The following is a 144,179-nucleotide window of genomic DNA, read 5'->3' as shown; positions in this document are numbered from 1 at the left end:
ATTGTATTTACCAACATTAATTCTATCAACTTGCTCCCTCTAGACCTAGGGAAGAAAATAACCTTTCTTAACAGGCTACCTTCATCCAGCTAGATGGAAAGTGTTTCTGCGCAATGTGTAGAATTGATTCTTCATTGTAAATATTCTCATGAGTTTCTCAGTTTTTCTAATAAACAAACAAGCAAACAAATAAGACAGGACACGCAAAGTAGAAAATATCTGAAAAAAAAAAAACTTTTGTGGCAGGAAGAGGAAGGTGAAACAGAGGACTTCATTGTAAGCAATTATTTAAGGCAGTCCAAGTTCAAAGAACTTCCCATTCTCCTCATTCCCCTCTCTTTATGACTCATAAATTTTCGGGAATCACTGGACACAATAACCCATTGGCTTTTTATCCTGGAGGCCTCAACTCTCTATCATCAAGTTAACCGAACCATGGTGAGTGCTGGACTCTTGGTCTCAGATTTGGCACACATGCACTCACACATACACACTCCAGCACACCTTTAAATTAGCATTAAGTCAATTTGGTTATTTCTACATTTTGTGTAGAAATGGCCCTCAGGCCATTCTGTATGGAAGAGTTATTGAAGAACTAGAATTTTCATTCCATAATAATAATAATGATCAGAATGGCCATCAGAATGGCAATACAACTGCCAATTTATCAAATGCTTACTATGTTTCAGGCACTGTGCATGGCAGTTACGTGGATGACATCGTTTAATTACTACTGTAATTGTGTATTATTATGATTGCATTTAACTAATGAGGAAATTGAAGCTCAAAGAATTAAATGAACTTTCCCAAGTACTACTAAGTGGTAGAGTTGTGTTCAGTTCTCTTGGGCACCAGGCTCTTATGTGCTTTATCAAGGTCTTCAGACATCAGCAAACTTGATATAGTGTGTAGCTCAAAGGGAGTGGAAGTGTGTTATCTGACCACCTCACTTTAAGAGTCACTGGATCATCATTTGCTTGTGCTCTTTTGGATATGTAATAAGGAAGAACAAATCTGACTCCATATTAGATCTGTTCCTTTTCCTGTCCTTAGTCATGCTGGCTCTGAGTCTTTTGTAAAAGAATGTTGCCTATAGCCTGAAATATACAGGATAGCCTATACTCAGGGCTCTGACCTTTAAGAGTCCATTCATACAGAGATTAAAAAGTTGCAGAACAGAGAATAATATTTGTCTTGTTGGAAGTTTACAGGAATGTCGTGACCTGACCTACGTGGACAGCTGCAGAAATAACCACAGAGAAGTTTACAGCAACTAACCACGCCACTCCCTCACCTTGCCTTTAAAAGTGCTTTGCTGAAACTCTTCGAGGAGTTCAGGGCTTTTAGGGCACAAGCCACCCGTCTCCTTGCATGGCTCCAAACTCCAACGTTTCAGTTTATCTGGCCTCACCGTGCATTGGACACATGAACTTGCATTTGGTAACTGATATTCTCTGATTTTTACCTTCATCTATAAAAATTATTACTCACCAAAATCTACAAATCCAAGGGAAAGGAACTACATTCCCATATTCCCTGATTTCTGCCAGATTAATTGTGTATATTTTCCTCATTCTAGTCAGGAGCCACATTTTAAACACTGTGGTAAAACCAGTTGAACTTTGAGTTAGGGAGAAAATGTACAGTCTTTTCTCTCTGATATAGTTTGTGCTTTACACCCTGATTTGCCCAAGTCAGTTGTTGTTATGAACCAATAGTAGGATAATGCAAAGAAAAGATGTGGTTATTATACAATAACAACTCCCCTGGGGATTAGAGACACTTGGCGATCTGTTGTTCCTTCTGCTCTCCCAGGGGGGATGATTATGTGTCTCTGATGGTGTTGGAAGCATACTGAGAAAACTCACACATCCCTTCCAAACTGGAAACACATGCTAATAGAGGAGGTTAATCTACGTGGCTTTCTAGCTAATCACCCTGGCATCTGCCCGCTTGCATGGTGCCTGGCACTTTCCGTGGAGTAGGTGAAACTATGAAAATACACCGGCTCACTCAGAGGTAGAGAAATCTGCAAATCATTGACTGTAGAACCACCACCCAGAGCTCTTAAAAGGATCAAAATGTGTCCTTTGTTTTATTTATTTGGAGCTGATTTCAAGAGGCAACAGGAAAACAACATGCAATGGTATCCAGTACACTTGGCAAGTTTTATTGACAGTTGAAACTAATGAGACACTCTGATATCCTGTTAATCACACCAACACCAGAATCAGTAATATTTACCAAGCACGAATCTTACCTGGAACTTGGATTCTGTCTCCAGAATCACAGCTATTCATAAAGCTAGACATTAACAATCTTCCCCTTCTAAGATAACCTCTTCCTCTGATGCCCGGACCACCTGCCTTGAGCTTAAGAAGAAATGTGCTGGGGCCTCTAGAGTAATAAAGCCAAAATAAATAGATCTGGACTTTATCATTTTCTCTGGCTCAGGCTTTGGAAAGATGTCACCTTACTACTTACCTGAGTACAGTGCTTTCATCAGGACACAGGCCCTGTCACTGATGTTTATAAGCCACAAAGAGAGGAGAGACTGAATGTCAGTACCTTCCTCCAATACAACATGCAAGTAAAGATGACTTTCATTTGGGATCAAACCCTAAGAATATCCAAAACTGCTCAAAGCCATCACTAACTGTTCCTATTTTTCATCTGGAGATCTTGGCAGGTCCGTGACATTATAGCAAAAGTCTTCCCACTAGGACCTTCCCAATTTCAGCTTTAATTCCATCAGTAAACAATTTTGACTGTGTTGGGAAAATTCCATTAATCATTCATGTTCTGTGAAGATGGTACACAAAGGAGCTGTCAGCACCAGGCAGCAACTTTCCATTTGTTTGGTAATTAAGAACTCCAGGCCATCAAATGGTACTGAGATACAAATTCATTGCCCAGTTGGAGCCACCTGAATAAGCTGAAAAGAATTCACTTGCACTTAAAGCTCTAACGTCTGATGATTTGATGGATCTTTCCCTTTCCTGTTAGGTGAACAGCAAGCATATTGCTTCAAGAACTGATACGCTTTGAAAAAACCTTGTGCTTCTTTCAAGACGATACTAACTCTTTAGGACACTTACTTTTTAAACCTGTCTCTGAAATATGTTTTGGTTATACAGATAGATAAACGCACGTTTTCTCTGAAACAAACTTTTACATCGCCAAAATATAACGAATTGCACTTTGTTTAAAATTTGAATGGGATTTTATTTTCTTCTACAAACCCCTATCATTTAGCAGAAAAGAGATCCAGAAAAAAATAGCATTGAGAATCTTCTATGCAATATTTCTTTTTCTTTTTAACCTGAGTTGTGCATTACTGCATCTATTCTGAAATACTAGGGAAAATCTGATACTTAAAATTTACCAAGAATTTGGCCTGGGTATTAGGAAATGCTGTGAAACTGATCCTCTGATAGACTGGATATTGCTAGTGAGTACCTACAGGTTGGTGTCTTACATCAACAGAAAAGTTTAACCACAAGGTTGCACTTAGGAATCCAGATAGCACTAAAATGGTCCGGCAAAATTCACCTTGTTGGGCTTCCCTGGTGGCGCAATGGTTGAGAGTCCGCCTGCTGATGCAGGGGACACGGGTTCGTGCCTCGGTCCGGGAAGATCCCACATGCCGCGGAGCGGCTGGGCCCAGGAACCATGATCGCTGAGCCTGCGTGTCCTGAGCCTGTGCTCCGCAACGGGAGAGGCCATAACAGTGAGAGGCCCGTGTACCACAAATAATATAAAATAAAATAAATAAAAATAAAAGTCACCTTGTTATCTTCCTCTTCCTTCTTCTTATCATCCAAATGTCCCCTTGAAATGTCTAACTGTGCTTCACAAGAAACTGATGGGAGAGTATCCAGCCAGATGCAACCCACATATTTATGGCAATAAAAAAGAGACATTCTCACCACCCCTTTCTGAGCTCTTCCCTACTGGATAATTGTTCTTCAAATGATGCATCTTAACCTGCTTCCTCTGAGAAAAAATTGCTGTCATCGAACCCTAATAATTCTTTTTAACAAATTCGTTTCAACTTCAAGCTTCCATGTACTGAGAGTTCCAGAGTGTCTGCCAGCTTCTCTTTAAGTAAAATGTTTTCACCTACAGATGAAGATGTATTATAAAATATAAACTCTATCTGAGGTTTGATAAGGGCATTGATCTTTAAACTGTAAAAGTATAAGGAAATTATAGTTCCTTAATATTCATTTCTTTCTTATGGTTATGTTGTAGTATGCTTTGCACTTAATACTTTTTTTTTTACATCTTTATTGGAGTATAATTGCTTTACAATGGTGTGTTAGTTTCTACTTTATAACAAAGTGAGTCAGTTATACATATACATATATTCCCATAACTCTTCCCTCTTGTGTCTCCCTCCCTCCCACCCTCCCTATCCCACCCCTCCAGGTGGTCACAAAGCACAGAGCTGACCTCCCTGTGCTATGCAGCTGCTTCCCACTAGCTATGTACCTTACGTTTGGTAGTGTATATATGTCCATGCCTCTCTTTCACTTTGTCACAGCTTACCCTTCCCAAGCCCCATATCCTCAAGTCCATTCTCTAGCAGATCTGTGTCTTTATTCCTGTCTTATCCCTAGGTTCTTCATGACATTTTTTTTCTTAATTTCCATATATATGTGTTAGCATACAGTATTTGTCTTTCTCTTTCTGACTTACTTCACTCTGTATGACAGATGCTAGGTCTATCAACCTCATTTCAAATAGCTCAATTTTGTTTCTTTTTATGGCTAATATTCCATTGTATGCATGTGCCACATCTCCTTTATCCATTCATCCGATGATGGACACTTAGGTTGTTTCCATCTCCGGGCTATTGTAAATAGAGCTGCAATGAACATTTTGGTACATGACTCTTTTTGAATTATGGTTTTCTCAGGGTATATGCCCAGTAGTGGGATTGCTGGGTCATATGGTAGTTCTATTTGTAGTTTTTTAAGGAACCTCCATACTGTTCTCCATAGTGGCTGTACCAATTCACATTCCTACCAGCACGGCAAGAGTGTTCCCTTTTCTCCATACCCTCTCCAGCATTTATTGTTTCTAGATTTTTTGATGATGGCCATTCTGACTGGTGTGAGATGATATCTCATTGTAGTTTTGATTTGCATTTCTCTAATGACTAATGATGTTGAGCATTCTTCCATGTGTTTGTTGGCAGTCTGTATATCTTCTTTGGAGAAAAGTCTATTTAGGTCTTCTGCCCAGTTTTGGATTGTTTAATTTTTGTTGTTGAGCTGCATGAGCTGCTTGTAAATTTTGGAGATTAATCCTTTGTCAGTTGCTTCATTTGCAAATATTTTCTCCCATTCTCAGGGTTGTCTTTTGGTCTTGTTTATGGTTTCCTTTGCTGTGCAAAAGCTTTGAAGTTTCATTAGGTCCCATTTGTTTATTTTTGTTTTTATTCCCATTTCTCTAGGAGGTGGGTCAAAAAGGATCTTGCTGTGATTTATGCCATAGAGTGTTCTGCCTGTTTTCCTCTAAGTGTTTGATAGTTTCTAGCCTTACATTTAGGTCTTTAATCCATTTTGAGCTTATTTTTGTGTATGGTGTTAGGGAGTGATCTGATCTCATACTTTTACATGTATTGTCCAGTTTTCCCAGCACCACTTATTGAAGAGGCTGTCCTTTCTCCACTGTACATTCCTGCCTCCTTTATCAAAGATAAAGTGACCATATGTGCGTGGGTTTATCTCTGGGCTTTCTATCCTGTTCCATTGATCTATCTTTCTGTTTTTGTGCCAGTACCATACTGTCTTTATTACTGTAGCTTTGTAGTATAGTCTGAAGTCAGGGAGACTGATTCCTCCAGCTCCATTTTTCGTTCTCAAGATTGCTTTGGCTATTCGGGGTCTTTTGTCTTTCCATACAAATTTGCACTTAATACTTTTCCTCAGCTACTTCTTCCCAGCATTTTACTAACTTTTTGAAACTTGACAATAAGAAAACATCCTGATAGAATCGTTAGAAAGAACTTTTTCTCAGTGGCCTCTTCTCTAGTTAGAGACATTTGTTATATGTGATCTTAATCAATTATGCCAAAAGCAAATTTAATGCAAAACACAAAAGGAGAAAATAATACTGCCCTATGTTCTGGTCTCCCTTTCCACACAAAAGGTGTTTATATTAAGCATGATATTCCATTATACACTTTAAATATTATAAAGCATTTTTCCATTTTCTTAAATACACAGGCTACACTGGCTATGTGTGTTTAAATTTCCATGTTGCCTTTAGAGATACAAAAAAAAAAGTCACACAAATAACACATAGTTGTGTTTATGTGTCTCCAATACCTCATTTGTGATTTAATTTAGAGTAAAATAAAGCAGTTCCATGATATTTTAACTCCATGGGAAGTTATCACGTGTCAACTTACACAAATTGATGGTTTGTGCATATACATCTTGGGAGCCATAGGAGATGGTGAGAAATTAGTAATGCTATTAAGTTAAAACATCATGACTCAATTTTCCCCCTCACTTTCTACAGAGATCTTGGTAAATGGAAAAATGATGGGGGCTTGGAGGAGAACAAGGAGGGAAAAAAAATGACAAGCCTCCATTGATACCCATCCTCAAGCCTCCTGCATTTCGAGGAACAGAATTCTTTGTGTTTTATTCTATTTCAGCCTCTTGTACAATGGCTACCAAAATGTCAGATTCTCACATTTCACTCTGAGATCACAATTTCCTACCGTTTCAGCTCTTCCTCACTTCATCCTCTACAATCCATATGCTTTCCAACGTCACTGAAACTCCTAGTGCCTCATTCCTGCACTCCTATCAGAATATTTCTGGCATCTCTTCCTTCTTCTCTCAACCTAGAACTCTGGATAACTTCACGCTGGGCACCATCAAGCCCACATTATCTAGTGCCTCACACCCTCCACCTGATACATCTGCTGGGGCTGGCTTCCTGGGTAGGGGGACCAGTTCAGTCCCACAGGGCCACACACTCAGAAGGTGGTCCCCAACTTGAGGTTTATTTTCCTCCATTCACCATCTTGAAATTATTAATAATTTTACCTTTGCATTTGTGTCTTGAAACTTGTCCAATGGGGCAATGAAGCATGTTTCAGGAGCTTGGAGACTGTTCCTGCATGGACCCTCCTCTCCTCCCTGGGATAAACTCATATCAGTCTGTTCCCCAATTCCTACCCAACAAGCACCGTCACCTTTTACGCCTGATAAGAGATGAAGAAGGTCGTGGTTCAGCACATGCTCCCTGTACTGCAAGTATGGGGTGGGGCTCTGTGGGCTTGTTTCCATACTCACCCACAGGTGTCCTGGAGGAGCCAGAGGGAGCATGATGACATTAAGTAGCCAATAAAAATTACCATGACAGGAGAAGAGAGAGAAGAAAGGAAAAGACTGTTTCCTGCTTTATGAACAAGGGGCTCCATATCTTCATTTTGCACTAAGTCCTGCAAATTAGATAGCCAGCCTTGGTTCTAGCAGAAGGCCAGCACTTGGTTTGATCTTACAGTCTTTACACCAAGCCTCCCTGGCTGCAGATGTCTGCATCACACATAACAGTCTCCAACTTCAGCTGGGCCTCATCATCTCTTGTTAGTTCTCTTTCACATTGCCCTTGAGCAAATCTTTAAAAATACTACCCTCTTCAAGAGCCCAACCCCTCACCAGTGGTCTCTTTCTCAGCCTCAGATCTTAATTCATGAAGAATACTGAGTCCATGAACAGTGAGTTATTGTAACTATCAGACATTCCCCAAGAAGTGGTCATTTCTATACCCATCTTTATCTGCTTCCATTTTTATTTAAAAATTGCCTACACCTCCCTTGATCCCAGCCATGGATTCCTCTAAGTTCTCATTTATTCTCCTTGCTTCCAAGTCTGTATTTCTGCACCACACATTCCTCCATCAACCACTGCAATCTGGCTTCCAATCATTCCCCTCAGACAGAGCTCACCCCTAAATTCCCAGGTAAAGCCAGAAATCACCTTTCAATTTTTATCTTTCCTTCAGTCTCTATTCGTCTTGATCACTGTTATCCTTATTAGTTGACTTGTGCCTCCCTTCCCATAAAATAAGTTACAATTCTCATCCCAGAGCCCATTAGTGTGACCTTATTTAGAAATAGGGTCTTTGCAGATGTAATTAAGTGAAGATAAGGTCATATTGGATTAGAGTGGACCCTAATCTAATGACTGGTGTCCTTATTAGAAGAGGGAAATTTGGACACAGACACACAGGGAAGAAGACCATGTAAAGATAGAAGCAGAGAATGGAGTGATGTATTGACAAGCCAAGAAAAGCCAAGATTTATAGGCAACCACCACAAGCTAAGAAGAGGAAAGGAAAATTCCTCCCCTGGAATCTGCATAAGGAGCATGGTTGTGTCAACACCTTGATTTTAGATGTTTAGCCTCCAGTCCTATGAGGGATTTTGTTTCTGTTGTTTTTAAGTCACTCACTTTGTGGTACTTTAAGTACACAGCCTTAAGAAACTAGTAAAATCACTCACTCTTTCTTACCATTTTTGACCCCTTTGGCATCTATGTTACTCCTTATTCTCTTCATGCCTCCCTGATCACTCTTTTTATTTGCCTCCTTGCTTGCCCCTCTAAAGCAGTGTTTTCTCAGGACTCTCACCTTGGCCTATTGTAACCCCCTCTCTCTCCAATCTCTTCTGAGCTCATCTATGCCCATCTCAACCTATTTTGCCTACCTTAGTTTTGCATAGCTTCTAACACTCAAGTGACCTTATATTCTCCAGGATTTCTTATATCCTCAGACTTGGCCAAGGACCCCTCCTCTGGTCTCATGGCTCCTGAGTAGATAGCTCCCAACATTTACCATTTTAAAATAATGCATTATCTATTTATATACCTTTCTTTCTGATATGAGAGGCAGAATTCTAAGATGACCCCCCAGGATTCCTGCTCCATCATGTATACAATTTGTATTACTGTCCCCCCTTTAGTGTGGGTAAAACCTTTGAATGTTATGGGTTGTCACTCCTGTGATTACATCACCTTACATATGTAAGAGGAATATGGAGAATATAATTCAGGTTACAATGAGTTTGCTTTGCCTTAATCAATAAGGAGATCAGATGCTGGGCCTGACTGAACCCTTAAAAGGATCAGGTCCTTTCTGGGAGTGAGAGATACTTGACAGGAGTGTTGGAGATTCTACTCCATTTCTGGATTTGAAAATGTAGTAATCATCATGGCAAGGATTTGACACTGTCCTAGGAGCTGAGAGCCATCCCCAGTCAACTGTCAGAAAGAAGGACCTCAGTCCTACAGCCCCAAGGAGGTGAATTCTTCCAGAAGCAGTGAGATTGGAAGAGGCTCTGAGCCCCAGATGAGGATGGCAGCTCCAACACCTCAATCACAGCTTAATGAGACCCTGAGCAGAGAACCCATTTGATCACTGCCTGAACCTCTGACCTACATGACTGTGGGGTAATACATCTGTGTTGTTTGAAACTGCTCCATTTGTGGTAATTTATCACACAGCAAGAATAAACTAACACATGAGAAGCTCTTCAGTGGCAGGAACTAAGTGTTTCTCATTTTCATACCCTAGTTTCCTTCACAAACTCCAGTACCTTAGTGTTCAGTGCTTCCTTGCTTGTCCACTCTCTGACTTGTTAATTTACACAAGGAAGATAATATGGATTTATCACTTTTAAATGCCACCATTGTAAGTAGCCTAGTTATTATATTGTTTTCATAAACTTTACCTCCAGAGACCAAAAGGAGACATTCTTCTCCTGTTCCTTCACATCTCACTCTCCATATCTGCCTCTCCACACAGGTAAGGTTTCTTTTCCACATTCTCCCACTACACCTTTCAAGATGAAGCTCATTCTCTCATCTCAGAAAAAGAAAAACAGATTGTGGTTTCCAAAAGCTTACGTCTCAGGAAATTGTTATTCATAAAGCGCTTTGAAATCTTCAGTGCAATAGGATATAAAGAGTAAAGTGTCTACTGATGTACACATATTGAAAACACATGGCTATGATATAAACCTAAATATCTCAGACTCACAAATATTGCACAAGGCAGCATTTAATTTCCTGGAGCAAAGGCTTTCCATTATTTTCTTCCTCAAACTCCCAATTCCATCAAAGGAAGAAATAGACACAATTTTCTTAGACATGCAAAATATAGAGCATCAGACTATTATTCTAGACCATTTGCAATCTCAATGTAGATAAGTGTATAAACTTAGAGGACCTTTGGCATAAATGGCTGACTGTGGTTAACAAGTGATGTTTCTGACTGTTGGAAAAGTGTTTGGTGAAGGACTCAGCTCTTGGCAGAGTGTCACAGTAAACCTGATCCAAATCTTTCTTAAGATTTTTTTTTAATTTTAGTAAAATACACATAACATAAAATTTTCATTGAAACTATTTTTAAGTGTACAGTTCGTGTTAAGTATGTTCACATTGTTGTGCAATCTCCAGAACTTTTTCATCCTGCAAAACTAAAACTCTAAATCCATTAAACAACAATTCCCTGTTCCCTCCCTGCTCTCAGTCCCTGGCATCATTCTACTGTCTATTCCTATGAACTGACTACTCTAGATACCTCTTGTAAGCAGAATTACACAGTTTTTGTCTTTTGTGACTGGCTGATTTCACTTAGCGTGATGTACTCAGTCTCATCTATGCTATAACATGTGTCAGAAATGCCTTATTTTTTAAGGCTGAATAATAGCACATGTATGTATACACCATATTTTCTTTACCTATTCACCTATTGATGGAACCTTGGGTTGCTTTCGTCTCTTGAGTATTGTAAATAATGCTGCTATGAACATAGATATGCAAATATTTCTTTGAGATTCTGTTTTCAATTAATTTGGGTATATACTCAGAAGTTGAAATGCTGAATTATATAGTAATTCTATTTTAATTTTTTAAAAAATAGAGGAACTGCCATAGTGTTTCTCTTAGCAGCTGTACTATTTTACATTCCAACTGTATTGGTAAGCTTGGGCTGCCATAACAAACATCATAAACTGTGTGGCTTAAAAAACAGAAATTTATTTTCTCATGTTTCTGGGAGCTGGAAAGTCCAAGATCAAGGTGCCAGCCCATCCAGTTCCGGTGAGAGCTCTCTTTCTGGTTTGTTGACAGTTACCTTTTCTCTGTGTCTCCACATGGTGGAGAGAGAGAGAGACAGAGACTGAGAGAAAGGGAGAGAGAAATTTTTCTCATCTCATAAAGCCACCAACTATATCAGATTAAGGCCCTACATTTATGGTCTCATTTAGTCTAATTACCTGCTGAAAGTCCTGTCTCCAAACACAGTCACATTGGGGGTCAGAGCTTCAAGCATATGAATTTGAAAGGGATATGGTTCAGTCTGTAGCACTCACCATTTGTTCATTCTGCTTCTTGACTTGACAGATGTTTTGTAACAATTCCATGTTACATAGAGTGCTAAGTGTCAGATGCACAAAGATGGGGAAATGTATTCTCAGTAGACTAGATGTTCATGTCATATAATGGCTATTTAACACTGATCACAAACTTTAGGCAAATATATAAAATAAAAATGTATGAAAATCTATTTAGTAAGAACAATAAAATATTTAAAACATTACTCTTACATATAACTAAGAAAGGGAAGGAGAAAGAATTATCTCATAACTGTGGAAAAGTTTTTGTTTTAAAAACTATGGCTGGTTCAACTATCATGTTTGCTTATCATTTTGTTTTTATTTCTCTTTCTTTTTACTAAATTAGAAAATATTATATTCCAAGTATAGATTCTCAGTAATGGCAGCCTATGCTTGATAACATCCATCAAATATTCCTGAATATTTAGATTTAATATATCCCCCTAATTATGAAGATATTTCTCATTGAAGGATACTTTTAGACACTATCAGATGCCATGTTCCACCTCAACTGATATTCAGAAAATGAAATAATTGATGGCTGTATTGAATTCTTAATCTCTTAGTTGCACTCAGCTCTGGAAATATTTCTTCATACATGATGAAGAATTTGAAACTATTTTCTTTAAATGTCCCCAATAATATGCTTTCAGTTTATTTTTCTCAAAAGTGAAGAATATCAAGTTCCCTCAAGAAATCCTAATATTTTATTTTTTAAATTAATAATTATGATATTAATACTTTATAATTAGATTCAGGCTATTAAACATAATAAATAACTAAGATGTGTCATTTGAACACATTACTTGAAATCATACAAAGGGTCTTTCCTGGCTTTATCAGAAAAAGTATTTTTCATGAAAAAGTAATTTCATGAAAAAGTATTTTTACATAATTTCTCAATTAATAAAACCAAATTAAAAAGTTTCATTTGCACAGATAGAATATTTTTTCTTTGAAAAATCAGTTTCTTGACCTCACTAAAAAGTACTTCTTTCAGGATATTGAAGAGGCCTTCAGTAGCCTCAATATTATCACAGTAGCAATTCTCTGTAGCATATTTAACACAAAATTGGGATAAAACTGTTGTTGGCTAACTGTTTTCTGTTATTCCTATACCATTTACTTCATTCTCATAGAAAGGACCTATATTGATGTGTACTTAGCAGGTGGTATTTGTTCTGGCTCCAATGTGACTTTTCTAATCTTACTTCACTTCTTGCAAAATGATCAATAATTAATTAAATATGTCTTCTGGAGCACAGGTTTTCAATGATAAACACAATTTTATCAAGTACTCCTCTTTCATACATGTCCTCTAGGATATTAAAATGGGGTTCCTTTTGTCTCCATTTTTGCTGGATCTCTCCCTAAGACCACCACAATAGCATCCACAATACCTACATTCAAAAAAATAAATAAATAAATGAAAGATACTAGGCTATCTTTTCAGGATTTGCAAAGGATATATTAAAAACCAGATTTAAAACTTTAGGCTAGGAAATCAGCTAAAAGTATTGGAAATTGAAAAAAAAATTGGAGAAACTCAACATTTCATAGCTTTTTTTCTCACCCCTCTTCCTAAAGGATGGGTGAATCTCAAGCCTAGTGAGTTAGTCTTCAAAGAGATCACTTGGAAGTTTCAAGATGTGATTCTCAGAGTTTAGGAGAAGAGTTAGGGCACAATGAACTAGATCTAAAAATATGAGGCTGTGTAGAATATTAATTAAGTAGAAAATCTAAGGAGGAAAATCTGTGATTACTGGCCAAAGGAGAGAGAATGGAAAAAGACATGTTAGGAGCTGGCTGCACTTACCTTCATGAAGGGGTGAGGTTGAGTGAGTGTGTCTCATAGACTAGAGAGGGGACAGGTGGGGAAAAGAGCCAGCCTGGAGACATTTTAATTCTGCCCAGAAGAACTGCCTGGAGGAAGTAGTAAAACAACATAGGATGAAACTCAGGGCAGCAACAGTCAACTACATGACTATTTGAGTGAAAATATGTTGTGCCCATCATGAAAAGTAGAGTCCAGTGTGTCTGGTGGTAGTGGTGGGTGAGGGGGTAATAGTAGAATCTACACTAGGCCCCAACACAAGGAATCAGCTTTGTCTGCCCTCAAAGACCAGAGGATGTTAGATCAAAATATCCACTACAGCCAGAAAAAACTGAAGCCAAATCACACTGGCACCTGTCTCTATAAAAACACGACTTTGGCCTGCAGTTATGGGGGGAAAGAGGAAAAATTCAAGACAGGGGAGCAAAGAAGGGATCTATTACCAGACCTGTCTCAGACCACCAAAGCTGCTTCACACTGAGGGAAAGAAAAAGGTGACATTTGAGATGTGTTTTTGCTCATTGCCCAGACTAGGTACATGAATTCCTGAACAAAGATTATTTGAATATTAGAGGATTTTATTTTAAGTCTGAAAACCATAAGACTCCAAATAGCTTTCAATATAGGGGATAGGAAGAAGCAAGCCCCACTAAGCATGTTTAGGGGGGCGATGAGAGGTTGGGAGAGGGTGTGAGAGAATAAAGTTATTTTCTTATTGGCCCCTGTAAGTTGTATGCTCATGCCAGAACTATAAACACACCCATGGGATAGCACTGCAGCTCCCACACGCAATCAATGTTACCTAACACACAACCGTAATATCATTTGATGAAACAATTCAGCCAATTGTTAGTATTATATTTTTTCTCTAAGGATATTTTTTAACTTGTGATTAGCTTCACAAGTCTCTTGTGTGACCAGTAGCTGCTTATGGTAAAAGTTGTACAACTCAATCTTTCCAGTTTATTCTCCAGTTCTACTAGAAAGCATTATTTTGTGCTTGTCTGGAGAATAACAAAAGCAAACACACACCTAAATTGGTTTATCAGAAAGGTGAGTAGGTTGGTTTTACAAGAGCACACAACCTTCAATGTTTCCTATTAACTCTTTGCCTAAATGTCTTACCACTCAACACATTAAGGACTAATAATGGTTAATTTGTACAATAAAATTCAGTTTTCAGATGTTCATTGTCACACTTCTAATCTCACTTTTCCTTTTTGGCTACCAGGCCAAATTCACTTGTTCCAGCCCTTAAAGGTTCACAATTTGTATTTACATTGGATACCTGAACACCGTTTCCATTGATAATGATATTCTAAGTTGTAATCCTTCACTACGTGTACATCTCAGTGCAGCCATTTATCTACTTTGGTAATTTGAAGATATAAGTCAACATAGCATTAATGATAAAGATGAAAATCTACCCAAAGTAAAAAAAATAAAAATAAAACCCCAAATGTGCTGAAAAAATGTGAGCAGAGACGGCTTGTACCCTGTGAATTATTATTAGTAAAAAATATCTGATCAGTTCAGTCCTTGCATGAAATGGGCCATCTTTAAGAAACTGATTATGATTAATAAAGCAACAAATTTCTATAAAAATCACAATAAAGGATACATTTCAAACATAGAACATACGTGAAAAAATTATTTCTTTGCTTTTTTCCTTTGAAAACTTCAGCTGCCTGTAGATCACCTCTCCACCCCTGGCATCACTCTAGCAGAGGATCCTTATTATCTGCTGCACAGTGATAAAACGACATGATGCTTTCTTATTGGTTGCCTTTTTGGTGACAGGTGTTGACGTAGGCACTTGGGTACAGTGGTGAAGAAGACAAACATAGAATCTACTCTCCAAAGCTTATAATTTAGCTGAGGAGACAATTAACCAGTAATTAAAATAGTGTCAGGAACACTTGATATAGCTGGGAGGTCCATATTGTGGAGATAGATAACCTGAGCCTTGAGATACGAGTAAAGGTTAGTCACTCAAAGAGTGGTTGGTAGAATGGTGTGTGTGTGTGTTTGTGTGTAGGGGGAAAGCGGGAGGGTTGGTTGGGAGTATGGGGTGGAATTCTAAGCAGAACAAACGAAGCAAGAGAGCACAAGATCACAGAGAACCAAAAGGAGTTCACCAAAGATAAGAGGATCAAAAAGAGCACATAAAACTTGAAAAATCTGCCAGAGAAATGAGAAATGACTCTGCCAGAGACAGATGGGGAACTCAGAGCAGCATGTGTGAAGCTTATTGTTGATTGTTCATATATAGAAGAATCCCCAAGCCAGATCATGGGATCTACAAGCATATTGTGTATTTTTTGCTTCCTTTAAGAAATGAATGATAATTAAATAATAATAGTACTACTGATAATGTTCCCATTTTTTGAAATTTGCTCTAGACCAGGCATAATGAGGGTTTATATAAACAGAAGTTTATCTACTAAAATCTGAAATCTAAGTGTTAGATGAATCAAGCACTACTTCAGAACAACAGCTTGACATCTCTGATGACCACTCACAAGTAGCAATTTTATTTGGAGCCTTTGTGTCCTCTGGTTTATAGCAAGTGCATTGTATTTGTGCTTAGATTTGAAGCAACCTATCAGCATTTTTAAGTTTATCATATGTGATAAGTGCAAAAGCACTGAGAGTAATGAAACATATGTTTTGGTAAGAGAAAATCAAACTATCATGATGGAAGCAAAAATAGGACTTACATTTTTTAATTAAAATTTTTGAGTTAAATGTAGGTTCACATGCAGTTGTAAGAAATAATACAGAGTGATTCCTGGTATCTTTACTCAGTTTCCTTCAATGGTAACATATTATAAAACTAGTATAATATCACAACCAGAATATTGACATTGCTACAGTAAACGTATAGGGAATTCCCATCACCATCACAAGGATCTCTAATGGTGCCCTTTTATAGACCACTTAGTGGCCTCCTTCTCACCTCCTCCTTAACCCCTGGCAATCACTAATCTGTTCTCCATTTCTATAATTTTGTCATTTCAAGAATGTTATATAAACTGAATCATACACTATATAATCTTTAAGGATTGGAATTTTTTAAAAATATAAATTTATTTATTTTTGGCTGCGTTGGGTCTTCGTTGCTGCGCACGAGTTTCTCTAGTTGAGGGGAGCGTGGGCTACTCTTCGTTGTGGTGCATGGGCTTCTCATTGTGGTGGCTTCTCTTGTTGCGGTGTGCAGGCTCTAGGCACGCCGTCTTCAGTAGATGTGGCTCGTGAGCTCTAGAGCACAGGCTCAGTAATTGTGGTACACAGGCTTAGTTGCTCCGCAACATGTGGGATCTTCCTGGACCAGGGCTCGAACCCGTGTTCCCTGCATTGGCAGGTGGATTCTCAACCACTGCACCACCAGGGAAGCCCTGGGATTGGAATTTTTACTCAGCATAAATATCTGAAGATTCCTCCAGGTTCTTGACTGTCAATAATTTGCTCTGATCAATTGATTGATTTACTGATTGATTGTAATATTTTACTGTATGGATATACCACAGTTTATCCATTTACTTGTTGAAGAAAAATTTGGGTTTTTCCCAGTTTTGGACTATTCCAAATAAAGATACCACAAACATTTGCATACAGGCTTTTCTGGAAACATAAATCTTCATATCTCTGGTATAAATGCCTGGGAGTGTGACTGATGGATTGTATGTTAATTGTATACATATTTATAGTTTAGTAAAGAAAGTGCTGAATGGTTTTCCAGAATAACTGTATCATTTTACATTATCACTAGTAATATATGAGTAATCCAATTTATCTGAGTCATTGCCAGTATTTGCTGTTTTCTTTTTAATATTAGCTATTCTGATATGCTTGTTGTGATAACCCATTGTGATTTTAATTTCAACTTCCCTAAAGACTAACAATTAGGAAAGTTCAAATTAAACATTTTTTCATGTGCTTATTTGCCATCTGTAAAACCTCTTGGCTGAAATGCCTCTTCATGGCTTTTTTCCCCATTATTAAAATGGATTATTATTATTATCATTTAGTTGAGTTTTGAGACCACTTTATGTATTTTAGATATCAGACATTGGTCAGTTTGCAAATAATTTCTTCCAGTCTGAAGCTTGTCTTTTCAGCTTTTTTAACATGTTTTAATTTTGATGAAGTCCAATTTTTCTTCTTCTTTTTTTTTTAATAGAACGTGCTTTTGGTGTCAAGTCTAAGGTTTCTTTGCCTAGTCTTAGATTCCAGATATTTTCTCCTCCTTTTTTCCTAAAACTCTTGCTGAGATTTTGATCTGAATTTCTATTCAATGTGGGGAGGATTGACATCTTCACAGTGTCGAGTTGTCTAATCCATAAACATGGTATGTCTCTCCACTTGTTTAGGTCTTCATGAATTTCTTTCATCAGCATTGGTAGTTTTCATCATAGAAGTCCTGTATATTTTTGTTAAATTTCTACCTGTTTTATTTTTTGATATGTTATAAATGATATTATACTTTTAATTTTGGTGTCTAAGCATTCATTGCTAGTATGTACAAATATAATGTATTTTTGTCTGTTTATTTTCTGTCCTGCAACCCTGCTGATCAAACTTAATAGTCATAAGAGGACTTTTTAAATTTTAGATACCTTAGTATTTTCTACATAGACGATTGTGACTTCTGCAAACATGGACAGTACTATTTTTCCTTTCCAATCGCTTTGCTTTTTACATCCCTTTCCTGCCTTATAGAACTAGAACTTCCAGCACTATGTTGTATAGGTCTGATGAGAGTGGATATGCTTGCCTATTCCTGATCTTAGGGAGAAAACATTTGGTCTTTTATCACAGAGTATAATGTTAGCTGTAGATTTTTTGTAGGGTATTTTTATCAAATTGAAGAATTTCACCTCTATTCCTATTTACCTGAGACTTTTAAAAAATTATAAGTGGGTACTGAATTTTGTCAAATGCCCTTTTCTGCATCAACTGACATAATCATGTATTTTTTTTTATTCTTCAGAATGTTAAAATGGTGGAATGCATTGATTGATAGTAGAATATTGAATCATTCTGCAACCCTAGATCACTTAGTGATGGTGGATAATTGTTTATGTATTGCAGAATTCAATTTGCTGATATTTATTCATATCTTAACAAATTTCAGAATTTTTTGTCTCTATCCATGAGGACCATTTGTCTATAATTTTCTTTTTCTTTTCTTTCTTTCTTTTTTGTACTTTCTTTTTCCAGTTCTGGCATCAGAGTAATAGTAACATCATAAAAATATTTGGGATATGTTCTGTCCTCTTCTATCTTCTGGAAGGTATTGTGTAGAATTGATGTTATTTTAAAAAAAATATTTGGTGGCATTTTTTCAGTAAAACTATCCATATCTGGATATTTCCTTTTGGAGAGTTCACTAATTATGAATTTATTTCCTTAGTAATTATAGGCTATTGAAATTATCTATTATATACTTAGTGAGTTGTGGTAGTTTGTGTTTTTGGGGGGAATTGGTCATTTCATCTAAGTTGTCAAAGTCATGTGTATAAAATTGTTCATAATATTCTCTTTTCATTCTTTGAATCTGTAGGGTCTATAGTGATACCTCCTCCTTCATTCCTGACATTGATAGCTTGCATCTTCTCTGTCATCATTGTCAGTCATCCTGGAGGTTTTTCTATTTTATTGATATTTTTAAAAGAATCTGCTCTTTGTTTTATTGAATTTTCTCTGTTTTTTTTCTATTTTCAATTTCATTGATGTCTGCTTTTCTGTTTATTATTTTCTTCCTTCTGTTTCCTTTCAGCTTATTTTACCTTTATTTTTTCAAGTTCTTGAGGTGAGAAATTAGAGCGTTACCATGAGACTCTTCCTCTTTTCTGATGTATGCTTGTAAAGGTATGTTTCCCTCTCAGAACTGTTTCAGCTGTATCCCAATAATTTTGATACATTGTATTTTCATTTTCATCCAATACAATGTAATTTTTATTTTCCCTGAGACTCCTTTTTTTATGCATTATTTAGAAGTGTACTGTTTAGTTCTCAAATACTTGGAGATTTCCCTGTTATCTTTCACTTGTTGATTTCTTCCCTGATATCATTGTGTTTTGATGACATCACACTATTTAAACACTTTTAAGATTTTTTGAGGCTTTTTTTATGACCAAGGATTAGGCTCATCTTGATGTATGCTGTGCAGGCACTTTAAAATAATGTGTATTATGCTCTTGTGTGAAGTGTTCTATAAATGCGAGTTGGATTCTGTTGGTTCACAGTGTTGTTGAATTCTTCCATACCATTACCGATCTCCTTTGTAGGTGTTTTATTAGTTGTTGAAAGAGGGGCATTGAATTTTTTAACTATAACTGTGAATTTGTCTTTTTAGTTCTATTGGTTTTTCCTTCAGATATTTTGCAGCTTTGCCATTTGGTGCATACACATTTAGAATAGTCATGTATTATTTTTTATTGATCCCTTTATCATTATATAATGTCCCACTCTGTATCTGAAAATTTTCTTTGTTCTGAAATCTGTATTATCTCATATTAAGATAACCATTATGGCTTTATTTTAATTAATGTTTTTGCATGATATATTTTTTTCTTCCTTTTCCTTTAAACCTTGCAATATTATTATATATAATATGAGTTGCTTGTAGACAACTCAACCCATAACACTCACTCAAGGAGAGATAGCTGATAGCTGATTTAGGGCAGAAAATATAGAAGATGAACCTTAAAAAATTTGCTATACTAAATAACAAGGAAGCTATCAAAGGTTACTAAATATTACTAGGATTATGTCAAAGGGACTCAGGGACCAATTTTAAATGGCTTCTAGTACCAAAGATGTGACAATTTGAGCTTCAGTAAAGATAATATCAATAATTACAATGGATTGAAACCCATCACATATTTTTAAATCAACTTCTTCATATACATATTAAAAACAAAATAATCTGTCACCTCCAGGGACTAGTAGAAGCATATTTATCATCACTAAAACCAATAATTAATAAGAAAGAAACAAGCATTTATCCCACCTTTCTATATGAATGGTTCCATTACAGGACCAAAGAGGAAAAACATCTCTCTATAAAAGTTTTCTAGATAATTCGTGAAAAAGAAATGAAAGAATTAGAATAGCTCCCATATTGTAATACCCTCCAAAGAATCAATGGATCAAGTCACTGGGCATCAGTGATTGGTAACGTCACAAAAAGACAAGCAGACGGTATGTGCCTTTGTCAAAAGAGCAAGAGTTCCGCTTTTACTCTTGCCAAAGAGATCAAACCTGAGTCTCTTCAAGGCTCTGTGTCCATCCACCAGTTTTCAGGAAATGTCGAGGATATGGGAACATGAAAAACTGCACTGTGAGTATGCAGTCTACAAAATCCAGACTGTGAGAGACTCTATGAGACTTCAATAGTTGTGACGTGTGGAAGAGGGCTGTGATTGGGAATGGACCCATACATGGTGTTCTGGTGTGGCTAACAGTGTTTGTCTTGACCAGGGTGATGATTACAAGGCTGTTGAACTTATAATAACTTATTAAAGCTCTAAGTTTGTGGTTTTCTCTCTCTGTCGTATTTGATGTTGTTGTTTTTATTATTATACAATAAAAAAGGAAATGAAGTCATAATCCCAGGCATTATACAGTGGAGTGGAACTCTCCAAGTGTGTGTGTGTGTGTGTGTGTGTGTGTGTGTGTGTGTGTGTGTGTGTATGGTCATGTGGTCATGGGTGCAACCCAGGTGGTTTGGGGATCTAGAGGAGTCATTTAACTCCTCTAAAGTCTCCATTTCCTCATCTGCACAATGAAGATAACTTGTAGGACTACAGTAGTGATTAAATTAGATGAATTATATCAAATACCTGGCATGGTGTTTGGCACTGAAGAAGCACTTGTTGAACCATAATTATTACTAACAACTCAATATTGCAAGTCTGAAGGGCAGGGTTGAGACTCTGGATTCTCAAATAATGTGAGAAAAGAGAATTGAGGGTAATAGGAAAATTAATCAAGAGAATGAAGAATCAATGGGAAAAAAGAAAGAGAAAATAAATCCTAAGAGCAGAACGAGGGGGAAAATACAAATCCCTACAGTGTTAAGACGTGGTGTTGTGTGATGATGCATTACAGAATTTTCTTTGGAATACCCATGGGAGTTTTACAAAGGGATGGATCTTGAGTGTGCCCAAGAGAGATTTTTGTCTGCATAACCATGTCACCTGCAGGTGACCCTCGTCCGTATTCCTCTGGTCCCCAAGGCTGAACAGGTGACAGTGACAAAGTAAACCCATGAGATCTGATATTTTCCAAGTGAAGAGATGTTGCATGCCACAAGCTCTTGTCCAAATTAATCTCTGCCCTTCCCCAGACATATGCAGTGGCTCTGTTCAGCACTATTATCTTATTATATACTGTTTGGGATAACTACCCTTCAATTACTTGGAGTAATTATACATTTAAGTATAAAAATCATGCATTCCAAGGAAAGTTGACAGATTCCCCACTTCTCTCATTCTCATGAATTTTAGTCAACTTGTCAGAAGCTAATAATCCATTATTCTGGGGCATTTTTCTGCTATGCTGAAAAACTGATGTTTAATAATGTGTGGTTATCATAGAAACAGATATGTCTGAACACTTTTGGAAAGTAAAAACTAGGTAAAGTTTAGTCTTTCTTTAAACACTTTTTAGCTCATGGATTCCTCTAGAAAGATAGTTGAATTGTGTGCTTCAAATACTGTGTCTCAGAAGCATGGTGCTCAAGGTCAAAGAGGCCATTTGTTCCACGTTAACATGGGTGATGGTAGAGATGAACAGATTTGACATATTTAAATAAAACATTCTAACAGCATGTTCTGGCCTTGGAGGCCTCAGGCAGCATGCACTGTATTTGTTAGACACCATGGCTTAATTACTCTCATAAATGAATTATACCAATTTCAATTTAAAACCATAAGTGTTACAGTTGAACTAGGGTCAAATTAAACTTTCTGTCAATTATGCAGATTACTTAAACAATTATGTAAATTGTTAATGAATTCTTAAGTGATGTGGAATATTTCTTGAAAAAATATCTGTTTTATGCTATTGGGCTCCAATACTCAGAGCCCAATCAAGACTAATGAAAACTTAGATCCAAATATCTGTTTTAGGAGTTCTCTTGAGTGCCAAGCACTCACTGGGGCAAAATTAGGCCTTCTGATCCTTTGAGTCTGGAAAATAGCATCCGTTTTCTACTCGAGAATTTCTTAGGTTTATTTTGTAAAGCACACATTCTTCAGCATACAAGACAGCATTGGGGCTTCCCTGGTGGCACAGTGGTTGAGAGTCCGCCTGCCGATGCAGGGGACACGGGTTCGTGCCCCGGTCCGGAAAAGTCCCACATGCCGCGGAGCGGCTGTGTCCGTGAGCCATGGCCACTGAGCCTGCGCGTCCGGAGCCTGTGCTCCGTAACGGGAGAGGCCACAACAGTGAGAGGCCTGCGTACCGAAAAAAAAAAAAAAAACGATAGCATTGGAGTTCCAACGGTTGACCTGGGGAGATAATGGCGATGTTAATAAAAAGCAGATCTACTTTTTGTCAGTTTTACTATAGTTTAAAAATTATGTATAGATCATACACACCTTTTGCCTGTTCCTAGAGGAGAACTTCATCACTGCCTACTTACCCTTCATTTGAGATTAAAAGATGGGAATATAATGTACTAGCAAGAGATCAGGGCCTAAAACATCACTGATTCTCCCTCTTACACTTGCTGATCTTTACAATGTTCATGACTCGGTTTCTATTTCCTTTTACATCAGAGACCTCCCATCTTAACTTGCAGGGCTAGCTTAAACCAAACTTACTCATCCAAATACACAGAGCGATGCTGTTTTTATTAAAGGAAAACTAATAAACAAAAACAAAAGCTTAGGTAGAGAAGCCAACTCCAGTACATTATTTTTGGTTTCCAAGCTGTAAGAGTAAATAGCCAATCTGAAGCTTCCAATTAGCATATATTGTCTCTCTTCTTTAAAATGCTTTAAATATAGGCACTTCATCCCAGCTTACCGTTCCCCCTCCCTGTGTCCTCAAGTCCATTCTCTACGTCTGCGTCTTTATTCCTGTCCTGCCCCTAGGTTCTTCAGAACCTTTTTTTTTTTTAGATTCCATATATATGTGTTAGCATACATTATTTGTTTTTCTCTTTCTGACTTACTTTCTGACTTACTTCACTCTGTGAAGTCTGTCTGTATGACAGACTTTAGGTCCATCCACCTCATTACAAATAACTCAATTTCATTTCTTTTTATGGCTGAGTAATATTCCATTGTATACATGTGCCACATCTTCTTTATCCATTCATCTGTCGATGGACACTTAGGTTGTTTCCATGTCCTGGCTATTGTAAATAGAGCTGCAAAATATACACTACCAGATGTAAAATAGATAGCTAGTGGGAAGCAGCTGCATAGCACAGGGAGATCAGCTCAGTGCTTTTTGACCACCTAGAGGGGTGGGATAGGGAGAGTGGAAGGGAGACACAAGAAGGAGGGTATATGGGGATATATGTATACGTATAGCTGACTTACTTTGTTATACAGCAGAAACTAACCCACCATTGTAAAGCAATTATATTCCAATAAAGATGTTAAAAAAATTTTAAATAAAAATAAGGACTTAAATCCCTCTTATTTCTTAGCTGCTTTTTAGGTAAAGTTTAAAAATATTCTATGGTAAGATGAGACCTCTTTGAAATAGGAGTGTATGCTGTTGTATTATGTTGTGTTGATCAGGCTACAAAGAGAAAACAGATTGGGAGTTTACAGATGTTAGGGCTTTATGATGCTCAGAGAAGTCGGGATAAACTGTTAATTAGCCAGGCCTTGGGGAATCCAGAGCAAGCCCTCATATCGTTGCTTCTTTGGTGCAGAGCAAAAGACTCTGTAGACTCTGTCCTCTGTCTAATTCAGTGTCTTCCTGTCTCTCCTTTCCCCTCTGCCTGCTTCAGCTGACTGCTAACTTTCTATGTGTCTAACATTCAAACTCTTTCAAGAGTACAGACTTGGTTGACTGCTTCAATGGTTCTACAAGATAGTCTACACCCTGGGGAGAATTCTTAGGTCTAGACATTCCATGGGCTTTTGGTTAGTTGTGGCAACGATGGTAGAAAACACAGTGATCAGGACACAGAGAATCACCTATGGCCAACTTTTCTCAGAATGGGGCTAGGAAGCTAGCCTGATGTGCAGAGTCCTCTTCATGAAAAAAAGGGTGAGAAATGCCAAACTCATGTTGTATGGGTGAAAAACTCAGTTCTCTCCCTCCTTCTTCAGAACCATCCATGAGCCTGACATTTGCTATAACTGAAGTATTAAGCTCATTGCTTTTCACATTTTTCCCCCTTCCAGGTGCATTGATGGAGCAAGTTGGCAGGTCCCAGAAAAAGAAATGACACATCTAGGCTTGAAAGGGGACACTCCAGTGTTGTGCAATTCAATCCCAACAAAGCTAGTGTTTGAATCCAGTTGAGACATTCCAAAGTTCACCTGTGACTAATTGAAGCCCTAATAAAGGCAAAACCTTTGACCTTGGTCCTCTGGGCTCCCTACCTTGTGTAAACTATCATTTGAACACGAGTTACGAAATATGTGACATATCAAAAAGGAAAGCACCTGATACTGTGAAATCTGCATATTGATGAGAAGAATAAGACAATTCAATGAATGCTAAATTATGGGTCTACAGAGGACTGCTTTTGTTAAAGTCTACATGTCACTATCTGTAAACTCCAGAGTATTCAACAGAAGGCATAGGGGTAAGTGTACCTGGCAAAACTTTCTTTCTTAAAAAAAATTCCTTATGATACACAGGAAAGACTTTATAAAATATTAGATTAAAAGACCCCTTTCAAAATGTGTTTACTTTGTACTGATTCCCTTTCTGGCTCTTCTGCATACTTAAGAGCCATCACCACCTTGAGTACATGGCTGGCTTTTAAAAAGACATTGCGCCTTTTCCAGTTCTGACACAGAGCTACTCGACCTGCCTTTGGAAATGTCTGATTGTCCTTACCATAAGCATTTCTGCAAAGACAAGCAAAGATAGACAAAGCCAAAAATTTGTTTTTCTAATCTGCCCAACAACAGTGCTTCATGGGCACTCTCTGTGCCCCAGGTTCAGGGCTACATATGACTGTAGACAGAAAGCTATTTCGAGCATTGAAAACAGCCTTATTACCCTTCCATTTTTGCACAGTTTTTTTTTTTTTTTCCTTCCCAGTGACATTAGAGAGTCCGAAGTGACATACATTTTTTATAGCTTCATAAAGTCGTCTCCTGACCGGGTCACCCTTCTCATAACTAGGGAGCAGAACGCTTGAAAAAACCCATTCATCACTGTGAAAGGAGCCTCTGTCTGTGGCTTCCAATATGCACAGCCTGGCAAGATCCAGCTCAGTGCAAATGCTAACTTACTCCTTTGCTAATGCCAAATGACCCACTCACTTCTATCAGCTCACCCAGGAGGACAAGAAGGGCATGGGGGCTGTCTGCATCCACAGAAGTATTTCTGCAGACAGAGCCCAGCACCAGCCTGTCCTGCTAAATGTACTGAACACATTGAAAAATTAGTTTTAGATGTATACTAACTAAATATTTAATTAAACACAGATAAAATTATGGGGGGAAATTTGTTCTTGCCTAATGAACTAGAGCCCGCTTATTACTTTTCACAGATATACATTAAAATTCAGTGAAAATCTGCAGGAATGTTTACCCTTATTTTTATTTCTTCAACTGTTCTTCCTCGGTGCTTCATGCAGCCACTGACTTTGAACGGCCTCTCCTGGGGTTACAGGTGGGCGAAACAAGATAGGGAGAGTGGCAAATAATGAGAAAATTGTTTCCCCTTAGACTTCTTAGGATCAGTAGAAATATCCTCCTTGAAAGCAAAAGTCCATCCAATGAGATCTTTTCCATGGATTTAAATGGTGTGATTTAGGAACATGCAAGCTTTGGGATTTGAAAGCTACATGCTTGTGATGGATTTCAGCTCCATTAAAATTGAGGTGTCTGACAGATGCGACCCTCCTCCAGGTCAGAAAGATCAGAAATCTCCCACCTCCACCCTGTCCTTAACATGCTGGGTTTTATGCACTGTGCCTTTTGATTTTAGAAATCTGGGTTCAAATGTGAGTTAAAATCACAAAGGAATAAAATATGACCCATCACATCCCAGGAATATGTTTTTATTTGGGATTCTTACTCTCATGTTATTGAAAAGATTATGTATGTGTGGTATTGAATAGATTGTCTGCATGATTGTATGCATATGCATATGTGTAATACAAATATATATAGTATATATATTCAAGCAAAACATTTTATGAGTCATAACTACAAAGATATTTATATGCACACATGTATGTCCAATTTGATATACAACTCAGAATAATTGGAATATTATTCAGAGTACAATAAAATGCTTACTGTAAAAGTGTTTGCTTTACTTTAAAGAAAATCACACCAAGGCTGAAAAAAATCCCTGTCTCTATCTTTTCATGTTTTAGGGAGATGATAGATTGGCAGATCTGGAAAAGGAGACTGTATAAATTTTACTAAACATCCTGCCAATCACACATTGCATATCTGATGTGAATCTGTCACCCCCCCGACCCCTGCCAGATCTGTCATGGCTAACACCTAAAGGGTCACTTCTGGGAAAAAAATGGTCACCTTCTCTCTGCCGTGATGTCTCTGTCCAGGCCAGTCCCGACTGAGGAAGACTGAATCCTTTCCTGCTTCTAAAAATGCAGTCTACATGGGCATCACGATGGTGGCGATGTGGGAGTAAGGAGAACATTAAGAAATAAAACACACTTTCTCATTTATTTATTCGGAGCAGTAAATACAAGACTGCTGGGAACTTTTCTACCTACATTCCTAATTTTTCTTTCTATTAAAATGGAGAAAAATCTGAAAATGCTGCAGAAACAGTTTTTGAACACTCCAAGGACTCATTTTTTTTAAGTGGCCATCGACAACATGTCTCTTATTTTTGAAACAACAGATGGTGATACAATGACATTTCATTTGATTTTAAGACACAATTATAAATTCAGGTATAAAATAAAATATTGGAATTAATAAAGATCACATCTGAAAGCTTTGTCAGAACCTTACATGGTAAATATGACCCACGCAGTCCCTGAGGCCTAGCCCCTCTCCTGCCCCAGTCCCAGAACTGATTATTGGCCCATTGTCATCCTGAAAATTTGACTTCCCCAATCAAGTTGCCAAATGGTTTACTGTTAACAGACATAACCCTTTTAATTTGTTTTCAAGGAAGTTTATTGCCTTTCGTTTTTTTTCTTAAATCATACTTGAAAAAATGAATGATGGACTTCTTGGGGGAAAAATATGATTTAGAATCATTCTTATTCAGCCTAACACAATAAGATGCAGGTCAGTAATACCCTTTTAATATAAGAAACTTTTTAATAATTAAAAAAAAGCATTTTACCACCTCCATTTTCAGGACCTACTATGTATTTGACATGAGAAATTAGATAATAAATTCTCTTAGAATACAGTTAATACAACCATGTTCAAAAGAGTTAGTAGAGTGGGCAGAATAGATTTGCTTTTGACATTTTATTAATCATTATTAGATTTAAGAATTTGTTCAAAACATCTGGGATACTATATTTGTTTTGAATTAAAATTTTATTCTTAATAAATCCTTCAATGGATGATATCCTTATAAAGTAAAAACTCTCAAAATTTCTATACCTAGAAATAAAATAACAATTTACATGTTTTCTCTACTTAATTTTTTTTTCTTTTTAACATCTTTATTGGTGTATAATTACTTTACAATGGTATGTTAGTTTCTGCTTTATAACAAAGTGAATCAGTTATACATATACATATATACCCATATCTCCTTCCTCTTGCGTCTCTGTCCCACCCTCCCTTTCCCACCCCTCTAGGTGGTCACAAAGCACCGAGCTGATCTCCCTGTGCTATGCGGCTGCTTCCCATTAGTTATTTCTTTTATATTTGGTAGTGTATATATGTCCATGCCACGCTCACTTCATTCCAGCTTACCCTTCCCCATCCCCATGTCCTCAAGTCCATTCTCTACTTCTGCGTCTTTATTCCTGTCCTGCCCCTAGGTTCTTCAGAACCATTATTTTTTTTTAGATTCCGTATATATGTGTTAGCATACAATATTTGCTTTTCTCTTTCTGACTTACTTCACTCTGTATGACAAACTCTAGGTACAACTACCTCACTACAAATAACTCAGTTTCATTCCTTCTTATGGCTGAGTACTATCCTACTGTATATATGTGCCACATTTTCTTTATCCATTCATCTATCAGTGGACACTTAGGTTGCTTTCATATCCTGGCTACTGTAAATAGAGCTGCAATGAACATTGTGGTACGTGACTTTCTGAATTATGGTTTTCTCAGGTTATATGTCCAGTAGTGGGATTGCTGGATGGTATGGTACTTCTATTTTTAGTTTGTTAAGGAACCTCCATACTGTTTTCCATAGTGGCTTAATCAATTTACATTCCTACCAACAGTGCAAGAGGGTTCTTTTTTCTCCATACTCTCTTCAGCATTTATTATTTGTAGATTTTTTGATGATGACCATCTGACTGGTGTAAGATGATACCTCGTTGTTGTTTTGATTTGCATTTCTCTAATGATTAGTGATGTTGAGCATCCTTTCATATGTGGGTTGGCAATCTGTATATTTTCTTTGGAGAAATGTCTATTTAGGTCTTCTGCCCATTTTTAGATTTGTTTGTTTGTTTTTTTTTTGATATTGAGCTGCATGAGCTGCTTCAACATTTTGGAGATTAATCCTTTGTCAATTGTTTCATTTGCAAATGTTTTCTCCCATTTGGAGAATTGTTTTTCCCCTTTGTTTATGGTTTCCTTGCTGTGCAAAAGTTTTCTAAGTTTCATTAGGTCCCATTTGTTTATTGTTTTTTTATATCCATTTCTCTAGGAGGTGGGTCATAAAGGATCTTGCTGTGATTTATGACATAGAGTCTTCTGCCTATGTTTTCCTCTAAGAGTTTTATAGTGTTGTGCTTTACATTTAGGTCTTTAATCCATTTTCAGTTTATTTTTGTGTATGGAATTAGGGAATGTTCCAATTTTATTCTTTTACATGTAGCTGTCCAGTTTTCCCAGCACCACTTATTGAAGAGGTTGTCTTTTCTCCATTGTATATTCTTGCCTTCTTTACCAAAAATAAGGTGACCATATGTGCGTGGGTTGATATCTGGGCTTTCTAGCCTGTTTCATTGATCTGTGTTTGTGCCAGTACCACACTGTCTTGATCACTGTAGCTTTGTAGTATAGCCTGAAGTCAGAGACATTGATTCCTTCAGCTCCATTTTTTTTCTCAAGACTGCTTTGGTTATTCGGGGTCTTTTGTGTTTCCATACAAATTGTGAATTTTTTTGTTCTAGTTCTGTGAAAAATGCCATTGGTAGTTTGATAGGGATTGCATTGAATCTGTAGATCACTTTGGGAAGTACAGTCATTTTCACAATGTTGATTCTTCCAATCCAAGAACATGGTATACCTCTCCATCTGTTTGTATCATCTTTAATTTCTTTCATCTGTGTCTTATAGTTTTGTTCATACAGGTCTTTTGTCTCTTTAGATAGGTTTATTCCTAGGTATTTAATTAGTTTGGTTGCAATGGCAAATGGGAGAGTTTCCTTAATTTTTCTTTCAAATTTTTCATCATTGGTGTATAGGAATGCAAGAGTTTTCTGTGCATTAATTTTGTATCCTGCTACTTTACCAAATTCATTAATTACTTCTAGTAGTTTTCTAGTAGAGTCTTTAGGATCCTCTGTATATAGTATCATGTCATCTGCAAGCAGTGACAGTTTTACTTCTTCTTTTCTGATTTGGATTCCTTTTAATTCTTTTCCTTCTCTGATTGCTGTGGTTAAAACTTCCAAAACTGGGGGGACCTTGAAGATGGCGGAAGAGTAAGACGCGGAGATCGCCTTCCTCCCCACGGATACACCAGAAATACATCCACACGTGGAACAACTCCTACAGAACTCCTACTGAAGGCTGGCAGAAGACCTCAGACCTCCCAAAAGGCAAGAAACTCCCCACGTAACTGGGTAGGGCAAAAGAAAAAACAGAGACAAAAGAAAAAGGACGGCACCTGCACCAGTGGGAGGGAGCTGTGAAGGAGGAAAAGTTTCCACACACTAGGAAGCCCCTCCGCGGGCGGAGACTGCGGGAGGCAGAGGGGGGAGTTTCGGGACCACGGAGTAGTGCACAGCGACGGGTGCGGAGGGCAAAGCGGGGAGATTCCTGCACAGACGATCGGTGCCGACCGGCACTCACCAACCCGAGAGGCTTGCTGCTCACCCACCGGGGCGGGCGGGGCTGCGAGCTGAGGCTCGGGTTTTGGTTTTGGACGGAGCTCAGGGAGAGGACTGGGGTTGGCGGCTTGAACATAGCCTGAAGGGGTTAGTGCACCACGACTAGCCGGGAGGGAGTTCGGGGAAAAGCCTGCACCGGCCGAAGAGGCAAGAGACTTTTTCTTCCCTCTTTGTCTCCTGGTGCGCGAGGAGAGGGGTTTAAGAGCGCTGCTTAAAGGAACTCCAGAGACGGGCGCGAGCCGCGGCTAAAAGGGCGAACCCCAGAGACGGGCGCGAGCCGCGGCTGAGGGCGCGAGCCCCCAAGACGGGCGCGAGCCGCGGCTGAAAGCGCAAACCCCAGAGACGGGCGCGAGCCGCGGCTAAAACCGCGGACCCCAGAGACGGGCGGGAGACGCTAAGGCTGCTGCTGCCGCCACCAAGGGGCCTGTGTGCGTGCACAGGTCACTCTCCACACCCCTCTTCCGCGGAGCCTGTGCAGCCCGCCACTGCCAGGTTCCCGGGATCCAGGGACAACTTCCCCGGGAGTACGCACGGCGGGCCTCAGGCTGGTGCAACGTCACGCCGGCCTCTGCCGCAACGTCACGCTGCCTCTGCCGCCGCAGGCCGGCCCCGCACGCAGTGCCCCTCCTTCCCCCATCCCCCAACCCCCGGCCTGAGTGAGCCGGAGGCCCCGAATCAGCGGCTCCTTTAACCCCGTCCTGTCTGAGCGAAAAAACAGACGCCCTCCAGCGACCTACACGCAGAGGCAGGGCCAAATCCAAAGCTGAGCTCCTGTGAGCTGTGAAAACAAAGAAGAGAAAGGGAAATCTCTCCCAGCAGCCACAGAAGCAGCGGATTAAAACTCCACAATCAACTTGATATACCCTGCATCTGTGGAATACCTGAATAGACAAGGAATGATCCCAAATTGAAGAGGTGGAATTTAGGAGCGAAATCTATGATTTTTTTCCCTTTTCCTCTTTTTGTGAAGGTGTACGTGTATGCTCCTGTGTGACATCTAGTCTGTATACTCTAGCTTCCACCATTTGTCCTAGGGCTCTATCCGTCCATGACTTTTTTTTAAAAATTCTTTTTCTTAATAATTAAGTTTAATTGTAATAACTTTATTATACTTTACCTTCGTTCTTTCTTTCTTTCCTTCCTTCCCTCCCTCCTTTAGACAACGAATCACCCCAAATTGAGGAGGTGGTCTCAGGGAGCAGGATTTATGATATTTCCCCCTTTACCTCTTTTTGTGAAGGTGTATGTGTATGCTTCTGTGTAAGATTTTCTCTGTATAGCTTTGCTTCCAACATTTGTCCTAAGGTTCTATCCGTCCCTTTTTTTTTTCTAAATATTTTTTAATTCAATAACTATATTATACTTTATTTTATTTTTACTGTATCATCTTTCTTTCTGTCTTTTTTTCCTTCTTTCCCTCCTTCCTTCCTTCCTCCCTCCCTCCCTCCCTCCCTCCTTTCTTTCCTTCTTTGCTTCTTTCTTCCTTCCTTCCTTTCCTCCTTTCCTTCTTTCTTTCCTCATACTTCTACTAATTCTCTCTACTTTTTCTCCCTTTTATTCTGAGCCGTGTGGATGAAAGGCTCTTGGTGCTCCAGCCAGGAGTCAGGGCTCTGCCTCTGAGGTAGGAGAGCCAACTTCAGGTCACTGGTCAACAAGAGACCTCCCAGCTCCACATAATATTAAACAGCGGAAATCTCCCAGAGACCTCCATCTTAACACCAGCACCCAGCTTCACTCAACGACCAGCAAGCCACAGTGCTGGACAACCTATGCCAAACAACTAGCAAAACAGGAACACAACCCCACCCATTAGCAGAGAGGCTGCCTAAAATCATAATAAGGCCACAGACACCCCAAAACACACCACCAGACGTGAACCTGCCCACTAGAGAGACAAGATCCAGCCTCATCCAGCACAACACAGGCACTAGTCCCCTCCACCAGGAAGCCTACACAACCCACTGAAACAACCTTAGCCACTGGAGACAGACATCAAAAACAACGGGAAATACGAACCTGCAGCCTGCAAAAAGGAGACCCCAAACACAGTAAGATAAGCAAAATGAGAAGACAGAAAAACACACAGCAGATGAAGGAGCAAGATAAAAACCCACCAGACCTAACAAATGAAGAGGAAATAGGCAATCTACCTGAAAAAGAATTCAGAATAATGATAGTAAGGATGATCCGAAATCTTGGAAGTAGAATGGACAAAATGCAAGAAACAGTTAACAAGGACCTACAAGAACTAAAGATGAAACAAGCAACGATGAACAATGCAATAAATGAAATTAAAATCACTCTAGATAGGATCAATAGCAGAATAACTGAGGCAGAAGAACGGATAAGTGACCTGGAAGATAAAGTAGTGGAAATAACTACTGCAGAGCAGAATAAAGAAAAAAGAATGAAAAGAACTGAGGACAGTCTCAGAGACCTCTGGGACAACATGAAACGCACCAACATTCGAATTATAGGGGTTCCAGAAGAAGAAGAAAGAAAGAAAGGGACTGAGAAAATATTTGAAGAGATTATAGTTGAAAACTTCCCTAATATGGGAAAGGAAATAGTTAATCAAGTCCAGGAAGCACAGAGGGTCCCATACAGGATAAATACAAGGAGAAACACGCCAAGACACATATTAATCAAACTGTCAAAAATTAAATACAAAGAAAGCATATTAAAAGCAGCAAGGGAAAAACAATAACACACAAGGGAATCCCCATAAGGTTAACAGCGGATCTCTCAGCAGAAACCCTACAAGCCAGAAGGGAGTGGCAGGACATACTGAAAGTGATGAAGGAGAATAGCCTGAAACCAAGACTACTCTACCCAGCAAGGATCTCATTCACATTTGATGGAGAAATTAAAACCTTTACAGACAAGCAAAAGCTGAGAGAGTTCAGCACCACCAAACCAGCTTTACAACAAATGCTAAAGGAACTTCTCTAGACACGAAACACAAGAGAAGGAAATGACCTATAGTAGCGAACCCAAAACAATATATAAAATGGAAATAGGAACATACATATCAATAATTACCTTAACTGTAAATGGACTAAATGCTCCCACCAAAAGACACAGATTGGCTGAATGGATACAAAAACAAGACCCTTATATATGCTGTCTACAAGAGACCCACTTCAGAACTAGAGACACATACAGACTGAAAGTAAGGGGATGGAAAAAGATATTCCATGCAAATGGAAACCAAAAGAAAGCTGGAGTAGCAATTCTCATATCAGACAAAATAGACTTTAAAATAAGGACTATTAAAAGGGACAAAGAAGGACACTACATAATGATCAAGGGATCGATCCAAGAAGAAGATATAACAATTGTAAATATTTATGCACCCAACATAGGAGCACCTCAATACATAAGGCAAATACTAACAACCATAAAAGGGGAAATCAACAGTAACACATTCATAGTAGGGGACTTTAACACCCCACTTTCACCCATGGACAGATCATCCAAAATGAAAATAAATAAGGAAACACAAGCTTTAAATGATACATTAAACAAGATGGACTTAATTGATATTTATAGGACACTCCATCCAAAAACAACAGAATACACATTTTTCTCAAGTGCTCATGGAACATTCTCCAGGATAGATCATATCTTGGGTCACAAATCAAGCCTTGGTAAATTTAAGAAAACTGAAATTGTATCAAGTATCTTTTCCGACCACAACGCCATGAGACTAGATATCAATTACAGGAAAAGATCTGTAAAAACTACAAACACATGGAGGCTAAACAATACACTACTTAATAATGAAGTGATCACTGAAGAAATCAAAGAGGAAATAAAAAAATACCTAGAAACAAATGACAATGGAGACACAACGACCCAAAACCTATGGGATGCAGCAAAAGCAGTTCTAAGGGGGAAGTTTATAGCAATACAAGCCCACCTTAAGAAGCAGGAAACATCTCGAATAAACAACCTAACCTTGCACCTCAAGCAATTAGAGAAAGAAGAACAAAAAAACCCCAAAGCTAGCAGAAGGAAAGAAATCATAAAAATCAGATCAGAAATAAATGAAAAAGAAATGAAGGAAACAATAGCAAAGATCAATAAAACTAAAAGCTGGTTCTTTGAGACGATAAACAAAATAGATAAACCACTAGCCAGACTCATCAAGAAAAAAAGGGAGAAGACTCAAATCAATAGAATTAGAAATGAAAAAGGAGAAGTAACAACTGACACTGCAGAAATAAAAAAAACATGAGAGATTACTACAAGCAACTCTATGCCAATAAAATGGACAATCTGGAAGAAATGGACAAATTCTTAGAAATGCACAACCTGCCAAGACTGAATCAGGAAGAAATAGAAAATATGAACAGACCAATCACAAGCACTGAAACTGAAACTGTGATTAAAAACCTTCCAACAAACAAAAGCCCAGGACCAGATGGCTTCACAGGTGAATTCTATCAAACGTTTAGAGAAGAGCTAACACCTATCCTTCTCAAACTCTTCCAAAATATAGCAGAGGGAGGAACACTCCCAAATTCCTTCTACGAAGCCACCATCACCTTGATACCAAAACCAGACAAGGATGTCACAAAGAAAGAAAACTACAGGCCAATATCACTGATGAACATAGATGCAAAAATCCTCAACAAAATACTAGCAAACAGAATCCAACAGCACATTAAAAGGGTCATACACCATGATCAAGTGGGGTTTATTCCAGGAATGCAAGGATTCTTCAATATACGCAAATCTATCAATGTGATAAACTATATTAACAAATTGAAGGAGAAAAACCATATGATCATCTCAATAGATGCAGAGAAAGCTTTCGACAAAATTCAACACCCATTTATGATAAAAACCCTCCAGAAAGTAGGCATAGAGGGAACTTTCCTAAACATAATAAAAGCCATATATGACAAGCCCACAGCAAACATCATTCTCAATGGTGAAAAACTGAAAGCATTTCCACTAAAATCAGGAACAAGACAAGGTTGCCCACTCTCACCACTCTTATTCAACATAGTTTTGGAAGTTTTAGCCACAGCAATCAGAGAAGAAAAGGAAATAAAAGGAATCCAAATCGGAAAAGAAGAAGTAAAGCTGTCACTGTTTGCAGATGACATGATACTATACATAGAGAATCCTAAAGATGCTACCAGAAAACTACTAGAGCTAATCAATGAATTTGGTAAAGTAGCAGGATACAAAATTAATGCACAGAAATCTCTGGCATTCCTATATACTAATGATGAAAAATCTGAAAGTGAAATCAAGAAAACACTCCCATTTACCATTGCAACCAAAAGAATAAAATATCTAGGAATAAACCTACCTAAGGATACGAAAGACCTGTATGCAGAAAATTATAAGACACTGATGAAAGAAATTAAAGATGATACAAATAGATGGAGAGATATACCATGTTCTTGGATGGGAAGAATCAACATTGTGAAAATGACTCTACTCCCCAAAGCAATCTACAGATTCAATGCAATCCCTATCAAACTACCACTGGCATTTTTCACAGAACTAGAACAAAAAGTTTCGCAATTTGTATGGAAACACAAAAGACCCCGAATAGCCAAAGCAATCTTGAGAACGAAAAAAGGAGCTGGAGGAATAAGGCTCCCTGACTTCAGACTATATTACAAAGCAACAGTAATCAAGACAGTATGGTACTGGCACAAAAACAGAAAGATAGATCAGTGGAACAGGATAGAAAGCCCAGAGATAAACCCACGCACATATGGACACCTTATCTTTGATAAAGGAGGCAGGAATGTACAGTGGAGAAAGGACAGCCTCTTCAATAAATGGTGCTGGGAAAACTGGACAGGTACATGTAAAAGTATGAGATTAGATCACTCCCTAACACCATACACAAAAATAAGCTCAAAATGGATTAAAGACCTACATGTAAGGCCAGAAACTATCAAACTCTTAGAAGAAAACATAGGAAGAACACTCTATGACATAAATCACAGCAAGATCCTTTCTGACCCACCTCCTAGAGTAATGGAAATAAAAACAAAAATAAACAAATGGGACCTAATGAAACTTCAAAGCTTTTGCACAGCAAAGGAAACCATAACCAAGACCAAAAGACAACCCTCAGAATGGGAGAAAACATTTGCAAATGAAGCAACTGACAAAGGATTAATCTCCAAAATTTACAAGCAGCTCATGCAGCTCAATAACAAAAATACAAACAACCCCATCCAAAAATGGGCAGAAGACCTAAATAGACATTTCTCCAAAGAAGATATACAGAATGCCAACAAACACATGAAAGAATGCTCAACATCATTAATCATTAGAGAAATGCAAATCAAAACTACAATGAGATATCATCTCACACCAGTCAGAATGGCCATCATCAAAAAATCAAGAAACAATAAATGCTGGAGAGGGTGTGGAGAAAAGGGGACACTCTTGCACTGCTGGTGGGAATGTGAATTGGTTCAGCCACTGTGGAGAACAGTATGGAGGTTCCTTAAAAAACTACAAATAGAATTACCATATGACCCAGCAATCCCACTACTTGGCATATACCCTGAGAAAACCAAAATTCAAAGAGAGTCATGTACCAAAATGTTCATTACAGCTCTATTTACAATAGCCAGGACATGGAAACAACCTAAGCGCCCATCATCGGATGAATGGATAAAGAAGATGTGGCACATATACACAATGGAATATTACTCAGCCTTAAAAAGAAATGAAATTGAGCTATTTGTAATGAGATGGATAGACCTAGAATCTGTCATACAGAGTGAAGTAAGTCAGAAAGAAAAAGACAAATACCGTATGCTAACACATATATATGGAATTTAAGGGAAAAAAATGTCATGAAGAACCTAGGGGTAAGATAGGAATAAAGACGCAGACCTACTGGAGAACGGACTTAAGGATATGGGGAGGGGGAAGGGTGAGTTTTGACAGGGCGAGAGAGAGTCATGGACATATACACACTAACAAACGTAGTAAGGTAGATAGCCGGGGGGGAAGCAGCCGCAAGGCACAGGGATATTAGCTCGGTGCTTTGTGACAGCCTGGAAGGGTGGGATGGGGAGAGTGGGAGGGAGGGAGACGCAAGAGGGAAGACATAAGGGAACATATGTATATGTATAGCTGATTCACTTTGTTATAAATCAGAAACTAACACACCATTGTAAAGCAATTATACCCCAATAAAGATGTTTAAAAAAAAAAAAAAAATTCAATATCAGTAAGATATTTCCCATATATAACAGTAAATATTGATTTTATTCAGTGTAAATTAGTTTCTTTCAAGTTTAAATATGTTTGCTAATATATGATAATTACCATATTTTATATCTAGAAAATTCATTCTTTATATCATTATTTCTTATTACAGTCATATTCTGTTTCGCCTCTTCCCCAATTCAGACATGCTCACAGTTTAAAAAAATGAAAAAGATCGAGACAAAATAGAAATGTTTTTAAACAAACTATTGACTTAATTTACTAAGATTGATTATATCTAGATAATACTAATCTATGAGATGATAAAAGAGTTATATATTTCAATGAATATGCTTATGAAGTCCATTAAAAATAAACTGTGTACAGTGGATTTTAAATAAAACTATGCTCCATCTCAAAAAAAAAAAAAAAAAAACTTCCAAAACTATGTAGAATAATAGTGGTGAGAGTTGGCAACCTTGTCTTGTTCCCGATCTTAGAGAAAATGGTTTCAGCTTTTCACCATTGAGAACCATATTGGCTGTGCATTTGTCGTATATGGGTTTTATTATGTTGAGGTAGCTCCCTCTATGCCCATTTCTGGAGGATTTTTATCATAAATGGATGCTGAATTTTGTCGAAAGCTTTTTCTGCATCTATTGCGATGATCATATGGTTTTTATCATTCAATTTGTTAATATGGTCTACCATATGGATTGATTTGCATATATTGAAGAAAACTTGCATTCCTGGGAAAAACCCCACTTGATCATGGTGTATGATCCTTTTAATGTGTTGTTGGATTCTGTTTGCTAGTATTTTGTTGTGGATTTTTGCATCTATGTTCATCAGTGATATTGGCCTGTAGTTTTCTTTCTTTGTGACAGCATTTTCTGGTTTTGGTATCAGGGTGATGGTGGCCTCATAAAATCAGTCTGGGAGTGCTCCTCCCTCTGCTATATCATGGAAGAGCTTGAGAAGGATAGGTGTTAGCTCTTCTCTAAGTGTTTGACAGAATTTGCCTGTGAAGCCACCTGGTCCTGGGCTTTTGTTTGTTGGAAGATTTTTAATCACAGTCTCAATTTCACTGCTTGTGATTGGTCTGTCTATATTTTCTCTTTCTTCCTGGTTCAGCCATGGAAAGTTGTGCTTTTCTAAGAATTTATACATCTCTTCCAGTTTGTCCAATTTTTTGGCATATAGTTGCTTGTAGTAATCTCTCATGATCCTTTGTGTTTCTTCAGTGTCAGTTGTTACTTCTTCTTTTTTATTTCTAATTCTATTGATTTGAGTCTTCTCCCTTTTTTTCTTGATGAGTCTGGCTGATAGTTTATCAATTTTGTTTATCTTCTCAAAAAAACCATCTTTTAGTTTTATTGATCTTTGCTATTGTTTCCTTCACATCTTTTTCATTTATTTCTGATCTGATATTTATGATTTGTTTCCTTCTGCTAACTTTGAGGTTTTTTGTTCTACTTTCTCTAATTGCTTTAGGTGTAAGTTTAGGTTGTTTATTTGAGATGTTTCTTGTTTCATGAGGTAGCATTGTATTGCTATAGACTTCCCTCTTAGAATTGCTTTTGCTGCATCCCATATGTTTTTGGTCATCATGTTTTCATTGCCATTTGTTTCTAGGAATATTTTGATATCTTCTTTGATTTCTTCAGTGATCTCTTTGGTATTATGTAGTGTATTGTTTAGCCTCCATGTGTTTGTTTTTTTTAGAGAATTTTTCCTGTAATTGATATCCAGTCTCATAGCATTGTAGTTGGAAAAAAATACTTGATATGATTTCAATTATTTTAAATTTACCTAGGCTTGATTTGTGACACATGATATGATCTATCTTGGAGAATGTTACCTGAGCACTTGAGAAGAAAGTGTATTCTGTTGTTTTTGAATGGAATGTCCTATAAATATCAATTAAGTCCACCTGGTTTAATGTATCATTTAAAGCTTGTGTTTCCTTATTTATTTTCATTTTGGATGGTCTGTCCATTGGTGAAAGTGGGGTGTTAAAGTCCCCTACTATTATTGTGTTACTGTCAATTTCCCCTTTTATGGATTCCTAGCAAAATGCTGTCTGCTATTATTAGTAATACTGCTTAGTAATGGTAAATAGTAAATAGTAATTAGTGGTAATAGTAATACTGTTTGTTAGTATTTTCCTTATGTATTGAGGTGCTCCTATGTTGGGTTCATAAATATTTACAGTTATTATATCTTCTTCTTGGATTGATCCCTTGATCATTATGTAGTGGCCTTCTTTGTCTCTTGTAATAGTCTTTATTTTAAAGTTTATTTTGTCTGATATGAGAATTGCTACTCCAGCTTTCTTTTGATTTCCATTTGCATGGAATATCTTTTTCCATCCCCTTACTTTCAGTCTGTATGTGTCCCTAGGTCTGAAATGGGTCTCTTGTAGACAGTATATATACGGGTCTTGTTTTTGTATCTATTCAGCGAGTCTGTGTATTTTGGTAGGAGGACTTAATCGATTTACATTTAAGGTAATTATTGATATATATGTTCCTATTCCCATTTTCTTAATTGTTTTGGGTTTGTTACTGTAAACCTTTTCCTTCTCTTGTTTTTCCTGCCTAGATATGTTCCTTTAGCATTTGTTGTAAAGCTGGTTTAGTGGTGCTGAACTCTCTCAGCTTTCGCTTGTTTGTAAAGGCTTTAACTTCTCCATTGAATCTGAATGAGATCCTTGCTGGGTAGAATAATCTTGGTTGTAGGTTTTTCTCCTTGATCACTTTAAATATGCCCTGCCAGTCTCTTCTGGCTTGCAGAGTTTCTGCTGAAATATCAGCTGTTAACCTTATGGGGATTCCCTTATGTGTTATTTGTTGTTTTCCCCTTGCTGCTTTTAATATATTTTCTTTGTATTTAATTTTTGGTAGTTTGATTAATATGTGTCTTGGTGTGCTTCCCCTTGGATTTATCCTATATGGGACTCTCTGTGCTTCCTGGACTTGATTAACTGTTTCCTTTCCCATATTAGGGAAGTTTTCAACTATAGTCTCTTCAAATATTTTCTCAGTCCCTTTCTTTTTCTCTTCTTCTTCTGGACCCCTATAATTTGAATGCTGGTACGTCTAATGTTGTCCCAGAGGTCTCTGAGACTGTCCTCAGTTCTTTTCATTCTCTTTTCTTTATTCTGCTCTGCAGTAGTTATTTCCACTATTTTATCTTGCAGGTCACTTATCCATTCTTCTGCCTCAGTTATTCTGCTATTGATCCCTTCTAGAGAATTTTTAATTTCATTTATTGTTTTGTTTATCATTGTTTGTTTAATCTTTTGTTCTTCTAGGTCCTTGTTAAACATTTCTTGTATTTTCCCTATTCTGTTTCCAAGATTTTGGATCATGTTTACTATCATTATTCTGAATTCTTTTTCAGGTAGACTGCTTATTTCCTCTTCATTTATTTGGTCTGGTGGGTTTTTACCTTGCTCCTTCATCTGCTGTGTGTTTTTCTGTCTTCTCATTTTGCTTAACTTACTGTGTTTGGGGTCTCCTTTTTGCAGGCTGCAGGTTCGTAGTTCCCATTGTTTTTGGTGTCTGTCCCCAGTGGCTAAGGTTGGTTCAGTGCGTTATGTAGGCTTCCTGGTGGAGAGGACTAGTGCCTGTGTTCTGGTGGATGAGGCTGGATCTTGTCTTTCTGGTGGGCAGGTCCACTTCTGGTGGTGTGTTTTAGGGTATCTGTGACCATATTATGACTTTAGGTAGCCTCTCTGCTAATGGATGGGGCTGTGTTCCTGTCTTGCTAGTTGTTTGGCATAGGATGTCCAGCACTGTAGCTTGCTGGTTGTTAAGTGAAGCTGGGTCTTGGCATTGAGTTGAAGATCTCTGGGAGATTTTTGCCATTTGATATTACATGGAGCTGTGAGGTCTCTTGTGGACCAGTGTCCTGAAGTTTTCTCTCCCAATTCAGAGGCACAGCACTGACTCCTAGCTGGAGCGCCAAGACTCTTTCATCCACACAGCTGTCAAGAAACTGTGAACATGTGGTGTATAAATTCTTTACCAAGGCAACTCAACACCTTCTTTCTCTGGGGATGAACCCCCGTTGCTCATGTGCTCTTTACACACACACACCTTCCATTCACTCTGGTGGGAGTTCTCAGTGTGTAAAGGGAGAGGTTTTCCAGTCTGCAGACTTTCACTTGTCAACTTCACAGAATGGCTTCTGGATTATTTTGGGGGTCTCAGTTCTCAGTAGCTCACCAGCAAAGTTCATCTGAATTGAGAACTCAACACCAGATACGTTGAATCAAAGTCCAATTCTAACAAAGGACTTGCTTCAAAATTTAACCAATCAGTTAACAGTGTGACTGAATACAGGGCTCACTGTCAGAATATCACAGAAGCCAGTACTATGGCACCAGTTTTTGAGACGGTGACCAGCAAGGAGAAGGGAGGTAGGGCTGAAATCTGTCTTCCCTCTCTGGGATGAGGTCAAGCTTTTTATGCTTTGGGGAGGAGGGCTGGTATGTGGAAGCAGTGGCATGGCAGGTTTCCATTGCAGGGCTTTGGAACTTGGCCATTTATGGCAAGATGCAGTAAAGAGGCTTCAGCACCACATCTTCTGGAACTATGGACCCTTCACTTCTCTCAGTCCCTTTCTTTTTCTCTTCTTCTTCTGAGACCCCTATGATTCGAATGTTGGTGTGTTTAATGTTGTCCAGAGGTCTCTAAGACTGTCCTCAATTCTTTTCCTTCTTTTTTGTTTATTCTGTTCTGCAGTAAGTATTTCCACTCTTTTATCTTTCAGGTCACTTATCCGTTCTTCTGCCTCAGTTATTCTGCTATTGATTCCTTCTAGAGAATTTTTAGTTTCATTTATTGTATTGTTCATCATTGTTTGTTTGCTCTTTAGTTCTTCTAGGTCCTTGTTAAATATTTCTTGTATTTTCTCCATTCTATTTCCAAGATATTGGATCATCTTTACTATCATTGCACTGAACTATTTTTCACATAGCCTGCCTATTTCTTCATTTGTTTGGTCTGGTGGGTATTTATCTTCCTCCTTCTATCTATCTATCCTCCTCCATCTGCTATGTGTTTCTCTGTCTTCTCATTTTGCTTAACTTACTGTTTTTTTGGGTCTGCTTTTCACATGCTGCAGGGTTGTAGTTCCCATTGTTTTTGGTATCTTCCCCTAGTAGCTAATGTTGATTCAGTGGGTTGTGTAGTCTTCCTGGTGGAGGGGACTAGTGCCTGTGTTCTGGTGGATGAGGATGGATCTTGTCTTTTTTGTTGGCAGGACTGCTTCTGGTGGTGTGTTTTGGCGTGTCTTTGACCTTATTATGATTTTAGGCAGCCTCTCTGCTAATGTGTGTTGTTGTGTTCCTGTCTTACTAGTTGTTTGGAATAGGGTGTCCAGCACTGTAACTTGCTGGTCGCTGAGTGGAGCTGGGTCTTAGCGCTGAGATGGAGATCTCTGACAGAGCTTTTGCCATTTGATATTACATGGAGCTTGGAGGTCTCTAGAGGACCAATGTCCTGAACTTGGCTCTCCGCCCTCAGAGGCACAGGCCTGACACCTGGCCAGATCACCAAGATCCTGTCAGCCACACGGCTCAGAAGAAAAGTGAGAAAAAAAAGAAAGGAATAAAGAAAAAATAAAATGAAATAAAGTTATTAAAATAACAAATAATTATTAAAAATTAAAAAGTAATAAAAAAAAGAAAAAAACAAATCCACCAATGGTAACAAGTGCTAAAAGCTATACTAAAAAAAAACTAAACAAAAAACCAGACAGACAGAACCTTAGGACAAATGGTTAAAGCAAAGCTATACAAACAAAATCACACAAAGAAGCATATACATACACACTTAAAAAGAGAAAAAGGAAATTTTATATATATATATATATATATATATATATATATATATCATTGCTCCCAAAGTCTACTGCCTCAATTTTGGGATGATTTGTTGTCTGTTCAGGTATTCCACAGATGCAGGGTACATCAAGTTGATTGTGGAGATTTAATCTGCTGCACCTGAGACTCCTGGGGGAGATTTCCGTTTCTCTTCTTTGTTCACACAACTCCTGGGTTCAGCTTTGGATTTGGCCCTGCCTCTGCATGTAGGTCGCCTGAGGGCGTCTGTTCCTTGCTCAGACAGGACAGGGTTAAAGGAGCAGCTGATTAAGGGGCTTTGGCTCACTCAGGCCAGGGGGAGGGAGGGGTATGGATTGCGGGGTGAGCCTGCGGTGGCAGAGGCTGGTGTGACATTGCAACAGCCTGAGGTGCCTAGTGTGCTCTCCTGAGGAAGTTGTCCCTGGATCACTGAACCCTGGCAGTGGTGGGCTGCACAGCCTCTCAAGAGGGGAGGTCTGGATAGTGACCTGTGCTTGCACACAGGCTCCTTGTTGACTGCAGCAGCAGCCTTAGCATTTCACACCCATCTCTGGTGTCCGCACTGATAGCCGTGGCTCGTGCTCATCTCCAGAACTTGTTTAGGTGGTGCTCTGAATCCCCTTTCCTTGCACACCCTGAAACAATGGTCTCTTGCCTCTTAGGCCTTCCAGACTTTTTCCCGGACTCCTGGCTAATTATGGCACACTAACCCCCTTCAGGTTGTGTTCACGAAGCCAACCCCAGTCCTCTCCCTAGGATCTGAACTCTAAAGCCTGAGCCTCAGATCCCAGCCCCCAACCACACCGACCTGTGAGCAGACAAGCCTGTCAGGCTGGTGAGTGCTGGTGTCACCAATCCTCTGTGAGGGATCTCTCCACTTTGCCCTCTGCACCCCTATTGCTGTGCTCTCCTGCATGGCTCCAAAGCTTCCCCCACCCCGCCATCCCTCATCTCTGCCAGTGAACAGGATTCCTAGTGTGTGGAAACATTTCCTCCTTCACAGCTCCCTCCCAGAGGGGCAGGTCCCATCCCTATTGTTTTGTCTCTGTTTTTTTCTTATTTCTTTTGCCCTACCAAGGTAAGTGGGGAGTTTTTTGCCTTTTTGGAAGTCTGAGGTCTTCTGCCAGCATACAGTAGGTGTTCTATAGGAGTTGTTCCACATGTAGATGTATGTTTGATGTATTTGTTAGGAGGAAGGTGATCTCCATGTTTTACTCCTCCACCATCTTGAAGGTCTCTCTCTCTCTACTTAATTTTTAATCTTATAAGGCCAATACTTAATTCTGTCTGTTATTCTGTTATAAATACTTTAATTAAGGACAGTGAATAAACACCTGCTAGTTACATTATAATATTAAATAAACGTTCTCTGCTAAATCTTATCCCAAATAAAATGTGAGATAATGTTTGATTTCTCTAAAATCCCCTTGTAGTTTTAGGGCCAGATGGCATATGCAGCTTTTCTTCCCTTTCCTGACTATTGATCATTCAACCATGCCAATTACAAGATGAACTGCACTGTGGACACTTTAGGAAGCCAGACTGTACATCTCATGGGGGCGGAGGAATGCAGCCATGTCATTCTCCACCATGATTAAATCCTCAGCACCAGCACAATATGTTGGCACTTAGTAGGTGCTCAATAAATATTTATTAAATAAAATGAGCTAATAAAACTATATAAAGAGATGGGAGCTGACTTTAACTGGTTAATCAAGGGCTCTCCCTTGACCTTCAAATTAAAGGGAGCTTTGTGGAAATACACATGTTCCAGGAAATGGTTTTACATCTTGTTTCTTTGAATGATTACCCATCAAGTCTTATAGAATAGGATACATTGAGGATATATTTGTGACATTCAAGAAAATTAAGGCAAATTCAGATGGAGTAAACAAACTCTACCCACCTGGAATCACAAGACGATTATTTGAATTTTAACTTGCTACTCCAAACCCTTTGTTTATTAAGAATTAACTATTGTCATCAGAATGGTTGCCTATGACTCTCTATTCTGCCTCTGCATTCCTAAGGAAGCAATCATGCACAGCCAAATATGAAAACTAAAATGACAGAAAATTATTGTATGTATTTATACTCAAGTACCTTTTCATCTAGGTAAGACCATACTTTTGTGCCTCCAGACACCCATACTCAACTTCTTCATGGATATGGCTTCTTTGCATATCTTTATTTGATATGAATCTCCAATTTAATATAACTCAAATTAGTTTTATTACTTCCTCAACTTCATAACATTTTCATTCCTAACCTACATTAATCAAGAGCATCCAGGACAAAGTCTCTCTTCTCCTCTCTCTCCCTCACACTTCCTTTGATCACTAGAGACTTCCAACATCTAAAAGTGATGTGAATTTGTCCCACCTTCTGAATCCTTTTTCATAATAGCAAGGTCCACACCCTCATCGTGTCACTGGTATTGATGCAGGAGTGAAGCTCTATTATCTATCTTTCCCTCATTTACATATTTCCTTTTCCTAGAGAGAAATAGCTAAAACATGAATTCACTTGTATCATGTTCAAATCATTCCTCCAAAAAGTTGCTCATCACTTTCTGTGTGAATCTCAAATAGTTCAGTCTTGCAGAAATACAGAGGCTCATTTGTAAACCTCCTCACTTGTCTAATCACTGGATACTCTCCAGTATACACACCCTACTTTCAGCTGCTCACTGCTTTCTGGACATGATTTCTGATTCTTTAATTCCCCCTTCAAGAATCTTTGTTCTTTGGAAATAAATCTGATGTTATGCCTGGTCAATCACTCTCTAAGATTTTCCTTTTCTGTTTCTCACAGCATGTTGAGAAAACTTCTGTCCAAGCTCTGCATTTTAGTGACATCTTTCCTTATGTGATTCCCACCCTCTTCAATTAATGAGAAATTCCTTCAATGCAAGACTGTCTTGATGTCACAGCACAGGTTTGTTCCTCCAGCATGGAAAACCCAGCAAAAACATAGTGGTAACATGTAGTTGGCACTCAGCAAATATTTTCTAGGTTATAAAATGATGGATCTCACTGAGTCAAGTTTTGGTTATGCATCCAATTTTTTTAAAAGGATTGATAAGCACAAAAAGAGATCAAATGATTAACTTAAGGTTCACACTGGGTGTCAACAACTCCACAAAGATTAGCCTTTCTGTCTGGGGACAGCGTGTTCTGCTACAATAGGTCCCCATGGCCACGAAACAGGTATTTATCTATAAGCTGTCCCTGGTGGAAGCAGGAGGAAAGTCAGCGGATGCTGGTTGGTAAAAGGAACTTATATTTGATGATTAAAAAAAACAAAACAAAACAGTATGTGACTCTGATATTTATGGTGGGGAGAAAAGAAAAATGTGTCACAAAAATAAATCAATAAAATTAGAAATGAAAAAGGAGAAGTCACAATAGACACTGCAGAAATACAAAGCATCCTATGAGATTACTACAAGCAAATCTAAGCCAATAAAATGGACAACCTGAAAGAGACAGACAAATTCTTAGAAAGGTGTAACCTTCCAAGACTAAACCAGGAAGAAATTGAAAATATGAAGAGACCAATCACAAGTAATGAAGTTGAAACCGTGACTAAAATCTTCCAACAAACCAAAGTCCAGGACCAGATGGCTTCACAGGTGAATTCTATCAAACATTTAGAGAAGAGATAACATCCACCCTTCTAAAACTCTTCCAAAAAATTGCAGAGGATGGAACACTCTCAAACTCATTCTATGAGGCTACCATCACCTTGATACCAAAACCAGACAAAGATACTACAAAAAAAGAATATTACAGACGAATATCACTGATAAATAGAGATGCAAAAATCCTCAACAAAATACTAGCAAACAGAATCCAGCAGCACATTAAAAGGATCATACACCACGATCAAGTGGGATTTATCCCAGGGATGCAAAGATTCTTCAATATATGCAAATCAATCAATGTGATACACCATATAAACAAATTGAAGAATAAAAACCATATGATCAGTGCCTGGGGCAGCGTTTCTACGCACAGCCCACCGCCGCCGCCGCCACCGCCGCCGCCGCCGCCATCTTGAATTGCAGTGTTGCGCGTGGCGCTTCAGCTCACGCCCCGGAGCTGAGGTGCTGGGCGCCGCCGTTTTGCACTAGGAGCTCTGGTGTGAAGGGCGGGGTGAGAGGCCTCTGCACGCGGCCCCCTCTAAGCAAGAGCAACCAGACTAAGCACCAAGAAAAAGAAAAAAGGGTCCTTCGTCAGGAGGGAAGTGTCATCCTCGAAGATAGGAGTCCTTGAATCTGGCATCAGAGTCATTTTGGAGAATTGGTTAAAAACACTGCCCCATTTCCTCTGGACTCAGGTCCAGAAGTAGCTGGAGATGACAGAAATATTAAGAAAAATACTCGCTGGGACCTTGAAGATGGCGGAAGAGTAAGACGCGGAGATCGCCTTCCTCCCCACGGATACACCAGAAATACATCCACACGTGGAACAACTACAGAACTCCTACTGAAGGCTGGCAGAAGACCTCAGACCTCCCAAAAGGCAAGAAACTCCCCACGTAACTGGGTAGGGCAAAAGAAAAAACAGAGACAAAAGAATAAGGACGGCACCTGCACCAGTGGGAGGGAGTTGTGAAGGAGGAAAAGTTTCCACACACTAGGAAGCCCCTCCGCGGGCGGAGACTGCGGGAGGCAGAGGGGGGAGTTTCGGGACCGCGGAGTAGTGCACAGCGACGGGTGCGGAGGGCAAAGCGGGGAGATTCCTGCACAGACGATCGGTGCCTACCGGCACTCACCAACCCGAGAGGCTTGCTGCTCACCCACCGGGGCGGGCGGGGCTGCGAGCTGAGGCTCGGGTTTTGGTTTTGGACGGAGCTCAGGGAGAGGACTGGGGTTGGCGGCTTGAACATAGCCTGAAGGGGTTAGTGCACCACGACTAGCCGGGAGGGAGTTCGGGGAAAAGCCTGCACCGGCCGAAGAGGCAAGAGACTTTTTCTTCCCTCTTTGTCTCCTGGTGCGCGAGGAGAGGGGTTTAAGAGCGCTGCTTAAAGGAACTCCAGAGACGGGCGCGAGCCGCGGCTGAGGGCGCGAGCCCCCGAGACGGGCGCGAGCCGCGGCTGAAAGCGCAAACCCCCGAGACGGGCGCGAGCCGCGGCTAAAACCGCGGACCCCAGAGACGGGCGGGAGACGCTAAGGCTGCTGCTGCCGCCACCAAGGGGCCTGTGTGCGAGCACAGGTCACTCTCCACACCCCTCTTCCGCGGAGCCTGTGCAGCCCGCCGCTGCCAGGTTCCCGGGATCCAGGGACAACTTCCCCGGGAGTACGCACGGCGGGTCTCAGGCTGGTGCAACGTCACGCCGGCCTCTGCCGCAACGTCACGCTGCCTCTGCCGCCGCAGGCCGGCCCCGCACGCAGTGCCCCTCCTTCCCCCATCCCCCAACCCCCGGCCTGAGTGAGCCGGAGGCCCCGAATCGGCGGCTCCTTTAACCCCGTCCTGTCTGAGCGAAAAAACAGACGCCCTCCAGCGACCTACACGCAGAGGCAGGGCCAAATCCAAAGCTGAGCTCCTGTGAGCTGTGAAAACAAAGAAGAGAAAGGGAAATCTCTCCCAGCAGCCACAGAAGCAGCGGATTAAAGCTCCACAATCAACTTGATATACCCTGCATCTGTGGAATACCTGAATAGACAAGGAATGATCCCAAATTGAAGAGGTGGAATTTAGGAGCGAGATCTATGATTTTTTTCCCTTTTCCTCTTTATGTGAATGTGTACGTGTATGCTTCTGTGTGAGATCCTGTCTGTATACTCTTGCTTCCACCATTTGTCCTAGGGCTCTATCCGTCCATGACTTTTTTTTAAAAATTCTTTTTCTTAATAATTAAGTTTAATTGTAATAACTTTATTATACTTTACCTTCGTTCTTTCTTTCTTTCCTTCCTTCCCTCCCTCCTTTAGACAACGAATCACCCCAAATTGAGGAGGTGGTCTCAGGGAGCAGGATTTATGATATTTCCCCCTTTACCTCTTTTTGTGAAGGTGTATGTGTATGCTTCTGTGTAAGATTTTCTCTGTATAGCTTTGCTTCCAACATTTGTCCTAAGGTTCTATCCGTCCCTTTTTTTTTTTTCTTTTCTAAATATTTTTTAATTCAATAACTATATTATACTTTATTTTATTTTTACTGTATCATCTTTCTTTCTGTCTTTTTTTCCTTCTTTCCCTCCTTCCTTCCTTCCTCCCTCCCTCCCTCCCTCCCTCCTTTCTTTCCTTCTTTGCTTCGTTCTTCCTTCCTTCCTTTCCTCCTTTCCTTCTTTCTTTACTCATACTTCTACTAATTCTCCCTACTTTTTCTCCCTTTTATTCTGAGCTGTGTGGATGAAAGGCTCTTGGTGCTCCAGCCAGGAGTCAGGGCTCTGCCTCTGAGGTAGGAGAGCCAACTTCAGGACACTGGTCAACAAGAGACCTCCCAGCTCCACATAATATTAAACGGTGGAAATATCCCAGAGACCTCCATCTTAACACCAGCACCCAGCTTCACTCAACGACCAGCAAGCCACAGTGCTGGACAACCTATGCCAAACAACTAGCAAAACAGGAACACAACCCCACCCATTAGCAGAGAGGCTGCCTAAAATCATAATAAGGCCACAGACACCCCAAAACACACCACCAGACGTGAACCTGCCCACTAGAGAGACAAGATCCAGCCTCATCCAGCACAACACAGGCACTAGTCCCCTCCACCAGGAAGCCTACACAACCCACTGAAACAACCTTAGCCACTGGAGACAGACATCAAAAACAACAGGAACTACGAAAGTGCAGCCTGCAAAAAGGAGACCCCAAACACAGTAAGATAAGCAAAATGAGAAGACAGAAAAACACACAGCAGATGAAGGAGCAAGATAAAAACCCACCAGACCTAACAAATGAAGAGGAAATAGGCAATCTACCTGAAAAAGAATTCAGAATAATGATAGTAAGGATGATCCGAAATCTTGGAAGTAGAATGGACAAAATGCAAGAAACAGTTAACAAGGACCTACAAGAACTAAAGATGAAACAAGCAACGATGAACAATGCAATAAATGAAATTAAAATCACTCTAGATAGGATCAATAGCAGAATAACTGAGGCAGAAGAACGGATAAGTGACCTGGAAGATAAAGTAGTGGAAATAACTACTGCAGAGCAGAATAAAGAAAAAAGAATGAAAAGAACTGAGGACAGTCTCAGAGACCTCTGGGACAACATGAAACGCACCAACATTCGAATTATAGGGGTTCCAGAAGAAGAAGAAAGAAAGAAAGGGACTGAGAAAATATTTGAAGAGATTATAGTTGAAAACTTCCCTAATATGGGAAAGGAAATAGTTAATCAAGTCCAGGAAGCACAGAGGGTCCCATACAGGATAAATACAAGGAGAAACACGCCAAGACACATATTAATCAAACTGTCAAAAATTAAATACAAAGAAAGCATATTAAAAGCAGCAAGGGAAAAACAACAAATAACACACAAGGGAATCCCCATAAGGTTAACAGCTGATCTCTCAGCAGAAACCCTACAAACCAGAAGGGAGTGGCAGGACATACTGAAAGTGATGAAGGAGAATAGCCTGAAACCAAGACTACTCTACCCAGCAAGGATCTCATTCACATTTGATGGAGAAATTAAAACCTTTACAGACAAGCAAAAGCTGAGAGAGTTCAGCACCACCAAACCAGCTTTACAACAAAAGCTAAAGGAACTTCTCTAGACACGAAACACATGAGAAGGAAATGACCTATAGTAGCGAACCCAAAACAATATATAAAATGGAAATAGGAACATACATATCGATAATTACCTTAAATGTAAATGGACTAAATGCTCCCACCAAAAGACACAGATTGGCTGAATGGATACAAAAACAAGACCCTTATATATGCTGTCTACAAGAGACCCACTTCAGAACTAGAGAAACATACAGACTGAAAGAAAGGGGATGGAAAAAGATATTCCATGCAAATGGAAACCAAAAGAAAGCTGGAGTAGCAATTCTCATATCAGACAAAATAGACTTTAAAATAAGGACTATTAAAAGGGACAAAGAAGGACACTACATAATGATCAAGGGATCGATCCAAGAAGAAGATATAACAATTGTAAATATTTATGCACCCAACATAGGAGCACCTCAATACATAAGGCAAATACTAACAACCATAAAAGGGGAGATCAACAGTAACAAATTCATAGTAGGGGACTTTAACACCCCACTTTCACCCATGGACAGATCATCCAAAATGAAAATAAATAAGGAAACACAAGCTTTAAATGATACATTAAACAAGATGGACTTAATTGATATTTATAGGACACTCCATCCAAAAACAACAGAATACACATTTTTCTCAAGTGCTCATGGAACATTCTCCAGGATAGATCATATCTTGGGTCACAAATCAAGCCTTGGTAAATTTAAGAAAACTGAAATTGTATCAAGTATCTTTTCCGACCACAACGCCATGAGACTAGATATCAATTACAGGAAAAGATCCTTAAAAAATACAAACACATGGAGGCTAAACAATACACTACTTAATAATGAAGTGATCACTGAAGAAATCAAAGAGGAAATAAAAAAATACCTAGAAACAAATGACAATGGAGACACAACGACCCAAAACCTATGGGATGCAGCAAAAGCAGTTCTAAGGGGGAAGTTTATAGCAATACAAGCCCACCTTAAGAAGCAGGAAACATCTCGAATAAACAACCTAACCTTGCACCTCAAGCAATTAGAGAAAGAAGAACAAAAAAACCCCAAAGCTAGCAGAAGGAAAGAAATCATAAAAATCAGATCAGAAATAAATGAAAAAGAAATGAAGGAAACAATAGCAAAGATCAATAAAACTAAAAGCTGGTTCTTTGAGAAGATAAACAAAATAGATAAACCACTAGCCAGACTCATCAAGAAAAAAAGGGAGAAGACTCAAATCAATAGAATTAGAAATGAAAAAGGAGAAGTAACAACTGACACTGCAGAAATAAAAAAAAATCATGAGAGATTACTACAAGCAACTCTATGCCAATAAAATGGACAATCTGGAAGAAATGGACAAATTCTTAGAAATGCACAACCTGCCAAGACTGAATCAGGAAGAAATAGAAAATATGAACAGACCAATCACAAGCACTGAAATTGAAACTGTGATTAAAAACCTTCCAACAAACAAAAGCCCAGGACCAGATGGCTTCACAGGTGAATTCTATCAAACGTTTAGAGAAGAGCTAACACCTATCCTTCTCAAACTCTTCCAAAATATAGCAGAGGGAGGAACACTCCCAAATTCCTTCTACGAAGCCACCATCACCTTGATACCAAAACCAGACAAGGATGTCACAAAGAAAGAAAACTACAGGCCAATATCACTGATGAACATAGATGCAAAAATCCTCAACAAAATACTAGCAAACAGAATCCAACAGCACATTAAAAGGATCATACACCATGATCAAGTGGGGTTTATTCCAGGAATGCAAGGATTCTTCAATATACGCAAATCTATCAATGTGATAAACCATATGAACAAATTGAAGGAGAAAAACCATATGATCATCTCAATAGATGCAGAGAAAGCTTTCGACAAAATTCAACACCCATTTATGATAAAAACCCTCCAGAAAGTAGGCATAGAGGGAACTTTCCTCAACATAATAAAGGCCATATATGACAAGCCCACAGCAAACATCATCCTCAATGGTGAAAAACTGAAAGCATTTCCACTAAGATCAGGAACAAGACAAGGTTGCCCACTCTCACCACTCTTATTCAACATAGTTTTGGAAGTTTTAGCCACAGCAATCAGAGAAGAAAAGGAAATAAAAGGAATCCAAATCGGAAAAGAAGAAGTAAAGCTGTCACTGTTTGCAGATGACATGATACTATACATAGAGAATCCTAAAGATGCTACCAGAAAACTACTAGAGCTAATCAATGAATTTGGTAAAGTAGCAGGATACAAAATTAATGCACAGAAATCTCTGGCATTCCTATATACTAATGATGAAAAATCTGAAAGTGAAATCAAGAAAACACTCCCATTTACCATTGCAACCAAAAGAATAAAATATCTAGGAATAAACCTACCTAAGGATACGAAAGACCTGTATGCAGAAAATTATAAGACACTGATGAAAGAAATTAAAGATGATACAAATAGATGGAGAGATATACCATGTTCTTGGATGGGAAGAATCAACATTGTGAAAATGACTCTACTCCCCAAAGCAATCTACAGATTCAATGCAATCCCTATCAAACTACCACTGGCATTTTTCACAGAACTAGAACAAAAAGTTTCGCAATTTGTATGGAAACACAAAAGACCCCGAATAGCCAAAGCAATCTTGAGAACGAAAAAAGGAGCTGGAGGAATAAGGCTCCCTGACTTCAGACTATATTACAAAGCAACAGTAATCAAGACAGTATGGTACTGGCACAAAAACAGAAAGATAGATCAGTGGAACAGGATAGAAAGCCCAGAGATAAACCCACGCACATATGGACACCTTATCTTTGATAAAGGAGGCAGGAATGTACAGTGGAGAAAGGACAGCCTCTTCAATAAATGGTGCTGGGAAAACTGGACAGGTACATGTAAAAGTATGAGATTAGATCACTCCCTAACACCATACACAAAAATAAGCTCAAAATGGATTAAAGACCTAAATGTAAGGCCAGAAACTATCAAACTCTTAGAAGAAAACATAGGAAGAACACTCTATGACATAAATCACAGCAAGATCCTTTCTGACCCACCTCCTAGAGTAATGGAAATAAAAACAAAAATAAACAAATGGGACCTAATGAAACTTCAAAGCTTTTGCACAGCAAAGGAAACCATAACCAAGACCAAAAGACAACCCTCAGAATGGGAGAAAACATTTGCAAATGAAGCAACTGACAAAGGATTAATCTCCAAAATTTACAAGCAGCTCATGCAGCTCAATAACAAAAAAACAAACAACCCCATCCAAAAATGGGCAGAAGACCTAAATAGACATTTCTCCAAAGAAGATATACAGAATGCCAACAAACACATGAAAGAATGCTCAACATCATTAATCATTAGAGAAATGCAAATCAAAACTACAATGAGATATCATCTCACACCAGTCAGAATGGCCATCATCAAAAAATCTAGAAACAATAAATGCTGGAGAGGGTGTGGAGAAAAGGGGACACTCTTGCACTGCTGGTGGGAATGTGAATTGGTTCAGCCACTGTGGAGAACAGTATGGAGGTTCCTTAAAAAACTACAAATAGAATTACCATATGACCTAGCAATCCCACTACTTGGCATATACCCTGAGAAAACCAAAATTCAAAAAGAGTCATGTACCAAAATGTTCATTGCAGCTCTATTTACAATAGCCAGGACATGGAAACAACCTAAGCGCCCATCATCGGATGAATGGATAAAGAAGATGTGGCACATATACACAATGGAATATTACTCAGCCTTAAAAAGAAATGAAATTGAGCTATTTGTAATGAGATGGATAGACCTAGAGTCTGTCATACAGAGTGAAGTAAGTCAGAAAGAAAAAGACAAATACCGTATGCTAACACATTTATATGGAATTTAAGGGAAAAAAATGTCATGAAGAACCTAGGGGTAAGATAGGAATAAAGACGCAGACCTACTGGAGAACGGACTTGAGGGTATGGGGAGGGGGAGGGGTGAGTTTTGACAGGGCGAGAGAGAGTCATGGACATATACACACTAACAAACGTAGTAAGGTAGATAGCTGGGGGGAAGCAGCCGCAAGGCACAGGGATATTAGCTCGGTGCTTTGTGACAGCCTGGAAGGGTGGGATGGGGAGAGTGGGAGGGAGGGAGACGCAAGAGGGAAGACATATGGGAACATATGTATATGTATAGCTGATTCACTTTGTTATAAAGCAGAAACTAACACACCATTGTAAAGCAATTATACCCCAATAAAGATGTTTAAAAAAAAAAAAAAAAAACCATATGATCATCTCCGTAGATGCAGAGAAAGCTTTCAACAAAATTCAACACACATTTCTGAAAAAAACTCTCCAGAAAGTGGGCATAGAGGGAACTGACCTCAACATAATAAAGGCCATATATGGCAAACACACAGCAAACATCATTCTAAATGGTGAAAAACTGAAAGAGTTTCCTCTAAGATCAGTAATGAGACAAGGATGTCCACTCTCACCACTATTATTCAACATAGTTTTGGAAGTCCTAGCCACAGCAATCAGAGAAGAAAAAGAAATAAAAGGAATACAAATTGGAAAAAAAGAAGTAAAACTGTCACTGCTTGCAGATGACATGATACTATACATAGAGAATCCTAAATATGCCACCAGAAAACTACTAGAGCTAATCCATGAATTTGGTAAAGTAGCAGGATACAAAATTAATGTACAGAAATCTCTGGCATTCCAATACACTAATGACGAAAAATCTGAAAGAGAAATTAAAGACACACTTCCATTTACCACTGCAACAAAAAGAATAAAATATCTAGCAATAAACCTACCTAAGGAGACAAAAGACCTCCATGCAGAAAACTATAAGACACCGATGAAAGAAATCAAAAATGATATAAACAGATGGAGAGTAATACCATGTTCTTGGATTGGAAGCATCAACACTGTGAAAATAACTCTACTACCCAAAGCAATCTACAGATTCAATGCAATCCCTATCAAACTACTAGTGGCATTTTTCACAGAACTAGAACTAAAAAATTGACAATTTGCATGGAAAAACAAAAGACTCCGAATAGCCAAAGCAATCTTGAGAACGAAAAATGGAGCTGGAAGAATCAGGCTCCCAGACTTCAGACTATACTACAAAGCTACAGTAATCAAGACAGTATGATATTTGCAGAAAAACAAAAGTATAGATCAATAGAACAGGATAGAAAGCCCAGAGATCAACCCTCGCACATATAGTCACCTTATTTTTGAAAAAGGAGGCAAGAATATACAATGGAGAAAAGACAGCCTCTTCAGTAATTGGTGCTCGGAAAACTGGACAGCTACATGTAAAAGAATGAAATTAGAACACTCCCTAACACCATACACAAAAATAAACTCAGAATGGATTAAAGACCTAAATATAAGGCCAGACACTATAAAATTCTTAGAGGAAAACATAGGCAGAACACTGTATGACATAAATCACAGCAAGATCCATTTTGACCCACCTCCTAGAGAAATGGAAATAAAAACAAAAATAAACAAATGGGACCTAATGAAACTTAAAAGCCTTTGCACAACAAAAGAAACCATAAACAAAATGAAAAGACAACCCTCAGAATGGGAGAAAATATTTGCAAACGAAGCAGCTGACAAAGGATTAATCTGCAAAATTTACAAGCAGCTCAATATCAAAAAAACAAACAGCTCAATACAAAAATGGGCAGAAGACCTAAGTAGACATTTCTCTAAAGAAGATATACAGATTGCCAACAAACACATGAAAGGATGCTCAACATCGCTAATCATTAGAGAAATGGAAATCAAAACTACAATAAGGTATCACCTCACACCAGTCAGAATGGTCATCATCAAAAAATCTAGAAACTGGGCTTCCCTGGTGGCACAGTGGTTGAAAGTCCGCCTACCAATGCAGGGGACATGGGTTCGTGCCCCGGTCCGGAAAGATCGCACATGCCATGGAATGGCTGGGCCCGTGAGCCATGGCCGCTCACTCTGCGCTTTCGGAGCCTGTGCTCCGCAATGGAAGAGGCCACAACAGTGAGAGGCCCACGTACCGCAAAAAAAAAAAAAAAAAAAAATCTAGAAATAGTAAATGCTGGAGTGGGTGTGGAGAAAAGGGAACACTCTTGCACTGCTGGTGGGAATGTGAATTGATACAGCCACTATGGAGAACAGTATGGAAGTTACTTAAAAATCTAAAAATAGAACTACCATATGACCCAGCACTCCCACTACTGGGCGTATGCTCTAAGAAAACCATAGTTCAAAAAGAGTCATGTACCACAATGTTCATTACAGCTCTATTTACAATAGCCAGGACATGGAAGCAACCTAAGTGTCCATCAACAGATGAATGGATAAAAAGGATGTGGCATATATATACAATGGAATATTACTCAGCCATAGAAAGAAATGAAATTGAGTTATTTGTAGTGAGGTGGCTGGACCTAGAGTCTGTTATACAGAGTGAAGTCAGAAAGAGAAAAACAAATACCATATGCTAACACATATATGGAATCTGAAAATTAAAAAAAAATTGCTCTGTAAAACCTAAGGGCAGGACAAGAATAAGGATGCAGAGATAGAGAATGGAATTGTGGACCTGAGGACTCAGGGAAGGGGAAGGGTAAGCTGGGATGAAGTGAGAGAGTGGCCTGGACTTATATATACTATCAAATGGAATATAGATAGCTAGTGGGAAGCAGCTGTATAGCACAGGGAGATCAGTTCAGTGCTTTTTGACCACCTAGAGAGGTGGTATAGGGAGGGTGAGAGGGAGACAAAAGAAGAAGGAGATATGAGGGCATATGTATATGTATAACTGATTCACTTTGTTATAAAGCAGAAACTAATACACCATTGTAAAGCAATTATGCTCCAATAAAGATGTTTTAAAATATAAATAAATAAATAAAATTTCAGAGCGCTACAGTCTCACAGCTTGTTATAGAATATATTTTTTTTAATTCCTTGGCCTCAGCTGCACAGAATTTTTAACTTTTATAAATTTGGTAAGCAAAAAATGTCAAGTAAAGTTTACAGTTTTAAAACCACTAGTTGCATTATCATTTACAGCCCTTTTACTTTCTTTACTGCTCTGAATCCTTCTAAATATCTTGTAGATGGATCAGTACCAGTGGACTGCAAATATGCTGAATTCAAAGACCCTGATATTTCTAACTCATGTATTCCACTGCCATCCTCAACCTCTTGTTGGATGTCAAACAGGTATCTCACACTTAAAATTCAAAAACAAAATTCATACCCTCAACCTCCCTGAAAATGCTCTGTGCCTTCAGGAAATGGTCCTGCTATAATTTACTCAGGCCAAAAACCCAGAAGTCATCACTTGTCCTTTCTTTCTTTCACACACTTATCTAATTAATAAAGAAATCCTGGAAGATCTAGTTTCAAGACATCCCAAGTCCTACTACTACTGTCTACCTCCACTACACTGTCCTGGTCCAAGCCATCATTATCTTTTGTCTCAATTATTTTAAAATCCACTTAACTGGTCCCCAACTAATCTCAATTCAGCAGGTGGAATTAATTTTTTTATGAGACAAATTCACATACTATGATTGACTTGTGCAAAACTCCAGTCATGAGCAGAACAAGAATCAAACTGCTTGCCATGGTCAACAAGATCCCCTTTTGCTATCATCATCACTCTTATTCCCTTTGCTCTAGTCACACTGGAACATTCCTACTTGTCCCCTCCATGGGATTTCCAAGACTTTTCACTTGCCATTTTAGAGTTTTAAAAAAAATGTTTTTTCACAGATTTTTTACATGACTCTTTCTTTACTTTATCCAGGTCTCTGATTAAATGTTATCTTCTCCAAGAAAACTTTGTTGCTATTATTCCTAAACATCCCATTCCCCACTGCACACGTATACACACACACATCATCACTATCATCATCATCATCATATTATCTTAATTCCATTTCTTAACTCTTTTTGTGTTCCTAATATTAAGCACTACTTAAAACACAGGCACATAGAAAAAGTTTGTCTCCCTTGCTCCACTAGAATCCAAACTTCAGGAGAGTAGGAACATAGACTACCCTTATGCCCAGTGTATTTCGCCTTCAATCAAGGACGAACAAAAAGTAAGTGTGAGTTCATGAAAAATATTTTTGAATGAATAAAAGAATCATAGGACCTATATCTCTTGCAGCATGGTAAAGTGAGCATGATGATTAGTTCTCCACCCCTGCAAAATACAGAGATGGTGAATGGATTTTAACAGATGTAATTTAAAATGCATTTCTGAGTTCACAAGAAAAGTTGAAGAACTAAAGAGTAAGCTGAAAACATAGATGTTGGTAAATGTAACACAGAAGAAGGTGATATTCTGTTGAAAGAGCAATACCAGCGAGGCAAAGTTTCCTATTTAATGGCTACTCAAAAAAAAAAAAAAAGAAAGAAAGAAAGACTATGCTTTAGGTCCACACAAAGTAGAGGATTTGAATCAGGGACTTATGTAAAAAGTACGGACACTTAATAGGTTTAAACCATGGGTAAAAATTAGGCAGAGAAGTATTTTGTCTGAGATCTTGCTTCAGGTGAAAATAAAATTGTATATTTTGCGAATGTATAACCACAAGCCTGATTTTTCAAGCCTGAAAAAGGTAGGTACTTCTTTTTACTATTGCCAAGCTTCAGAGAACCCCAAGGCTAAGAAATTAAAGAGGTTCTTTTTAATGATAACATTGTACCTAACAAAGGAAAACTTACCAGTTCTCTATAGAGGAAGAACAAATCTCTTCAAACTAGTACCCTGAAAATACCCATTGATTAAATTCAGTAAAATATCAGGAAATAATAAAAATAATAAAACTGCCAAATAAACAAAGAAACTACCATGTGTGACAATTATCAAATATATATATTTTTAATTACAGATTTAGAAAAACAACAGATTTAGGGTCTCTAAAAAGACTGAAGATTTTTTGGAATTATCAAGTGCAGATTTTTAAATGTGTAAAATAATTTTAAAATAATAGAACTTTATTGAAAAAAAATCTAAAAAATAATCCAAACAATCAGGAAGAATTGAATAGTAGTCAAGTAGAACTTCTGAAAATAAAAATATAATTGTGGAAAATCAAAAATACAAATAAAATAAACAGAATAATTGGCACAAATGAAGAAAAAACTAGTGAACAGATAGATGGAGATGAAAAATAAATTCAAAATATAGCTCAGAAGTTAAGGATACGAAATTATGAAAAGTAGGTTAAAACATGAAGAAAGAGAACATATAAGTTTAATTGCAGTTTCTAAAGGAAAGTGTAGGGGAGAAAAAATTTGAAGAATATAATGGCTGAGAAATTTCCAGAACATTAAATAAAATGTAGAACAATAACATGAAAAGATCTTAGAGGCAGCTAAAGAAAAGACAAACTAAGTGACAATATTTGCAACTACATATTTAGACTGACAACAGATTTTTCAGTGAAAGAAAGAAAACACTGAAAAAGTACTTCAAAATGTAAAGACAATAATGGTCACCTTAGACTTCTGGACTCAACAAAAATGTATTCCAAAAACAAGTGTAAAATAAAGGCATTGTGAGATAAAGTAAAAGTTTGCCAACAATATACTATTCCTAAAAGTATTCTAAAAGATGTGCTTCAGGAAAAGTACAGATTATTCTATAAAGAAGGCTTGGGAGAAAGAAATAGGAAGATATATGAGAAAATTTAAACAAATATCAAATCAAATATAAAACATTAATGACTTACATATATGTATACAAATAAAGCAATTTTGCAATAAAGCAAATATTGATGTTAAAAGTAATAGTTCAGGAAAGACCTAAAATAATAGATAAGACAGGAAAGCTAGACTAGACAGATTTGGACCAATTCTTAGGGTAAAGACAACAAACTCATGCATAATGGAAACTTGATAAATAATAAAGTGAATTTTGCATATCCAGAGGACATAAACAAGACTATTGAGTATAAGATCCTGGAAAGATCCATAAATGATGGAAAAAAATAAAATTAGATTCCATTTTTGTTAAAATTAAAAAATTAATCCCAAGTGCATTAAAAATTTGAATGCAAAAAGTCAAAACTTAAAAATTCTAGAAGACAGTATAAGAAAATATATCTTTATGACATAGGGTAAGGAAAGAATTTTTAAACAACACACAAAAAGCACTAATCATAAAGAAAATTTACATTCAATATAAACATGTAAAACATTAGTTTCTTAAAAGACTAAAAAATAAACTACAGTTGAAGCAAACTGAAAAAAAAATGAGGTAAGGAACAAGCCACAAACTAAGGGACAATATTTGCAATACATACAAATGACATAAATTGCTATAATTTGGAATTGGTAAACAATTTAGCATTACTTTATATGGCTGAAGATGTATATACCTTATGACCCAACATATCCCAAAAGAAGTCTTAAGCATACACATTGTGAATATGAGGATTTTTGGTGGTATTACTTGATAGCAATATACTGGAAACAACCCAAATGCCCAGAAACAGGAGAATGGCTATATAGACTGTAATATATTCCAAATATTTGTAAACTAAATAGCACATTTATGAAAAGCAAATGTATGAAAGAAGAAATCACAAAGGAAATAAGAATTTAAACTATATAAAAATAAGAGCATAACATATCAAAATTCAGGGAATGCAGTTAAAGCATTACCCATAGGGTAATTTATAGGACTATTTGCATACATTACAAAAGAACAAAAGTTTCAAATCAATGACTTCTTTTTCCACCTTAAGAAACTGGGAAATAAAGAGTAAATTTAAATGAACATAAGCTTAAGAAAGGAAATAATAGAGAATAGAGTGGAAATCAGGGAAAGAGAATACAGAAAAATATAGAGAATATCAAGATAATAAACAGGTGATTCTTTGCAAAAAGCCAATAAAAGGATGAATTCTCTTTCCAGACCAATAAGGAAAAAAAGAAAGATTAACTGGTGTTAGGAAGGAGCATGATGACATTACCAGAAACTCTACCAATAATAAAATAATAAAAGTGAATATTATGACTCATTTATCCAATAAACTTGACAAATTAAAATAAATGGACAAATTCCTTGCACAATAAAAGTTCACTTATGAATACATAGGTGTTTATTTATTTGTAGTAAAAATATTTCCACATGAAAAATTCCAGGCCCAGGTGGTTTCACTGGAGACTTCTACCAACATTTTAACACTTGATGGAAAGAACACCAATTCTATAGAAACTCTTCTAAAAATTGGAAAGGAGAGACAACATATGACTCATTCTATAAGGCCAGCATTAATCTGATATCAACAACAGACAAAGGCATTGCAAGAAAAGAAAACTTTAGATCAATATTCCTCATGAACATGGATGTAAAATTCTTAAAATGTTTGTAAGTCAAATACAATATATAAAAAGGATAACACATCATGACCAACTTGGGTTTAACCTAGAAATACAAATTTGGTTTAACATTCAGAAATAAATCAATGTAATTAAAAATAATAACAGACTGAAATTAAAATGTTCATCTCAAGAGATTCAGAAAAAGTTAGATTATCAAGTTCACAAGATACAAGATGAATATACAAAAATCTACTGCATTTCTGTATGTTAGTAACAATTTGAAATTGAAATTAAGACAGTTTCATTTATATAACATAAAAAATTAAATACTCAAGAATCTTACAAAAGGTGGATAAAACTCATACAATTACAACCACAAGACGTTGAGAAAAATTTAAGAAGATGTATATAACCAGAGAGATATACCATCTTTATGAATTGGAAGACTCAATATTGTTAAGACATTAATTCTTTTTTCATTTATTTTAAAAAAAATTTATGATATTAATTCTTTACAAATTGACCTATAAATTCAACCCAATCCCAATTAAAATCCTAGAAGTACTTGTTGTAGATATTGAGAAGCTAATCCTAAAGTCCTTATGAAAGTAAAGTGGATCTAAAATAGACAAAACTTTGAAAAAGTGCGAAGTAGGAGTACCTTCTCTTTTCAACTTCAAGACTTATTACAAGTTATAGCTATCAAGACAATGTGTTACTGGCACCAAGATAGACAACTAAGTAAGTGGAACAAGATGGAGTGTCCAAAAATATACTCACACATTTTGGTCAATTGATTTTTGATAGACGTGTAAAGAAAATTCAACAGTAAAAGAATTACTGGTTTTTAATTGCTGAAAAATGGATAGTCATATAAAGAAAAAGAGCGGATCAAAATTTAACTCAAAATTGATCATTGAAATAAAAGAAAAATGTAAAACTATACAACATCTAGAAAAAAAAAAACAGAGAGTAAGTTGGTACAACTTTAGGTTATGCAAAAATTTCTTAGATATAACAGAGAAAGCATGATCCATAAAAGCCAAAATAGATAGGGTGAAATGAAAATTATGAATCTTTGATTTTTGAAAAGCATCATTTAAAGATTCACAGACTAAGAGCAAAAATTCATAATATCTGAAAAAGTACTCATATCCAGAATATATTTTTAAAATTCTTCAAATTTCAATAAAGAAACAAATTATAATAAATAATAGGCAAAATATTTGGAAAGACACTGAACCAATGAAGCTATGTGGATGGTAATGAGCACATTAACAGATTTTCAACATCATTAGTCATTAGAAAAATGCATATTAAAGACCCAATGAGATACACTCTTATACACTTGTTAGAATGTTTAAAATGAAAAAGACCTACTACATGAAGTTATGTTGAGTCTGTGGAAAAATGGCAACTCTCACACACTGTCAATGTGAATGCACAAAAGTGCAAATACTTTTCAAAAGATTAGCAGTTTCTAAAAAAGTTACTCATACACTTAGCATATAACCTACCAATTCTATTCCTAGATATTTACCACAAAGAAATTAAACATATTATAAAAGCATCCCAAAACTTGTACACAAATGTTCATAACACCTTTATATCTATAATATTTATTCATAGTAGCCCAAAATGGGAAACAAGAGACAGTCTACCAAGGATAAAGAAAATGTTGTATATCCATATAATGGAATGTTACTCAGAAATATGGGGTTAGCCAGAAAATGCCTTCAGTTTTTAAGTAAAAATAAAAGACACGTTTTTCATTTTCACCAAGAACTTTACTGAACAGTGTATTCATGCTTTTGTTCCACTACCTTCTGCCATTTTCCAGCTAACTTCATAATTCCATCTTCCCAAAACGTTTTATCTTTTTGAGCAAAGAACTGTTCCAGGTGCCTTGTACAGTCTTCAGGGAACTGAAATTTTTTCCATTAAAAGAATTTTGTAAAGACCAAAATAAATGGAAATCTGAAAGTGCAATGTCTGGTGAATCCGGTGGATGAATCAGAACTTTCCAGCCAAGCTGTAACAGTTTTTGCCTGATCATCAAAGAAACATGCAGTCTTGCATTATCCTGAAAGAAAATTATGCGTTTCCTGTTGACTGATTCCGGATGCTTTTCATTGAGTGCTGGTTTCAGTTGGTCTAACTGGGAGCAGTACTTTTTGGAATTAATCTTTTGGTTTTCCGGAAAGAGCTCATAATAGAGGACTCCCTTCCAATCTCACCATATACACTACGTCACCTTCTTTGGATGAAGACCGGGCTTTGGTGTGGTTAGTGGTGGTTCATTTCACTTGCCCCACCATCGCTTCCATTCCATATTATTGTACAGTATACACTTTTCATCTTGTCACAATTTGTTTTAAAAATGGAACCTTTTCAGGCTTCCCTGGTGGTGCAGTAGCTGAGAGTCTGCCTGCCGATGCAGGGGGCACGGGTTCGTGCCCTGGTCCGGGAAGATCGCACATGCTACAGAGCGGCTGGGCCCATGAGCCATGGCCGCCGAGCCTGCGCGTCCAGAGCCTGTGTTCCGCAACAGGAGAGGCCACAACAGTGAGAGGCCCGCGTACCGCAAAAAAAAAAAAAAAAAAAAAAAAAAAAAGGGAACTTTACAGTAGAGAATCACATGTGGAAATACAGGCAAGATGATTTTTTTCACTTATGTGGAACCCAAACATCAAAGTGATTAACATAACCAAGCTTGTGCAAAGGATTTTCAATGCTTGATTTGGATATTTTGAGTATGTCAGCTATCTCCCACATAGTATACTATTTATTGTTCTCAATTAATGTCTCGATTTGATCACTATCAACTTCAACTGGCCTACCTGACCATGGAACACTGTCCAGTGAGAAATCTCCAGCACAAAACTTCACAAAACACTTTTGACATGTTTGACCAGTCATAGAACCTTCTCCATACACTGCACAAATCTTTTTTGTGTGTGTGTTTCAGGTGCATTTTTACCTTTCTTGAAATAATAATAATAATATGCCGAAAATGTTGCTTTTTTCTTCCATCTTCACTATTAAAATTCACCAATTTTGATGTTTTTTTTAAATGCAAATTGATATGACAGCTGTCACAATACAATCTAACAAAATCGTTTCAATGAAGTTAAAGACAACTAAGCGTTACTAGAGCCATCTTATGGAAAAAAAAACGGATGAACATTTTGGTCCACACAATACAAAAGCATGTACACAACAACATAGATGAATCTCAAATTATAGTAATCTAAAATAGCAAAACAAACAAACAAACAAAAACAGAATACATATTGAATCATTCTATTTGTATAAAATTCTAGAAAATGCATCAGAGTCAACAATAGCACAAAGCAAATCAGTTGTTGATTGGGGATGAGAATGGGAGAAAGAGAAAAGTATAAAAAAGTTACAGAGGAAATTTGGAGTGTAATGGATATGTTTATTACCTTGTGGTACTAGTGTCTTGTTTGTATGTGTGTCTGTGTGTGTGTTCATGAACGCACATGTGTATGTATATAAGCACATGCACATACATACACACATCTGTCAAATTTATCAAATTGTACACTCTAGATATGTACAGTTTATAATATACAAGTTATATGCCAACATAGCTGTTATAAAAACAAAATAGAATTTTTATAAAGCAAAAGAATGATAAATACAATATTTATAAAAGCATCTTTGACAGGGAATTGAGAATGTAAGGCTGTTAGGAGGGAGAGAAAAGAGACATTAATTAGAGAGGGGCATAAAAAAAAGAAAGGGTCATCAAAGACATTGAAAATGGTCTGTTTCTTGAGCTGGTTGGGAAATACATAAGTGATTGTTTCATTACTCATTATAGTTTTTATTATATATTCTTTATAAGTTATTATATATCAATGAAATATTTCACAATAAACATAAATGAGCAAATAATAAGCATAAATTATTGGATGGCCAAACTTTCTTTATTACACAACTTAATTGTTTTTAAAGATTTAATATTAGATTTCTAAACCCTGTAACAAAAATATCACATTTTTAAAACATTTCCTTCCCCTTTAATTTTCCTTTACACCACAATCCTTGCACATGTGGGTGACTTCTATCCCTATTGGTTTCAGAGCATTATATAAAGATCATGGACCTCAGAATTGAAGTTAAGATCATTAACCAAAAAAAGTCCTATAAGTTATCATTATCCACATTTTGAAGATGATGAAATAAAAACTTACAATAACATTGCCTAGAGAATCTCTACAAAAGAGATGAATCCCAGCTAAGGTAGACAATATGGAGCAATACCAATATCGCATCTACTTGATTACAAAAAAATATTTATAATCTGAAACTTTATGTTTTGGATTGCAGTGGGCATTGGACTTTCTTTTTTATTTTTGTGAAAGGTTAATTTCTTAAAATATATAAGAACATGCACCATGTCTATATTCACACTAATGGGTGTGAACCAATGAAAAATTACAGAGCAGAGCTAAATACTAGTAAGATTTCTGTTAGTTAGAAGAAAGAAACATTTACCATTCCTTTTGCCAAAACCAGAAATTACTAACTCCAAAAACAAACATTAATCTCTACCCTGTTGAATTGAGCTGAATCGAAATGATTATGTTTTATTTGCTTAATCACTATTTGTTTCTCTCCATGTAGGGTTTGTCAAACTAAATAAATTACATATTCCTAGTGGTAATGTGGACAAGAGTATGACCTTGTGAAAACTGCAAGGACACATCAAACTTAGCCACTAAACAGCTTAGTAATTTTTGAAAACAGAGTAGTAACAATAACCATAATCACAGCTATAGATTTAAATACATTTCTTTAATTATCACTATAAGTTTCAAAGTGGTGTTAATTCTCCAATTCCCAATTTCCTAGTTATAGAAGGAGGGGTGGCATGGGAGGAATTCTCTTTCTCCAGATGAGATAAAGTTCTGAGAACATCTTCTCCTCTGAAGGTTCTTAGTGTATCTCAAAGTAATGACACTTCCCTTCTTCATGTCAGGGATATAAGGGGATCTTTCTTGGGTCTTCACCTTGAAAAATATGTTGGTGTTCTTGGAGGTGAAGCCCATGAAACAGTGAGGGCCCCACCTATCCCCTCAGCTGCACCTCCAGGAGTTTTCTTATTCTCGTGGTAGTTCAAACTAAGCCTCCAGGAATTCATCAGTATTACCATTTATGTGTTCCTAACTGTTTATGGCTCCAGCAGTTTCTACTGCAGGTAAGCAGATCTTGGCTGCTGCATTTGTGTGTGTCTGTTCATGTGTGCATGTGTGTGTACCTGTCTCTCCAGATTTCAGCATGATGCTTTTCGCTCTGACCTCAGTTCCCTCTTGGGTCTGAGAAAAGTCATTGATTTTTGGTTAGTCCAGCTTTATACATGTTGGAGTTGAAATTGGAAATTGGATACAATTTTGAATAGATGCAAACGAGAGGGCAATGGAGTGAGATCTTTAAAGTACTGAAAGAAAAAATCCTGACAACTCAGAATTTCATCTTCTTAAAATGAAGGTAAAAGTACGACTTTTCTCATGGAGAAAAACAAAGCTTTAAGAATTTATCATTAATTTGTTACCCTCAAGAAATGTTAAAGGGAGTTCCTAAGGCAGAAGGAATACAATATCAGAGAAAAAGTTGGACTCACATAAGAATGAGTTCTGGAAAAGGTAAAAAATCAAAATGAATATAAAAGACTTTTTTTCATATGTTAAATCACTCTAAAAGATCATTTATTCTTTTTTTTAATAAATAGCACAATATACTTTTAAAATTTTTTATTGGAGTATAGTTGATTTACAATGTTGTGTTAGTTTCAGGTACAAGAAAGTGAATGTTATACATGCATACATATATATTATATATATATATATATATATATATATATAATATATATTCACTCTTTTTAGATTCTTTTCCCATATAGGTCTTTACAGAGTATTGGGTAGAGTTCCCTGTGCTATACAGAGGTCCTTACTAGTTATCTGTTTTATATATAGTAGTATGTATATGTCAATTGCAATCTCCCCATTTATCCCTCCCCTCCTTTCCCCCTTGGTAACCATAAGTGTGTTTTCTACATCTGTGACTCTTTCTGTTTTGTAAATAAGTTCACTTCTACCATTTTTTTAGATTCCACATATAAGCCATATGATATAATATTTGTCCTTCTTTGTCTAACTTACTTCAGTCAGTATGACAATCTTTAGGTCCAACCATTTTGCTGCAAATGGCATTATTTCATTCTTCTTCATGACTGAGTAATATTCCATTGCATGTAGGTACCACATCTTCTGTATCCACTCCTCTGCTGATGGACATGTAGGTTGTTTCCATGTCTTGGTTATTGTAAATAGTGCTGTAATGAAAATTATGGTGCATGTACCTTTCTGAATTATGGTTTTCTCTGGATATAAGCCCAGGAGTGGGATTGCTGGATCATAGGGCAACTTTATGTTTAGTCTTTTAAGGAAATTTCATACTGCTCTTCATAATGGTTGTACCATAGCATAGCATTTATTGTTTGTAGCTTTTTTGATAAGGGCTATTCTGACCAGTGTGAGGTGATTTCTCATTGTAGTTTTGATTTACATTTCTCTAATAATTAGTGATGTTCAGTATGTTTTCACATGCTGTTTCACCATCTGTATGTCTACTAGAGTTCATTGATGAGTTTGGTAAAGTTACAGGATAAAAATTAATACACAGAAATCTCTTGCATTCCTATACACTAACAACAAAAGATCAGAAAGAAAAATTAAAGCAACAATCCCATTTACCATCACATCAAAAAGAATAAAATACCTAGTAATAAATCTACCTAAGGAGGCAAAAGACCTGTACTCAGAAAACTATGAGATGCTGATGAAAGAAATCAAAGATGACACAAATATATGGAGAGATATACAATGTTATTAGATTGGGAGAATCAATATTGTGAAAATGACTATACTACCCAAGGCAGTCTATGGAGTCAATGCAATACCTATCAAATTACCAATTGCATTTTTCACAGAATTAGAAAAAAAATTATACAGCTTGTATAGAAACACAGAAGACCCTGAATAGCCAAAGCAATCTTGAGAAAGAAAAACGGAGCTGGAGGAATCAGGCTCCCTGACTTCATACTATACTACAAAGCTACAGTAATCAAAACTGCATGGTACTGGCACAAAAACAGAAATGTAGATCAATGGAATGGGTTAGAAGGTCCATAAAAAAATATATATATATATCAATGTAAATTGGTACAGCCATCATGGAAAATGTTGTGGGAGTCTCTCAAACAACTAAAAAGAGAACTACCATATGACCCAGTAATTCCACTCCTGGATATATATCAGAAAAAATAAAAACACTGATTCAAAAAGATACATGCACCCCAATATTCATAGCAGCATTATTTACAGTGGCCAAGATATGGAAGCAACCTGAGTGTCTATCAGTAGATGAATGGGTAAAGAAGATGTGGTATATATACAATGGAATACTACTCAGACAAAATAAAACAAAATTTTGCCAGTTGCAGAAACACAAATGGACTTGGAGTTTATTATGCTAAGTGAAATGAGTAAGGCAGAGAAAGACAAACGTTGTCTTTCCACATATTCACTACTACGTGGAATCTAAAAAATACAACAAACTAGAGAAGATAATAAAAAGGAAACAAACTCACAGATATAGAGAACAAACTAGCAGTTATCCATGGGGAGAGGGGCAAGACAGGGAAGAAAGATTTTTTTATGTATAACATGAATAAGCTACAAGGATATATTGTACAACACAGAGAATATAGCCATTATTTTATAATAATTATAAAAGGAGTATAACCTTTAAAAATTGTGAATCACTATGTTGTATACCTGCAACTTTTATAATATTGTGCATAACTATATCTCAATATAAATAAAGTGCATACATACATAAATAAAACATACCATATCAATAATTTCATTAAATACAAATAGTATAAACATCTCAGTGAAAAAGCAGAGATTGCCATAATGTATATAAATGCAGTACCAAAATAAATGCAGTGTACAAATACCAACTTCACTAATTAAAATATAGATGGGTTAAACGAAAATTGATGAAAAAAATAAACCATACACACACTAACACAACGAAAAACTGAAATAGCTATGTTAATAGCAGACAATGTAGACTGTAGAGAAAGGAATATTAAGAGAGATAAAGAAAGATTTCACATAATGATGAAGTGGTCAACTCGTGAAAAGTTATTGCAATTGTAAATGTTTAGGCACTTAATAAAAGAGCTTCAAAATACACAAAGTAAAAATGGATGGAATAAAAAGAGAAACAGGAAAATTTCAAGTATAGTTAGATGCATAGACACTTCTCTCAATAATGGATAGAATAAGTGGAAAGAAAATCCTTAAGTGTATAGAAGACCTGGTAAATACTACTCCCATCTTAACCTGACATTTATAGAACAACAGCAAGAAAAAGATTTTCCTTTCTTTTTTACTTTCTTTTTACATCTTTATTGGAGTATAATGCTTTACAATGTTGTGTTAGTTTCTGCTGTATAACAAAGTCAATCAGCTATATGTATACATATATTTCTATAACCCCTCTCTCTTGCATCTCACTCCCACCCTCCCTATCTCACCATTCTAGGTGGTCACAAATCACCGGCCTAATCTCCCTGTGTTATGCAGCTGGTCCTACTACCAATCTATTTTACATTTGGTAGTATATATATGTCCATGCCACTCTCTCACTTCATCCCAGCTTACCATTCCTAGTCCCCATATCCTCAAGTCAATTCTCTAGTAGGTCTGCATCTTTATTCATGTCCTGCCCCTAGGTTCATCAGAACCATTTTTTTTTTAATCCATATATATTTGTTAGCATATGGTATTTGTTTTACTCTTTCTGACTTACTTCACCCTGTATGACTGACTCTAGGTCCATACATCTCACTACAAATAACTCAGTTTTGTTTCTTTTTATGGCTGAGAAATATTCCATTGTATATATGTGCCACATCTTCTTTATCCATTCATCTGTCAATGGACACTTAGGTTGCTTCCATGTCCTAGCTATTGTAAATAGTGCTACAATGAACATTGTGGTACATGACTCTTTTTGAATTATAGTTTTTCAGGGTATATGCCCAATAGTGGGATTGCTGGGTCGTATGGTAGTTCTACTTTTAGTTTTTTGAGGAACCTCTATACTGTTCTCCATAGTGGCTGTATCAATTTCCATTCCCACAAACAGTGCAAAAGAGTACAATTTCATCCACACCCTCCCCAGCATTTGTTGTTTGTAGATTTTTTGAAGATGGCCATTCTGACTGGTGTGAGGTGATACCAATTGTAGTTTTGATTTGCATTTCCCTAATGATTAGTGATGTTGAACATCCTTTCATGTGTTTGTTGGCAATCTGTATATCTTCTTTGGAGAAATGTCTATTTATGTCTTCTGCCCATTTTTGGATTGGGTTTGTTGTTTTTTTGACATTGAGCTGCATGAGCTGCAATTATATTTTGGAGATTAATCCTTTGTAAGTTGATTCATTTGCAAATATTTCTCCTATTCTGAGGGTTGTCTTTTCATCATGTTTATGGTTTCCTTTGCTGTGAAAATGCTTTTATGTTTCATTAGGTCTCATTTGTTTATTTTTGTTTCTATTTCCCTTTCTCTAGGAGGTGGGTCAAAAAGGAACTTGCTGTTATTTATGTCATAGAGTGTTCTGCCTATGTTTGCTCTAAGAGTATTATAGTGTCTGGCCTTACATTTAGGTCTTTAATCCATTTTGAGTTTTGTGGGGTTTTTTTTGTATAGTGTTAGGGAGTGTTCTAATTTCATTCTTTTACATGTAGCTGTCCTGTTTTCCCAGCACCACTTATTGAAGAGACTGTCTTTTCTCCATTGTATATTGTTGCCTCCTTTATCAAAAATAAGGTGACCATATGTGTATGGGTTTATCTCTGGGCTTTCTATCCTGTTCCATTGATCTATATTTCTGTTTTTGTTCCAGTACAATACTGTCGTGATGACTGTAGCTTTATGGTATAGTCTGAAGTCCAGGAGCTTGATTCCTCCAGCTCCAATTTTATTCCCAAGATTACTTTGGCTATTCAGGGTCCACTGTGTTTCCATAGAAATTGTGAAATTTTTTGTTCTAGTTCTGTGAAAAATGCCATTGGTAGTTTGATAGGGATTGCATTGAGTCTGTAGATTGCTTTGGGTAGTAAAGTCATTTTCACAATGTTGATTCTTGCAAACCAAGAACATAGTATAACTATCCATCTGTTTGTATCATCTTTAACTTCTTTCATCAGTGTCTTATAATTTTCTGCATAAAGGTCTTTTGTCTCCTTAGGTAGGTTTATTCCTAGATATTTTATTCTTTTTGTTGCCATGGTAAATGGGAGTGTTTTCTTGATTTCACTTTCAGATTTTTCATCATTAGTGTATAGGAATGCCAGAGATTTCTGTGCATTAATTTTGTATCCTGCTACTTTACCAAATTCACTGATTAGTTCTAGTAATTTCCTGGTATCATCTTTAGGATTCTCTATGTATAGTTTCATGTCATCTGCAAACAGTGACAGCATTACTTCTTCTTTTCCGATTTGGATTATTTTATTTCTTTTTCTTTTCAGTTTGCTGTGACTAAAACTTCCAAAACTTCGTGGAATAATACTGTTAAGAGTGGGTAACCTTTTCCTGTTCCTGACCTTAGTGGAAATGGTTTCTGTTTTTCAGCATTGAGAATGACGTTTGCTGTGGGTTTCTCATATATGGCATTTATTATGTTGAGTTACGTTCCCTCTATGGCCACTTCCTGGAGAGTTTTTATCATATATCGGAGTTGAATCTTGTCAAAAGCTTTTTCTATATCTGTTGAGATTATCATATGGTTTTATCCTTCAATTTGTTAATATGGTGTACCCCATTGATTGATTTGGGTATATTGAAGAATCCCTGCATTCCTGGGATGAACCCCCCTTGATCATGGTGTATGATTCTTTTAATGTTCTGTTGGATTCTGTTTGTTAGTTTTTGTTGAGGATTTTTGCATCTATGTTCATCAGTGATATTGTAGTTTTCTTTTTTTTTTTTTGACATCTTTGTCTGATTTTGGTATCAAGTTGGTGGTGGCCTCATAGAATGAGTTTGGGAGTGTTCCTCCCTCTGCTATATTTTGCAAGAGTTTGAGAAAGAGAGGTGTTAGTTCTTCTCTAAATGTTTGATAGAATTCGCCTGTGAAGCCATCTGGTTCTGGGCTTTGTTTGCTGGAAGATTTTTAATCACAGTCTCAATTTCAGTGGTTGTAATTGGTCTATTCATATTTTCTATTACTTCATGGTTCAGTTTCGGAAGGTTGTGCTTTTCCATTAATTTGTCCATTTCTTCCAGGTTGTCTATTTTATTGGCATATAGTTGCTTGTAGTAATCTCTCATTATCCTTTGTATTTCTGCAGTGTCAGTTGTTATTTCTTCTTTTTCATTTCTAATTCTATTGATTTGAGTCTTCTCCCTTTGTTTCCTGATGAGGCTCACTAATGGCTTATCAATGTTGTTTATCTTCTCAAAAAACCAGCTTTTAGTTTTATTTATCTTTGTTATCAATTCCTTCATTTCTTTTTCATTTATTTCTGATCTGATCTTTATGATTTCTTTCCTTCTGCTAAGTTTTGGTTTTTTTCTGTTCTTCTTTCTGTAGTTGCTGTAGGTTTAAGGTTAGGTTATCTGTTTGAGATTTTTCTTATTTCTTGAGGTAGGATTGCATTGTTATTATTTTGCCTCTTAGAACTGCTTTTTCTGCATCCTATAGGTTTTCAGTCGTCATGCTTTCATTATCATCTATTTCTAGGTATTTTTTGATTTCCTCTTTGATTTCTTCAGTGATCTCTTGTTTATTTAATAGTGTATTGTTTAGCCTCAATGGGTTTGTATTTTTTACAATTTTTTGTCCTGTAATTGATATCTAGTCACATAGTGTTGTGGTCAGAAAATATACTTGATATGATTTCAATTTTCTTAAATTTACCAAGGCTTGATTTGTGACCCAAGATATGATCTATCCTGGAGAATGTTCCATGAGCACTTGAGAAGAAATTGTATTCTGTTGTTTTTGGATGAAATGTCTTATAAACATCAATTAAGTCCATCTTGTTTAATGTATCTTTTAAAGTTTATGTTTCCTTATTTATTTTCATTTTGGATGATCTGTCCATTGGTGAAAGTGGGGTGTTAAAATCCCCTACTATGATTGTTACTGTCAGTTTCCCCTTTTATGGCTGTTAGCATTTGTCTTATTGGGGTGCTCCTATGTTTTGTGCATAAATATTTACAAGTGTTATAGCTTCTTCTTGGATTGATCCCTTGATCATTAGATAGTGTCCTTCTTTGTCTCTTATAATAGTCATTATTTTAAAGTCTCTTTTGTCTGATATGAGAATTACTACTCCAGCTTTCTTTTGATTTCCATTTGCATGGAATATCTTTTTCCATCCTCTCACTTTCAGTCTGTAAGTGCCTCTAGGTCTGAAGTGGGTCTCTTGTAGACAGCATATGTATGGGTCTTCTTTTTGTATCAGTTCAGCCAGTGTATGTCTTTTGGTTGGGGCATTTAATCCATTTACATTTAAGGTAGTTATCGATATGTATGTTCCTACTACCATTTTTTTAACTGTTTTGGGCTTTTTATTGTAGGTCTTTTCCTTCTCTTGTGTTTCCTGCCTAGAGAACTTCCTTTAGCATTTGTTGTAAAGCTGGTTTGGTGGTGCTGAATTCTCTTAGCTTTTCCTTGTCTATAAAGGTTTAAGTTTCTCCATCAAATATGAATGAGATCCTTGCTGGGCAGAGGAATTTTGGTTGTAGGTTTTTCCCTTTTATCCCTTTAAATATGTCCTGCCACTCCATTCTGGCTTGCAGAGTTTCTGCTGAAATATCACCTGTTAACCTTATGGAGATTCCCTTGTATGTTATTTTTTGTTTTTCCCTTGTTTCTTTTAATATTTTTTCTTTGTATTTAATTTTTGATAGTTTGATTAATATGTGTCTTAGTGTGTTTCTCCTTGGATTTATCCTCTGTGGGACTCTTTGTGCTTCCTGGACTTGATTAACTATTTCCTTTCCCATATTAGGAAAGTTTTCAGCTATAACCTCTTCAAATATTTTCTCAGTCCCTTTTTTTTTTTTTTCTCTCTTTTTCTTCTGGGACCCCTATAATTCGAATGTTGGTATGTTTAATATTGTCCAGAGATCTCTGAGACTGTCCTCAATTCTTTTCATTCTTATTTCTTTATTCTGGTCTGCAGTAGTTATTTCCACTATTTCATCTCCCAGGTCACTAATCCTTTCTTCTGCCTCAGTTATTCTGCTATTGGTTCCTTCTAGAGAATTTTTACTTTCACTTATTGTGTGGTTCATCACTGATTGTTTGGTCTTTAGTTCTTCTAGGTCCTCGTTAAACATTTATTTTATTTTCTCTATTCTATTTCCAAGATTTTGGATCATCTTTACTATCATTACTCTGAATTCTTTTCCAGGTAGCCTGCTTATTTTTTCTTCCTTTGTTTGGTCTGGTGGGTTTTTGCCTTGCTCCTTCATCAGCTGTGTATTTCTCTGTCTTCTCATTTTGCTTAACTTACTGTGTTTGGTGTCTCATTTTCTCAGGCTACAGATCCATAGGTCCTGTTGCTTTGATGTGTACCCCCAGGTGATAAGTTTAGTTCGGTCAGTTGTGTAGGCTTCCTGGTGGAGATTACTGATGCCTGTGTTCTTGTAGGCGGCTTGGATCTTGTATATCTGTTGGGCAGGACCACGTCTTGTGGTGTGTTTTTGGGTCTGTGACCTTATTATGATTTTAGACAGCTTCTCTGTTAATGGATGGGGTTGTGTTCCTGTCTTCCTAGTTGTTTGGCATGGGGTGTCCAGCACTGGACCTTGTTGGTAGTTGAGTGGATCTGGGTCTTAGCATTGAAACAGAGCTCTCTGGGAGAGCTCTCACTAATTGATATTACAGACAGCTGGGAGGTGTCTGGTGGTCCAATGTCCTGAACTTGGTTGTCCCTCCTCAGAGGCTCAGGCCTGACACACAGCCAGAGCACCCAGACACTGTCAGCCACACAGCTCAAAAGAAAAGAGAGAAAAGAAAGAAAGAAAGAAAGAAAGAAAGAAAGAAAGAAAGAAAGAAAGAAAGAAAGAAAGAAAGAAAGAAAGGTAGGAAATAAATTTGTTAAAATAATTTTTTTAATTATTAAATTTAAAAAGTAATTAAAAAAAAGAAGAGAGCAACCAAATTAATAAACAAATCCACCAATGATTACAAACATTAAAAACTAAACTAAGATAAACATTAAAATCAGAAACTAGTTAGTTGCATACGGCAAACTCCAAGTTACAATTGCTCCCAAAGTCTACCACCTCAATTTTGTGAAGATTCGTTGTCTATTCAGGTAATCCATAGATGCAGGGTACTTCAAGTTGACTGTGGAGATTTAATCCACTTCTCCTGAAGCTGCATAGCTAAATTTCCCTTTCTCTTCTTTGTTCACACAGCTCTTGGGCTTCAGCTTTGGATTTGGCACTGCCTCTGTGTGTAGGTCGTCCTCTGGTGTCTCTTCTTCACCAAGGCAGGGGTAAAGGTGCGACTGATTAGGGCACTCTGGCTCACTCAGGCTCAGGGGGAGGGAGGGGTACAGAATGTGGGGCGAACTTACAGAGGCAGAGGCCAGCATGACATTGCCACAGCTTGACATATGCCATGTGTTCTTCCAGGGCAGTTGTCCATGGGTCACAGGACCCTGGCAGTGACAGGCTGCACAGACTCTTGGGAGGGATGTGGAGTTAGTGACCTGTGCTTGCACACAGGATTCTTAGTGGCTGCAGCAGCAACGTTAACGTTTCTTGCCCATCTCTGGTGTCCATGCTGATAGCAGCAGCTCCTGCCTTTCTCTCAAGCTCATTTAGACAGTTCTTTGCCTTCTGTGTGCAGACAGGGAAGGAATCCCCTCTCCTCATGCACCCCGAAACAATGGTCTCTTGCCTCTTAGGCAGGTACAGACTTTTTCCCGGACTCCCTCCCATCTAGCTCCGGCAAACTAGCCCCCTTAAGGCTCTGTTCACGCAGCCAACCCCAGTCCTCTCCCTGGGTTCTGAACTCCAAAACCTGAGCCTCAGCTTCCAGTTGCCACCCACCCTGGCAGGTGAGCAGACAAGCCTCTTAGGTTGGTGAGTGCTGGTCGGCACTGATCCTCTGTGCAGGAATCTCTCCACTTTGCCCTCTGCACCCCTGTTGCTGTGCTCTCCTCCATGGCTCTGAAGCTTCACCACCCACCCACCCCCAGTCTCTGCCAGAGAAGGGGTTTCCTAGTGTGTGAAAACTTTTCCTTCACAGCTCCCTACAAGAAGTGTAGGTCCTGTCCCTATTCTTTTGTCTCTTTTTCTTTTTTCTTTTGCCCTACCCAGGTACATGGGTAGTTTATTGCATTTTGGGAAGGCTGAGGTCTTCTGCCAGCATTCAGTAGGTGTTCTGTAGCAGTTGTTCTACATGTAGATGTATTTTTGATGTATCTGTCGGGAGGAAGGTGATCTTCACACCTTACTCCTCCACCATCTTGAAGGTCCCTGGATACATTTTTTGATACAGATTATTTTCAAGTACGCGTGCAATTCTCAGCAGGATGGAAGGATAGACCATATTCCTAGTCACAAACGTCTGTGTTAAAAAGGAGATACACTTAGGAATTAATTTAACCAAAGAGGTGAAAAACCTGTACACTGAAAACTATAAGACATTGATGAAATAAGATGAAGACACAAATAAATAGAAAGATATTTTCTGCTCATAGATTGGAAGAATTAATATTGTTAAAATGTCCATACTACTCACAGAAATATACAGATTTAGTGTAATTACTATAAAAATTCCAAGGCATTTTTTAATAGAAATAGAACAAACAATTCTAAAGTGTAGGGAACCACAAAAATCCTGAACAGCCAAAGCAGTCTTGAGAAAGAAGAACAAAACTGGAGGCAACATGTTCCCTGATTTCAAATTATATTAGTTAAAACACATCATACTGACATAAAAACATACAGATCAATGGAACAGAATAGAGAGCCCAGAAAGAAGCACATGCAAAAATGGTCAATTAATTTATGACAAAGGATCCAAAAATATACAATGGGGAAAGAACAATCTCTTTGATAAATGGCATTGGAAAAACTGGACAGCCACATGCAAAAGAATGAAATTAGACCACTATTTTATACCATATAAAAATTAACTCAAAATTTATTAAAGATTTGAATGTAATACTTAAAACCGTAGAACTCCTAGAAGAAAACACAGGCAGTAAATTGCTTGACATCAGTCTCAATGATGAGTTTTTGGATTTGGCACCAAATGGTGTCACCAATGGTAGAAAAAGAAAGCAGTATTAGATTGATAAAATCCTGTGATGTATAAAAAAGTCCATATCACTAAGCATTAATGTTCCTATACTTAATAAAATTAAAGAATACTTGCCATTTATGAAACTGACATGATTTTTGCATAGATCTTTTGCTCTGGGTTCACAATTTAACTCAACCAATGATGGAAGCACAACATGTAAACTATGCGAAAGGATACTGTAATAATCAAGCTTTCATAAAAATAGAAAAAATCAGTAGCACATTAAAAAAAAATAAACATAGTGTAGAATTTATCAAGTCCATTAAAATATTTGATAGAAGGTTAAATATTATTGTCTATTAGGAAAAAAGGGAAAATGTGCAGTAATGAATGTTGGTTTGGAAGAAAGATGATTTCATCTTACATACTCTAAGTCCCAAGTTAAGCTCAATGTGAGTAAGAATCTTAAATAAATACTCCTTAAATTGTAATTGATTCACTGAATTCTATATTCCTGGGTTCACATCATTTGGAAATATTAGAATATAACAGAAAATGCTGCTCTGGGATTTTTTCCTCAGAATAAGGAAATACAGAATACTGTGCAAAATTCCCATACCAGACCTTTAATTGAAGCAATTCAGATAAGAATTTGAACTTGGAAGGGATTATCTAAACCAAACCTGTGAACTACTGAAGTTCACCTATTTCTATACTGTTTCTATTTCTTGCTATTCAGAAAGATTTTTCTCTTCAGCAATTTCATTTACCCAACCATTGCTGACTCAGGACTATACTTCTTCCTACCCAGAAAAGTATATTAGATGCCTATACATTTTGATATTTAATCAAACAAATGCCTCTTAGTGTACTTTCTTTTGCCCCAAGAAATCTGATGAGATTCTAAATAGCTATAGACAATCAGCACAGCAAAATATCCATGTCACAGAATACATGATTTCTCACAAGCTAAAGATTTTTTTTTTCATTTGTTCCAGTTTTCCTGGTAGTTTTATCTTGGAGGTGAAGAGTCTGTTATCATAAAATTGGAAGAAAAATAATCTGTTAAACCCAACAAGAAAAGCTACCCTCATAGAGAAGAAATTTAACTTGTCCTATATCCATCTGAGATACTCCTTTAAAAAATACTGTTCTGCAAACATTTTCCTTTAGTTCTTAGCAAGAGCCAGAATGTCAGGACACCAAAATGAATTCTCAGGTTATTTAACTCAATGCCACAAATCTCTCTCTCTCGCTCTCGCTCTCGCTCGCTCTCTCCCTCTCTCTCTCTCTCTCACTCTCTCTCTCTCTCTCTCTCTCTCTCTCTATATATATATATATATATATATATGTATATATATACATACACTACTCAAACCCCCCATGCTTAATAAAAATAATAATTATAATAATAATGATATAACGATTAAGGCCAAAGTTTATCCTTTATATACTAATTGGAATTAATAACTAATGGACATTGCTGTCTATTTGGCAATGCTGCTATTATATACTACAAATGAGGTGTATCAGAGACTTAATTTATTTGTTCAGAGGAACAGTGGCTAGGTTGCAATCAGTTACAGTATTCTAATATGGCTACCCAGTTCAAAGTCTATTTATCAGCTTTATAATCATGACAATTCAATTTTCTTAGCATGCTCAGGGGTACCTGGACTCCAGGGTACTAAGTTATGGTAAAAGAATGCATAAAAGACTGGTGGATAAAACCAGGAAGCCAATTTGTAAATTCACAGAAAGACTGATAACTATCAAGTAGAATTTAAATAGTCTCTCTGAGTGGACAATTTAACACAGGAAGCTTTAATCAGAGGCATATTGCCTGGAGATCATGGGATTAGAACAAGAGGAGTTAGCTATTTGATCATAATGGCTGGTGTCACACAATTTGATACGGTTGCCTCTGTATTGACACTTATTTTCGAGAGCCTGGGTACCTTCTTTTCAGTACTGCTTTCAAAGATTGCTTCTCTAACTTGCTTTTTCCCTTGGTTTTCAGGGCTACCAACATTCTCAATGACAGATTTCCTTTAGATATGTTAATACCAACAGTCATGTTCCCATCAAATCTTGACCTGAGAAACATTCTGACTCTTTAAAAGTAACTAAGTTAGAGGTGACTATTCTTACAGGATACCTCATTTAATGAGCCCTCAAGAACATTCAGTAGCTGACTAGTGGGACAGCACTCAGTATTTTATGTTTTTGACTAGATGCCAGAAGGCTCTGGAAAATCCATTTCTACTGCCTCACTTCTCTCTTATTTCTTTTCCATTTTGAATCTAAGTAGAGAATGAAAATGCTCTCTTTAAGCTATTTAGGAAAGAATTGCTAGAGGGATTACCATGAAATTCAAGTAAATATTTAAAAATCTTCATGTTTTCTGACAATTAATTCAGTGATACAAGTACCTAATACGTGCTAAATTGATCTATGCATGTAAAAAATCCACATTATGAGGCAATGACTGCATTATTGAAGAGTGGACATGAGAGATCATTTTAAAGGTAATTCCACAAATTACTCTCAGGCACATACAGCAAAACACAAAGTAGAAATCTTCATGAGCTTTGATAATGCAATGTGGTAGGTGTTCAATAAGTACTCATTGAAAGGATATCTAATTAACACAATTATTTGGCCAGATATATTTAAATAACTTTGGTTTTCTTTAAAAATAATATGTAAGTTGACAGACTTAGGTTAAAGTTTTTTTTTTTTTTTTTTTTTTTTTTTATGCGTTACGCGGGCCTCTCACTGTTGTGGCCTCTCCCGTTGCGGAGGACAGGCTCCGGACGCGCAGGCTCAGCGGCCATGGCTCACGGGCCCAGCCGCTCCGCGGCATGTGGGATCCTCCCAGACCGGGGCACGAACCCGCGTCCCCTGCATCGGCAGGCGGACTCTCAACCACTGCGCCACCAGGGAAGCCCAGGTTAAAGTTTTTTAATGGTTATTTTTTTTACTTTTTTTTTTTGCGGTTCACGGGCCTCTCACTGTTGTGGCCTCTCCCGTCGCAGAGCACAGGCTCAGGACGCGCAGGCTCAGCGGCCACGGATCACGGGCCCAGCCACTCCACGGCATGTGGGATCTTCCCGGACCGGGGCACAAACCCGTGTCCCCTGCATCGGCAGGCAGACTCTCAACCACTGCACCACCAGGGAAGCCCCTAATGGTTATTTTTAAAATTTATTTTATTCTTTCCTTTATTCCAAAGGATTGTATTATTTTAGGACCAGTTTGATTTTTTTTTACATCCTTATTGGAGTATAATTGCTTTAAAATGGTGTGTTACTTTCTGCTTTATAACAAAGTGAATCAGTTATACATATACATATGTTCCCATATATTTTCTCTCTTGTGTCTCCCTCCCTCCTACCCTCCCTATCCCACCCCTCCAGGTGGTCACAAAGCGCAGAGATGATCTCCCTGTGCTATGCATCTGCTTCCCACTAGCTATCTACCTTACGTTTGGTAGTGTATATATGTCCATGCTTCTCTCTCACTTTGTCACAGCTTACCCTTCCCCCTCCCCATATCCTCAAGTCCATTCTCTAGTAGGTCTGTGTCTTTATTCCTGTCTTATCCTTATGTCCTTCATGACATTTTTTTTCTTAAATTCCATATATATATGTTAACATACGGCATTTGTCTTTCTCTTTCTGACTTACTTCACTCTGTATGACAGACTCTAAGTCTATCCACCTCATTACAAATAGCTCAATTTTATCTCTTTTTATGGCTGAGTAATATTCCATTGTATATATGTGCCAAATCTTCTTTATCCATTCATCCGATGATGGACACTTAAGTTGTTTGCATCTCCAGGCTATGGTAAATAGAGCTGCAATGAACATTTTGGTACATGACTCTTTGTGAATTATGGTTTTCTCAGGGTATATGTCCAGTAGTGGGATTGCTGGGTCATATGGTAGTTCTATTTGTAGTTTTTTAAGGAACCTCCACACTGTTCTCCATAGTGGCTGTACCAATTCACATTCCCAACAGCAGTGCAAGAGTGTTCCCTTTTCTCCACACCCTCTCCAGCATTTATTGTTACTAGATTTTTTGATGATGGCCATTCTGACTGGTGTGAGATGATATCTCATTGTAGTTTTGATTTGCATTTCTCTAATGATTAATGATGTTGAGCATTCTTCCATGTGTTTGTTGGCAGTCTGTATATCTTCTTTGGAGAAATGTCTATTTAGATCTTCTGCCCATTTTTGGATTGAGTTTTTTGTTTTTTTGTTATTGAGCTGCATGAGCTGCTTATAAATTTTGGAGATTAATCCTTTGTCAGTTGCTTCATTTGCAAATATTTTCTCCCATTCTGAGGGTTGTCTTTTGGTCTTGTTTATGGTTTCCTTTGCTGTGCAAAAGCTTTGAAGTTCCATTAGGTCCCATTTGTTTAGTTATTTTTTTTATTTCCATTTCTCTAGGAGGTGGGTCAAAAAGGATCTTGCTGTGATTTATGTCATAGAGTGTTCTGCCTATGTTTTCCTCTAAGAGTTTGATAGTTTCTGGCCTTATATTTAGGTCTTTAATCCATTTTGAGCTTATTTTTGTGTATGGTGTTAGGGAGTGATCTAGTCTCAAACTTTTACATGTATCTATCCAGTTTTCCCAGTGCCACTTATTGAAGAGGCTGTCCTTTCTCCACTGTACATTCCTGCCTCCTTTATCAAAGATAAGGTGACCATATGTGCGTGGCTCTACCTCTGGGCTTTCTATCCTGTTCCATTGATCTATCTTTCTGTTTTTTGTGCCAGTACTATACTGCCTTGATGACTATAGCTTTGTAGTATAGCCTGACGTCAGGGAGTCTGATTCCTCCAGCTCCGTTTTTTGTTCTCAAGATTGCTTTGGATATTCGGGGTCTTTTGTGTTTCCATACAACTTGTGAGTTTATTTGTTCTAGTTATGTGAAAAATGCCAGTGGCAGTTTGATAGGGGTTGCATTGAATCTGTAGATTGCTTTGGGTAGTAGCGTCATTTTCACAATGTTGATTCTTCCAATCCAAGAACATGATATATCTCTCTGTCTATTTGTATCATCTTTACTTTCTTTCATCAGTGTCTTATAATTTTCTTCATACAGATCTTTTGTCTCCTTAGGTAAGTTTATTCATAGATATTTTATTCTTTTTGTTGCAATGGTAAATGGGAGTGTTTTCTTGATTTCATGTTCAGATTTTTCATCATTAGTGTATAGGAATGCCAGAGATTTCTCTGCATTAATTTTGTATCCCATTCCTTTACCAAATTCATTGATTAGCTCTAGTAGTTTTCTGGTAGCATGTTTAGGATTCTCTATGTATAGTATCATGTCATCTGCAAACAGTGACAGCTTTACTTCTTTTCCATTTTGGATTCCTTTTATTTCCTTTTCTTCTCTGATGGCTGTGGCTAAAACTTCCAAAACTATGTTGAATAAGAATGGTGAGAGGGGCAACCTTGTCTCGTTCCTGATCTTAGTGGAAATGCTTTCAGTTTTTCACCTTTGAGGATGATGTTGGCTGTGGGCTTGTCATATATGGCCTTTATTATGTTGAGGAAATTTCCCTCTATGCCTACTTTCTTCAGGGTTTTTATCATAAATTGGTGTTGAATTTTGTTGAAAGCTTTCTCTGCATGTATTGAGATGATCATATGGTTTTTCTCCTTCAATCTGTTAATATGGTTTATCACATTGATTGATTTGCGTATATTGAAGAATCCTTGCATCCCTGGGATAAATCCCACTTGATCATGGTGCATGATCCTTTTAATGTGCTCTTGGATTCTGTTTGCTAGTATTTTATTGAGGATTTTTGCATCTATGTTCATCAGTGATATGGGCCTGTAGTTTTATTTCTTTGAGACATCCTTGTCTGGTTTTGGTATCAAGGTGATGGTGGCCTCGTAGAATGAGTTTGAGAGTGTTCCTCCCTGTGCTATATTTTGGAAGAGTTTGAGAAGGATAGGTGTTAGCTCTTCTCTAAATGTTTGATAGAATTTGCCTGTGAAGCCATCTGGTCCTGGGTTTTGTTTATTGGAAGATTTTTTTTTTTTTTTTTTTTTTTTTTGTGTTATGTGGGCCTCTCACTGTTGTGGCCTCTCCCACTGCGGAGCACAGGCTCCGGACGCGCAGGCTCAGCGGCCCAGCCGCTTCACATGTGGGATTCTCCCAGACCGGGGCACGAACCCGTGTCCCCTGCATCGGCAGGCGGACTCTCAACCACTGCGCCACCAGGGAAGCCCTATTGGAAGATTTTTAATCACAGTTTCAATTTCACTGCTTGTGATTGTTCAGTTCATATTTTCTATTTCTTCCTGATTCAGTCTTGGCAGGTTGTGCATTTCTAAGAATTTGTCCATTTCTTCTAGGTTGCCCATTTTATTGGCATAGAGGATTGTAGTAATCTCTCATGATCTTTTGTATTTCTGCAGTGTCATTTGTTACTTCTCCTTTTTCATTTCTAATTCTATTGATTTTAGTCTTCTCCCTTTTTTTCTTGATGAGTCTGGCTAATGGTTTATCAATTTTGTTTATCTTCTCAAAGAACTAGCTTTGAGTTTTATTGATCTTTGCTATTGTTTCCTTCATTTCTTTTTCATTTATTTCTGATCTGATTTTTATGATTTCTTTCCTTCTGTGAAATTTGGGGTTTTTTGTTCTTCTTTCTCTAATTGCTTTAGGTGTAAGGTTAGGTTGTTTATTCGAGATGTTTCTTGTTTCTTAAGGTAGGATTATATTGCTATAAACTTCCCTCTTAGAACTCCTTTTGCTGCATCCCATAGGTTTTGGGTCATTGCATCTCCATTGTCATTTGTTTCTAGGTATTTTATGATTTCCTCTTTGATTTCTTCAGTGATCACTTCGTTATTAATTAGTGTATTGTTTAGCCTCCATGTGTTTGTATTTTTTACAGATCTTTTCCTGTAATTGATATCTAGTCTCATAGTGTTGTGGTCGGAAAAGATACTTGATACAATTTCAATTTTCTTAAATTTACCAAGGCTTGATTTGTGTCCCAAGATATGATCTATCCTGGAGAATGTTCCATGAGCACTTGAGAAAAATTTGTATTCTGCACTTTTTGGATGGAATGTCCTATAAATATTAAGTCCATCTTGTTTAATGTATCATTTAAAGCTTGTGTTTCCTTATTTATTTTCATATTGGATGATCAGTCCATTGGTGAAAGTGGGGTGTTAAAGTCCCCTATTATGAATGTGTTACTGTCGATTTCCCCTTTTATGGCTGTTAGTATTTGCCTTATGTATTGAGGTGCTCCTATGTTGGGTGTATAAATATGTACAATTGTTATATCTTCTTCTTGGATCGATCCCTTGATCCTTATGTAGTGCCCTTCTTTGTCTCTTCTAATAGTCTTTATTTTAAAGTCTATTTTGTCTGATATGAGAATTGCTACTCCAGCTTTCTTTTGGTTTCCATTTGCATGGAATATCTTTTTCCATCCCCTTACTTTCAGTGTGTATGTGTCTCTAGGTCTGAAGTGGGTCTCTTGTAGACAGCATTTATATGGGTCTTGTTTTGTATGCATTCAGCTAATCTGTGTCTTTTGGTGGGAGCATTTAGTCCATTTACCTTTAATGTAATTATTGATATGTATGTTCTTATTGTCATTTTCTTAATTGTTTTGGGTTCATTATTGTAGGTCTTTTTCTTCTCTTGTGTTTCTTGCCTAGAGAAGTTCCTTTAGCATTTGTTGTAAAGCTGGTTTGGTGGTGCTGAACTCTCTCAGCTTTTGCTTGTCTGTAAAGGTTTTAATTTCTCCATCAAATCTGAATGAGATCCTTGCTGGGTAGAGTAATCTTGGTTGCAGTCTTTTCTCCTTCATCATTTTCAATATGTTCTGCCACTCCCTTCTGGCTTGCAGAGTTTCTGCTGAAATATCAGCTGTTAACCTTATGGGGATTCCCTTGTGTGTTATTTGTTGTTTTTCCCTTGCTGCTTTTAATATATTTTCTTCGTATTTAATTTTTGACAGTTTGATTAATATGTGTCTTGGCGTATTTCTCCTTGGATTTATCTGTGTGGGACTCTCTGTGCTTCCTGGACTTGATTAACTCTTTCCTTTCCCATATTAGGGAAGTTTTCAACTATAATCTCTTCAAATATTTTCTCAGTCCCTTTCTTTTTCTCTTCTTCTTCTGGAACCCCTATAATTCGAATGTTGGTGTGTTTAATGTTGTCCCAGAGGTCTCTGAGACTGTCCTCAGTTCTTTTCACTTTTTTTTCTTTATTCTGCTCTGCAGTAGTTATTTCCACTATTTTATCTTCCAGGTCATTTATCTGTTCTTCTGCCTCAGTTATTCTGCTATTGATCCCATCTGGAGTATTTTTAATTTCATTTACTGTGTTTTTCATCTGTGTTTGTTTTTATCTTTAGTTCTTCTAGGTCCTTGTTAACTGTTTCTTGCATTTTGTCTATTCTATTTCCATGATTTTGGATCATCTTTACTTCATTATTCTGAATTGTTTTTAAGGTAGACTGCCTATTTCCTCTTCATTTGCTAGGTCTGGTGGGTTTTTTATCTTGCTGCTTCACCTGCTGTGTGTTTTTATGTCTTCTCATTTAGTTTATCTTACTGTGTTTGGGGTCTCCTTTGTGCAGGTGCAGGTTCGTAGTTCCCGTTGTTTTTGGTGTCTGTCCCCAGTGGTTAAGGTTGGTTCAGTGGGTTGTGTAGGCTTCCTGGAGGAGGAGACTAGTGCCTGTGTTGTGGTGGATGAGGCTGGATCTTGTCTTTCTGGTGGGAAATTCAATGTCTGGTGGTATGTTTTGGGGTGTCTGTGGACTTATTATGATTTTAGACAGCCTCTCTGCTAATGGGTGGTGTTGTGTTCCTGTCTTGCTAGTTGTTTGCCATAGGGTGTCCAGCACAGTAGCTTGCTGGTCGTTGAGTGAAGCTGGGTGCTGGTGTTGAGATGGAGATCTCTGGGAGATTTTTGCTGTTTGATATTATGTGGAGCTGGGAGGTCTCTTGTGGACCAGTGTCCTGAAGTTGGTTCTCCCACCTCAGAGGCACAGCACTGACTCCTGGCTGCAGCACCAAGAGCCTTTCATCCACAGGGCTCAGAATAAAAGGGAGAAAAAGTAGAAAGAAAGAATTAGTAGAGGTAGGAAGAAAGAAAGAAAGAAAGAAAGAAAGAAAGGAGGATAGGAGAGAGGAAGGAAGGAAGGAAGGAGAGTAGGAAGGAAAAAAAGAAAAAAGAAGATAAAGTAAAATAAAATAAAGTAAGATAAAAAATAATAAAGTTATTAACATAAAAAATTATTAAAAATAATTATAAAAAGCAGATGGATAGAACCCTAGCACAAATGGTGGAAGCAATGCTATACAGACAAAATCTCACACAGAAGCATACACATACACACTCACAAAAAGAGGAAAAGGGGAAAAAATCATAAATATTGCTCTCAAAGTCCACCTCCTCAATTTGGGGTGATTCGTTGTCTATTCATGTATTCCACAGATGCAGGGTACATCAAGTTGATTGTGGAGCTTTTAATCCGCTGCTTCTGAGGCTGCTGGGAGAGATTTCCCTTTCTCTACTTTGTTGTCACAGCTCCCAGGGGCTCAGCTTTGGATTTGGCCCCGCCTCTGCGTGTAGGTCGCCCGAGGGCGTCTGTTTCTTCACTCAGACAGGATGGGGTTAAAGGTGCCGCTGATTTCAGGGGCTCTGGCTCACCTCAGGCCCGTCGGGACAGAGGGGTGCGGATTGCCGGGCGAGCCCTCCAGCAGCAGAGGCTGGCATGACGTTGCGCCAGCCTGAGGCGCGCCGTGCGTTCTCCCCAGGGAAGTTTGTTCCTGGATCCCAGGACCCTGGCAGTGGTGGGCTGCACAGGCTCCCCAGAAGGGGGGTGTGGATAGTGACCTGTGCTCGCACACAGGTTTCTTGGTGCTGGCAGCAGCAGCATTAGCGTCTCATGCCCGTCTCTGGGGTCCGCGCTTTTAGCTGCGGCTCCTGCCCGTCTCTGGAGCTCCTTTATGCATCCCTCTTAATCCCCTCTCCTCACGCACCAGGAAACAAAGAGGGAAGAAAAAAGTCTCTTGCCTCTTTGGCAGGTCCAGACTTTTCCCTGACTCCCTCCCGGCTAGCCGTTGGTGCACTAAGCCCCTGCAGGCTGTGTTCACGCCGCCAGCCCCAGTCCTCTCCCTGCACTCCAACTGAAGCCTGAGCCTCAGTTCCCAGCCCTGCCTGCCCTGGCGGGTGAGTAGACAAGCCTCTCTGGCTGGTGAGTGCCGGTCGGGCCCTGATCCTCTGTGCGGGAATCTCCCTGCTTTGCCCTCTGCACCCCTGTTGCTGCGCTCTCCTCTGCAGCTCTGAAGCTTCCCCCTCCAACACCCGCAGTCTCTGCCCGTGAAAGGGCTTCTAGTGTGTGGAAACCTTTCCTCCTTCACAGCTTCCTCCCACTGGTGCAGGTCCCATCCCTATTCTTTTGTCTCTGTTTATTCTTTTTTCTTTTGCCCTACCCAGGTACGTGGGGGAGTTTCTTGCCTTTTGGGTGGTCTGAGGTCTTCTGCCAGCATTCAGTAGGTGTTCTGTAGAAGTTGTTCCACGTGTAGATGTATTTCTGGTGTATCTGTGGGGAGGAAGGTGATCTCCGCGTCTTACTCTTCTGCCATCTTCCCCTCATCCCCCTAAAGTCATTTTTAAAATAGCAAATATATGGATTCTGTATCATAATAGTCTTAGGATTTCCCAGAGATTCTTAAAACCATAACATGTTTGGTTAATTACTTCAGACAGAAGTTTTTAGAGAATTTTCTCAAAAGTTGAGTAAAAGATGCTGTTTGCCTGGCTATTGTAAGACTGGTCATTTGTATTCTTCAGTTGCCTGAGCAATTATCTCAAAGATAAAGTCCTCTTATCTGAAAACACAGTGCAAGTTGCATATCTGGAGATATATTATCTCAGTCTTGGCTACCTAACCTCTTTGGCAATGTGTCATCTCAAAATTATTAACTACAATGACATAAATTCTTCTGCCTTTTCTATGGTGCATCTGAAGTCATCATGAATGGATTACTTATGTCTGAAGATTTCCGCAGAAATTTACTTTCTTTTCTCCTGTGAAAGCCTTTTATTTGGGATTGCAAAAATGTCATTGAGGTCTTTACTTGGAATTTTACATAGAACTTCCCAGAAATGTGAAATTTCATTTATGACATCTTCTCTTCAGATATTATGAAATGAACTCCAATAACAGTTGACATTTATTAAGTGGCTTACTATATACCCACCATTGTGCTAAGCATTTTATATGTATCTCATTTAATTCTCACAACAAACTAATGAAGTCAGTGCTATTACTACCATTTTGCAGGACATGAAACTTAGAGATTCACCATCTTGCTCAGGGTCCTAAAAATAGATGAGCTGGGAAATAAATCCAGACCATCTGAGGACAGAGATTACACTCCTAACCATGAAAATACATCATGCTTTGTACATATATACAATGGCCTACTACTCAGCCATAAAAAAGAATGAAATAATGCCATTTGCAGCAACATGGATGGACCTAGAGATTATCATACTAAGTGAAGTAAGTCAAAGACAAAGACCATATGATATCACTTATATGTGCAATCTAAAACATGACACAAATGAACTTATCTATGAAAGAGAAACAGACTCACAGGCATAGAGAACAGATTTGTGATCGCCAAGGGGGAGTGGAGGTGGGGAAGAGATAGAGTGGGAGTTTGGGATTAGCAGATGCAAACTATTATATATAGAATGAATCAACAACAAGGTCTTGCTGTATAGCACAGGGAACTATATTCAATATCCTGTTATAAACCATAATGGAAAAAAAATATGAAAAAGGTATACATATATATATATATATATATATGACTGAATCACTTTGTTCTACAGCAGAAATTAACACAAAATTGTGAATCAACCATACGTCAATAAAATATTTTTTTAAAAAAAGAAAATACTGGGCTCTGAGAGTTTTCTGTTCTAGTGACTCTAGCAATGACCAGATGTATGGGTTTAATTGCATCATCGTAACATTGGGTAGTTGGTGAAAATGTTTAGCTTATTATTTGGTGAAAGATTATAGCCTAAGGTTATTTTTTATTATGAAAATGAGTTGAATACTTTCCCCAAATTTTGTTATTGTCTTTATCCTATTGTAAAATGTCCCTCATTTATATCCATTTCTCTATTTGTGTCTTAATTTTTTTTGTTTTTTGATTTTTTTTTTTTTAATATTTGACTGTGTCCAGTCTTAGTTGTGGCATGCAGGATCTTTCATTGTGATGTGTGGGTTTTCTCTCTCTAACTGTGGTGGCATGGGCTCCAGAGAGTGTGGGCTCTGCAGTTCGCAGCACACGGGCTCTCTAGTTGAGGTGCACGGGCCCAGTAGTTATGACCACGCAGCATGTGGGAATTTAGTTCCCTGACCAGGGTTCAAACCCACACGCCCTGCACTGGAAAGCGGATTCTTTGCTACTGGACCACCAGGGAAGTCCCTATTTTTTTGTTTTCTGGGTTTTTTTTTTTTCTTTTTTTGGCTGTGCTGCACAGCATGTGGCATCTTAGTTCCCCAACCAGGGATCAAACCCATGGCCCCTGCAGTGGAAGTGCAGAGTCTTAACCACTGCACCACCAGTCCAGTCCCAGTGGGTTTTTTTTTAACATGAACATTAATTTTTTAATGTATTGTCTCAAACATCTTTCACATATGGTAATAAGTATTTTTCTTTTCACTAGAATTTTTTAAATTGTACATAAAATTTTAAAAAAATTATATAGTCTAATATATTACTACTTTTATGGTTTCTCCTTCTATTTGTATCCTTAGAAAGTAGACAGAAACTTCATCTAAGTGGCTGTCTAGTATTACAATATGTGGAAATACCATAATTTACTTAACTAATTTACTGTTGAGGATATTTGAACCTTTAGGTTTTTTTCTGGTTTTCACCTGTAATAAACTGTGGTCCAGTTTGTTCATATCTCTTTGCATGATCAAAGTATACATGTCTTTTAAGTTTCATGAACATAATAACAGGCTGTAATACCATTGGTAAACAATATATGAGAATACCTGTTTCCATACATCTTCACTAATAGTATTTTGGGTTTTTTGTTTTTTTTTTAATATATATTTTCCAAGCTATGGGGTGATAATTGAGTTTTGTTTAATTTTTATTTTGCAGACTACTTGTGATGTTGTGAATAACGTGTGTTTAAATCCATTCAGGGCTTATACTCTGTTAGTGATGTCTTCATGTCCATTGCCCACATTTCTGCTGGGTCATATTTCCTTGCCTGTATATAGCATGAATGTAAATCCTGTTTTTATAAATGTGATATTTTTCCCCCCAATTTCCTGTGGCTTGAAAGGTTGCATGTGGTGTTTCTTGCTATCCAGTATTTTAGACTGTGTGGTAGCTTCATTTATAGAAACTTTAGCTTTGATTTTTGTTTCACTCATGTTTTTTTGTTTCTGTTAATAGATGTATTACTCCCATTTGTACTGTACAACAAATTTGTTTGGTCTTGTTTCTGTTGCTTATTTAATTCTTCCTTGTTTCTCTCCATGAATACATTATTAAGTCTTTCTATCCATGAACACAGGATGTCTTTCCATTTATCTAGCTCTTAATTTTATTAAGCAATGTTTGTAGTTTTCAGTGTACAGTCTTGCACCCTTTAAGGTAACTTTATTCCTCAATAATTTATTCCTTCACTGCTATTTTTCATGGAATTATTTTCATAATTTCCTTTTCAGAATGTTCATTCCTAGTGTATGGAAATACAGCTGATTTTTGTGTGTTGATCTTGTATACTGCAGTTTTGATGACTTGATGTATTAGCTCTAATACGTTTCTTGTGGATTGTTTAGGGTTTTCTATATATGGGATGATATCATCAGCAAGTACAGGGTTTTTTTTTTTTCTTTTCTAAAAAAAAAGAAAATACATCATCTTTTGGTGTAAAACCATGCATTATTAAAGCCTCATTTTCCAAGAGGAATGGAAAAGCAGCTCAAGATTCTAGCCTTGGGAGATACCAGTGGTTGATTCTGGATACTTAAAATTATGCTGTTTCACCAATACACAGTAGAAATTTGATTCCCAAAGGCAGACCTGCTATTTCACACAACAGTTTCAATAAAGTAATTTATTTGTCCTTATGGGTTAGATCAACAGTACAGAAGACGTCAAGCTGACTTAATAGAAGACCTGACATTGGTTGGCACAAATCCTGCCAGCCAACAGGAGAAATGAGGAAATTCTTGGTTCAATAGCCAAAAGATAAGTGAATAGAATCCCTTACACTTGGAGAAACTTCTGTTTTTAATGAAGTTTAGGGAAATCCATGTTTCTCCATCTCCAGGAAATATCCAATATAAGTAGTTATTTCAGAATGTAAATACATGTATCGGAAAATAAACAATAAAGGAAAGATATATTGTTTAAAACAAATCTCACTAAGAAGACATTGCTGAGTAAATTCAGATATACTACTGATCTCATAGAGCCAGTCATTTTTTACTAAAGGTCATCTGTGTAGAAGAGATTCAGAGAGTTTAATTTTGATTTCCCTCTGCCACAAATCTAGAAATATATAAAAGTTACCTAAAACTTATTGTTAAGAAAAATAGCAAAGATATTTGGATAAAATTTTTAAGGAAAATAATAGTGTCTTCTCCCAAACTTTAGTGTTCTCCACACATCACTAAATAAACTTTCTGTGATGATGTCACACACTTCTAACACCCTGCTATGTTATTGAAAATTTTGAATATGTTTCATAAGGGCAGTCTCAGCCCTAACATCATAATCGAGGATTCTTATCCTCGCCTCTGACCAGGCACCTGGACAGCTCTTGGGGAATGCAGGAAACAGGTTTCAAAGGTCAAGATCCTCACCACAGAACCCTTTCCTGAATTTCTAGCTGAGCCACCTCTTTTTCCTTCTGCTGCTTCTCACATCACCTCTGTATAACTGAACTTTAAGAGACCCAGGAGAAAGAAGAAATAAGACTTTAAATAATTTATTTGGAGAAGCAGTCAGTGAAGAGGAACAAATCATGTTTCGCTAAAAGAACTGGGACCTTTGACACTCCCTTTTTCGCTCCAGTACCTGGAGCTCTAGCCGGATTGCATTAGTGAAATTTTCATTTGATGGCATTTTAATATTCTGCCTTGATGACTTTTTAGCAACATTTACTTTCAGAGGTCTCGAGTGTTCCCTCGAAGGAAATGAAACATGTCAGAGCCCATTACAAAAATCAAAATTTAAATACTTCGACCACGTTAGGGCTTACACACAATCCCATCCACGCTTAAGCTGAAATTCACAACTATTCATTCTCTTGCTCAATCAGTAATGAGTACATTTGATGAAGCATTCCAGGGTCAGGGAACGCACGTTAGTGATCCAACTTAACCCATTGATTGCTGGGCCACAAAGGACCAAAGCAGGACTTGATTAACTTGTAACAATAATTTCCAATAGCACCAAAGGAACTGCTTTTTTTTCTTTTTTTAACGATTGCAATTCCCATAAGTAAAGGAAAAGGGATGACAGTAAGACAGTTGTAGATTAGGTTCGATATCCTTTGGAAATTACTATACGTCTCTATGTCCTGTAAAACAACCTGTTTAGTTTTCCTCCAACTATGGCCATAATTACTCTGTTATTAAGAGCTGTTGTGTTCTATAACTGGAGGGTCACTGAATGCAATACTTTTGTTTGAGCAACTACGTTAACCCTCTTATACTTCCCTGACTTCCTCAAGAATTTTAACATATTCCTGGCAAGAAACAACCCCAGGTTGTGGCATGACTCTCTACAGTGTATTATATTCTATTTGTCTGGCCCCATAGTCTCTTGGATATTGATCTCGTATGCAAAAGGAATGCAAGTCACATGTTGCTATTTGACATCACAGTAAAAGCTTCAAAAATCCAACTCAGTCTATACACAATTGCTATTTTTTTTAATATAGGAAAGATTCTCTCTCTCTCTCTCTCTCTCTCTCTCTCTCTCTCTCTCTCTCCTTCTCCTTCTTTTTCATTCACCCCAACTGAATGACATATAATCAGGTAGGGAAATACACTACTTGGTTACATCACTATGGCAAATTTCGAGAACCTTGTTGCTGCTCCTATAGTTCAGCCTACAGTCAATAGGTTAATACTGATGTTTCAGCTCTTCCTCAGGATTTCAGACTGTTTCCTTCACTGTGACCCCACAAGGGAATGAAGGTTCCCTGCCTTAGCTTTCTCCTTAAAGGAAATTAAGTAATCTGCCTTGGCTTTCTCCTTAAAGGGAATTAAATTAAGTAATCTCCTTTTCAAGAAATAATTAAAAGTGGCCAGGGGCCTGATGGCAAACTGTGGTGTGAACCTGCCTGGACAGAATTTCTTCTGGACATCTTAGGTCATGTTCTTAATACACTCCCCATAAAACACCAGTAGTACTCTTGTGAATGGCCTGGAACAAGGATGTTAGAACCTGAGGTCAGAGAGTTCCTATGCTCTTCTTAAGGGATACCACTAACCTTCCACATGGTCCAGGGAAGCCTGATAACTCTCACCAATACTTCTCATTGTCAAGGTTAGAAGGGACAACTGTGGGGTTCTCAATGAGTTCTAAGATTTACATATCTTTCATTTACCTTGAGGAGATCTCATTTAAGGGAAGATATACATTCAAATTACTAGTTAAAGGCAATGTTCATTGTTTCTCCTTGTTGCTTACTGGTTGCCAGAGACATGCAATATAACTATTATTTGGAAAAGAAAACCATCATGGAGCAGTGAAACACATTAAGAAAATCCAGCATGCCCAAGAGAAAGCTAGAAAAGTGAAAGAAAGTGATTTTCAACAATAATCTGGAAGGAGGTAGTCAAGGTGATTCCTCACTCATTGCCCAGCAGCAAAATCACTGAAAACCTACTTTTAATTAACCCTTTCCTTACTACCTTACCTTGAACCTGGTGCAGCTCCATGAAACCAATGGTTCTCAGCCACAGTTTCTAGTCCTGCCCATGACTGAATTCAGAAAAGATCCAGTCGCACAATTTAAATTAAAAATGCTTGATAAAGAATGAAATAATGTCATTTACAGCAACATGGATGGACCTAGATACTATCATGCTAAGTGAAGTAAGCCAGACAGAGAAAGACAAATATCATATGATATCACATATGTGGAATCTGGAAAAATGGTAGAGATGAACTTAATTGCAAAGCAGAAAGAGAGTCACAGATGTAGAGAATTAACTTATGGTTATCAAGGGGTGAAGGGGAGGTGGGATGAATTGGGAGATTGGGACTGACATATATACACTACCATGTATAAAATAGATAACTAATGAGAACCTACTGTATAACACAGGGAACTTTACTAACTGCTCTGTGGTGACCTAAATGGGAAGTAAATCTAAAAAAGAGTGGATATATGTATACATATGACTGATTCACTTTGCTGTACAGCAAGAAATTAACACAACATTGTAAAGAAACTATATTCCAATAAAAATTAATTTTAAAAAATGATACAAATGAACTCATATGCAAAACAGAAATAGACTCACAGACATAGAAAACAAAGTCACAGTACCAAAGTTGCAAGGGGGGGGCAGGGATAAATTAGGAGCTTGAGATTAACATATACACACTACTATATATAAAATAGATAACCAACGAGGACCTACTATATAGCACAGGGAACTATACTCAATATTTTGTAATAACCTATAAGGGAAAAGAAAAAAGAATCTGAAAAAGAATATATATATATATATATATATATATATATATATACACAATCACTTTGCTGTACACCTGAAACTAACACAACATTATAAACCAACTATACTTCAATAAATTAATTAATGAATTTAAAACCTTTAAAAAATGATTAATGAAGAGAGGAAGCCATAAAGCATTCTTAATGCTACCACTAGTTCATACTAGTCAAAGTCCTAAGCAATTTAAATTTCTCGAAGAAACTTAGAAGTGAAGAAGAAACAAAACAGTCATTCTCTCTTCCAATTTCTTAGATATGGAGACAATATTGTGGAAACATCCAAGATTCTGGAAAAAATCTTGAGACTACTAAATTAATTCCATTTGAAATTTTAATAAATGTATTCATGAGCAGTCTTGCTAAATTCATTCTAGTCGTACTAAATTCACTCTCTTCTCTTGCCTTTAATTAACCACCTGGTGCACACACACACACACACACACACACACACACTTCAAGTACAATTGAAAAACCCTTCTACACACAATTTAAATCTCTGCTATTTATTTTTCATTTAGTTCAAATCAGAGAATGATTTTTTTTTTTTACTCTCTAGCTCTTTAGGCAAAGACTGTCACATTTATAACTTCTTTTGCCAAAAATCAATGAAAAACTCATATTTAATATTCAAACTTAAAAACTCTCCACAGATGGGTGAACTTTAACCTTCACCCTAAAGCTAAGCCCACCTTCTCTCTGGACAGATGCCCCTTACATTAGAAGCTTATCTTCAACTTCATTGACACCTTGGACACCATATCTGGCTTTTTGCTCTCTTTTATTTCTCTGCTTGCAGCCAGAGAGGTGAAGTTTTAAATGTGGCCTAGAACTGTGATTTGTGTCACTTTGTTCGTTTTAGGAAAAAGTGGAAATAAGGAAAAGGCATAAGGTGTCAGTGAAGAGTGTTTCTTAAACTGTTTCTTGTTTCCATCATTCGTAAATTTGAGATAATGACTATTGTTGTGATTGACTAAGTGCCACAGCATGTGTATAAACTACAGCAAAGTGCTTGGCTTTCTCTTATGGTAATCATCGTGAATGTTTGCATCAGTGTAACTATTTTTTTCCTGTTGAAATCTGTTTCTTAGACACACATGTTGTTCAACAGATATGATTCATTCCCCTCCTTCCTCCATGGATTCTCTTCGACTTTCTCTTTTCTCTCATATGCTTGGCTTTGGCCTTACCAGCCTTCTGTTTCTATCAGCACTTGTATTTTAACCTAAGAAATAAAACAATGATAAGAGCTTTCAGTGATGGTCTTTCCTAGGCAATATATGTTTTACAAAGATATTAACTATAAGCAAAGGGATAAAGCTGAGGCAGTGGACTATGAGGCAGCAGCTGACAGGAAAAGAGGAAAGAATTGGAATTAGGATGCTTGGAACTTCTCTGAAAACAAATGATCTTGGTCATCTCCAGGACACTATAATACCAGTTATAAGCACTCATGATTTTTGGAAAGAAAGAGAGAAAGGAAGAAAGAAAGAAAGAAAGAAAGAAAGGAAGAAAGAGAGAGAGAGAGAGAGAGAGAGAGAGAGAGAGAGAGAGAAAGAAAGAAAGAAAGAAAGAAAGGAAGGAAGGAAGGAAGGAAGGAAGGAAGGAAGGAAGGAAGAGAATGAGACAGAGAGAGAAGGAGGGAGGGAGGCTGATAAACAAACCTCCTACACATTTTGTTTTCCATAGAAAAATAGGAGGGTGATGGTCTTTAAAATTTTACAGTTTATTCTTCTTCTGATCACCCGAGTCTAAGAACATGTCAGCGTAAAAGAGAATTTCTCAAAAGAATCCCAATTCAAAAAATTAGGAGAAACAGAAAACAGATTGTGACTCCATCCAAGTAAAATTTTCTACCAAGAAAATTGATAACAGTTTTCTTCTGTTCTTGAGGGTATTTTCATGTTCTAGATCTTAATATTAAAATCCCCTAAAGGAAAAATTATTTGTTATGCCATGTACACTAGAAAAATAAAACATCTACAAAATAGGAATTTCTAGAAACAGTTCAGAAAGTCTTATTTGGAGGCTTTAACTGAAACTGAGAGAGAGAATTGATTTGTTTGTTTTAAGGGCAGAGCCCCAGAATAATTTATTTCTAAATGCTGAGTGTTTGCAATAAGTTTGCTTGATGGTCATGTGTAATTTTTAGATCATGATGTGTCATGAAAAAGGAAAGAAAGTCGAGATATAACTATCTCTAAAATTATTGAGCTATGCAAATTTCCCCCCTAGAGTTAGCTAAATATTCTGTTTCCCTATCTATAGAAGTTCTTCATAAGCAACATGATTGTGAGCATTAAGGGAGCTAGGTCTAGCTAAGAGAGGTGGATATTTCCCACGCCAAACCCACTGACAATTATGGGAGAACTCCCTGCTACATCTCTTCACTTGACGTGCTTGTGTAATAAAGTCTCAGGCAATAACACCATTCAAAAATACTGTGGTTATAATTTGCAGGGGTTTTATCAACCTGATCCAGGACCTGTATAGGGATGCTCTGACCCACTTCCTTCTATCGATCTCCACCCTGCCCCTCGCATACATTATAAATCCACCAAGTGGCATGCTGCGCTGCTCTTCTGTAAAGTGAATTTATGCTAATGGCTGTCTGCATATGCTTATATCACATATCTATATTAAGCTTAATAGTCTGTTATATTGCTTCTTAACCCTGTGTCCACACATGATTAACTTTCCTGATTTCTTTCAGAACCGTTATTAACACAGTGTAGCATTTCACTCAACATGTCACTAAGTTTGTCTGCCTAATGCTAGAGTTGGGGTGATTATAAAACTCTTCAGCTTTTGCAAATAAAAAGGCATAGAAAGAATTAAGGGCACATGAAGATAAGCTCCTTTTGTTGTGTGTTTGTACAACTTGAAGCTGGTAAGAGCTTCAAGAAGGAAACTCTTCTTGCTCTACCCTCAAGCTGCTAGTCTATTTTTAAAATTTATTTTATTGAAGTATAGTTGACTTACAGTGTTGTGTTAGTTTCTTGTGTACAGCAAAGTGATTGAGTTTTATATATATATATATATATATACGTTCAGTTCATATTCTTTTTCACTGTTTTTTAGAGGATATTGAATATAGTTCCCTGTGCTACACAGGAGGACCTTGTTTCTGGTCCATTCTCTATATAATAGTTTGCATCTGTTAACCCCAAACTCCCCCTCCATCCCTCCCCCACCCCCCCTCCCCCCTTGGCAACCACAAGTCGGTTATCTATGTCTATTTCTGTTTTGTAGATAAGTTCATTTGTGTCATATTTTAAATTCCACACGTAAGTGATGTATGATGTTTGTCTTTGTCTGACATACTTCACTTAGTATGATAATCTCTAGGTCCATCCATGTTTCTGCAAATGGCACTATTTCACTCTTTTTATGGCTAAGTAGTATTCCATTATATATATGTACCACATCTTCTTTATCCATTCATCTGTCAGTGGACATTTAGGTTGTTTCCATGTCCTGGCTATTGTAAATAGTGCTGCTATGAACATGGGGCACATGTATCTTTCTGAATTATAATTTTGTATGGATATATGCCCAGGAGTGGACTGTTGGATAGAACAACTCTATTTTTAGTTTTTTGAGGATCAAGCTGCTACTCTAAAACTCCACATTTCTCTAACATTAGTCCAAGAGCAGTTTACCTCTCAACACTTAAACCAGGTTAGGCATATTTCAAAAGCCCAAATTCAGTCATTAATTTTTCTCTTCCTATTAGAAGAAATTTTATTACTGACAGTCCTCAGATAAACCACATGAAGGGACAAATCAGACATTTATTCATTTATTCTTATTAAGGGAATATAGATTATAGTCCATATTTAATTTCCCAGGAGAAGACTTCAAGTTGTATCTGTTCCATAAATATCCTTGCAACACTCATTTTAATGTGTCTTTTCCAGATTTTTTTTCAAGTGTAATGGAATGAATTTAGTTCAAGAATTATAAGCACACATTTTTGCAGGAGTCAGACAGGTAACAGATAGGAGTACAGTGAAATGAATGGCCATGTCTTTTCAGATGGGTTACCTTCTATGTAATTTTTCTACATGCTGCAGGCATGCCAATTGCTGCCAATTTATTCCCAAGAGAGCCTGAAATTATTTTATGTGAAATATTCTAATTTTTAAAAATTATATTATACAGGCAAAGACAAAACAAAGCAGTTTGAAGATGGGCTTCGGCTCAAGGGCTGCCTCTTTACAAGCCTTGACTCAGGTCTTCCACACATACCATTGTCCAATGAAATCCCAAGATCCTTCTTGGTTGTCATTTGCAGAAGACCTCATGTGTCCCTCTTGTCTGCAGTAGACTTAATTTGAGGTTAAATCCTATCTCAAGCTGGAGTTTGAATATAAAGGAGATCTAATCTTTGAGCCTCTTCAAATATTTGAGGGACTGTAATTTACAAAAAGATGTTTATGAACTTTGCGTTTGCCTTCATTGATACCAGTTATGGGACACAATACATACAACCTAAGACAGAGCTTAAAATGTATTTTATATTAAATATGCTAGTATAGGCTTATGATATGTTTAAAATATGGCTATCTAATGCACAATACAGAACATATTAAATCTGTCACATAATATCTGGTTAGATAGTATTTATTTTGTTATGCATTGATATGTCAAAAATAGCTGTAATGCATACATGTTAAATAAATAAAAGATAACATGTTAGTTATCAGATCAAAACTATCCTTGGTAAGGAAACATGCTTTCATTTTAACAAAGACGTTTTATGAGATTTCAGAACTGAATTAATGATTCATAATCCTTGAACCCTGAGATGTTCTCCAGTGAACAAGTTGGCTTGATTTCATGTCTCTTTTTGTCACTGCAAGATCCATGTGTGGGCTGCAAGATTTTATGTGAGACAAAATGCTCGGGAGAGTCTTTTCACACCACGTTGCATTAAAGGAGCCATAAGATTTCTTAAACCAAGTTTTCAAATGACTGCTTGCTAATTTCAAATTGCCTTTTTCATTGCCTGCTTTCCTCATTTGTAGCTCTGCCGCAGAGTTCACGGAATAAGAATGGTAGGAACAACTAAAATAAGAAGAATATTAATGGCCAAGCAGTAAGCTCAGTTAATTCTAGCAGGTATTTGGGCAATATCAAATACAATCAGTGAGTTAAAATGTGGGAAAGCTTTTGTTCAGAAACTGGAAGATTATTTTTATTTATTGTTAAATCAAAATGAACTCCTAATTTTTCCAACATATTTTGCTATATATGCTTACATATACTTATATATGCATATATATATATATATATATATATATATATATATATATATATATATTTTTTTTTTTTTTTGGCCACACCGCATGGCATGTGGGATCTTAGTTCCCCAACCAGGGATCAAACCCATGCTCCCTGCAGTGGAAGCACAGAGTCTTTACCACTGGACCACCAGGGACATTCCACATTTTGCTATATTTTAAGTAGCTGAATATCTTTTACACATTATGAAGAGTAATTCTGGTAAATATGATATTAACCCAATATCCATTTTCATGACACAAGTTACAAAGGTCAAGAAAATATACTGATTTTATTACCAAAACACTATAAACTTTAGTGAAATATTTGAAAGCAAATTACCAAGTAAAACATGGTAGAGACAACAGATACTAATAAAAGACAAGTACAATTCTTCATAAGGAATACTTAACTATGAATCCTTTACCAGTACCTCTTGTGCTTCAACTTGTTTTTTCGTTTGCCCTTTTAACTAACATTTTCTTTGATTAGACAGACACTTCACTCAAGTAGGATGAGCCATTTAGAGCAACATTTCCTAAAATAAGATCTCTAGGGAAGGGAAAGATTTTGAAATCCATTTAGTGGTGACAAATACATACACTTGGAATATCTCAGTGGTTATTAGCATATTAAGAGATGTGGAGAAAGCTGTTTAATATTACTTAACTCAATGTGTCTTAAATATTTGGCCAAGGAAATCTAATTTTAAGTAGCATTATTGGGTAGGAAAAGATAAGCTCACTGGGTTTGGATGCTCAAATACACAACATTCTTAAGAGAGAACTGTCCTTAAATCACAGCAAGCTCCTTTTTGACCCACCTCCTAGAGAAATGGAAATAAAAACAAAAATATACAAATGGGGCCTAATGAAACTTAAAGGCTTTTGCACGGCAAAGGAAACCATAAACAAGATGAAAAGACAACCCTCAGAATGGGAGAAAATATTTACAAACCAAGCAACTGACAAAGGATTAATCTCCAAAATTTACAAGCAGTACATGCAGCTCAATATCAAAAAAACAAACAACCCAATCCAAAAATGGGCAGAAGACATAAATAGACATTTCTCCAAAGAAGATATACAGATTGCCAACAAACACATGAAGGGATACTCATCATCACTAATCATTAGAGAAATGCAAATAAACACTACAATGAGGTATCACCTCACACCAGTCAGAATGGCCATCATCAAAAAATCTACAAACAATAAATGCTGGAGAGGGTGTGGAGAAAAGAGAACCCTCTTGCACTGTTGGTGAGAATGTAAATTGATAGAGCCACTATGGAGAACAGTATGGAGGCTCCTTAAAAAACTAAAAATACAGCTACCATATGACCCAGCAATCCCACTACTGGGCATATACCCTGAGAAAACCATCATTCAAAAAGAGTCATGTACCACAATGTTCATTGCAGCTCTATTTACAATAGCCAGGACATGGAAGCAACCTAAGTGTCCATCAACAGATGAATGGATAAAGAAGATGTGGCACATATATACAATGGAATATTACTCAGCCATAAAAAGAAACAAAACTGAGTTTTTTGTAGTGAGGTGGATGGGCCTAGAGTCTGTCATACAGAGTGAAGTAAGTGAGAAAGAGAAAAACAAATGCTGTATGCTAACACATATACATGGAATCTAAGAAAAAAAAATGGTTCTGAAGAACCCAGGGGCAGGACTGGAATAAAGATGCAGACCTACTAGAGAATGGACTTGAGGATACGGGGAGGGGGAAGGGTAAGCTGGGACAAAGTGAGAGAGTGGCATGGACATATATACACTAACAAATGTAAAACTGATAGTGGGAAGCAACCGCATAGCACAGGGAGATCAGCTTGGTGCTTTGTGACCACTAGAGGGGTGGGATAGGGAGGGTGGGAGGGAGGGAGACGCAAGAGAGAAGAGATATGGGGATATATATATATGTATAGCTGATTCACTTTGTTATAAAGCAGAAACTAACATATCATTGTAAAGCAATTATACACCAATGAAGATGTTAAAAAATAAAAAAGGACAGAACTGTTTCAGGATTGTCCCTTGGCTGGCTCATGAGAGATAATCACTGAGCCCTTGGAATATTCTGCATGATGAGTGGTTTTGTATGTCTGAGGCCTTGAACCATACTACACCAGTTTGATCAGATACATTTATCCTAACACTGTGATTTATGACCAAGGCCTGTTTTGCTCTTATGAAACTAGAGTCTGAGCAATGTGGTCGCCCACATGAGCACTGCACTGCATGCCCATGTGCCTGGATCCCAATAAAAACTCTAGACACCAAGGCTTGAGTTAGGTTCTCTGGTTGGCAACACTTCACATGTGTTGTCACACATCATTGCTGGGAAAATTAAGCATGTCTTTGGTTCAATTGAGAGGACACACTTAGAACCTTGAATATTGTTTCTCCTGGACTCTGCCCTGTGTGCCTGCTGTACATTAAATGTCTGCTCTCCCAGTCCCCTAAATTCATTAGTTGAAATTCTAATGCCAATATCATGATACTAGAAGGTGGGGCCTTTCGGAAGTGATCAGGTTGTTAAGGCAGAGCCCTTATAAAAGAGACCCTAGAGAGACTCCTTACCCCTCCCATATCAGGATATAAAGAGATCTCGGCACCTGAAAAAGGGCTCTCATTCCACCATGCTGATCTTGGACTTCCAGCCTATAGAGTTGTGAGAAATAAATTTTTGTTGTATAAAAGTCACCTAATCTGTGGTATTTAGTTATAGCAGGCCAGATGGACTAAGACAGTGCCTTTTACCTTTGCTAATTTTAATTTATATCTTTTTGTCATAATAAATTATAACCATGAGTATAACTACTTTTTTAAGTCCTTTGAGTTGTTCTGGAAATTTGTCAAGCCTGAGGATGGTCTTTGAGACCTCTGACACACCTACTCATTAATATTGCACAGAAAAGAATTTGTAGGGGTGGGAATGTTGAAGCCATTTGCAACTAACTGATCTTCCAAAACAATTTTTAAAGAGTGATAATCATGTTAATATTGAGTCTTTCTTGATGTAAACCTAAGAGAAGAAATAAAATTTAAAAACTATCAAGCAGTATTGATGAGCAAGCAGTCGGTAACTTTGACTCTGGCTTGTGGATATTCCATTTATCAAACTGAAAGATAGAGATATCTAACTTTGAATGGGCATGCATATGAGTACAACATACATACACACAACAAATATTCTTTTAACACATAATTTTTACCATTGGGTGAAACAAATACATATACCAAAATGAAACTTTTAATGTTTGATATCTGAATTACTGTCTACTATCTTGATTTGAGCTGACTGGTAAGATGGCAAATCATTCTTGTTAAATTATACTAATTCCACTTATTTAGAATCTGACCTAAAGACAAACATTATGCCAGGAAATATGTCCCCTCTACTTGATATAGACTGTTAAAATGGTAACTGAGGTATGTCAGATACAAAAAAGTCAATTTTTTGACTGTTCAAATAGTGGTTGAACAATCAGGAAAATCTTTTATCACTCAAACATGGAACAGGTAGGCACCTCAACTGGATTCACTTTTTTGTTGGCCATGCTCTGGGATAAAAAGAACATTGGTGATGAAACCAGATAAGAACTAAGAGAGCCAATAAAGTGGAATGTTAGACCATTATGCAGACTGAGTGAACAGCATAGAAGAATAAAAAATGGAAAAGGAAATTAGACTTTTCACTAGTGGAAAAAAATGACTAGGCAACTCTGGGATATGTAACAACAAGCTCCTGAATAAAATAAATAGGAAGTATTTTTCAGGCTGTGGGGGTTGAATGAATGCAATCAATTTTCCTTGTGTAGTATCAGCATCATTCCAACACACAAGCTCCCTCTAGTGAATTAAAAATCTCACAGCAACTCAGCTGATAAACAGTAGGCGTGTGCAATGGTCACTTACCTAGGATGAGATCCTGCACATAACTAGTTAAACCTACAATAACACTGCTTTTTCTTATGAGCTTCCCCTGCAGTAAACCATTTTACAGCCACATTTTCCTTCTTTCCAATGTTAATTATATTTGACATATATATGCATAATGTCCCTTACTTTGACCATAAGACCACTGCATTATTTTCCATGTTAAAAAGCTAGCCTAAAAAAAAAAAAAAAAAAAAAAAGCTAGCCTAATTTTTGTTTGGTTCTATATAATACAGTTATCTGTGTTTCTGGAAAATTGATCTTAGTTAAATATGGGATAAATATTATGAAGTTTATTTAATAGACTCAGCACAAGTAACTGGCTTTTGGGACATCTCTGCATCCTTGCCACTCAACAAATGTATATTAGCCATACAGTATATAAAAAGTAGTACCTTATGCCACAAAGATGAGATATGAATTGCATTGGTTCCCAATAAAGTAGTAATCCTGTCATGAAGGAGTAACACATATCATTATAATAAAAGGCAGAATGTGTAAGAAAACCACAGAAAAAATTGTATTTCTGGAAAAAAAATATAACCATTTACAATAACCCATGTTCCTGCTACTGAAAAGGAAGGTTCATATCTGAATTGATGGGCTATAGGCTTGGAGCTGAGCAGTGTAATGGAATATTTCCTCAATGGGAGAAATCCAGGGAGGTCAAGTTGCTGAATGAGAAAGTATGAGAGAAGACACCTAGATGGAAAAATAGGGGTGCAGAGGGAAAGCAAGGGTTACTTGAGAGGGGCAGGGGGTGAGGAAGCATGCAAAATGATGGAGAAAGGAAAAAAGTGAGGAAGTAAGAATGATTTGGGCATTTTGCATAAAATAAGGAGTAAGAAAAAAAAATCTAATGAATATTTTAAAGATGTTTTGCTGTGAGATTGTGGTATAAACTTCATTCAGATCCCTAATAAATATTCACTAAACCTCTTTATTCTTCAATAGATTGTTGGGTATTTTTAAATTATTTTATATGTATTTATTATGCCATATATAATAGGTACTCAATAGCTGTTTACTGAATTGAATTCTCTTTGTACTTAATCCCATGTAGAACAGTTCAGTTTTAAGTCTCTTGTGCTTAACCTAGAAATAAGGATAGGAAAATGTATTGGGGTGATGTCCTTTGGTCAATGAGGCACTTAGTGGATTTTTAATCTTGAATGGGGCAGCAGTTAACCTGGTGGATAAGAAACCTTGTGAGATATTATAAGATGGTAGTCAGCTAGAAGCCATGTTCAGAATCACATGGGCTATTTACCATATGTGATAACTGTATGCCAACCCAGGATTAGTCATTTAATCAAAGGTGTTCCCTCAAGGCTTAAGCAGGGCAGAGCATTTGGAAGAATTTCTAGAAAGTTTTCTATATCAGGGATGAACAGCTATTTTTTCATTCCTAGAATCTCAGGTGTCTTCCTGGTGGTCCTGTCTCAAGAATGGTACACTTTAAGTAGTGGTGTGCTAGTAAGCCAGCTCTTAAAAAAGAAAAAGAAAGAAAATAACAATAAAAAAGACAAACATAAATAAATTCCATGATTTGTGGAATTTGCCAATTTCTGTGGTGTAAATATTTCCACCCTGGCTGATATCAAGTTACCATTTGTTTAACAAGCAGCTCACTGTCACAAACTAGCTCCAGCCCACTACAAAAGATAATCCCCAATGCTCTGAGTTGATGACAGGCATCCAAGCTGTCCATGATCAGGGCCTATGTCAGACTTGGAGCTCAGATCTGAAGCCTCAGAGAAAGCCTATGACTTTCCTTCACTGTGGTCCATCTTCTGTGACCCAGCTCCCTCCTCGAATAGGAATGTCCTGGCCATGAGGACATCACTGTGGACAAATACCTCTTGCCATGACCAAGACAAACATTTAGACAAAACAATAAACAAAAGGCAAACATCTATGGTCTGTTTACCACTGTCTTTAGATACTTTACAACTTTCTTAACTTCTCTAGTCATGTCATGGTCTACAAAACCAAATTAATGCTGTGTGGAAATTATGAGGTGGGCACATTAAGCTAGGCTTTTTAAAATAGCATCTTGAATCAGATGTATCATGGTTTAATATTTTTAAAACCAAACTGTGTACAGATATTGAAAACAAACTTATGGTTACCAAAGGGGAAATGTTGGGGGAGGGGAGGGATAAATCAGGAGCTTGGGATTAACATACACACACTACTATACATAAAATAGATAACCAACAAGTACCTACTGTATAGCACAGGGAACTCTACTCAATATTCTGTAATAACCTATATGGGAAAAAAATCTGAAAAAGAATGAATATATGTATATGTTTAACTGAATCACTCTGCTGTACACCTGAAACTAACACAACATTGTAAATCAACTGTACTCCAATAAAATTTTTAAAAATAATAATAAAAAAATAAAATCTACAGACACATTCTAGCAGCAGTTTTATGTTGTAAGTGTCAGAGGATCATGGTTCCTTCAAATCCAAGCTCCTACATCCCAAAACATCCGTTAAGAAAATAAAGTCATACTTTCCAGAAAAAACAACAAAACAAAACAGAAACCAAAACAACTGAAGTAGTTAGAATGCCTCAAACAGGGGAATAGACTAGACATTTTCACTGTCTTATCAGATAATAAAAGGATTTGAGGGACAGAAAATTTGCTGAGGTCTGCAGGGAGGGTTGGAGAGCTTGGGACATATTTTACAGCTCAAGTGCGGGATCAGGCATTTCAGTAGAAAGTTGCCTTAACTTTCGTCTTCCCGTTCCTTCTCATCTTCTCCCCCTTCAGCTGTGAATAGTGAGAAAAATGACTGAAAACAATAGGCTACTTTACAGCATTTTACACTGAGGCTCTTTCTTCTTTGCCTTTGACTTGTGAATGACTGAGAATTGTTTTACTGAAAAGTTTCTCAGAGAACAGGACTTTTATTTTACCTAATAGTGCCAGAATGGGCAGGAGGCAAACAGTCAGCACCTTGTTTCCAGCCGCCACTCAAGACATTAGAATTGCTAATAGGGTCTCAGGGTTGAGCTGGCTCTGCCTGTCCAGCTTTTCTGCTACTGGTTGCATGTATATGAGGTGGAAACACTTCGCAGATAAGCCTCTTGCTTCTCTTTAATTCCACGTTTAGTTTGTCAGGCAAAATATCAGGGGCTTTTAGCATCAAAATGAGAGCCTCTTCTGAAAGCCTGATTCTCAGTGGAGTTGGAACAGAGGGTAAAATAAAAAGTACTGCAATTTATTCCCTTATATAATGAAGTGCAGAGACAGAAGGAAGAGGAGGAATGGAGAGCTACCAGCATGCTCCATATTAAAAAAGCAGACACTGAAACTCATTTGCAGGAATGTTTTAACTGCACATTCACACTTGATAGCAGAATGTCAGCCATTTACAGCTTAATCAGGCCTTTTTAACCCTTCCCTGCCAAAAGAGGCATTAGGATAAGAAATTAGAGCATAGAAGGGAATGTAGAATGAGTAATCGAGTTAACCCGATAGGAAAAGGTCAATTAGGATCTTTAAAAGAGAAGAAAATGTGAAAATATTATGTCAAATGCTATAGTTACATTTGATGTCTTCAGCAACCAAGGATAAAGATTTTCCTTAGAGAGTTTTCTTGCATAAGTAACTAGAAAGTGTTAAGTCCCTTCAAAGTCCATCTTCAAAAAATTCACTTGTTTTGATTAAGATGTGTTGATGCTCTTTGCTCATTTTAAGTGTATAGTATTTCCTAATGTGTCTCATGTCCAAAATATGCAGAAGTTCAAGAAATAATTTATTAAAACACAAAAAGATGATTTCTAGAATTCTATTTAAAATACTAAAATGAAAGGTAAAAAGGTTTTTAAGCTTAAATAATAGAAAAATAAAGTATTTAACTGTAGACATCACAAAAGACAATTTAATTAAAAAGTTGAATTAGATAACTTGTGAACATTTTTTTATTTATTGTGTGTGTATGTATGTGTGGGTATGTGTTTAATTTATAACCAGACCCTTATATTCCATTCCATAGGAAACTATGATTAAGCTTTTAGAAAAAAATAAGTAAATAAATAAATTGGCCATTTTATTGGAGGAAGGAAACAGAAATATTATCCAATTGTTTAGACTAGGATTCTAAATCTAAGACCAGGATTTTGTTTTGAATATTAAGCCTTATCTTCTACATGAGAAAATATATTCATGAAAGCAAATGTAACCATGCCTCTTTTTTCTTGTGTTCAGGAGATATTTATTCACCAAAATCATAAATATAAACGTACAAGGACCCTTCCCATAGATGTAAGCCCCTACATAGCACTTACCATAAATTAAATGTAGATATTTGAGAGTTCATATCTTTCTCACAATAAACCAGGTTCCAATGGGCTGATTTGGCAACAGACAGAGGCCAAAGGAAAGGGGTGGGGTCAGATAATGGAGACAGTACAGCAAAAGGGAGCCAAGGTAAAGTGGCACCAATGTCACAATTTTATGTAGAGACAGAAATGGGCTGTAAAATATTCAGCCAGTCTTTTAATATCTATTTTTTTTTTTTGGCAGAGGCAGACATGTCATCACTATGCTTATTGTATAAAGATCCTTTTGCAATATATACAACATAGAAAAATTTAAGAAAACCTGAAAATGACTACTTCTGAACAAGTCACAAATCCACATACATATAATTGGTATGGAGATTCATTCTTCTTTCACTCAAAAAAAATTTATCAGAAAACTGTTTCATGCTAGGACTGTCTCAGATTCTGGGGAAAGAAGTAAAAAATAAACATCATTGCTTATAGTCTCAGGAAGGAAATACCGTGCTTTAATTTCTATAATCGACACATGAATGAAGTGTTACAGGAGACCAGAGGAGGGGAAAAATTAACACTGAAGGCAAGGATTAAAAAATACTTCATGTGCAGGAAAGATTACATCAGTAACTCACATACTGCAAAACTTTGGATGAGAATGAGAAAATTGTTAAATGAAAGTTACTCTTGCTGTATTCTACTTCCAGTAATAGCAGAGAAAGTGCCCACCAGACAGACTCACATGCAGAAAATGAGTATAAAACCTTCATATAAGATAAAAAACTGCAGGCAGAGTCTAGTGAAAAATGCACAGTAGGAGGGGGAGTGAATTAAGTGAGTTTCCACTTTTTTTCAACTTTTGGGGAAATGAAGCAAAAGAGTTGCTACTTGGTTAACCAGAAATTGGAAACCAAAGAATCCATGACTATTATAAAGATTCGGGAAATCATGGAATGGAAAGAACCAGAAACAGAATCACCAAATTCTCTCTACCTGCATTTCTCACTGACCTTAAATAATGTATCCATGGAACAGACTGAAAGCAATGTAGATAAAGCCAAAAGATTTGAGTAAAGACCAGCTCTAATACCCAAGAAGACATTTGTAGTTAAAATTCAACCAAGATAATTCCCTGGTAAAACAATGGATAAACATTCATTAGAGAAAAATTACGAATTTAGAATCTCCACATCTTAACACTAATAATGTCCAGAACCTAATCTAAAATCATCTGACATAAAGAACCATGAAAATAGAACCTGTGTTCAAGAGAAAAGTAAATCAACTGAAACTAACCTGGAAATGACCCAGGTGTTGGAACCAGCAAGGAGGAATTTTAAAGCAGTATATGTATCTTTCCTCATTTAAATAAAACTATACATGCTCACTATGAATAAAAATAAAACAAAAATAAAATAAAATAATACAAAATAGTTTCAGAGAAAAAGAATGATTAAAAAAAAAAACAAGATCAAAACAAGAGAAACACTTCAAGTATAAAGACATAGATAAACTGAAAGTAAATGGATAGATATCACTGTAAACAGTATATATAAGGAGGAACAAGTGGCTATATTAATATCAGATAAAATAGATTTTAAGATATAAAGTATTAACAGAGATAAGAGGGATTTATCCTAATGATAAATAGATCAATTAATCAAGAGGATATAAAAATTTTATATGTAATATGTATCAAATAATATAGCTAAGAATAAACAAAAACTAACAGTTAAAGAATAGAAGTAGATAACTCTACAATCATAGTTGAAGATATTAATATTCCCTCAGCAATCACTGAAACAATGATAGAAGATCCACAAAGATCTGAACAACGCTATCAACTACTTTTACTTGAATAATATTTATAAAATATCAAAAACCTACAAACCTTGTAACTTTACAAGGGCACATAGTATGTTTACCAAAAAAGACCATATGCTACATCATAAAACAAATTTTCATGAATAATAAAAGACTGAAATAAATCAGAGTATATTTTTGACCAAACTGGTTTTATACTAGAAATTAATAATAACAATAATAACGGAACAAGAAAAACACCAAATATATAAAAATTAAAAAACAATTTTGGGACTTCCCTGGTGGTCCAGTGGCTGAATCCACGCTCCCTATGCAGGGAGCCTGGGTTTGATCCCAGTCAGGGAACTAGGTCTCAAATGCTGCATCTAAGAGTTCTCATGCCATGACTGAAAAAAAAAAAAAGGATCCCACATGCTGCAATGAAGATCCTGCATGCTGCAACTAAGACCCAGCACAACCAAATAAATAAATATTAAAAAATAAAAAAAATTCAATAACATAAGAAAGATAAGAAATTACATGCTTATATAAAATCTAGAGAAGAAATTACAAGAGAAGTTAGAAAATATGTTGAATGGCTATCCAGTATGCATGGTCAGAACCACTCGAGGTGACTGTTCTCTTACTGTCTGTACATCCCCTGCTTGACCAGTGCCTGCTTCACCTACATCCTACTCACCTGACTGACCCTACATACTTGCCCCAGGCCCCAGCTAGTGATTGCTCCTATCAAAGGGGCAGTGAGGGACATACACCTCTGCTAGTTTCCTTGGTAACTGATGAGCTAACCTGACCTTAATTACCCCTGTAAATGGCAATCTCCTCTTCCCCCCAGAAGCAAAGACTGCCGTCCTGCTCTGCCTACCCTCTGCCACACATGGTGGGGTGTCACTCCAAGACGTTGCTTCAGGCATGTAAGATCCCCCATCCAGTAAACCACTGATGTCTCTGTTGCTGACTCTGGTCTCTTTCTTTGGTCTTGAAGCTGAGTAAGCACAGGACTTATAGGCCTGTGGGGTGCAGCCCAATACAGTGTACCAAAATTTCAGGGATGAAGTTAATGCAGTACTTAGGGAAATTTTATAGCTTTAAATGTTTGTATTAGGAATAAATATCTAAATCCAATCAGCTGAGTTTCCATCTTAAGAAATTAGTAAAAGGAGAGCAAATTACCAGACAGAATGGAAAGAAAAAGAATTATAAGAGCAGAAATCAATGAAATAGAAAATGAGGAAATAATACTATGAATAACTTTATGCCAATAAATGTGACAATCTAGATAAAATAGACAAATTCATCAGAGAAAATTAAATTTTTGTTAAAAACAAAAACTACCAACTGAACCAGAAAGAAATATAAAAGTTGAATAGCTCTAATCAGTTTTCTTTTTAATTGAATCTTAAGTGAAGGGCCTTTCCCACTGCAGAGTTTGGGGAGGGAGGGTCCCTAAACCTCTGTCACTCTGCAAGTTTTAGTGTCACCATTCCCACTCTCAAATTTGGTAATTTACTAGAAAGACTCTCAGAACTCACTGAAGTTGTTATATTTAAGTTTATGACATATTGTAGTAAAAGAATACAGATTAAAAATCATCCAAAGGGAGAGAGCCATGGTGTAGAGTACAGAAAATTTCCAAAAACAAAGCTTCAATTTTCCTCTGCCAGTGGAGTCATGGACAGTGCTAATTTTTTGCAGCAACAATATATATTGATATACATGGAGTATTGCCAAACAAGGAAGCTCACCTTAGCCTCATTAATCCAGTTCTATTGAGCTCAGTCACTCACATAGATGTGGTTGACCACACAAGTGGGCATGTGGCTGACCTTTAGTCACTAGTACTTATGGAAGTGGAGCTGTTACAGTGTAACCCAAAGCCCCACCGTAAATTTCATTGTTAAAATGTCTGGTGTGGCCCAAGACTCCCAGGTAAACAATGGCACTCTTATCAGGCAGGACGTTCCAAGGTTTAGAGATCACCTCCCAGGAGCTAAGATCAAAGGCCAGACCTTTGGATAAGGCAAATTCTTTACTACACACCCATGAAGAAAACTCCAGATCCAGGTATCCTCCTTAGTAAATTCAACCACTCAAGGAAGAAGTAATATTAATACAAAAATTTTTTTCAGAAAATAGAGAAGAAAATGTTTACTCTGCCATTTTATGATGGCAGTAGAAGTGTGATAATAAAAGGAGACAAATGTATCAGTTTTGAATATGGACACAAAAATTCTTAACAAAGTACTAGCAAGTTAAATCCATCAAGACATAGAGGATCATACATAATAACCAAGTGGGCTGTATCCCAGGAATTCAGTATTGTTTCAACATTTGAAAAGCCAACAAGTGTAACTACACAGAGTAAAGGAGAAAGATATATGATCATTGAAGTAGATGATGAAAAAAATCATTTGACATATTTTGACATCCATTCATGGAAAAAAGAAAAGGAAAAAACTAGGTAAACTAAAAATAGAAGGAAACGTCCTCAATCTAAGTAAACAGGTATATGAGAAACATATAGTTAAACCATCCTCCACAGTGAATGGATCAATGCCCCTACCTTGGATCAAGAACAGGCAAAATGTCTGCTCTCACCAGTATTTTCAACAGTGTCCTGCAGTTTTATCCAAAGCAATACGATAAAGAAAAGAAAAATGGCATACAGTTTGGAAAGGGAGAAATAAAACTGACTTTATTTGCAAAGGACATAATAGCTTGCAGGCAAAATCCTAAGGAATTTAGAAAAAAAATATTTTAGAAATAAGAGTAACTTAGTAAGGTTGAAGGATACAAAATCTATATAAAAAATAAAAAATAAAAATAAATTGTATGTCTGAGAACTAGCAATGAAAAATTTGAAAATGAAATTTTAAAAATATCTCCACTTACAACAGCATTGAAAAATATAACAAAATATATGCAAGGCGTGTACGTTGAAAATGACATAACACTGCAAAAGGAAATTTTAATAGATCTAATAGTGGAGAAATATACCAGATTCATGGATAGTAAGAGCTGAATTGGAACAGTTGATTTTTGACAAAGGAGGTAATGGGGGAAAAAAAGTTTTCAAGAAATAGTGCTGGCATAGCACTGGGAGATCAGCTCGGTGCTTTGTGACCACCTAGAGGGGTGGGAGGGAGGGAGATGCAAGAGGGAAGAGATATGGGAACATATGTATATGTATAACTGATTCACTTTGTTATAATGCAGAAACTAACACACCATTGTAAAGCAATTATATTCCAATAAAGATGTTTTAAAAAATGAAATAGTGCTGGAACAAATGTATATCTGCATGGAAAAGAAATTTCAACTCTTTCCTCACATAATAAACAAAATGGATCATACATTATAAAACTATCAAGTATATAACAGAAAATAAAGAGAAAACTGTGATATTGGGCTAGAGCCATATTTTATAAATAGGACAGAAAAAGCACAACCCCAAAAAGTGAAACTAATAATAATGATAATAATGACTATGCCATTAAAAACATTTGCTTTTTGAAAAAATGCAGTTAAGAAAACATAATAGGGAAACCACAGAATGCTGAAAATATTTGCAAAGCATTTATCTCTCAAGAGGCTTATGATATCAAGAATTTGTAAAAGAAAAAAAAACTTTTAGAATTGAGTAAAAAAACAAACAACCAATTAAAAATTGAGCAAATGGTTAGTGCAAACAGTTCACAACAGAAGATGAATGACAATAAACATGAAAAGACACTAAGCATCACTGATCATCAAGGTGATACAAATTAAGACCCATACACATATATTCAATAGAATATTACTCAGCCATAAAAAATGAAAAAACTCCTGCCATTTATGACAACATGAATGGCCCTTAAAGACATTATACTAAGTGAAATAAGCCAAAGACAAATACTGTATGATCTCACAAGTGAATTCTAAAACAAACAAACAAACAAAAATTCCAAAAAACTATTTAAAAAAAGAGAGAGAGAGAGATCAGAGATCAGATTTGTGGCTACCAGAAGTGGAGGGTGGAGAAAAAGGAATTGGATAAAGGTGGTCAAAAGGCACAAACTTCTAGTTGTAAGATGAATAAATATAGGGGCATAATGTACAACATAATGATTATAGTTAACACTGCTGTATGGTATACAGGAAAATTGTTAAGAGAGTAAATCCTGAGTTCTCATCATGAAGAAAATTTTTTTTTCTTTTTCTTTTTACTGTAGCTATGTGAAATGATGAATGCTAACTAAATTTATTCTGGTAATCATTTCACATAATATATGTAAGTCAAACCATTGTGCCCTACACCTTAAACCTATAGAGTGATGTATGTCAATTATATCTCAATACAATTGGGAAAAAAACAAACCTTGAGACCACAATGATATACCATTTTACACCCATATATTTAAACTTCAAAAATCTAAAGATATGAGAGAAACCGGAACTCTCATATCTTGCTGGTGGGATTGCAAAATGGTATAGCCACGTTGGAAAACAATATTGACATCTGTTATAGCGTTAAACTTACATACTGCATTTATTATATGACCCAGCAATCTGACTCCTAAGTATTCACCCAAAGGAAATGATAGCATGATTTCACAGGGATACTTTCATGTGTTTGTTCAAAGCAGTTATATCTATGAATGAATCTCAGCAACATTATGCAAAGTTAAAGAAATCAAACCCAAATGACAAAATATTGTATGATTCTAAGGCATGAAATTCTAGGAAAGGCAGAATTATAATGACAGAAAGCACATCAGTGGTTGCCTATGCCTACAGGTCAGGGGAGGCAACTGACTGCAAAATCCACAAGGGAACTCTAGGGATATGGAGACATTCTATATCCTGATGGTGATGGTGGTCACATGACAGACACCATCAAATGTATACTTTAAAACTGCAAATTTTGTTGTACCTTAATAATGATAAAAATAATAAATTCTGCCAACTATTTAAAAGATTATTATACTCTTAGTGTTCGCCGGGGTATACTTACTGTCCTTTTTTCAGAGTCAAGACCCTGGTTTGGATAGCTAGCCATAAGACAACAATACAGCAGGATGAAGACAGGAACTTTCTTTCTAAGGCAGAGCCTCATATTTTTAATTTTATTCTGAAGGCAATTTCCACAGATGTAGCCCACAGACCCTTCCTTCATAACTGCTGGGATAAGCTTTGCTTCTGAGCTCTGTGTTGAACTCTAATTTTTAGTTACTCTATGTGTCCAGATTATCTCCTTGATTCCTTTCTCCACCAAAGCAACAACCAGGTTGAGGAAAAAAAAAAAAAATACCGGTAATGAATTTGACTATTGCTTTCAGGTAAATGGAATTCTCCAAATGCAGTTACTTCCCCATGCATTTTTAATCTGTGGATCCCCCTTCTATCCTTTCTACAGAGAGCTCCTAGTTAAGTATTGCTGAAATTGAACTCTCAAAAGCAACTCTGACTGAAAGAGCAACATTTCAATTAAACGAATAATCAAATTCAAAATGTTATTTGAATAATTTGTGTTCTTAAATTAAGCACGTAGATTTTTTTCTTTGCAAGTAGGCTATAAATTACATTTTCCGCTACATTGACAGTAAACGGGTAATTAATATCTCAACTTTTCCTTCTCAATGTTGATTTAAAAAATAAAATTAAAAATAAGCACAGAACATAAATCAGCACAGAACATAATCAGCTATCCCAGATTAGATGTGATTACCTATCTCCTGTTTATCCTACTTTCTCTGGAGTGCATTCTTCTGTTTTGGAGTGTTGCCTGGACCAAGGAGAGCACGGTACACACAAGACAAAAGTTTGTATAATTGTAGAGGTGATAACTGAAACTTTAGTGGCATAATAAACTCTATTAAATGATTATTAGACATTTTTCTACTCCAAGTATATAAATAATTGTCATATCAATAAGGCACATTATATTTAACATATTATTTCCACTGTAACTCTCTTAACCATTGAGAGAAGATAATTTACTGAGAAACTAAAAGGTTAATCCTTAGGTTATACTTTCTAAAGGTTCTATTATTTTGGTAGAGGGAACCATGAAATGTTATTTTAAAATAGTCATAAGCAGATTTTGTGTGTGCCAGGCAGTGTTGTAAATGCTTTAAACATACCAGTTCATTTAAATTTCACATTAATCCTAGAAGGATGTTACTTTTACTATTTTTCAAATTTCACAAGTTAAGGGCATGGTCCTCCATAAGACTGCCTGCACTTCAGACACCAGCCACAAACTCAGTTGCTCCCAGGTTACCTGTGATTCTGACCAACGGGCTAAGATTTGGGGGTTCCCACTACCCCCTCAGGTGTGATAATTTCCTAAATTTACTCACAGAGCTCAGGAAAGCACTACACTTATGATACAGTTTTATTATAATGGATACAAATCAGGACCAGCCAATGAAAAGATGTATAATGGGAGCCTGGGATGGTCCCAAATGCTACATTTCCATGTCCTCAGGACATGTCACCTTCTTAGCACATGGATGTATGATTATCAACTAGGGAAGTGCACACCTAAGCACTGGTGTCCATCATCTTTACTGGGGTTTCCTTCCATAGACATAACTGAACATCACTGAACTCAAGTTCCAGACTCCCTCCAGTTTCTGGATGTGGGGAGATCAGGCCAATACCATGTGGTTGGTCTTTCTGACATGAATAGCTCTCATCCTGAAATATCTGGGGGCCCACTATGTGCCAATGTATCAGTATAAACCCAGGTATGATCTAGGGACCCACCATGAATAGCAAAGACACTCCTATGACTTGGGAAACTCCAAGGGCTTAGAGTCTCCCTCCCAGGAACCAGAAACAAAGGCCATAAATTCTTTATTATACAACAATGGGTCAATCCAATGAACGTTGGTCTCCTCTTGCAGCATTGTCTCTCTCCAACATTCCTTGAAAGGCCACACCAGAAAACTGTCTTAAGGACACTGGGAGCACATCTTCTTTCCTACCAAATCAGCAGTATCTGTCAAACCCAAAGATGGTTTTCAAATAGTAGTAGGTAAACCACCCTTAGAGTGAACTAAATCAAAAGGCAGGAATCAAAACTAGACACTTCTCTGTCTCATTCATGCACTCTGTCTCCAATTGTTGAAAAGCCTCTCAGATCTTCTAATCCACCTCTAGCCCTTGATAACATGCTCCTAGCACAGCTGTTCTCTTTTCACAAGTGCCCAGTACTAACCCTACACTCACACTCCCAGTGTCTATTTCTTCCTGACCATGTGTTTTGTCACCTTCACCATCCCCTCCACTCACGACTTATCTCCACATAACTTTGGGTTCTTCTCAGCATTTATGTATCTTTCAAACTTAAGAGACAATACTAAATTTAAAGGAATGTGATATGGCTTCGGCATATTTGCCACCAAACTAGTCTTCTGATTTTATTTTTCTCAATGAACATTATTATGACTTTCTGTTTTTTCCCAACCAAATAACAAAATACTAATTCTACTCTAGGGGGAAAAAAAAATCAACTGCTCTTTCTTTAAGAATCTCTCTTCACCTTGATAACATCAAACATATTACTTTAAAATCAGGCTTGTAAGTTACATTTATGTATCAAAATATCACTCAAACAAAAAAAAGTAAATAAACAATGCTTTTTAGAAATAACATGCTTCTTTTCATTGCCTTCAAGATCTTTTAATAACAAGATTCTTCTTATGGTTGTAAAGATATTTTAATACCATTTTAATACCTTGTTTTTAAACTAGAAGATGAATTTATTGTTGATTTTTCTACTCATTTACCTGCTCATTAAATCTAATATAATGCAAATATAGACAAATATTTGGGATTTTTACTTTAGGTGTCACTTGTATAAGAAGAGTGCCACATATATATCCCACTGTCCTTCTGATAACTACACTACATAGTTGGCTTATTATCAGTTCATTAATTCACTAAGACCACATGTCATTTTGTTTGTTTTCTTGTTCTGTGTTTTCTTACATAAACAGAAAGTCTTTGCCATGCTGTTCATTTTTTGAATTTCAGGACAGGACTTAGTTTAGTATTAGCCAAAACTAATTTACAAATTGTAAGGCATGAAATAATAATTAACATACCCTTCTTATTACTTCCCCCACACACACAAAAATCTATATATGTTTATTGGTTTTATTCTGGTGATTTTTTGAATGCTACTAATATTCTCAAATATACCAAGGAAATCTAAGTGAATGTCATCATTTATAACTTAAGAGTGAACATCAACAAGCTAATAAGTAGGCTTCTGATTCTGGAGGGAATTATTTGACTACTGAGAGTCAGGATATGTGATTCCAGTTGCACTCTGCTATTTACTTGTGTGACATTGAAAAAGTTACAACTTCAGCTGTGAAACAAGACTAGATGATTTCTGAGGTCCCTTCCAGAGAAGACCACTGTTCAATGACTTATTAATTTGTAGGTTGACATTGACAACATCTTCCCTCAGAAGAAAATGCAAGTTCCAAATTCAATTCTATATTCTGATCTATTAGGTGACCATTATAGCCCTCTGTTCCACACTTACTGTCTTAACCATTAAAGGAATGGCCAAAAATAAAAGAAAAAGAAAAGGAGGAAGGAAGGAAGCGGGGGGAGAGAGAGAGAGACAGAGGGGGAGAGAGAGAGAGACAGTGAGACAGAGAGAGAAAGAAAGAGATAAGAAAGAAAGAAAGAAAGAAAGAAAGAAAGAAAGAAAGAAAGAAAGAAAGAAAGAAAGAAAGAAAGAAAGGGGAAGGAAGGAAGGAAGGAAGGAAGGGAGGAATGAGTTAAGAAAGAAAATAAAGAACACAACCATTTGCTTCTGAGTTTAATATTGAAGTTGTTACTTATAACTAACTTTAGGCAGCTGATTCATTTTCCATCTCAAAAATCTTGCATTTACTATTTTAGCTTTTAAATGAAAAAAATCTTTGTTCCTGAGAAATTGTTACATTTGCAAACATCTTTCTTTTTTTTGTTTTCTCTCAATGAACCAAAAAGTATAACGATGTTTGCTGCAAAAATAAAGGAAGGAAGACAAGGGGTAAATGGAAATTCCCTGATTACTTCATGAATTCTCAAATGTTCTTTCTGTAGTATGTGGGTGGAAATAATTATATGCATTTTACAGAAGGAAAATAGTGGCAGAGTAAGGTATCTCCTGAAGTTAAAGCTTGAGGAAGTTCTCAGACCTTATAAGAACTGATGGTACAACATTTCCTCCACATGAAACTATATGATTTATATTCTATTGTGTACTTGACATTTTAGATAGTATGGTTTGCCAATTGAAGAAAGCTAAAACAATCAAAAATTTCTCTACATCGATTCTCAATGTCTAAGAATATTCCTGACTCTCGTTTCTTATCAACAGTTCTATTCCCTGACTCACAGTTAATTAGAATGATCTATGTACTAAGCTCATTAACCTACCTCGATGGAACATTTTGTTAATGAAAAAATAAAAAGTCACTATCTCGTAACTCATGAATGGTAAATCATAGTATTGATGCTGCTTCCACAAAAGTAAACTTTAAGCATTTTTTTCATTTTTTATATATAACTATACTTTTGAATAAACAATTAGCAAGTATTTAAATCCACTAAGTATTAAGTGAGGTTGGAAAAAAATCCATAATACAAAGTCTCCCTAATCACCATAGTACAGTAATATTAGAAAACCTGATACTGCAAAACAGAGTATCATACCCTGTTTTGAAATGAATGTGCATCTGTTACCAGTATCCTCAAAGTTAAAAACAACAATAACAACAAAACTTGGGTTTTTGTCTACATACTAGAATGTGAAATAAGGAGTAGTCATTACTTATTCAATCTGGTACTTTTATACATCAGTGATTTTTGATTGGAGGAGGTAGGAGAATGGACACCAGGCCACCCTACAGAGCTTAGGATTCTAATGAATCACCAAAGCCATGTCAAAAGATTTTGATGTTACCAGCCCTCCTGGGAACTGGCAATATTTGAGAAACATAGCTACAATACTTCAGTGAGCTACAATTACCAATGGAAATGTGTTGCCTCCTCTAAGGAAATGAAAATTAAAAAAGAAAGAAAGAAAGAAAGAGACTGATGACCATTTTGTATATAATTCAGGAGTGCAAATTCAAATTTCCGCAATGGTCAGATGGTTAATATAAAAGGGTGACTCTTCGAGGGGAAGGAGTATAATACTAAGTGACAGGCAGAAACTGGAAATCTGTAGCATGCTTATCTTATCTAACAGTGTTCAATTATTTTTTTTTAATATAGAGATAGTCAAATAAATCACATGTGAATGCTGTTGGGTTTTGATCTCTAGCAAATCATCACAGCAGATAAAAATCGAGAGGGAGCCCATGTGTTTTCTTATTATGGCTTAAATATTGATCAAAATAACTGAATATATGTCAATGGCTTGTAAGCGGGTTTCTCAACCTCACCATGGTTTGCACTTTGGGGTGGCTAATTCTTTGTTGTCAGGAAAAGTTGTGTGCACTGTAAGATGTTTAGCAGCATCCCTGGCCACTCCCAACTAGATGCCAGTAGCATCATCTTCTCTTCCACTGCAAGTCATAACATATCAAAATGTCTTCAGACATTGCCAAATATCCCTTGTCAGGCAAGATTGCCTCCAGTGGAGAGCCACTGGTTTCAGATAAAAGTCAAAGTTTATAAATGTTTATGAAGATATTTTTATTAATAAACAAAAGAGAATGAAGATAAAGCACTTGCATTAATGTAACGACATTAGAAAATGAAGACAAAAACAAGCCCAAGATTAAGAAACAGAAGAAAATAATTTTAAAAAGGATAAGTTAATTATAAAAGCAGAGTTAATATTGATCATCTCCTTAAATCTATAGTTTATTCTTTGAGGGGAAAAGTAATACTTACTGGTAAATATAACTCCAAAAAAGAGCAGAAAATCCCAACAAATACATAAAGAATTTAAAAGATACTAAAATATTAAAGTATAAGAAGATATGTATGAATTTATGTGAAAATACTTAAAAATATCAGTGAAAAAAGATTATTTACTAAGAAAATAGAATGCAAAATTGACTGAAAGGATGCTAAATGTAAGATTTTTTTAATCATTAAAAAATAACAGCAGAGGGCTTCCCTGGTGGCACAGTGATTGAGAGTCCGCCTGCTGATGCAGGGGACACGGGTTCGTGCCCCGGTCCAGGAAGATCCCACATGCAGTGGAGCAGCTAGGCCCATGAGCCATGGCCGCTGAGCCTGCACGTCCGGAGCCTGTGCTCCACAACAGGAGAGGCCAAAACAGTGAGAGGTCCGCGTACCGCCAAAACAATAATAAAAATAATAAATAATAATAAAATAAAATAATAGCATAAAAGGGGTGCCAGGCTACAAAGTATTCTGAAACCTTCAGAAAAAGAAAGAAAGAAAGGGAGAAAAGCTAAATTATATATTAAACAAAATTTTGAGAGTAGAGAACAATATAAAAAATTAATTTATTTTTCAGTTTCTAACTATTTTATTTATTAGGAAAGCTTCCCTCTCAAAAAGGAGGAAAATTTATGTGTGTATCCCAACAAAGAGACTTCATCAGAGTTAAAGCGTCAGAGGAAATCCCAATATCACCACCATTAATAATAGTTATTTTACCACTGCAATATGATAAGCCATATAAAACAGAGACAAAAACACAGGAAAAGATGAAAAAATATATATATGTACATATATATATATATATATATATATATATATATATATAAATTTCTACCTGGAATAGAAAGATACCTCCTTAACCTGAAAAATGAAATACGCCATCCTAAATAGAGAAATGTTGAGAGCATCTCTTCTAAAATAAGCAGAAAAAACGATGCTCAATATCACTACTTCTATTCAACATTGTTTCGAGAAACTGGCCAATACAATAAGAAAAGAAAAAAATAAAGGCACTAATATTAGAAAAGGGGAAATAAAACTGATTAATTTGCAGTTGATAGGGTCTATGTAGAGAATGCTAAAATATCAATAAATTAGTATAAATAATATGAGTTTAGAAAGGTGTGTGAATATCCAGAGTTAAGTACATTTCTATACACTATCAAAAGCAACTAGAAAATATTTTTTTAAAAATACACAATTTAGGAATTCCCTGGTGGCACAGTGGTTGAGAGTCTGCCTGCTGATGCAGGGGACACGGGTTCGTGTCCCGGTCCGGGAAGATCCCACATGCTGCAGAGTGGCTGGGCCTGTGAGCCATGGCCACTGAGCCTGTGCGTCCAAAGCCTGTGCTCTGCAACGGGAGAGGCCACAACAGTGAGAGGCCCGCGTACAGCAAAAAAAAAAAAAAAAAAGAATACACCATTTAGGCAGGCTTCATTATGGCAGAAGAGTAAGACATGGAGATCCCCTTCCTCCCCACAAATACATCTACATATGGAACAACTCCTACAGAACACCTACTGAATGCTGGCAGAAGACCTTAGATCTCCCCAAAGGCAAGAAACTCCCCATGTACCTGGCTAGGGCAAAATAAACAAGAAAAAACACAGACAAAAGAATAGGGATGGGACCTGCACCAGTGGGAGGGAGCTGTGAAGGAGGAAAGGTTTCAACGCGTTAGGAAGCCCCTTCGCAGGCAGAGACTGCGTGTGGCAGAGGGGGGAAGCTTCGGAGCCATGGAGGAGAGTGCAGCAACAGGGGTGTGGAGGGCAAAGTGGGGAGATTCCGCACAGAAGATCAGTGCCGACTGGCACTCACCAGCCCGAGAGGCTTGTCTGCTCACCCGTCGGGACGGCGGGGGCTGGGAGCTGAGACCCCAGCTTCGGCGGATCCCAGGGAGAGCGCTGGGTTTGGCTGTGGGAACACAACCTGTAGGGGGCTAGTGTGCCACAGCTAGCCTGGAGAGAGTCCGGGAAAAAGTCTAGAGCTGCAGAAAGGCAAGAGACTTTTTCTTGCCTCTTTGTTTCCTGGTGTGGGAGGAGAGAGGATTAAGAGCGCCACTTATAGGAGCTCCAGAGACAGGTGCAAGCTGCAGTTATCAGCGTGGACACCAGAGACGGGCAAGAGATGCTAAGGCTGCTGCTGCAGCCGCAAAGAAGCCTGTGTGCAAGCACAGGTCACTATCCCTCCTTCCCTCCCGGAAGGCCGTGCAGCTCGCCACTGCCAGTGTGCCGGGATCCAGGGACAACTTAACCCGGAGAACACACGGCGCGCCTCAGGCTGGTGCAAAGTCATGCTGGCCTCTGCAGCCACAGGCTCGCCCTGCATCCGTACCCCTCCCTCCCACTGGCCTGCGTGAGCCAGAGCCCCCAAATGAGTTGCTCCTTTAACCCCGTCCTGTCTGAGCGAAGAACAGACGTCCTCAGGCGACCTACATGCAGAGGCGGGGTCAATCCAAAGCTGAACCCCAGGAGCTGTGCGAACAAAGAAGAAAAAGGGAAATTTCTCCCAGCAGCCTCAGAAGCAGTGGATTAAAGCTCCACAATCAACTTGATGTACCCTGCATCTGTGGAATATCTGAATAGACAACGAATCATTCCAAACTGAGGAGGTGGACTTTGGGAGCAACGATATATATATATCTTTTCCCATTTTTCTCTTTTTGTGAGTGTGTATGTGTATGCTTCTGTGTGAGATTTTGTATAGCTTTGCTTTTACCATTTGTCCTAGGGTTCTGTCTGTCCTTTTTTCTTTTTTTTAGTATAGTGGTGGATTTGTTTTTGGTATACTTATTCTTTTCTTTCTTGCTTTCTTTTTTATTTTTAAAATTTTTAATAATTATTTTTTTATTTTAATAAATTTATTTTATTTTATTTTATCTTTTACATTCTTTTTTTTCTCCATTTTATTCTGAGCCATGTGGATGAGAGGTTCTTGGTGCTCCAACCAGGCATCAGGGTTCTGCCTCTGAGGTGGGAGAGCCAAGTTCAGGACATGGGTCCACCAGAAAGCTCCCAGTTCCACATAATATGAAATGGCGAAAATCTTTCAGAGATCTCCATCTCAACACCAAGACCCAGCTCTACTCAATGACCAGCAAGCTAGAGTGCTGGACACCCTATGCCAAAAGACAAGGAAGACAGGAACACAATCCCACCCATGAAAAGAGAGGCTGCCTAAAATCATAATAAGGTCACAGAGACACCAAAACACACCACCAGATGTGGATCTGCCCACCAGAAAGACAAAATCCGGCCTTATCCACCAAAACACAGTCACTAGTCCCCTCCACCAGTAAACCTACACAACGCACTAAACAAACCTTAGCCTCTGGGGGTTGACACCAAAAAAAAAGGGAACTACAAACCTGCAGCCTAGAAAAAGAAGACCCCAAACACAGTAAGTTAAGCAAGATGAGAAGACAGAGAAACACACAGCAGATGAAGGAGTAAGGTAAAAACCCACCAGACCTAACAAATGAAGAGGAAATAGGCAGTCTACCTGAAAAACAATTCAGAATAATGACATTAAAGATGGTCCAAAATCTTGGAACTAGAATGGAGAAAATAAAAGAAACGTGTAACAAGGACCTAGAAGAACTATAGAGCAAGCAAACAATGATGAACAACACAAAAAATGAAATTAAAAATTCTCTAGAAGGAATCAATAGCAGAATAACTGAGGCAAAAGAACGGATAAGTAACCTGGAAGATAAAATAGTGGAAATAACTACTACAGACCAGAATAAAGAAAAAAGAATGAAAAGAATTGAGGACAGTCTCAGAGACCTCTGGGAACACATTAAATGCACCAACATTTGAATTATAGGGATCCCAGAAGAAGAGAAAAAGAAAGGGACTGAGAAAATATTTTAAGAGATTACAGTTGAAAACTTCCCTAATAATGGAAAGGAAATAGACAATCAAGTCCAGAAGCAAAGATAGTCCCATACAGGATAAATCCAAGGAGAAACATGCCAAGACACATATTAATCAAACTATCAAGAAATAGCACAAAGAAAAATTTGAAAAGCAGCAAGGAAAAAACATCAAATAACATACAAGGGAATCCCTATAAGGTGAACAGCTGATTTTTCAGCAGAAACTCTGCAAGCCAGAAAGGAGTGGCAGGACATATTTAAAGGGATGAAAGGGGGCTTCCCTGGTGGTGCAGCGGTTGGGAGTCTGCCTACTGATGCAGGGGACACGGGTTTGTGCCCTGGTCCGGGAAGATCTCACATGCTGTGGAGTGGCTGGACCTGTGAGCCATGGCTGCTGAGCCTGCACATCTGGAGCCTGTGCTCCACAATGCAAGAGGCCACAATGGTGAGAGACCCACATACTGCCAAAAAAATCAAAAACAACAAAAAGGGATGAAAGGTAAAAACCTACAACCAAGATTACTTTACCCAGCAAGGATCTCATTCAGATTTGACAGAGAAATTAAAACCTCTACAAGCAAAAGCTAAAAGAATCCAGCACCACCAAACCAGCTTTACAACAAATGCTAAAGGAACTTCGCTAGGCAAGAAACACAAGAGAAGGAAAAGACCTACAATAAAAAGCCCAAAACAGTTAAGGAAATGGTAATAGGAACATGCATATCAATAACTACCTTAAATGTAAATGGATTAAATGCTCCAACCCAAAGACATAGACTGGCTGAATGGATACAAAAGCAAGACCCATATATATGCTGTCTACAAGAGACCCACTTCAGACCTAAAGACGAGTACAGACTGAAAGTGAAGGGATGGAAAAAGACATTCCATGCAAATGGAAATCAAAAGAAAGCTGGAATAGCAATTATCATATCAGAAAAAAATAGACTTTAAAACAAAGACAAGAGACAAAGGTGGACACTACATAATGATCAAGGGATCAATCCAAGATGAAGATATAACAATTGTAAATATTTATGCACCCAACATAGGAGCAGCTCAATACATAAGGCAAATACTAACAGCCATAAAAGGGGAAATCGACAGTAACACAATCATAGTAGGGGACTTTAACTCCCCACTTTCACCAATGGGCATCTCATCTAAAATGAAAATAAATGAGGAAACACAAGCTTTAAATGGCACATTAAAGAAGATGGACTTAATTGATATTTATAGGGCATTCTATCCAAAAATAACAGAATACACTTTCTTCTTAAGTGCTCATGGAACATTCTCCAGGATAGATCATATCTTGGGTCACAAATCAAGCCTTGGTAAATTTAATAAAATTGAAATTGTATCACGTATCTTTTCTGTGCACAATTCTATGAGACTAGATATAAATTAGAGGAAAATATCTGTAAAAAGTAAAAACACATGGAGGCTAAACAATACACTAGTTAATAACCAAGAGATCACTGAAGAAATCAAAGAGGAAATCAAAAAATACCTAGAAACAAATGACATTGAAAACACAATGACCCAAAACCTATGGGATGTATCAAAAGCATTCTAAGAGAGAAGTTTATTACAATATAATCCTACCTTAAGAAACAAGAAACGTCTCAAATAAAAAACCTTACCTTACACCTAAAGCAATTAGAGAAAGAACAAAAAAAACCCCGAAGTTAGCAGAAGGAAAGAAATCATAAAGATCAGATCATAAATAAAGGAAAAAGAAATGAAGTAAAAGATAGCAAAGATCAATAAAACTAAAAGCTGGTTCTTTGAGAAGATAAACAAAATTTATAAACCATTAGCCAGACTCATCAAGAAAAAAAAAGAGAGAAGACTCAAATCAATAGAATTAGAAATTAAAAAGGAGAAATAACAACTGACACTGCAGAAATACAAAAGATCATGAGATATTACTACAATCAACTCTATGCCAATAAAATGGACAACCCGGAAAAAATGAACAAATACTTAGAAAAGCACAACCTTCTGAGACTGAACCAGGAAGAAATAGAAAATATGATCAGACCAATCACAAGAAGAGAAATTGAAACTGTGATTAAAAATCTTCCAACAAAAAAAGCCCAGGGCCAGATGGCTTCACAGGCAAATTCCATCACCATTTAGAGAAGAGCTAACACGTACCCTTCTCAAACTCTTCCAAATTATAGCAGACAGAGGAACACTCCCAATCCATTCTATGAGGCCAACATCACCCTGGTCCCAGAACCAGTGAAAGATGTCAAAAAGAAAGAAAACTACAGGCTAATATCACTGATGAGCATAGATAAAAATAATCCTCAACGCAATACTAGCAAACAGAATCCAACAACACATTAAAATGATCATAACCCAGAATCAAGTGAGGTTAATCCCAGGAATGCAAGGATTCTTCAATATATGCAAATCAATCAATGTGATCCTCCATGTTAACAAATAGAGGGAAAAAATCCATATGATCATCTCAATAGATGCAGAAAAAGCTTTCGACAAAATTCAACACTCATTTATGGTAATAACCCTCCAGAAAGTAGGCAAAGAGGGAACTTACCTCAACATAATAAAGGCCATATATGACAAACCCACAGCCAACATCCTTCTCAATGGTGAAAAACTGAAACCATTTCCACTAAGATCAGGAACAAGAGAAGGTTGCCCACTCTCACCACTGTTATTCAACATAGTTTTGGACGTTTTAGCCACACTAATCAGAGAAGAAAAAGAAATAAAAGGAATCCAAATTGGAAAAGAAGAAGTAAAGCTGTCACTGTTTGCAGATGACATGATACTATACATAGAGAATCCTAAAGAAGCTACCAGAAAACTGCTAGAGCTAATCAATGAATTTGGTAAAGTATCAGAATACAAAATTAATGCACAGAAATCTGTTGCATTCATATACACTAATGATGACAAATCTGAAAGTGAAATTAAGAAAAATCTCCCATTTACCATTGCAACAAAAAGAATAAAATACCTAGGGATAAACCTACCTAAGGAGAAAAAAGACCTGTATGCAGAAAATTATAAGACACTGATGAAAGAAACTAAAGATGAAATAAATAGATGTAGAGATATACCATGTTCTTGGATTGGAAGACTCAACATTGGGAAAATGACTATACTACCCAAAGCAACCTACAGATTCAATGCATCCCTATCAAACTACCACTGGCTTTTTACACAGAACTAGAAGAAAAAATTTCACAAGTTGTATAGAAACACAAAAGACCCCGAATAGCCAAAGCAATCTTGAGAAGGAAAAATGGAGATGGAGGAATCAGGCTCCCAGACCTGAGACTATACTACAAAGCTACAGTAATCAAGACAGTATGGTACTGGCACAAAAACAGAAACATAGATCAATGGAACAAGAACGAAAGCCCAGAAATAAACCCACACACATAGGGCCACCTTATGTTTCATAAAGGAGGCAAGAATATACAATGGAGAAAAGACAGCCTCTTTAATAAGTGGTGCTGGGAAAACTGGACAGCTACATGTAAAAGAATGAATTTAGAACACTCCCTACCACCATACACAAAAATAAACCGATAATGGATTAAAGACCTAAATATAAGACCAGATACTATAAAACTCTTAGAGGAAAACATAAGCAGAACACTCTATGACATAAATCACCACAAGATCCTTTTTGACCCACCACTTAGAGAAATGGAAATAAAAACAAAAACAAACTAATGGTACCTAGTGAAACCTAAAAGCTTTTGCACAGCAAAGGAAACCATAAACAAGATGAAAAGACAACCCTCAGAATGGGAGAAAAAATTTGCAAATGAAGCAACTGACAAAGAATTAATCTCCAAAATTTACAAGCAGCTCATGCAGCTCAATATCAAAAAAAACAAGCAACCCAATCCAAAAATGGGCAGAAGACCTTACTAGACATTTCTCCAAAGAAGATATACAGATTGCCAACAAACACATGAAATAATGCTCAACATCATTAATCATTAGAGAAAAGCAAATCAAAACTGCAATGAGATATCATCTTACACCCATCAGAATGGCCATAATCAAAAGTCTACAAACAATAAATGCTAGAGAGGGTGTGGAGAAAAGGGATGCCTCTTGCACTCTTGGTGGGAATGTAGATCGATACAGCCACTATGGAGAACAGTAAGGAGATCCCTTAAAAAACTAAAAATAAAACTACCATATGACCCAGCAATCCTACTACTGGGCATATACCCTGAGAAAACCATCATTCATAAAGAGTCATGTACCACAATGTTCATTGCAGCTCTATTTACAATAGCCAGGACATGGAAGCAACCTAAGTGTCCATCAACAGATGAATGGATAAAGAAGAAGTGGCACATATATATACAATGGAATATTACTCAGCCATAAAAAGAAACAAAACTGAGTTATTTGTAGTGAGGTGGATGGACCTAGAGTCTGTCATACAGAGTGAAGTAAGTCAAAAAGAGAAAAACAAATACTGTATGCTAACACATATATATGGAATCTAAGGGGAAAAAATGGTTCTGAAGAACCTAGAGGCAGGACGGGAATAAAGATGCAGACCTACTAGAGAATGGACTTGAGGACATGGGGAGGGGGCAGGGTAAGCTGGGACAACGTGAGAGAGCGGCACGGACATATATACACTAACAAATGTAAAACTGATAGCTAGTGGGAAGCAGCCACATAGCACAGGGAGATCAGCTGGGTACTTTGTCACTACATAGAGAGGTGAGATAGGGAGGGTGGGAGGGAGGGAGACGCAAGAGGGAAGAGATATGGAGACATATGTGTATGTATACCTGATTCTCTCTGTTATAAAGTAGAAACTAGCACACCATTGTAAAGCAATTATACTCCAATAAAGATGTTAAATATATATATATATATATATCATTTACAATAGAAACCAAATTATAAAATATCATCATAAATCTAACAAATGGGAAAGACAAATATGCAAATTTCAGAACTACATGTAGGTCATTAAGGAAGCTGTAAATAAATTGAGAAGTTGCACATTTCCTGAAAAGAAAGAGCATCTTTAAGATATCAAACCTCATTACATTGATCTATGTATTTAATGCATTTTCAATCAAATTTCTAATAGACTTCTTCAGGGAATTTGACAATTTTCTTCATAAGTTTATATGGAAAACAAAGTATTGTTTGGACAAAGGTGGTTGTCCACCACCAATATACATCTGAGTAAGAAGAAAGGATTAGAGGCGTTTTTCCCTGCCAGATACTAAAATATATTATTAAAAAAACACATTGTAGAGCTATATTATAGCTGTAAGACATATTATAGAACTGTAGTAATTAAGACAATATGGTATTGCTCCCAAATAGACAAAAATGACCAGTGGAGTAAATAGTTCCATGCTTATCTGGAACTTTGATGTATAACAAATTCATGTAGGATCATTGAGAAAAGAAATTGTTATTTAAGAGAAGCATAAGCTACATACTGGAAGAAAATATTTGCAAATATATATATATTTTTTTTAAATAAATTAGTAAATATAAAGAATTCTTAAAAATCATTAACAAGACAAGCCCCCAGTAGAAAAACTGGCAAGAAAACCTGAGAGACATTTCACAGAAGAAGAAACATAGAGACCCAATAAACATTTGGTGAAATGTTCAACACAGATCAACAACAGCATCACTAATCATGTAAGTGTAATCAAGAACAAAATGAGATGACTTTTCACTATTATTTGTATTGTAAAATTTAAGAATTATTGATAATACCAAGAGTTGGAGAGGACGTGGTTCAGTGTAATCTCGTAGTTTTCTCCTGGAAGCATAAACAGCTACAATCCATTTGGGAAATAATTTGGCATTATCTTGTACAGTTGAATATTTGCACACCCAGAATATTTCCACACTTAGGTAACTGAAAAGAAACTTTTGCACATATGTACCACAAGATATGTACAAAAATGATAACTGCATCACTTTAGTCATCCAGAAACAACATGAGGGTTCACCCACAAGTGAATAAAAACATTGAGGTGCAGTTACACAAAGGAATTGCAGTGAGAATAAATGAAATGAAAGTAAACAAAATGAAATATAGCCAAACTTAATATTATGAATGACTTCTGCTGTCATTTAAATGAAAATTCCAGAAGACTACAAACAGAATGATATATTCCTCTTATAAAGTTCAAAACAAGAAAACTCCACAATATGTTATTCATTGAGATCTATGTGCATCAGTGTGTGGTGGCTGTCTTGCTCTCTGTGAAGGGCTCTGTGTCTTCAGCAGTGTCTCATTTCTTCTGATCAGCAGAGATCACTCTCAGGTATCCTAAGATGTCACCAGCCTTTCGTGAACTACCCCTGAGTTGTTGATGAAGACATGGGAGAAGAGTTGGAGGATGGGGGTAGACTTGCTGGGAGGTTGAAACACTGGAATTCTAATCTGTCTTGCCAGCCCACACAGAGCCATTAAAAGCCTATTAAAAGTTAGTCTGGTTTATCCTTACCTTGACCTACGCCCTGCCCACTTCCTCTTGAAGCTGTATCAGGGATGACAGTGGCTGTGGGTCTATTGTAATCTATGAAGGGATCTTTGCTGTCCAGAATTAATTTCATCCAGGTTTCTTTGTGTTCCTAGACCTCTGATGGTTTCTAAACAAACTATGACTTTGTAGCTTATCCAGCTTGTTGTGTTTGTTGGGCTGAGAGCAAAAATCTCTTTCAATTTTCTGCACACTGAGCTTACATTTAAAGCTACAAACCATTTAAAGTAATCAACTCCTGTCAAATGTGTCATTGTCATCCATCTAACTTTGTCACTCATCTTTTAATTTTTTTCAAAATATATTGACTTATTAACTTATCATCTTTAGGATCATTCCTTGTGGGGTTTGTGTTATGCTTGGAAAGACCTTCTTTAGTTCTGGATCACTTACAAAAAACATCTTCTCATGTTTTCTAATAGTACTTTAATGCATTTATTTTTAGTGTAAAATCTCTGGTCCATCTGGAGTTTATTTTGGTGTTGGAAATAAAGTAAGAATACAATTTTATTTTTTTTCCAGATGGCTACTAAGTTGTCCTAACTCCATTTATGGACAGAGATATGAACGGAGTTTTTACATATAAGTAATTTTTAAACATATGAAAAGAGTTTTTAACTACAGTTACCATTTTTTAACTACAAGTAATAACTATAGTTAAATATTATTTGGCCCTATCTACCTAAATTAAGTGTGTATATATCCTTTGATCCAACAATATTATTTCTAGATTAGCCTTTAGATGTTTTTTCCATGTGTTCATAAATACACACATATGTGGATACTCATTGCTACATTATAAATAAATAGGGGAAAAAAGGTAAAACCAAGTAAATGTCCTTTAAGACAAATTGGTTTAAAAAAATCTGTACATGTACAATAAGGGACTATGCAGATTTTACATTCCTATTAGGATGTGATGTCTAAGACATATTATTGAGTTTTAAAAGCAAAGTGCTTTTATGTATGTACCATATACTACTACTTTGCTAAAAAGAAAAACAAACACACACTGGCACACACAAACAATAAAAGGACCATTTATAGAAATCTTATGACAATCACAAGTCTTGCTGGGGTTTTTTTTGGTTTGTTTTTTTTGTTTTTTGTTTTTGTTTTTGTTTTTGCAGTACGTGGGCCTCTCACTGTTATGGCCTCTCCCGTTGCGGAGCACAGGCTCCGGACGCGCAGGCTCAGCGGCCATGGCTCATGGGCCCAGCTGCTCTGCGGCATGTGGGATCTTCCTGGACCGGGGCACGAACTCGTGTCCCCTGCATCGGCAGGCGGACTCTCAACCACTGCGCCACCAGGGAAGCACTTGCTAGTTATTTTTTAAACAAATACCAAACAGGCTTAAAGTTTAACCTGCAAGTGAAATATACTCTTTGGTTCATACAAATTTGCTCAATGCAAAAAGAAAGAAGTGCTGTTTCTAACACCACTCTCCACAATCACCAGCATTACTAACAAAATACCAGCACACATTCATTTTCTCAGCCAGTAGTTTTCAAACTGGGTTTAGTGGAGACCCAAGTTTTTCACACATGGGTTTCAGATGCTGACCTGAGAGATGGGACACAAGATAAGCTATGGGGGCATCCCTCCTCCCCTCACCTGCTCAACCAGAACAGCTTCATTATTGTCTTATCCAATCCCTTATAGATGGGGGGAGGGAGGATTCTGAATAATTTTTAGGAAACAAATCATCAATTAAAAAGGAAATAAAAGCCTAATCTTCTCTGTTCTGCCATTTCAATCAACATGATGTAATTAACCATAACACAGCTTCATAAATTATACAAACTGGGAAGTTTGCAGATAATATAGTCCTTTCCTCTCATTTGACACAATAGAAGGACAGTGATGTCACAGAGATGAAGGGCATGTCCAAAGTCACATTTGGCATGTTGGTGGAAGGTCCAAGATTAAGGAATCAGCCTCCAATTTCTCAGGGCCTTTCTCTGAATTCATCATTGGTAAATGATTACCCAGACTCTCAATACTGACATTTGACAAGGGATCTGGATCAACATTTTGCTGCTGTGACTATAAGTTACTCATGTGATCAAACTCCCCAATACCTCTCTTTGGTGAATGCTTGCTTTTGAGTTCAACTTTTTGAAAATTTCCACCTATCAAATTCTGCCCAAGAAAGACAACTGCTCCCACTGGTTGTTACCTTTGACAGTTATGTATAAATCCAAACCCAACCAAAGACAAAGTGACTTATCCAAAAGGGAAAAATGCATCTTTAGAATAGGTCTGAAGGTAAGTGCCTTGTGATCATTGTATCTTTATCTATGCATTTGCATTATCATTTCATAAGGCAAAACAGAAGGTGGTAAAAGCCTACTGCCATCCCTTAGTTTTTGATGGAACATATTCATCAAAAAAGCATCCAGTCCCCTGAGCTTGCAGCCATATGCTACAGGAAAATGTCACCAGTTAAAGATGTATTCATTTGCTGTTTTGAAAACTCTGTTTGATATTCATGCATTCCAAGTGTTTTGACCTAGATTTCTATAGAGGCATTAGATCCAGTCTTGTGCAGGCAGCTAGACAGCTGTTGCTTATGTAGTCAAAGGAAGAATCTAAAGTTAAAAAAAAGAGAGAGAGAATGAAAAAATGAAAACATTTATTAATGGGTGCCAACATTTTGCACAGCCAATATGTTTAATACTAGATTAACTAATATAAGCATATGGGGATGCATTTGTTGCAAAGCTTTAAAGAAAAGAACAAAGAAAAAAGTTGGAAGTAGCTAAAGTTCAAGGGAAATGGAATTTGCACTTTCTTCTGTAAATGAAAGCTTGGTGAAATGGCAACATACTTTAATTATAAGCAAGTGGCTAATGTCACAGCATTTAAGATATTTTCAGAGGAGATATATGATGCTCCATGCTCTGCACACATCTTAGATAAAGACTTATATAGATAAGTCTATATATAACAGCAGATCCTTGAAATACTTTTGATATCAATCTTGTTCTTAGCCAACATTGCCTATTTTTTGATGTTTATAAGGTCTAGTTAATTCAACCATAAATTAATATTGAATAATTTAGTCATAATGATAATAAAAATATGAATACTAGTCTCTCCTCAGCTCTATGTCCTCCCAGCAAGGAGAACAAAGAAGCTATGTTACCCATGTAACAACTCTCATGCCACTATCTGCAAATTATACCAAACTACTCATCAGCATCTCCTCCCCATCTCTGAAGGATGACAGTACAGTAGGCAGTTGAGTTATAATTGCAGAATCATTTAGCTACACACTCCCAGACTCTCTTCTTCTACCTCTTGGGTCAAGGTGTTGCCAAAAAGTGTATTTATATAGCAAGTAGAAGCATGAATCCTTTCATCTATCCAACCACAAATGGTTATTGAGCCCTTACTAAAAGCAGACACTGTGTTAGATTCTGGGAATATAGAGATAAAAGGAAAAGTCCTTGTCTTCTAGTGGGCTAGAGAATTACAGACAATTACTCCCCAGAGACACAAAATGATTTGGTGCAATCAGGTCACCAAAATAGTTTAATTCAGTTAAAGTGTGGATTTGTTGGAAGCAAAGGGAGAGATGGTAGAAAGTTCATGTGCCATGCTGAGTTGCTCCATCCAAGTAGCTGGGATTTGACAGAAGAACACAGCATTTAGACTGACCACAAACCATGTATTTTTAATCTCTGTTTATTGCTGCCCTCTTCCCAATTCCTACCATGAGCAGTTGACTGAAATGTTCCCTTTCACACCCAGATATTCATTCATTCAATAAGTATTTATCTGAGTATGTACTACATTGTAAGACAAGATGGACACCCCAAGTCCTTCCCCTTAAGTTGTTCAAAAGGGAAGATAAATGCATACACATCTGATTAAAAATACAAAGTAATAAATACTGCTTAATACTAAAGTAATACACGAATAAATAAATAAATATATAAATATAATATTGAGATTTATACAATGTCATTGAGTTGCAGAGTTAAGAATGATTATTTATGACTAAAGAGATAATATATGAAATGGGTCATTAAGGATGCATATAACTTGGCTATCAGGAAACTTGGGAAATGGCATTTCAGGCAAGAATAGAATGTTCATGGATAGAGAGGCCTGAATGAGTAAAACATATTCAGGGAAGAGAGAGATGACACAGTCAGTCTGAAAGGAAGGGAAAATATAATCACCCTATAACTATGGAGAAGAAGAAGTAGAAAGAGAAGAAGAGGAAGAAGAAGTAAGAGGGGGAGGAAAAGAAAAAAGAAACTGATTGGTTACTGGATGCTGGGATTGAGAAGCCCCAACACAAATATGACCATCCTCATTAAAGCCCCTACAGGCATAAGGCAAAAAAATCCAACCTTTATTTTCCAGAAGTTTTTTGGGTTATTTGAATAAGTATTTTTATGTTTATCACTCTTCCTTTGTCATGACTTGAAGCTCAGCCATAAGGCAAAATGGAAACTGAGAGGGCCTATAGAACAATAATTATTCACAAAATGGTTCTATGGTGAGCCACTAGTAGATGAGAAGCTACAATCCACAGAGTTCGAGGTTTTAAAATTGGTAGATGTCGATTCCTCTGCCAAACTGCATTAAAAGCCACCAAATCACCACAGCAATCAATTTTCTTTAGTTGGAAGGAACCATAGCAAACAACCAACTTCCTTTACTTGGAAGGAGTGCATTTATTTAATATAGAATTATACACATATGTAATAAATTTGAATGTAACAATTACATGAATGCATTAAAATCAGTCATAAGACTTCAAATAAATTTTGTTCTGTGGGAGCACATGCCTATCCACACTTTCCCTGTCTTCCTGCCTCCTAGAGATTCTTCTGCCATTAGAAGCATTTTAGTAGAAAAGATTGAGATTGTCTGCTGAAGAACATTTGCTTCCCACAAGGAGTGGGTGTATAAAGACCAAGAGGGGAGCTGGAGAAGAAAATGGCAGGGGCAATGAGGTGGGAGCTGACTTTTCCATCTGATTTTAAATACTTCCAGAGCTGGTGGTCTGATTTGCACTTTCCTATTTTATGAAGGGGACCTACTAACTTTATTGTTATCAATAAAGAATTAACCTTGATTAAAAAAAGAAAGGTTCCTGCCCTCTAAGTCACAATTTTTCAAGGATGTAATTAACAAAGAGTCTCAATCCTTCTGCAATAAATAATAAATAAATCCCTCACCTACTGCCAACACTCTAGATTAGGGAGATTTTCTTCTCCACTACTAGTGACAATGTCAATTTTATTAAAATCCCTCCACCAATCACAATTAGAGTAAAATGAGAAAATGTTTGTTACAGTAGGTCAATTATATGTGGTATTATTTTCAGTTCAACAAGCATTGACCAATTTGACATCTGCCCTGTTGATAACAGTGCCCTGTGATGCATATGTATATGTATATGCATGTGTATCTGTATGTGTACACATGTGTATACATACACACAAACACCATAAGAATTTTTCAAAGTGAGAATAAACAAGTGTACTCAATTCTCATTTGAGTAATTTTTAGTGAGAACATTCCTTGGTTGTGTTTCTCTTTCTTACAAAATTATTCAAGTTTTTTGATGTGACATATATAGTGGTGTCCTTTGCTTTTGGGTTTCACAATCTCAGTAAATGTGGCCTTCAAGAAGCAGTGTTCAACTATATTCATGTTACCACATGTTTCACAAAACATTTTAGTGCCATAGTTTCATGTTTGTCTCAAACCCATTAGGGATATTCTCAGAAGAGACTAGTTTCCACTCTGGCAACAACTACTTAGGCACACATATGTAGTCTACCAAAAGACACAGGATAAAACCCCACACACAGTAAGGGTGTTTAGAACCATGGAACAGAAAAGATGGGTTGTCAGTGCACATTCGCTCCTGACTGTTACATACATACACATGGGAGGTAACTTAGAGTAATTAGGACTGCAAATCTGACACTTTCCCTATGAGCTGCCACGTTAGGTTAAGAACTGAGGATTACAGAAGACCAAATGTTTCTGTTTCAGCTCCAGAGGATTCATTTACTTTTTTCTCCTTTTTCAATTTGTCAAAGGAAGACACCTAATGTGAAAACAGAAAGAAACTAAAGAATTTTAACCAATGCATCTTAGTTAGTCATTATAAAGGTAAGAGCCTCTATCTACCCTGTTTGAGACTTTTGAAAAATGGAAGTGTTTGGGTATTGTTTGAGTTCTAACCTGAAGTTAGATTTCCCACAGATCTTTTTGATTATGACTATCCCACCCCAGGAGCTCAGATTACTGTATCAAAGGAACTTGCGCATAATTCTTTTCATTAGTATCATCCCTACTTCTAGCCATAAAGCTACATGTCCTAATGTGCACCAATTTAAAACTACATGCAGCTAGCTGTATTACAGCCAGTTTGAACAGATGGATTTAGGAGAATCAGAGTCAAATATATATTTTTTTAGAATTTGGCTGCTTTAAGTCACTCATGTTACTGTTAGAGAGAGAGCTGAATTACTGAAACCGTCAGATGTTTACTCTTTTGCAAAGCTCTGTAGTAGGGTTCCCTTACTCCACTTGTAAGTAAAATTACTGTAAGGATGAATCTACTGGGAGAATTAAAGCATTCCCAGGATGTCTCCTTTTCTCTTGAGTATCTGGTATAGAGGTGCCTGTGTGTGTATGCCTGACAGGAAGTTCGTGACCTCAGAGACATTTCAGCAGAACAAATGGATCAACAGGGAATCTAGAGACAGAAATATGCAGAGTCTTAGAAACTGACAGTGGATGGAGTTAAGTCCAGCTGGTCAGGACCTGGGTGACAGGGACAGTAAGTAGACAGGGCAGTCCTTGGACCAGTGGGTAGCTGCAAATTCAAGACAAGACTCTAGGAAAAGGTGAAGGTTATTAAGATAAGGCATTGAACGAAGGCAAAAGAGAAGGGGAAGCCTTTACTAGAACTTGGATGAAAGGGTGAACAAGACTGAGGAAGGAGTTAATAACAGAAAAAGCCAACTTGGGCAAATGGAAAGTCAAATGAACCTAATGTCAATCAGGACTGATGCTAACTGAAGTCTGTGCCAAAAAACTCTTTAAAATATGCCAAACACCTATTCACGTGACATTGAAGCTGTTCTACTTGGAATTATTTGTTGTAACTATTTAGATATAACGTTACAACTTAACAAGAGCATTAAATTCTGAAATAAGCATAGAGGGTGAAAACCACGGTTGAAAATCCCTTAAAGCTCCCATGTACTATCTAAGAGAAATTTTCATGCACGTTAAGCTTGAGAATATTAGGCTACTGAAACGAATAAAAGGAAAGTATCTCTTTATATACAGATATTAGGATATTTAAACCACTCTCCCATAAGATAACTGGCAAATCTTTCTTGGCAGTTAAGCAATGCAGGAAGAGTTCTAATGAGGTGTTTCACTTGCCTACAAGGTTGTTATTCATATTTTACTATTAAGTTTCTAGAACTTGAACACGTGTAAATGTGTTTTATGAGTTAAATAAGATAGTAAAGTTGTATCTCACAAGTAATCAAGAGCCTGAAACCTGTAGGAAACCTAAGTACTATGTAATGTAATCTAAGTTCTTTCAGCTTCCATTATTCCTTTTAAAAATAATATAGCACAAAATAGTGCAGATGCTTCGGGCCAGATATATTAGATACGTTCGTTAATTCAATCTTGCCTATAAGCCTTAAAGTTGGACATTAGTATGCCTAATTTACAGATGAGAAAACTGAGACTCAGAAATACTGACTTTGAAGTCCATACAAAATAGTATAAAATGAAGTCATGATTTTAAAAAAAAGCAACTATTTGCCTCTACAGATATTTTCATTTCACCTGAAGATGTAATTCAACGTTAAAACATACAGTTTTTAGAAGAACTGTCATAGTGACCTCATGAAAGGTCCAAAGAACTCCTCTATCAGGTTTACATTAAAAAGATCAAGCTGCCTAAGGACCAACGATATCCTCTTTGGAATTTTTTTTCCAACTCTCTAGGCCCAAATCATCAGAGAAGTCAAGAATTTTTGGAGACCTAAGAGATGAAACAGACTAAACATCAATCTATCTCTCTCAAATAATAATAAAGATTAAAAACTGAAGCAAGATTTTTTTTCAAGGGCATGACTTATAAACCCTCTTATTTTCATTCAGCTAATTGACAGAAGGGGGAAATAAATTCATTTTTAACTGCTCCTTTAGTACCATTTTCTATTATGCCAAATGGCTTCCAGACAAAATCTATATGAAAACCAAATTCAGTGTCAAAAATAATCAATAATGTGGTTGGCAAGATTCTTTCCTTCCTTGCAAAAAAAGAAACAGTGGATCAGGAAATATTTAGAGATTTGATCTGAATGTTAGTTGATAAGACTCAACTTTCTTACTTCTATTGAGTTCATTCTGTTTTCTGTTGGTTTGCTTGCTTGTTGGGTGTTTTGTTTCACTTTTCTCCTAAGTCCTTTACAAATGGAGAACTCTTGTTTTCAAGAATATATATGTCCAGATTGGGCCATTGTCCTCTAATTTCATTAATCCTGTGATTAACCAACCTGGCTCTGGAGTCCCAGCCTTCGCTTCTCTTAGCTCTGCCAAGACAAAGGTGAGTTTATAAACTGCCTCCATGATGGATCAGATGCCACGTTCCATGCAGGGAGACAGGGGTGTGCATTTGCATGGGGTGGTCAGGGAAATTCTCTCTGAGAAGGGATCCTGTGAGCATGGATCTGAAGGAAGGAGGGCATGGCCTCTCTGCTCTGCAAGTCCACACATTTCATGGATGAGCAGGCTGAGGTTCAGAGAGATCAAGCAAATTGCTCAAGATCTCAAAACCATAGAGTGGAAAATGTGATCTTCAAATCCAAGTCTCTCTGACTTCAAAGCCAGTCACCTTGTCACCACATAAAAAATGTGAGTGTGAGATGATTCCCAGAGAAACAGATATGTTGAGAAGATGCTTACACATATATGCAACTTGAGACACTTGGTAAGGTAATAGGTTATCTTGGTCTTTTCTATTCTAATGCACTGAGCCTGATTTTAGCTCAGGGAAATTTGTCTCCTACCAGCCAAATACAAGAGGGACTATTCAGAGAGACCCAAGTCATCAACAGCCAAAAGAAAACTGGGAAAGTTGCTTTCCCCTAGCAAATTGTCTCTGTTTTTTTTTAAATATACACAAAAACAGAATGGTAAAAAAGGAAGAATTTAGACAAATATTTATACATATGGTGGGTAAGGACACCTGGCAAATCAGGTGAATCAGCTACAAAACGATATGCTGCCTGCAGATTCAACTTTAAGGAAAAGTGACACATTTTACAGTTAAATTTAATGCAAACCTGTTCTCCAAATTATCCTTCAAACTCAGTAGAAACAAAGAGTTCCTTTGTTTTCTTTTATGTGCACAAGGAGATTTTAAAATTAGGTGCGTGTGTGAACTGCCCCTCCATTCTGCACAAACTAATTTATAAGGACAGAATTTAAAATTTCTGCATCTTACCCAGATTTTGGATGGCACCTATATCATCCCAGAATAAAATCCAGCTTTTGCAAGTATAGCTCTTGCCATTAGTATAGTGCACAAATGCAGGCAACTGTAATGATTATTTAATTGAATATAGATGTTGGCTGAATACCAGTGCAAAACACCATGCATTTTAAATCAATCATGATCCTTGTTAATTCAGCACTCATAATAGGCTATTTTCTATAACAAATGTAAAAGGACAGAATCTCAGCCTTGTGGGAGTTTATAACCTACATAAACACATATTCTACATTTAAATCTTTCATATTTCATTGGGAGATAAGGGGGGATTTGACAAAAGTTTTAATATGGTGTCAATGAGTGATTTAATTTTGCATAATGAGTGCAATGTCTCTGAGGAAATAATTTAATATTTTGCAGTATTATTAATTTTATTAATGGTCATTTTTTCACAAATATTTATTGAGATACCCACTATGTAACAAGCCTTATTTTTGGTGCTGGGTGAAGAGTAGTGAACAAATAAAGACTTGCTCTCATAAACTTATATTCTAATGGGGAAAGACACAGAATAAGCAAATAAATAAATGAACATATAATACTGCAGAAGATGACCAGAGCTATGCCAAAGAAAAAGATAAAGTAGAATCAAAGGAATAGAAATTAGCAGTAAAGTAGGGGAATTATTTGATATAAGGTGTTCAGAGAAAATTCTGTTAAGGTACCAATTAACTGTCGACTTGAAAGTACTCTGAAACTAGTTATATTGATGTCTACAGATAAGGCATTCCAGAAAGAAGAAATGCAAAGGATGTATCGGGGTACACGTGAGTCCTGGAGGTAGAGTAGGAAGGGCAGGGTCACTAAGGAAGAATGAGCCTGGGGGACGGTGGTAGAAGCTGAGGACCGAGAGAGAGTGTCAACTAAATTACTAATGTTAGTTCTT

This window comes from Phocoena sinus, chromosome 2, assembly GCF_008692025.1.
Source record: "Phocoena sinus isolate mPhoSin1 chromosome 2, mPhoSin1.pri, whole genome shotgun sequence".
Taxonomy (NCBI): domain Eukaryota; kingdom Metazoa; phylum Chordata; class Mammalia; order Artiodactyla; family Phocoenidae; genus Phocoena; species Phocoena sinus.
This window is presented reverse-complemented; position numbering follows the sequence as displayed.